Source organism: Mustela nigripes, chromosome 3, assembly GCF_022355385.1.
Source record: "Mustela nigripes isolate SB6536 chromosome 3, MUSNIG.SB6536, whole genome shotgun sequence".
Lineage (NCBI taxonomy): Eukaryota > Metazoa > Chordata > Mammalia > Carnivora > Mustelidae > Mustela > Mustela nigripes.
Window position 1 is genome coordinate 93794609 of NC_081559.1, and position 115521 is coordinate 93910129.

At 37.2% G+C, this 115521-nt stretch overlaps 1 protein-coding gene across 1 annotated transcript; it reads left to right on the forward strand.

Moving 5' to 3' along the window:
• The first annotated feature begins 18393 nt into the window (after positions 1 to 18393).
• Positions 18394 to 80954, forward strand: DARS1 (aspartyl-tRNA synthetase 1). Its single transcript, XM_059394374.1, has 16 exons — positions 18394 to 18629; positions 20581 to 20638; positions 24404 to 24496; positions 34713 to 34815; positions 59308 to 59410; positions 62362 to 62442; positions 63438 to 63497; positions 65237 to 65348; positions 66417 to 66551; positions 68994 to 69141; positions 72613 to 72759; positions 74007 to 74049; positions 75565 to 75645; positions 76939 to 77050; positions 77249 to 77320; positions 80273 to 80954. The coding sequence occupies exons 1-16, from the start codon at positions 18564 to 18566 to the stop codon at positions 80362 to 80364; spliced, it is 1506 nt and encodes a 501-aa protein (XP_059250357.1). The 5' UTR covers positions 18394 to 18563; the 3' UTR covers positions 80365 to 80954.
• The last annotated feature ends 34567 nt before the right edge of the window (positions 80955 to 115521 follow it).

Consider the following 115521-nt stretch of genomic DNA (forward strand, 5'->3'; position numbering starts at 1 on the left):
CTTTTCATATAAACTTTTCATTCATATAAACTTTTCATTCAGTTTATCAATATATTCGAATTACTCTCTATATGTAGATTAGGATTGAAATAAGTTTATAGATTATATAAAGTTGAAAGAATTAACATCTTAATCATAGTGAATCTTTCAGCCCATGAACAAGGACTCTATCTTCACTCATCCTTAATTCTTCTTGAGAGTCTTCTTTAAACCTATGCATTATTTAGAAGTGTGCTATTTAAATTCTAAATATATAAGGATTATCCTGCTTTATTTCCATTATCTACTTCTTATTTAAATCCATTTTGGTTTTGTACATATTTTATTTTATACCTATCATTTTAAAGATCTTAAAGTTTACTTCTTGACCCAAAGTGTGTCATATCTTCATGAATGTTTTATTTGTCTTTGAGAATAATGTTTATTTTGCCACTGAAGAATGGAGTATTTCATAAATGTCAATTAAGTCAAATTATTTAATAATAGCCAAGCAATTTAACTTTTATATATATATATGTGTATGTATATGTTATATATATGAATATATGTATGTAGATATATATGTATAGGTATCAATATGTATATGTGTGCATATGTATATATATATGAATACACATATATTCTATAGAAGGAAGACATATTAAAGTTTGAAGATTTAACAAATCTGTCTCAAATCTAACAGGCCATAAAATATGTTTCTATTGGGGCACCTGGGTGGCTCAGTGGGTTAAGCCGCTGCCTTTGGCACAGGTCATGATCTCAGGGTCCTGGGATAGAATCCCGCATCGGGCTCTCTGCTCAGCAGGGAGCCTGCTTCCCTCTCCCTCTCTCTCTGCCTGCCTCTCCGTCTACTTGTGATTTCTCTCTGTCAAACAAATAAATACTTTAAAAAATATATGTTTCTATTATAAGATGGTAGAAGAGGAGAGGGGACAAAATTTTAAAAAACTAGAACATGGTCATTTCAATATACCACATCCTGGTGATTTTAATTTTAATATGCAGCACTAAGACACACAACACAAATACAAGTAAATAAAAACCAACAACAGCAACAAAACTTTTTTAATGACTTGGGTGGAGAAAAGTTAAAATATACCAGGTCCTGTGTAGGTGACATATACATATGTATTGGAAAATTACAGAAACCCTCATTATTCCCTAGAAAAATGGTTAAAATGAGCAGTTCAGGGCAAATCAGAATTCTCTGAATTCTCTAACTCTGAAAATGTTAGCCTCATCAAGTTTCTTTGGCATCACAGGAAATTTCTTTAAAGTAAAAGAGTATAATCAGAACTCACCTAGAAGACTCTATTAGTTTCTTTATGATGACACAATTAAAATTGTCCTAATCATCTGCTAACATTTCTTGAATTATTATATATCCCCTTTCACTAATTTATCTCCTACTATAATGTTTACTTGAATATATATTAAATTGTTGAATACCAGTCTCTTCTTGGTCACTCTGAATGTCATTTGACAGATTCCAAAGTACCTAAATGTCAGTGATGCTTACGTGAATACTTTTTTTAAAAAGATATTATTAATTTATTTAACAGAGAGATACACAGCGAGAGAAGGAACACAAGCAGGGGGAGTTGAAGAGGGAGAAGCAGGCTCCCCACTGAGCAGGGAGCCCAATGCAGGGCTTGATCCCAGGACCCTGGGACTATGACCTGAGCCTAAGGCAGACACTTAATGAATGAGCCACCCAGGTGTCCCTAAATGAATATTCTTAATTGCTATACTGCCTTCCGTTTGTGGCAGAAACTTAAAAGAAGCTTGCAAATTTTTTAGTCTTTTATATACCCCCTTTTCTGTGTTTCAATCTATCTCAAAGCCACACAAAGTCATTTTCCATTTTTAACACTTATTTCTATTTGTTGCTGAAAATTTTCTTCTAGCACTTTTAAATTTTTAATTAATGTACAGTTACTTTGTTATGAAATAAATTTTTAATAATCATGGTTGCTTATACTTGGAACTTATGTGTAAATATGTAGACAGATAGAATGGTGACTTGGTATACTTAGAGGAAACCAAAAACATAATAAATGATTTCTTTTAAAATTAAAGCTTTGTGGGGCGCCTGGGTGGCTCAGTGGGTTAAGTCGCTGCCTTCGGCTCAGGTCATGATCTCAGGGTCCTGGGATCGAGTCCCACATTGGGCTCTCTGCTCAGCAGGGAGCCTGCTTCCTCCTCTCTCTCTCTGCCTGCCTCTCTGCCTACTTGTGATCTCTGTCAAATAAATAAATAAAATCTTTAAAAAAAATTAAAACTTTGTTATAAATTACAATGTTGATAGTAGTAGAAGTAGCAAGTGTAGCAGAAGTGGCAAGAATGACCATAGAACCAAAAGCATGGTTTAGATAGTGAGAATATTGGAGCACTGTCCTAGTCTACTCTGCTATCAATAAGTATTGCTGTACTCTTGGACAGTGTTTTTCTTTTTTTCTTTTTTTTAATTTTAGTCATTTTTATGTCATTTCCCTTTTTCTTATCTGAGATGACTGGCTTAGCTTCTGCACTTCTTTCTAACATGTTGACTCTACCATCTGTACATCTGCATTTCAGGGAGAGGTGTTATCTAATTAACTACAAATAGAGGGTTAATAAGCTTTAATAGAGGAGCTGCAGTGTATAACAGTTTGAAATGTGGTCTAGAGTGATAGGCTGATTACCCATCAGTGTAAATCAACTAAAGGAAAGACAATAGGACAACAAAAGCTTATTGAAAAAAATAATGAGTTGTATAAACTTGAGATTTATATGGAAGACAGCACATTTCTGACAGCACGTTTCTTTGGACTTGTGAAAACATTCAATTATAGAAATTTAGCAAGTGTTTAATGAATGAAAGGATAAAGTGAGTTTTAATTTGAAACAATGAATATAATTAGATTCTGAAGGTTGGTTTAATTGAATTTCCTTGGGCTATTAAAAAGAATCTGAATCTAGGAAATCAGAGGTCCAGTTCAAATTTAACTCATGGTTAGTTCTAAGCCATTAACTGCCCCAAGACACTTTTCTTCCAGAAGGTATTTTTTAAAAGTGAAGGATGAAGAAAGTTGCTCTGAATGTGGAGTGAACTTTTACCAGGCATTATGTAAAAAAAAGAGAATGGATGTTGTAAAATAGATTACCTGTAACTATGTGACCTCAGGAGGAGGAGGGTGACAACAAATGCTTGGTTTAACATATGAAATACAAAATGTATAAAAGCAGATACTTATAGCAGTACAATTCAACAGAATACACAAGAATATGTGAAGTCCCCAAAGAAGCAAATCTGTAGACTGGTAACTGAGTCTAGGAAACTCAAGAGGAATTAAAGAAATCAAATACATGCCTTCTTAGGTAATTTTAAAACTGTCTTTTGTCTTTATTTTTCATTTCCATATAATTTTTAAAAATAAATCTTAATGTCATAAACATAGCATAATCACTGGCCATGCCTTTGAACTAATAGTTCTGTGTTTTATTTAAATTCCAGTTAGCATACAGTGTAATAATAGTTTCAGGTGTACAATATAGTGACTTAACACTTCCGTACAATAGCTGGTGCTTATCACAAGGGCAGTCCTTGATCCCCATCACCTATTTCACCCATCCACCCTCACCCCCTGCCCTGGTACAGTTCGTTCTCTATAGTTGAGAGGCTGTTTCTTATTTTGCTTATCTCTGTAAAGCAATAACTTTTAAATTTAAGTTTTAGATATGTGTGGGCTTTCACATACAGAGTTAGCTCTCATTGAGGCACACCTGTACCTTCCCTGAATAAATTGTTGCTATGAAACCTTACTGTTTTAGTTCAACAGTCCTTATAGCTAAGGGCAGTTAGCCTTAATACGTTTTGTTTGAAAATACAACCTCTTGAGGAGATCGCTAGATAGCTTATCAAACTATTCTGAACACCTACAAATCCAACAGGAGATCAAAGAGAAGAAGAGAAGCAATTCTAGAAACAGAAAATTGACCACTTTCTAAATGGTAGGACTGACGGAGAAGTGAATCCAAAACAACAGGAAGATAGACCATGGGGGGAGGGGCGGGTTCACGGAAAGCGGTGGAGCAATGGAGCACAAAATCAGAACTTTTAAAAGTCTGCTCCACTAAGGGACATCATTCCAGAGGCTAAGCTGGGATGAATCCCAAGTGGGGACAGTGTGGTCTTAGGTCCCACAGGGTCACAAAAGGATCAGGGCTGTCTGAGTGTCGCAGAGCTCACAGGTATTGGAGCAGGAAAGCCAGCTACAGAGACAGAGCTGAGGAGAGAGCTCTCAACTCAGGGTTACAGGCACAGGCAACTGCTCTGTGAGCAAGGACCCCAAAAGATCTGGGGAGACCCCCCCTGGAAGAGCTCAGGGATTTGCAGGGTTCAGAGACTCCAGGTGGGGCTGTGTGCCAGAGACAGAAATGCTTGGTCACAGGCTGGATGAGTTTGGAGCACGGCTGGAGGCCAGGGAGACTAGAGTGATGGAGTGCTTTTCTCTGAGGGTGCACTGAGGAGGGGGCCCCAAGCTCTCGGCTCCTCCGGGTCAGAGATTGGGGGGCTGCCATTTTCATTCCTGTCCTCTGGAACTCTGTGGAAAGCATTCAGGGAACAAAAGCTCCCAAAAGCAAACCCAAGCAGATTACTTATCCTGGCACCTGTTAAGGGCAGTGCAATTCCACCTCAGGCAAAGACACTTGAGAATCACTACAACTGGCCCCTACCCCAAAAGATCAACAAGAAACCCAGTCAAGACCAAGTTCACTTACCAAGGAGAACAGCGGAATTCCAGAGGAGGAGAAAGCAAAATATGGAATTCTTGGTTTTCTCTCCATGATTCTTTAGTCTTGCAAAGTTAATTATTTTTTTTTATTTTATTTCTTCTGCTAATTTTTTAACCTTTATCCTATCCTCTTTTAATGTTTTTTAGCTAGTTTATCTTAGCAATACTTTTCATTAAAAATAACTTTTTTGAAACTTCATTATTATAGTCATATTTTAACCTTCATTGTATCTAACTTTATTTTTTGTATACACATAGGGTTTTTTCTTCTAAAAAAATTGGGGTACAACTTCTTCTAATAGATCAAAATACACCCTAAATCTAGCACAGGGCCTTGTTCTAGTCTCCAGCCTGAACAAATTCTCTCCACTATAAAGTACTCATGAAAGAAATTGAGGAAGACACAAAGAAATGGAAAAATGTTCCATACTCATGGATTGGAAGAACAAATATTGTGAAAATGTCTATGTTACCTAAAGCAATCTACACATTTAATGCAATTCCTATCAAGATCCCATCCATTTTTTTCAAAGAAATGGAACAAATAATCCTAAAATTTATATGGAACCAGAAAAGACCTCAAATAGCCAAAGGAATATTGAAAAAGAAAGCCAAAGTTGGTGGCATCACAATTCCAGACTTCAAGCTCTATTACAAAGCTGTCATCGTCAAGACAATTTGGTACAAATTGGTACAAAAACAGACACATAGATCAATGGAACAGAATAGAGAGCCCAGAAATAGACCCTCAACTCTATGGTCAACTAATCTTCCACAAAGCAGGAAAGAATGTCCAATAGAAAAAAAACAGTCTCTTCAACAAATGGTGTTGGGAAAATTGGACAGCCACATGCAGAAAAATGAAACTGGACCATTTCCTTACACCACGCACAAAAATAGGCTCAAAATGGATGAAGGACCTCAATGTGAAAAAGGAATCTATCAAAATCCTTGAGGAGAACACAGGCAGCGACCTCTTCAACCTCAGCCACGGCAAGGGAAGCAAGGACAAAAATGAACCATTGGGACTTCAAGAGCAAAAGCTTTTGCACAGCAGAGGAAACAGTCAACAAAACCAAAAGACAACTCACAGAATGGGAGAAGATACTTGCAACCGACATATCAGATAAAGGGCTAGTATCCAAAATCTATAAAAGAGCTTACCAAAGTCAACAGCCAAAGAACAAATAATCCAATCAAGAAATGGGCATAGGACATGAACAGATATTTCTGCAAAGAAGCCATCCAGATGGCCAACAGACACATGAAAAAGTGCTCCACATCACGTGGCATCAGGGAAATACAAATTAAAACCACAGTGAGACACCACTTCACACCAGTTAGAATGGCTAAAATTAACAAATCAGGAAATGACAGATGCTGGAGAGGATGCGGAGAAAGGGGAACCCTCCTACACTGTTGATGGGAATGCAAGCTGGGCAATCACTCTGGAAAACAGCATGGAGGTCCCTCAAAAAGTTGAAAATAGAGGCTACCCTACGACCCAGCAATTGCACTACTGGGTATTTACCCTAAAGATACAAATGTAGTGATCCAAAGGGGCACATGCACCCGAATGTTTATAGAGGCAATGTCCACAATAGCCAAACTATGGAAAGAACCTAGATGTCCATCAAAAGATGAATGGATAAAGAAGATGTGGTGTATGTATGTGTGTGTGTGTGTGTGTGTGAATACTATGCAGCCATCAAAAGAAATGAAATCTTGCCATTTGCGATGACGTGGACAGAACTAGAGGGTATTATGCTGAGCAAAATCAGTCAGTCGGAAAAAGACAACTATCATATGATTTCCCTGATATGAGGAAGTGGAGATGCAACGTGGGGGGTTTGGGGGGTAGGAAAAGAATAAATGAAACAAGATGGGATCGGCGGGGAGACAAACCACGAGAGACTATCTCACAAAACAAACTGAGGGTTGCTGGAAGGAGTGGGTTAGGGAGAGGGTGGTGGGGTTATGGACATTGGGGAGGGTACGTGCTATGGTGAATGCTGTGAATTGTGTAAGCCTGACGATTCACAGACCTGTAGCCCTGGGGCTAATAATACATTATATGTTTATAAAAAGATTAAAAAATTTTTTTAAATATATATAACCTCTTTTGGCTCCTGTTTGCATTTGGAAGGAATATCAGTTTGTTTTTATTCCCTTGACCATAGCAACACTTGCCTGAATTTATATTTGGCATTGCCAAGGTAAAGGGGCTGCTGGAGGTCAAATACCTGAAGAATCTTAGACATTATGGCAGTATTGAATGTTAATGTAGTAATCCTCTGTGGGTGCTCTGGATAAGTTCCTGATGTTGAACTTGTCTTTGCATCGAGATTTAAAGAACCTTGGGCATTGACCACATCTAGCTCAATTAGCTTGGACGATATCCTACCTCTTGAGTTAAAGCCAAACTTACTAATTTCTACAACCCCTGACTGTTGTAGTAATAGGAAAGAAATTACAACCTTATGAAGCATCTGTGTGCCAGACACAGTGCTGGCCACCTCAGATAGTATTTCATTTGTCCCCAAAACAGTTCTGTGAAGGAGGTGTTATCGTCACCTTTTTAGCAGTGAGGGAACTAACACTCAGAAGGATTTGTTACGAAGATCCAAGGCAGCACAAATGGGATTTAAATCCAGGTCACTCTGACTCCAGAGTCATTGTCCTTTCCCCTTGTACCACAATGTCAACTTGTTTGCAAATAGATAGATGATAGATGATAGATAGATATCTGCATTTAAATTTTAGTACATCTAAAAATCTAAATCTACATTTAGATTTTAGTTATGCCTTATAAGTTTTCTTTGAGATTTTGTCAAAGGCATAAGTAGTTAATATTTTATCATCACTTTGTGGGAAACTGGTTGACTTTTATATTCTCATTTTGCTGAAAATAGTGGTTAAACTTTCAAAATATCACTACCTTGCCTTCAGGCAGAACTGAATTCTGATGGGTTCAGGAAGCATATTACAAATGCCTGGGCCAGCTTTGGGATTAATTTTATTTTGCTGTTGGAACTGAATTAAGGAAGACTTATCTTGAGTTTCTGAAGCATAGATGGTGTGTTACGTGTGCATTTTCTGGTCTCATATGATTTGAAGAATCTGAATACAGTTTATATCCAAGAAACAGCTGCAGCCCTTGTTTAATAACATATTTTTTGGCCTTTATTTTCTTTAAAACTTTTTATTCTGAAGTAATTACAGATGCATAAAGAGTTGCAAAATATTTCAGAGGGGTGCCTTGTACCTGTCACCCAGTTATCCCAGTGGTTACATCTGACATAACTATCACACAAGATGAAAGCCAGGAAAATGGCATTGGTAACAATCCATATGTGTAGTTCTTTGCCACTTTATGACATTTGTGGATCCTGTAACCACTGTTTCAGTTAATTACAGAACTATACCTTCACGACAAGCATTTCCCCCGTTATAATCACCCCTTCCCCAGTACCGTCCCTAACCTCAGCAGATGCTGCTGTCAACAGAATTGTCTAATTCAAAATTGAATATTATATGTATGAATCATTTGATCTCTCATAGTTACACACTGAGTCAGCTCACATCAGTAATGATCACTACCAAGGTTTAAGGGCTGATCTTTCCATGATCTACCTTTGGCACTTAATGCCTACTAAATTTTATGTCTTCTGCTGGGTTTTATGTCTTTTATCTTAAAGATTTTTTAGAAAATGCCTTGTAGAAATCAGATTGTTTGATGTCTTTAAAGTCCAGACATAGCGATTAAATCATTTACTTTAGAAATTTCAGAAGTATATGAAACTATAAAGTGATGTAATTATTATGCATCAGTATAGGAGAGCTCCTTGGGCACACTCATTGTCAGGGTACACTCATTATAGTGGGTTGGTAAAATCCTCTAAATTGCATACAGAATTTGTGGGTATATGTACATGTATGTATGGATATGTAAGTCCAACACTTGCATCAGATTTCCCAGGGAGTTCCTGATCTGAAAATAATCATTAAAATCTAGATTATGCTAAATAAACAAAAAATATATAAATATGAATATTAAAAAAATAAGGGGTGCCTGGGTGGGCTAGTCATTAAGCTTCTGCCTTCCATTCAGGTCATGATCCCAAGGTCCTGGGATGGAGCCCCACGTTAGGCTCCCTGCTCAGTGGGGAGGAGCCTGCTTCTGCCTCTCCCACTCCCCCTTCTTGTGTTCCCTCTCTAGCTGTCTCTCTGTGAAATAAATAAGTAAAATCTTTAAAATAATAATAAAAATAAATCTCTTCCTAAAAAATAAAAATCACTTAAGATGAATTTTTTCTTTGTGAACAAGTGAGCCTTGTATTATGTAGAGGAACAGAGCCTTCCTGTCTCCAGAAACTATTTTCTGACTTCTTGGTGCTCAGTATTTTCTCCAGCCACAAAGACTATCTACAGGCACTGGTGCCCTATCTGAAAATGGCTATTCAGAATCATTTGTTTAAATAGTGAAAGATCATCACAAACTACCAATTACTCAGAAAACTTTTACACACTGCTCTGTGTGGGAATAGCTGATTGTACATTTTTAATTTCCAACTCCTTCGTTTCCTTTCCCCATCATCTTTGTACTAGGAAAACAGTAACTCTGGATTGAAGTGCACGTAAATTGGAGATGTATGCACTTTCTGTAGAGACAAAGAAATGATCGAATATATTGAAATGAAATTTGTAGGGCCCTCGAGACCTGCAGCAGATACTTGTGCTGGCCAGTGCCTGCCAGAAGTTATAGATACGAGTGCATATGTGTGTGTATCTTTTCTCACTTGGTGTGCAAGTTGGAGTTGGAGACACTGAAAAACAAATTCCATTAGTTCCTATCTTGTTGAACTTCCTGATACTCATCCTCTTTTTTTTTTTTTTTTTTTTTTGCTTCACTCATTTTTTTCCTCCCCTCACCTTCCTACTTTCCTTCCTCTATCCAGCTTGTTTTCTGATTCAACCTTATCACTAGAGAAAATATTCCTAAACCATATCAAGGATTAAAACTGTGTTGCCAGCACTCCTACTTTGTTTCTCTAAACAGCAGGTTTCTGGCATTGGCAAAATAATTGTCTTGTCTTGGCAAAATAATTGTCAATTTCTTCACCTCTATAACCTGATTGAATTAGAAACCTTGTATTTCTTATATGCTCCCAGGATACCACAATTACTGATTACTTTGCCTGAATAATCTGACATCTTTTTCTTTCTTTTAATTAATTTTATTTTTTCAGTGTTCCAAAATTCATTGTTTATGCATCACACCCAGTGCTCCATGCAATACGTGCCCTCCTTAATAGCCACTACCAGGCTCACCCATCCCCCTACTCCCTTCCCTCCAAAACCCTCAGTATGTTTCTCAGGGTCCACAGTCTTTTCTCATACTACCTCTTACCCTCCAATTTAAGCATGATTTATGTCCCTTTCTTGTCAGTTATCATGAAACTCTTTCTATCCTATTTCTGACTGGTTGTCAAATCCGAACATTCACTTCCAAGCAGACCCTTCTCTTTTGTATAGTTGAGTTCATGGGATATTTTGATCATTGTTTTAGCTCTGTAAACTGCCCTCATTATCTCATAAGGGAAGATCATTGAGAAAAATCCCTTTTTTTTACTTGAAATGTCCTTGAACCAAAGCTACTCCTCCTTAGTTCCAAATGTTCATATTAATAACCTATATTCATTAATTAGGTTGAGTTTTGTAAATGGTTTCCCAGATGTGAACTCTTAAATTAAACACTTAAATTAAAACTCTTTAAAACTCCCCCTTCCTGTAGCCTCTGTCCCTCTACCTCCCCCTCCTCACCCCCAATCTGGACATCAGGATTCATAAGTTGGGCAGCTTTCCCAGCCTAGTATTTGCTAAAGCAATCTTCTAATGAAGAACCTTTTAGTTAGAGATAAATTTAAACTAAACCCACAAACAGGCTAAATAATACATTTAATTAGGTCTAAAGTATGGGGTTTTTTGCTAGCACTGACGACTTCAGTAATTCTCATTATCATTTTGACCACTGATAACAGGATCAAGATTCAAAATAATCTCTCTAAGCTGGAAAATACTTTATTTAACCAAAACTAAATAGGTAAAATTTTATGAAGGTATGTAAAGTCTCATTTAATTCTAGAAAGATCTCATTTGGTAGCAGTTAGATGAGAATTAACTTAGAGGCGAGGACTCGCAATGTGACCTCAGCTTTACATAAACCAGAATATGTAAATATGGCAGCTATCTGGCATACAGGCCTGGGCTGTATCAGAACACTTGTGTCTGCATGCTGAAGGCAACAGGTATTTTGCTCATTTTCTGCACTGGTGATTGTATTTGAACTATTGTTTGGGTGCAATATTTTAAGAATGTATTTAGGGGCACCTGAGTGGCTCAGTGGGTTAAAGCCTCTGCCTTCTGCTCAGGTCATGGTCTCAGGGTTCTGGAATCAAGCCCCGCATCAGGCTCTCTGCTCAGCGGGGTGCCTGCTTCCCTTCCTCTCTCTCTCTCTGCCTGGGACTCTGCCTAATTGTGATCTCCGTCTGTCAAAGAAACCCTGCCTTGCTTAAAGAGAAATCCTGACTTTGAAGGTCCAGATGGTTTTACCTATCTTCTAAAAAACGAACAGATTTGTTTGTTATGCTTTGTAAGAAAGAACTAGTACTGATGGATGAAATATGTGGAAAGGTTGTTTTCTCAAAAAAAGGAAGCAGTATAGGCTGGGCAGCTATAGAATGTACCTTGCAGTGTGTTTCTGTGAGGAACTCTTGTGATGGGTAAGAGTAACAGTCAACTAAATGCACATGAGTACTTCCAAGTCTAAGGTTCTTTGATTCTCAGGTAAGGAGAGCACATGAAATACTAACCTGAGCCAAAGGCAGATGCTTAACCAACTGAGACACCCAGACACCCCAGACAAAATAGACTTTATTTTTTTTTAGAGATTTTATTTATTTATTTGACAGACAGAGATCACAAGTAGGCAGAGAGGCAGGCAGAGAGAGAGGAAGGGAAGCAGACTCCCCGCTGAGCAGATAGCCCTGATGTGGGGCTCGATCCCAGGATCCTGGGATCATGACCTGAGCCGAAGGCAAAGGCTTTAACCCACTGAGACACCCAGGCGCCCCCAAAATAGACTTTAAAACAAAGACTATAAAAAGACACAAAGAAGGGTATCATATAATAAAGGGATCAATCCAACAAGAGGATATAAAATTTGTGAATATTTATGAACCCAAAAAGGAGCACCTAAATATGTAAAGCAAATGTTGAAAGACTTTAAAGGGAGAAATTGAGAAGCAGTACAATAATAGTAAGAGACTTGAACACCCCACTTACACCAATGAATAGCCATTCAAACAGAAAATCAACAAGGAAACAGTGGCTTTATTTTTTTTTTTTTTAAGATTTTATCTATTTATTTGACAGACAGAGATAACAAGTAGGCAGAGAGGCAGGCAGAGAGAGGGGAAGGGAAGCAGGCTCCCTCCATCCCAGACCCTTGGATCATGACCTGAGCCGAAGGCAGAGGCTTTAACCCACTGAGCCACCCAGTTGCCCTGGAAACAGTGGCTTTAAATGACACATTTGACCAGATGCCCTTAACAGATATATAGAGAACACTTCATCCAAAAACAGGAAAAGACACGTTCTTTTCAAATGCACATGGAACATTCTCCAGGACAGATCACGTTACGCCACAAAACAAGTCTCAGTCAATTTAAGAAGTCTACAGTCATATCAAACATCCTTTCCAGGATGCCTGGGTGGCTCAGTGGGTTAAGCGGCTGCCTTTGGCTCAGGTCATGATCTCAGGGTCCTGGGATCATGTCCCTCATCAAGCTCCTTGCTCAGCAGGAAGCCTGCTTCTCACTCTGCCTCTGCGTGCCACTCTGCTGGCCTGTGCTCTCTCTGACAAATAAGTAATAAAATCTTTAAAAAAAAAAAAAATCCTTTCCAACCACAATGGTACAACACTAGAAATCAGTTATAAGAAAAAAGCTAGGGCACCTGGCTCAGTGGGTTAAGGCCTCTACCTTCGCCTCTGGTCATGATCTCGGGGTCCTGGGATCAAGCCCCCCCATCAGGCTCTCTTCTCAGCAGGAGGCCTGCTTCTCCCTTTCTCCCTGCCTGTCTCTCTGCCTACTTGTGATCTCTCTCTGTCAAATAAATAAATAAAATCTTAAAAAAAAAGAAAAAAGTTAGAATAAAACCCACAAACATGGAAAATAAACAACAAACTACTAAACAATCATGGGTGGCAAAGAAATTGAAGAGAAATTTAAAAAATACTTTGAGACAAACGAAAATGGAAACAAAATGGTCCAAAATCTTTGAGATACAGCAAGCGATTCTAAAAAGAAAGGCCCACCTCAAGAAAAGTCTCAAATAAACAATCTAACCTTATAACTAAAGGAACTAGAAAGAGTGCGAATAACCAAAGCCCAAAGTTAGTAAAAGAAATTAAATAATAAAGATGAGAGTGAAAATAAACAAAACAAACAAATAATATAAAAGATGAAAAAAATTAAGAGCTGTTCTTTGAAAAGATAAACAAAATTGATAAAATTTTAGCCATACTCTCAAGAAATAAAAGGAAAAACTCAAATAAATAAAAGAAATCAAATGAAAGACAACTTACAACTGACACCACAGAAATACAATTATAGAGACCACTAGAAAATTATGCCAACAAAATAGACAACAAAAAAGAAATAGATAAATTCCTAGAAACACATAATCTACCAAGACTGGATTATGAAGAAATAAAAAATCTGAACAGGCTGATTACTAGTAATGAAATTGAATCAATACAAAAACTCCCAACAAAGAGAAGTACAGGACCAGATGGCTTAACAAGTGAATTCCATCAAATATTTTAAAAGAAAAAAAGAAAAAAAAATATTTTTAAAGTTAATACCTATCCTCTCAAACTATTCCAAAATATAGAAGAGGAAAGAATACTTCCAAATTCATTCTATAAGGCCAACATTACCTCATACTAAAATCAAACAAAGACACCAAAAAAAAAAGAAAGAAAATTATAGGCCAATATCCCTGATGAACATAAATGCAAAAATCCTCAACAATTATTAGCAAATCTAATTCAACAATACATTAAAAGGATACAATATACAATGATCAAGTGGGATTTATTCTAGAGATGCAAGGGATAGTTCAACATTCATGAATCAATCCATGTGATATACCACATCGACAAAACGAAGGATAAAAATCATATGATCATCTCAGGACGCCTGGGTGGCTCAGTCAGTTAAGCCGCTGCCTTCAGCTCAGGTCATGATCCTAAGATCCTGGGATCAAGTCCCACTTGGGGCTCCTTGCTCAGTGGGGAGCCTGCTTCTCTCTCTGCCTCTGCCTGCCACACTGCCTGCTTGTGCCCTCTCTCTGACAAATAAATAAATTCTTTAAAAAAAGATTTTTTAAAAAAAATAATATGATCATCTCAATAGATACAGAAAAATGCATTTGACAAAATTCAGCATCCATTCATGATAAAAAAAAAAAAAAAAAAAAACCTTTCAGCAAAGTGGGTATAGAGGGACTATACCTCAACCTAATAAAGGTATTTATGATGAACCCACAAGTAACATCATACTCAATGGTGCAAAGCTAAACACTTTTCCTCTAAGATCGGAAACAAGACAAGGATGTCCACTGCCACCACTTTTATTCAACTGGAAGTCTTACCCACAGCAACCACACAACAAAAAGAAAGGAAAGCCATCCAAACTGGTAAGAAGAAAGTAAAATTTTCACTATTTGCAGATGACATGATACTATCAAAACTGATAAAGGGAATCAGTAAAGTTGCAAGATACAAAATTAATATACAGAAGTATGTTGCACTTATAGACACAAATAACAAACTAGCAGAAAAATAAATAAAGAAAACAATCCCACTATAATTACAGCAAAAAGAACAAAATACCTAGGAATAAATTTAACCAAGGAGGTGAAAGAACTGTACTCTGAAAACTATAGGACATTGATAAAAGAAATGGATGATAACATAAATAAATGGAAAGATGCTCACAGATTAGAAGAATTGAGACTGCTAAAATATCTATACTACCCAAAACAATCTACAGATTCAGTGCAAACCCTATCAATATACCAGCAGCACTTTTCATAGAATGAATGAATAATCCTAAAATTTGTATAGTACCAAAAAATATGCCAAATAGCCAAAGCAATCTTGAGAAAAACAAAGCTGGAAGTATCACATTCCTAGATTTCAAACTACAGTACAAAACTATAGCAATCAAAGAGTATGGCACTGGCACAAAAACAGACAGACACCTATATCAATGGAACAGAAAAGAGATCCCAGGAATAAACTCAAGCTTATATGGCCAAATAACCTACAACAAAGGAGACAATAATACGCAATAGGAAAAAGACAGCCTCTTCAATAAATGGTGCTAGGCAAACAGGACAGCTACTTGAAAAAGAATTAAAATGGACAGCTTTTTTCCACCACAGGCAAAAATAAACTCAAAATAAATTAAAGACCTAAACGTGGGACCTGAAACTATAAAAATCCTAGAAGAAAACATAGGCAGTCATCTCTTTAACATCAGCCTTACCAACATTTTTCCAGAGAATTTTCCTCAGACAAGGGAAACCAAAGTTAAAATAAACTTCCAGGACTATACCCTTCTCCCCTGTGTATGTGGACCATACACAGCAAAGGAAACCATCAACAAAACAAAAATGCAGCCTACTGAATAGAAGAAGATATCTGCAAATGATGTATCTGATAAGAGGCTACAATTCAAAATATATAAAGAATTTATACAACCCAACACCCCCTAAAAATCTAATTAAAAGGGGCAGAAGACCTGAACAGATATTTTTCCAAAGACATACAAATGGCCAACAGATACATGAAAAGATGCTCAATATCACTAATCATCAGGAAAATGCAAATCAAAACCATAGTAAGATATCATCTCATACCTGTCAGAATGGCTAGTATCAAAAAGACAAGATATAACAAGTGTTAGCAAGGATGTGGGAAAAAAGGAGCCCTTGGGCATTGTGGATGGTAATGTAAATGGGTGCAACTTATGGAAAACAGTACAGAGATTCCTCAAAAAATAAAAAAATAGAACTACCATATGATTCAGTAATTCCACCTCTGGGTATTGACCCAAAGAAAATGAAAACCCTAATTTTTTTTTTTTAAGATTTATTTGTTTACTTATTTGGCAGGCAGAGATCACAAGTGGGCAGAGAAGCAGGCAGAGAGAAGGGGAAGCAGGCCCCCCACTGAGCAGAGAGCCCGATGCAGGGCTCAATACCAGGACCCTGAGATCACGACCTGAGCTGAAGGCAGAGGCTTTAACCACTGAGCCACACAGGCGCCCCTGAAAACCCTAATTTAAAAAGATACATGCACATTTGTATTCACTGTAGCATTATTTACAATAGCCAAGACATGGAAGCAACCTAAGTGTCCACTGACAGATAAGTGGATAAAGACAGTGTGGTATATAAACAATGGAATATTTCTCAGCCATAAAAAGAATGAAATTTTGCCAACTAGGGCAACATGGGTAGACCTAAAGGGCATTATGCTGAGTGAAATAAGTCAGACAGAGGAAGACAAATGTTACATGATTTTACTTATATATATAGAATCTAAAAAAGAACAAAATATAGAGTCATAAATACACAGAACAAAGTGGTACTTGCCAGAGGAGAGAGGGTAAAGGATGGGCAAAACAGGTAAAGGGGATTAAGAGGTACAAATTTCCACTTATAAAATAAGTGGCATGGGGTGGGGGGGTGCACCTGGGTGGCTTAGTGGGTTAAGTGTCTACCTTCAGCTCAGGTCATGATACCAGGATCATGGGATCTAGCCCCTAGTTGGGCTATCTGCTCAGTGGGGGGTCTGCTTCTCCCCCTTTCTCTGATCTCTTTCACCCTTGCTCTCTCTCAAATAAATAAAATCTTTAAAAAAAATTAAAATAATCATGGGGATATTAAGTACAGCATAGGTAATACAGATGGTAACTGCACTTAATGTGGTAAGCATTTCATAACATAAATAAAAGTTGAATCACTATATCGTACACTTAATATTGTTTCATCTGTATTTTGAATTTTTAAAAATTTAAGAATTAAGTGAGTTAGTATACCTAAAATACTGACAATGCTTGGCACATAGTAGGCACCATATAAAGATTTTTAGAATCATTTTCACAGTACTTTGATTTCTTCACTGTCACTCACTTCTCAGCCAATTCTTACCCCATCACTTTACCATAAACAGTGTTTATTAAGAATACCAATAGCCTCTATGTTGCTAAATCTAACAAATATTTTTCAGTCATCATCTTACTTGAGGTCTATACAGCAGCTGACGATCAATGTTAATATTCTCTTTTTGGTCCAGGACTTCAATAACCACATAGCTATCCTGTCTTACCCATCTTTATCCATAGTCCAGACCTTTATTCTATGCTCCAGACCTTACAAGGCCAGTGATTACCTGGACATCTCCCTTGGGATGTCTCAAAAACATCTTATGCGTACTACCTCAACCTGACCATGATCTTTCTCTCTGTACCCTCTCATCTTGAATATTCTATTTTTTCGGTCCCTTTTCACCTGATTGCCCCTACACCTACTTTAGATTTTAGCTGAAGAATCACTTCTTCGGGAAACCCTGAGGTGAATGCCCTCAAAGAAACTTTCATAGCATCTCTCTTCTTCTCAGCTACAATCAGAAAGACGGCAAGCTACAGAAGGGCAGGGATGTCCGTCTTCTCGCGACTGTATCCCAGGACCTCTATGAGGAAGCCTCTAGAGCCCTTTTATTTGCACTGGGGTCTCTCTGCACTCTTTAACGAGTATCAACTGTGCCACTTCGTGCCAGGCTAAGACATGACTAAGATAGTTAGAACTTGACAGAGTACAATTAGTCTAGCAGGAGAGAGTAATCTAGTCACCAAATTACTTTCAATTGCGATAAAAGGCTCATGGATCACAATGTTTTTTAAAGCCTAACAAGGAGATGTGTCCCTTGAACAATCAACACTACGCACATCCTGAAACGATGCAACGGGTCCAGGTAATCAGCGTAATTGTGAGGGGTTTCCACCATTGTGTTTACAGCTCACCTATCCCTTGGGTAGTGGTACCCAATCCTACCTTAGCAAGCCAACTGCTTTTGACCCAGCACTCCTGTGACCTCAATACACAGGGAGCGGTTTGAGGAAGAGGTCTCCTGCACCCGCAGGCAGCTGCAATGGCGCTGGGGCGTGTGAAGGCAGGGAAAGTCTGAGGGAGGAAAGTCGAAGCCTTGGCTTGAGTGAAAGTTTTAGTGAACAGTCTGCACTTAAAGCCAGTAGGGGTATATAAGTCTGAAGAGAACCGAGCAAAAGTCGCAACGAGAATAAGAGTGAAAAACGCCAGAGGTCCGGGTCACGCTTAATGGAATTCAGGTACCCAACTCCTCAGAACCAGTGCTGCGCCACTCCAACGAATTCCCAGGGATTCCCTGAAACACTCAACTCTGGTAGGGGCGGGGCCAGAAGGGACGGCGGCGCCCGGCTGCTCGCCTTACGGCGTTCAGGAATCTCAGTTCTCGCGATCTTTCCGGAGCCGACCTTCCACCGGGAGTCCGAGAACGCGTGCTGGCTGAAGGGCCGGGAAGGCGGAGACTGTGTGGCACAGAGAAGCCCCTTTGCCTGCCCTACGGAAGCCTGCGAGGAAGGGTGGTGACCGCTGCCCCGTCCCATTGTCCCGATGCCCAGCGCCAGCGCAAGCCGCAAGAGTCAGGAGAAGCCGCGGGAGATCATGGACGCGGCGGAAGTGGGTGTCCTCCTTTCCCGGGCCTAGGAGAACAGACCCCCAGGGCCGCGTCGTCTGAGGGAGGGGGTAGGGTGAGCAGGGCCCTGCCTCCGACTCCCTATTGGCACTTGGCTGGCAGGCCCCAGGCCTGGGGCCGGGGGTGCCCGGAGCCCTCACTGGGCCTTTGCGCAAGCAGCGTGGCCAGACCCACACCGGATCTGATTTCTCACAGGGGCGCTTGGGAGGCCTAGCGGAACAGAAGCGTGTCCGGGGTGGGGTGGACTTGGAGCTCCCACTGTCCCGGAAGTAGGAGCGTCCGGATCACAGTGGGTTAGGCACGTCCTTCACGTAATCCGCCCCTACTCCTCGCCGCGTAAAATTTTAGTGTCCACTAATAATCGATTTTTTCCTCAGCTCTCGTGTTCCTAATGTTTTTGCAAGTAATGCCAGTAAAACGATCTGCCAGTATGTTTAATGACCATTTGCTATGTGGCAGCTTTCTAGAGCGCTTGCCATTTTTATTTACTTTGTCCCTTCTAGGGACCCGGTGAGGTAGGCAGGGAAGTTTGCAAAACAAGTATTTGAGATAAAGTGATTCAAGATCATGTGGGTAATTCACAATACCCAGTGGTCCTACAGTGCTTTTCAGAAATGAAAGTTTAAAAGTCGTCCGACAGCTGAGTGTGCTGTAGGATAACCAGGTCCTAATCCCTACCCAGCTCCTAATTTTTCTGTTGAGGAGCTGTGAATTTGTGATAAGCTACATAAGGAATGGGTCATCTGAATAATATCAGATGGAACAAAAGCTGAAATATGAACAGTACTGATAAGTGATCTCTGTATTCACACTCTGTAACATCTACTTATGCTGTGCCTGTCTATTAGGGCTGGGTTATTTTTGTCTTTAGTGTATTTTTTTTTTTAATTTGAAAAAAAAAATTGTTCAGTACTCACCTTAACATGTTTGGTTTGTTTTGATATAAACACAAACTCCTGTGTCTGCCAGATCTAAAGGAGAATAATCCAGCAGATAGCTATAGAGTGACAGAAACTAATTGCTTCCTGTATGTCTTAAAATACCTTATAAAAGCTAAGGAAATTATTTTTGCTTATTTTTGATCTAATTATATAAACTATGCTCCCTTGCAGATAGCATAGGTCTAGATAATAAGGTAGAGATCGTGGTGGAATTATGTCATTTTCTTGCTAGAAGGATCTTAAGATAACATTTTAAAAGTGTAGTGAGATTAAAATAAAAGGCCACTTATCTCTTCTGTAAGTATAGTATAGTCTATAAACTATATACTTTATAGTTTATAAAGTATATAAACTATACTTTATAGTCTGTACCATAGATACCCTGTTCCTGCTCTTTAAAATGTAATAAGAAATTAGTGTCCATTTTTAACCCCTTGCAACCCTGTATGCTGAAGGTAGTTTTAGAAACAGGAAGCTGGTGAATATTTTTGCCATTTTACAAAGTTGTAGTGGTTTATATTCAACATCTCAATTTCTAAAAACTGAGGACATCTGGTGCTCAGAAAGCTTACCCAAAAATGTTGGTTCTCTTTGAACATCTCTTCCTGTAGGAAGTTAATAAAACTGTTACTTCATCCTACTCCCTTCACAGAGGAAATTTATATCCCTCCTTTGAAGTCATTTAATGTTCTTTTTGAAGAAGGTAGTTAAGATGTATTGTTTATGTGTGAAAATTTTATCTTTGAGTGCTGTTGTGTATGATATATCCATCCAGGACTCGTGATCTTCAAAACAAATTAAAAGAAACTTTTTCTGCATATGGGTAAATGATACGGCAGATTTCCACACTTTAAAACTACTAATTCCCTAAATTAATAAAACAGTCCTGAAGGTTAAAATGAATTCATTTTTATATTCTGTTATTTGTATGTATGTGTATACTGTGCTATTCGTGTCTAAATAAAAAGTCATAATCCAAAACCATTTTTTGTAGGATTATGCTAAAGAAAGATATGGAATATCTTCAATGATACAATCACAAGAAAAACCAGGTCAGTAGCTATTTGATAATTAAGCTTCTTTCCCCGCCCCCCCTCCTAATTCCAGGAAAGCTCTTCATGAAGTTAAGTAAGTTTGGCATAACTCTGAAAAGGTTAAATGATAACCTGCATAATCATTTTCAGTCTAGGGTTACTACTCTAGAAAGGGAAGAAAAATACAGTAAAAGTTTACTTTAAGTGGTAGATTGTATTAAAAGGGTAAGGTACAAAATTTAACTAAAATTTAGCTCTAGCCTAGGAGATAAAGAAGAATGGTTAATATTAACTCTTTCATTATATGCAGCCTTTTTGCATATTTTACAGAGCGTCCTCCTTTCCTTTTTCCCCTTCACTTTATTATATTTCCTTGAAATTGACTTGTCACATGCTGTTTCTCTCAGACCTGTAGGTTTTCTGTTTCTATTTAGTTCCTCCTTTTGTTTGTATTTTTATATATTTTGTGTGGAATTTCAGCAGACTTATCTTACCCTCAACTATTTAACAATCACTTTTCTTTTGGTAGACACCCCAAATCATTCAAACTTTGGTACAACTGCAAACCTTTAAGTTCTGGCCCATTGGAAGTACTAAGTACTTCTTTCTCCTTTTCTCTTCTCTCTCTCTCTCTCTCTCTCTTTCTCTCTTTCTCTTTCTTTCTTTCTTTATGTACTTCTGATTTAGAAGCCTGCCTATGAATTTTATATTTCGGAAGTAAGCCTCCAGGTCAGTTCAATTGTAATTTGGGATTCGATTTATTCCACTGCCAGAAAATAACTTTTACTTCTCAACTTTCTTGGGAAAATGTACAATATAAGACATGGTTTGCTAAGAATAAACAGTTTCCAAAAGCAAAGATGGTGGAGTAAAATAATTTAGTATAAAGTGGAATACAAACAGTATAGAAGATGACATTCCCCTGCCAGGACAAGCAGGAGGGGTGATTAGAGACTTTTTTTCAGCGTCAACGTCTTCCCGAATTGGACTTCCTTGGACTATAACAAAGAAGCTCACTGGAGCTTCAGTCTTTTACATGAACCCCAATCACCTATTGTGGTACAACTCCCATTTGGCTGGCAAAGCCACACTACTGTCTTCCACTTAAAATTTCTTCTCATGGGGTGGGCCAGAGCAGGGGAGGGGTGGTAATAAACTGTGTGTGTCTGCTGGTTACAGTACTATAACAGGAAAATTCTGCCTTTGGTTTATCTCTGCTAAAATCCTAATACTTGGTCAACATGCAGTTTCCTTTGCATGTGCTTCCATTTCTCCAAATCCCTTTGTTCTAATGCTAGTAACTTAAAAGTGTGGAAGAGGCGGCAGATTTTCAAACTGAAATCCTGTTGCCTCTGATCATTGTCTCAGCCAGTCATACTGGTGAGAGTGTAACATGTGTCTTAAGTATTTGTGGATATGCTGAATGTTGAGAACCGCTGTGCTAATTAGTTGGAATGCTACAGAAAAGAAGGAATGGTACTCTTCGTTTTCAAAAGTAGTATTAAGGGGCATCTGGGTGGCTCAGTCATTTAAGCATCTGTCCTGGGCTCAAGTCGTGATCTCCAGGTCCTGAGATCCGGAGGGATCTGAGGGAGCCCCGAGCCCCATACCCCATACCTCATCAGGCTCTCTGCTCAGTGGGGAGTCTGCTTCTCCTTCTTCCTCTCCCTCTGTGATCTCTCTCATTCTCTCTCAAATAAATAAATAAAATCTTTTTTTAAAAAGTACTTTAAAAATTACTCTAATTATGCCACTTATTTATAAACTCATTTTTTTAGATTTATGTTACTCTTGTTTCTTTTGGTTTTTGAGTTTTGACTGATTAGTAAGTCATTTGTTTTTTCAGTCTTGACATCTTCAGATTTGTGTTTTAAAATTTTATGCTGCTTTGTCTGTCTTTTCTCTTTCACACTTTCTTTTGACTGAGTTTACACAATAGATTTGGAAGTTGGCTTAATTTATAAAGTCTATTGGCAGTGTTCTGCAGAAATTTTCCCGTGATACCTCATGGCTTAGAAATTCCTCGTTCTTTCTCTTTGTTTCTGGCAATGAGAACCATGGTGTTCTATAAATCAAATACTCTCTAAGCTGCATCTTTGCTTCTAGAGAGAAGCTATAAATACATTTAGCAAAGTGCATAAACTAGATTTATAATTTGATTTCATTATAATGTCTTCCCAAAGGTATTTTTCATAATATAGTAATTAGGTTTTGCTGCATGATATATTGACAAATTTGGTTATAATTAGGCAATGTAACTCTTGAGAATAGGTATCTTTTATTACTCTTGATGTTTTGATGTCATGTCTGTTACTGTTTTTAATTAATACTTAAATATTTATTTGATATTCATTATTGCCTATTTAAAATTAAATGATTTCTGGATCACAATTGCCTTATATCACTATCTGGACATAGTAGTTATTTTGTCACAGTTTTCCTGTTTCTGTAAATTTTGTCAGTTTTCCTGTTCCTGGGATTTCTGGATAAATACAGTATTTTGTTATTAGCATTGGGGGCTCACAGCAAAAAAGAGAATTTATTGGCTCACATAATTATAGGAAACAAAGTAAGAGATAGCATGCAGCATAATTGAATCTAGAGGCTCAAGCAGCATCTGCACTTCCTCTTCACTTTTTGACTCTGTCTCCTTGAGGTTGTTGGCTTATTCTCTTGTCCTGCCATCTCTGGTACTGGGAAGGATAGTGGCTGCAGCCCAGGCCTATACCAGCTCAGCTCAGAAACCCCAGGGAAGAGAGCTTCATTCCCATGTCTCTATACTAAGTCCCACGGAAGGACTTTGATTAGTTCATTTTGAGAAACGTGCCTTCCCTGGATCATTCTCTATGTCCTGGTACCATGACTATCCAGGCCTGGCAGAAAATCCTCCCGTGTATGATTGACTTACATACTATGGCAGACAAGGGAAAATATCATGTCCATTTAGGCAAAGGCAGGTGAAGACAGTCTGTATTTGGCCCTATAAGTCATTGAAGTATTCAAGAGATTGTATTTTGAAACTATCTCTTTGACTCCAGTGTAGCCTGAGTTAGGGGGTCAGGGAATGCCAATTATAAGGTTGTTACTGTGTTTTAGGTAAACCAAACGGTACTTTGGTTTGAGATGGTAGCAATGAAGATGAAATAATTGGATAGATTTTAGAGACATACATAGTACAATTCATAAAGCTTGAAGCAAATTACATATGGAGAATGATAGAAAAGGTGTTGGGCGCCTGGATGGCTCAGTGGGTTAAGCCTCTGCCTTCAGCTCAGGTCATGATCTCAGGGTCCTGGGATCAAGCCCACATCGGGCTCTCTGCCCCGCAGGGAGTCTGCTTCGTCCTCTCTCTCTGCCTGCTTCTCTGCCTACTTGTGATCTCTGTCAAATAAATAAATAAAATATTAAAAAAAAAAAAAAAAAGAAAGAAAAGAAAAGAAGGTGAAGGTGTTGTCGGAGATTGAAAATTACTTAAGATAATACCAAGTACTGGGCGCCTGGGTGGCTCAGTGGGTTGGGCCGCTGCCTTCGGCTCGGGTCAGGTCATGATCTCAGAGTCCTGGGATCGAGGCCCACGTTGGGCTCTCTGCTCAGCAGGGAGCCTGCTTCCTCCTCTATCTCTGTCTGCCTCTCTGCCTGCTTGTGGTCTCTCTCTCTCAAATAAATAAATAAAATCTTAAGAAAAAAAAAAGATAATACCAAGTACTTATGCTAGCTGCTAAACCAAAATAGTTACAACTTTGTAAATTCTGAATGCAAAATTGTTTTATTTATTTGCTGCAGATCGAGTTTTGGTTCGGGTTAGTGACTTGACAGTACACAAAGCTGATGAAGTTGTTTGGGTGCGTGCAAGGGTTCATACAAGTAGAGCTAAAGGTAAGATTGATTTCAAGTCCTTTTGGTAAGGACTCTGAATTTTTTGTTTTGCAAATTCCTCATAAACCAAAAGAAATCTTTAAAAACAAAACACAAATATCTGTTTTCTTTTTTTAAATCACTGCGAAGCATTAATCCATGTGTAGGTTCTTACAAGACATCCTTGGGATGTCTTGATGCCTCAGTTGGTTAAACACTGACTCTTAATCTCAGCCTTAGTCTTGATCTCCAGGTTGTGAGTTCAAGCCCCGTGTTGGGCTCACCTGTGGGCGTAGACCCTACTTTAAAAAAAAAGATTAATAAATGACATCCTTAAAAATAAGTTGACCTTAAAGACTCAGATTAAATCTAAGACTTGAAGGTACTTTTCTAGCATCACTCAAAAGTTTAAAGTTTTGTTTTTTGTGTTTTTTTGGGTGGGAGTTGGGTGAGAGGGGGAGAGAGAGAGAATCCCGAGCAGGCTCCACACTGAGTACGGAGCCCAACACAGGCTTTTCTCTCAACCCAGAGATGAAGACTAAAGCTGAAATAAAATATAGGACACTTAACCAACCGAACCACCTAAGTACCCCAAAAGTTTAAAATTTTTTAAGTGAAGAATATGTTTGAGAAGCTTTTCATATGTTAACATTCATATGTTTGTAATATTTAGATTGCAAGATAGGCAACAAAGAAATAAGGCTAAGTTTAGGCTGTCCAATACAGTGACCACTGGCTACATATAACTATTTAAATTTAAATTTAAGTTCAAGTCACTAGCTGTAATTTGAATCTTAATAGCCACAATGGCTAATGGCTCCCAAATACAGCACAAATACAGAATATTTTTGTCACTAGAAAGTTCTGTCACTACTAAGAATTTAGCCTTAACAACAAAGAAGAAAGATTAGGGTTGTTTAGATAGGCCTGTTCCTTACATAAAATTGCCCTAGCCTAGTGTTCAAAATTGTCTAAAAATATTGACACTTAACATTAGTTTATAATGTTTATGCTTTTTCACACACTTTTTCACATTTGATCATTCCTACAAATTTGTGAAGTAGGTAGAACAGGCTTTGTTATTCCACTTTGTAAATGAATATACTGATGTGTCAAATAATAAAGCTACTCACCCAAGAACTCATAGTAGTTGGTAGAATATGAACAGAATGTGGTAGTTTTCTAAGAGACTTAGTCTCCCAAGCAGAGCTTATTACTTCTATGCTATCTAATTCATTCTATGTTACATTTCTTGTTTTGAAATGTTTATTATAGAATTAATATCCATTATTTTATACATGTATCTCATGTACATGTGCATATATCTTACTTTCAGGATTACTACAACTAAAAGTTTGTCTGCTCTTCCAATGTACTCCCCCCAAATAGCTGAGTACTGTTGGACTTTGAGAAAACTGGTGGTTTTTTTGATTTTTTGTTTTTTTTTTCAAAAATGTTGATTTATGTTTCTGAAAGTTTAGGCCATTTATTCTACCAAAAGATAATCATATTGTATTTTAAGCCTTCATTTTGTTTTCTTTTTCCCATTAGACTGGAAGCCTTTGTATGTTTCTTAAATATAGTGATTTAGCAAATGAAAAGATACCATGCATGCTACATTTACACCTGAACCAAGAATATTTCTGTTTGCTTGCATCCCCTAGATGGACCAATTTGAGAATCAATAAGGATAACTGCAGTGAATTGAACCTCATCAGCTATTTTTAAATCCATAAATTTATAATGATGCTAAGACAGGCAGAAAACCTGGTTGGTCACCAGTGAAACAAGCTTATTATTTTGAAAACTGGTAAATAAAAAGAAATTCATACAATTTCTGTATGAATTGTATATCACTGGCTAACCAAATGGTAGTTAAGAGGAAGTTGCTGGAGTAGTATTCCAGCTAATAAAATGGGAAAAAAACATGTTAGAACTTCATCATTTTGCCCCTAGTAAATTACCCAGGCATTCATCACCAGTGACTGCTAATAACACATTGGACAACCGGAAATATTTTATATCTATTCATGAAAGAACTCAGCACCAATGCACTAGTCTTGCCCAAAAAATTGTACCTGAATCTCATGCAGCATTTAGATCTAACAACCAACTTAAAGGAAAAACACAGGACAAAGGAATATGTTAAGTAGCAGTGAGGATGCAATCAGCAAAATCTAGACTATAGGAAACTACTAGGCAAAAATGACCTCATCTCTTAGACAAATAAATTGAAAAGGAAGGGATGGACTTAAGAACTTTATCTCTCAATGGTCACTTGTTTGAATCAGAAGTTAAATATATAGTTAAATGAAGGAAGGAAAGATACTTGAGGCTCTCAGAAATTTGAACATTGGCTGGATGTTTGATGTTAAAAAATTTATCTTTTGAAATTGAGATCATAGTACTGTGGTAATGTTATTTTTAAAAAGATCTTATCTCTTAGGTATCCATACAAATTATGTATCGATGAAATAATGCCGTTAAAATTTGCTTCACAGTAATACAGGAATCGAGGGATATGAGGATTGGGATAAAGCTGAAACTAGAGTAGCCATGAGTTGATAATTATTGAAGTACATGGGGATTATAGGTAGATATTGTTATCATTTACAAATAATGATCTTTTTGTCCTTTTCTTTCAAATGTTTATCTTATTTTTTGTTTCTCTTTGCAATGATTAGTAGATTCTCCAGTACTACGGGGATTCCCTCAATGAAGAATTTTTCAAACAGCAGAGATTTAAACTCCTGATGAGTTATTTCATGACTTTGGATGTTCTGCATAAAATGTCATTAGAAAACAATGCCAGAGTTTAAAGACTAGATTAAAAGAAGTTTTCTTCTAGTCCAACTTTTCTGTTATCAGAAATAGATGTTAAATTTTACTAGACTTTATTCATCAGTTTTTTTCCCTTGAAATTTAATTGTGTTGAGTGTATTTATATAGAGCTTCATATACTATTCTCTCTGCTTTTGTTTTTTTTGAAATTTTCCATATAATAAAAAATTAAAATGTAGTTGATCCTCTCTATTCATGTATTGTGTATTTGCAAATAGTCTTGCTTACTAAAATGTAGTTGTAACCCAAAATCAATACCTGTAGCACTTTTCACTGTCATTCACAGAAATGCCAGACATGGACATGTGCAGAGAGACCAAAAACTTGAGTTTGCCCAATGCATATGTTCCCAACTGAGGTCAAACAGTGACGCTCTACCTTCTTGTATCAGCTCTCATGAACAAATGTTCTTTTACAATCTATTTAATGCCAGATTCTTCATAGTTTTATACTTTTTGTTGGTGATATGGCTGTTTACATTAGGCACCAATGTAACTGTACTTCCAACACTGTACTTCCCAGTGTTCCTAAGTGCAGCAGGAAGGCGTATGCCTTGCAGAGAAAGTACATGTATTAGATAAGCTTCATTCAAGCATGAGTTACAGTACTGTTGGCCGTTGAGTTCAGTGTTAATGAATCAATAATATATATTAAACAGTGTGACTTCAAACAGAAATATCCACAAAACAAGGTTATGTATTGATGGACTGGTGAAAATATTGTGACCAAAGGCTCACAGGAACCTAACCTTATATTTCCCTTAGGGGCAATGGCTTGATGTTTGCAAATTGTTCCTGCTGACTTTATAGAACGTAACCATCACAAATAACAAATCAACTCTTTGTAATTGTAATGATTAATAGTAGTTGGATTTCTTAATATTGAGCCATTTTTGGATTCTTGGAATAAACAATTTGGCAAAGGTGTGGGTAGTATTCTTTTAGTATAGTACGAGGTTAGTTTTCAGTGTTTTTTCCCTTGGAGTTTTACATTAATCTGCTTTTCGTCATTTTTTATTGGAAAAATCTTACTATTTTATTTTTAAGTGTGTGTATATATATATATATATGTGTATCTGTGTTTAAGCTGTAAGTTACCCAAGTCATACATTAATATCTTCACATAAATTTTTTGGAAAATACAGAAGTGATACTCCTTTTTTTCTTCTCTACACCCTATCCTCTGCCTCAGCCTTTCTGTTAATTCTTAATAATTTGCTCAATGTCTCTAAAAATCTTTCTTTTTAATGCTCATCTGCACATATTCATATATAAAAAGGTTTTTGCTCTGTTCATGTGACTTTTAACTTGTCTTACTTTGTGTAATTGATCTATTTTATTTGTTATTTTGCAACTTTCTAAATTTTCAGTTAACGCTGTTTTTTGGAGATCTTTCCATAATGCTAGTTACAGGTATACATAAGGCAGTATTGCTCCAAGGTAGATCACTAGAAGTAAAACTGTTGGGTTGAAGGGCATATGTATGCATATTTAAAATTTCTTATACCAGATTATCCTCCAAAAAAACTGCTCAGTTAATACTCCCAAAAGTATGTGACAGTACCACTTTCCCTTTGTTGTTACCAATAACGATCATCAACATTTCTTATTTCTGCCAGAGTAGATTATCTAGGGGCGCCTGTGTGGCTGCCTTGGGCTCAGGTCATGATCCCGGGGTCCTGGTGTCGAGTTCCAAATCAGGCTCTCTGCTTTGCAGGAAGCCTGCTTCTCGCTCTGTCTGCCACTCCCCTTGCTTCTGCCCACTTGCTTGCTTTCTCTGTCTTTCTCTCAAATAAATAAAATCTTTAAAAAAAAATAGATGATCTAAAGAACATATTCTTAATGGTAGTATTTCATACATTTTTAAACATTAAATCAGATTTCTTACTAGGTTTATGGATCCTGTCCCTCAAAACAGGTGGAGAAATTTATAACTCTTGGTGATACACTGAAAATTCATTTATTTAGACTGTGAAAGCTTATGAGCTTAACCCTGCATATTGAAAGAATAATTGAAATATCTGTGGCCCCTTTCAAATTTTATGTATACTACATTGAAGTCATTGACACAAAATACTTCTCCTTCAATACCATCCTTTCTGAAATCTTGTTCTTCCAAAATAGCTAGTTTATTTTGGTTATCAGATAGTTTAGAACCTAAATTTATGTACATACAAGAATATTTCAGGGGAAATAACAAACGGAAAGTAACTTTAAAACATTTAAGTCTTTGCCGTTCTGTTCAGTAATGAATTAACATAAATGATGAGGAAAAATGTTAATGTTGGGTATTAGGAAGTTAAGATACATTATCTAAATAATGAATTCAGGAACTTGGCAAGCTAAAAGACAGTAGGAAGAGATGAAAACATAAGATTGCCTCACATCTTGGATAATGTAGTTCTCCCACAAAAGTCTGCTTTATTACTGAGCTATCACCATAATGGAGATGGGGGTAAGCTTTTTTGTCCTGACTGTGATCATGTTCTTCAGCTTAGAAATAAAGAATGCACCAGGTGCTATAAAAGTTATCAAACTTTACGGTTTTCTGAAACAGAACTCTTGTGTAAACTTAAAAAAATAAACTACCTCTTCTAAAAACTTGAGAATCAAAATGCAAGACAAATTCTTAATTGTTAAGGAGCCAAATTTAAAATACCTAAAAATAGCAAATTCATTCAGCTATTTTGAACATTGACTTTATCTTCCATTCTATAAACTGTCTCCTGGTTGGCAGGTTCCAAGAAGAAAGATGAGTAATATTTAGCAGTTGATTAGTCTGTCTTTTAAAATTCCAGTACTAACTTACACAAAAAGGACTTTTTTGCTAAAGTCAGAAATTACATATTTACTTATTAGAATAAAAGGTAATGTGTGGATATAGTAAAAATTAAAATTCTAAAGGTTCAAAAAAGATACAAAAGGAAAGGGCACCTGGGTGGCTCAGTCAATTAAGCGTTTGCCTTCTGCTCAGGTGGTGGTTCCAGGGTCCTGGGATTGAGTCCCACATCGGGCTCCCTGCTCAGCCTAGAGTTTGCTTCTCCCTCTGCCGCTCCCCCTGCTCATACTTGCTTTCTCACTCTTTCTCTTTCTCTCACATAGGTAAACTTTAAAATCTTAAAAAAAAAATACAAAAGGAAAAACCGGAAGTCTCACAATTCTAGCTTCTCCATCTCATCTCACTCTCTTCACCCCCCCAAAAAATAATCACTGTTGTTTCTTGTGTATCCTTCCAGGGAGAAAAAATGGATTTACAAGCATGCGTATATTCTTTGTTTTTTAAATTTACATAAAAGCGATGGCAGTTTGCATGCTGCTCCCTGTTATCACTCACCAGTGTCTATGAGATAGTGCCTGCAAAAAGTGGAACAAAGCAGGTCATGCAGTGCTGTGTATCACCAAACAGAACCAAGGAAGGAACAACTTTGTTTGCTAACAGCCAAGAACTTGGTATCAAAAGAACTTGATAGAAGTCAGAGTGGACAGGTCTACTTACCAGGAAACCAGTACTGGATTTTTGTGGGATTTTTAAGTCTTTTAAAAATCTTTTTGAGTGGACCGTCAAAGCTCTAGTATTTGAAGTGCTTTGAACACCAGAAACCTGGGAACCATAACATTGAAGTCACATGTAGATCATTGCACTAATAAAGACTGCTTAAATAAATAATAATAGAGCTTGAGTGCTTTTATATGAATAATATTGCTGTGAACATCTTTGTCACTGTGACTCTTTCCATACTCCATTTCCTTAACATATATTTCTTTAAAGATTTTATTTAAGACCGCATGAACGGGGGAGTGGGAGGGGCAGAAGGAGCAGGAGAAGCAGACTCCCCGCTGAGCCGCAAGCCAGACCCCCAGGATCATGACCTGAGCTGAAGGCAATCGCTTAACCAGCTGAGCCACCCAGGTGCCCCCTTAACATACTTTCTAAGAAATACACTTCTTGAAACAGAGAACGATTTTAAGCTTTTAATGCTTATTGCCAAGTGATTCTCCGAAAGAAAATGCAAGTTTACCTTGCCATCAGCAACTTATGGAGGAACAGTTTTCACTTAATTCTCCCAAGCATTAAATAACATTATATATTTTTTAAATCTCTGCTAATTTGAGAGGTAAAGTATGTGTCATCATTGTTTGCTTCAACTTGCATTACCTTCATTTTTTCCCTTATATTTACCTACTCAGGCTTTTTCTTTCAAATGGTTTGTTATCGTTTATTGCCTATTTACCTGTTGGAATCTCAATGTCCTTTACTAATAAATCTTTATGATCTCTATATGTTAAAGATGTTAACTCATATATGTTGTAAGTCATTTAGCAAATGTTTTTTCCCAGTGTTTCAGTTTTGTGTGAGGCAAACGTGATAACCACTACACTATGGAAACTTTCAGTTTTTTGTGTATAGATATTCTGTAACTTTTATACTTGGAAAGTTCTCCCCTTCTCTTTTGTACAGTTTAATATTCAATTTCATTTATCATTCAGTTTTTTTACTTGTTGGGTTTTTTTTTAAATTTCCTGAATTCTATCTAGAATTAGAATTTCTTTTCTCTTATAAGGTCTATTTTGAGTTTATTTTTCTGTTCCACTGATTTGGGTGTTTTTGTGCTGATACATTCTTTCTTGTAGGTTCATGTAATACCTCATGGTGCTGGTTTTACTACTTAATCCCCTCCCTTCCATCTGTTTCCTTTTTCAAAAAAAAAGAGGTCTAAAATTTAGAATTATATACAATAAGCACATTAAACATTGAAAGAGAACAGTGAACAACCTTTACTCCACCCATTACCAATGATTTCTTGATTTGTTTTCCCTAGCAGTGAGGTCGAATCTTTGAGAGCATATTTTCTTCTGTATTTAGCCTCCTACAACACCCTCAGGTTCTACATACTATTTGTGTTAAATCTTGAAGATGGCCAAGATTTCCTTTCAGCCCTTACATTTCTTCTATATCTACCTCCCCAATTATATTATTCTCTTAAAAAGTATTTTTTCTGATTAGAAAAATAGTACATGCTTATTGTAGAAAGTTCAGGGGAAAAAACCCCAAAATACAAAGAACAGCATGATTTCCTATAATTTCACATCTGTTAGTGGCCACATTGTGGTGGTTTTTACCTAGCCAATCAAATTCACCTTTTGGTTTTTGTTTTTCTCTACACAGTCAATTTTAATATACTTAGACAAAATTGGGATTATGCTTTATATGGCTTTATCACTTTCTTTACAAAATAGTCTATCATGATTATCTATCAAATATTTACTTTGTGTTCCCAGCACCTGGCATGATTGTTGCACACTGTAATCCAAATGTGAAATTGGAATGGTAATCAAATAAAGAGCCAGTGGTGCTATTAATAATAATTAACATTAATTAATGATATTAATTGGGTATGTCACAACTCTAAATATATTACCTGTATAATCGTCAAGATTATAGGGGAAAATAAAACATAAAAGCGTACTATTACTTTCTCCATTTTGCAGACGAAGAACTAAGGCATAAAGTAGTTCAGTAATTTTCTCTCAGGCCCCTTCCTAGGAAGTGACAGGATAGGATCCTAGGTCTTTTGATTTCAAACCTTTTACTCTTTACCAACCCTTACACAAAGTATTACCCCCTAGTGCTGACCAAGAGACATTTTCATGTGCTGTTTGTGTTAAGTCCTGTAGAGCTCCATTCTCTTAAGGTCTTTCCTATAGCATTGGAGTTCATCACAGCATGGCCTTGTAGTGCGGCTAGGTCATTGCTGCCTATCTGCACTAGTAGAACAGCTAATATACTTACTAAATCACATTCTCTTCCATTTCACAAAAACATTCTGTTAAAAGTTTATCAAACATTCTCTGGTTTTAGTAGTTCCGAGGATAATGTCATTTTGATCCACCTGCAGATTTCTCCACGGTAACAATCTTTATCCATTCAGTATCTTTAAATCCCCTTGAATGTGTTTAGAAAGTGTAACTTTCTTTTTTAAGATTTTACTTTATGACTGAATCATACTTCAAAGGAAAGGGAAAATAAGTGTATATTTGGTGCTTAAAAATATGTCAGTCATATATTACTCTGAAATCCATAGATTGTGTTTCTGTTGACACTTTGTTTACAACCTTTTTTCTTTTTTTTTTTTTTTTTAGACTCATGATTGTGGTCTGATTTGTGTTTCAAAATACTGTATGTTGAAAGTAATGATTATAAATCTGCTTGCATTTTGTGGGGGGGTTGCAAGGATTTTAAAAACTGAAATCTTCTTTTGATGTTCTATAAAACAGTCTGATAAGAGAAGTGGTCTTGTAAAAATTTAACTCATTTTATGAGGAAGTAATTTCCCAAAACTTGATCAGGGACTTAAGAAGAGTCTGCTTTAGAGAAAAAGGATGTCACAAGGATAAATCGTCACTGAAATTATGAATAATATTTTTTGATATTTTGATATTTTTAGTAGTTCCCTACTAAGAATAGGGAATGGCAGTTCCTTATGAAAAGAGGGGAGACCCACAATATGTAAAAATAAAACTGATTGTAGAGGATAAGTGGAATGATCTTTTATATGTAAAGTAAGTTATTTGGAGAAGGATCTGGGTGGCTCAGTTGGTTAAACATCTGCCTTTGGCTCAGGCCATGATCCTAGGCTACTGAGTTAGAGCCTTGCTTTGAGCCCTGTGTTGGGCTCCCTGCTCAGCGTGGAGCCTGCTTCTCCCTCTCCCTCTGCAGCTTTCCCAGCCTGTGCTCTCTTGCGCTCTCGCTCTCTCTCACTCAAATAAAATCCTAAAAAAAAAAAAAAAAAAATTTAAAGAGGAAAATGTGGAACTCTTAGAAAAAGGACAAGGAAGATGATAAGGGAAAACAGAGGAAAATAGAACATGGATGAAATTAACCTTTCTAGGTGCTCTTTAAAATATACTTTGGTGAGAAATAAAATGGACCACCTGCACAGAATGCTTGTGTTCTCAGTACTAAGCACTTTATTAGCACTTCTGTGGCTTCATCATTGAAGATCCCATAGTGGTTAGCACAGTGCCTTTGCCTGTGTACACTTGATATTGAATGAATGTTTAAAGTGATCTGAAGTTACTTGAAATTGTTTAATCAATGCAATGACCAAATAATTTTCTGATTTATAATATTTTTTTGAAATTGGTGATTTGCCTGTTCTCATAACATGTTAAAAACATTTTCATTACCATAGAAGGAATTATGGCGATTTCATTACCATAGAGGGAACTTGGGTTTCTAACAGTATGAGTATATGGAAGCTGGATACACATATGTACGTGCCTGATGAGTATAGTAAATTGTGGCTCAGTTTTAAAGTAGAGAAACATTTTTCTTCTTTGTAAAAACTTGAAGTAGCATGTCCTTAATACACTTGTGTTCTTTCTGTCTTATTCAGGAAAGCAGTGTTTCTTGGTCCTACGTCAGCAGCAGTTTAATGTCCAGGCGCTTGTGGCTGTGGGAGACCATGCAAGCAAGCAGATGGTTAAATTTGCTGCCAAGTAAGTAAGCAATTATATCCTGTTGTCAGAATAAACAATGGTGGGAACCAAGACTCCCAGGGGTTTGGACCATTTTCATACATTAACATCAATGCTTCGTTTGTTTAAAAATGTAGTTATTTAAATTGTCAGTTCAGTATTGCTGAATACATTAAACTTACAAAAGAGAAAATATGGAGCACAGGCTTGAAATTCATTTGGAACTGCTGAAGCAGCACTCTGTACAGACAAGTCACATTTACTTTCAAGTAGAGTAACAAAAAGCCTGGCAGCCTCAACATAGCGAAGCAACTTTTTTTTGTTGTGTTTGTTGAGCTTCAGTTCCTACCTCCCTCCCCCAGTTTGAGATTTGCATATTAAGCAACAAGTTTTCTAACTGAAAACTAAAAGCATATAAAATAAGAGTGTAGTTTTGCAAATGATTCCCTCCTAAAGGAAGTAAAACAAATGTCATAACATTTTACAGCTTTTAACTTTGACATCAAAAGGGTTAAAGAAAAGTAAATCAACCCACTCGTCGCCCCCCCCTCCCCACAAGTTTTGCTGTCTGGCTCAGAGTTCCTGTAGAAATGCATTGTTTTGTTACGTTTGCAAGAGGCAGGATGTAGTGTAGTGCTTGTTATGCTGTAGTTCTGAGGTAGTAATAATTGGTAATGTTGATAGTTTTGTGTTTTTCTCAGTTTACTCAGAATTTTATTTCCATGATAATGATCAAAGAAGATTTGGGAAAATGGCTGATCTCTATATTTTAAATAATAGCATACTTCATAGGCATAAATTTTTTCCAAAGAAATTAAATCTGGTATAATTGTTAAATTTTACTATTGATTTTTATCTCTGTTCTTTTGTTGTATGCTTTCAAAGATGAATATGTATATCTATATACATAGAATCATCAATTTTACAACTAGAAAGGAACTAAAAAATGATATAATTTAACATCCTAACTTACATTTGGGCCCTCCCCGACTCCCTTAGTGTTCTACATGTAGTGGATGTAACTGGTATGGGTTTAGAAATTTATTTATCAGATTTAGTTTTATTGTATCACAGCAGTATCTGTACTCTGGTTTAAAAACTCCAGTGCCACTAATGACATCAGTTCACTGAAGAACTCAGTAGTATTTGTATTACTGATACAGTAGTCCCATCTCACTCTGTCTCCCAGTCCTGCTACCCAGAGACTTCTATCTCTTTGTCGGTATCTTTTGGTGAGTAGGTTTACTGCTTTCATCTCATGGTCTATAAGGGTGTGTGCTTATGGGGTACGTTGTCAGCTAGCCTTCTAAGGTCAGTCCTGTGAAGTGGGACATAAATAAGCTTGGTCCCTAGACATAAACTTTCCACACAGAGCCTTCTATAAATAGAGCCTCTGGTAACCATAGACATATATGCTAAATTATATTTAATATACTGAAAAATACTGGGAAAAAGCCAATTTCAAATCAACAATAATCATTACGGCTTTTGTCTTTTATGTGTTAAATTGGCTCTGAAAACCAATAGATAAAGCTGACAGTTTTAAATAGAGCGTGTGTTTCCATTAAATTGCATTATAACCTTAAAGTGTTACATTCCTAAAGAAAATATTCTAGTCTAAAAATCTTTTGAAATTTCCACTTACCCTTAATTTTTAATAAGAGATATCCTACTGACAAAAGGACAGTGAATTCACGTGATATCTTTAGAAGTAAAGTAGTCCACAAATAGTTATTTCTTATTATTTTGGATCTTCTCAAACTCCTGCAACTTGACCAACAGCAATTGGCCATTATCAGAGATCAGCCAACACTTTCTAGCTGGCAAAGCTACTTGCAAATGTTCTCCCAAATAGAACTTAGTTCACTACTGTCCTCATAATACATAAATTAAAGAAGGGTTTTCGTATAAATGATAAAGTGTAAGTGTGAACTTTCTCTTAGGCAAGGCAAGAATTTAGATAAGTTAGCCTGGCTTTCATAATCCTGAAGTAAAACTCAAGATCTAGATGTAATTCAACTTAACAATTAAATTGTGACCCAGATTTTTTTTTTTTTTAAGCAAAGAACATGTATCTATTTTAGTCTCTGTCCCCCCCACCCCCAAAATGGACTTTATATAACTAGTAATGTGTGGGAAAAGATGTTTTCATAATAGAGCTGTTGCAAATTTTAAAGCCTTTGGTTATATACAAATGAATGAAGCCAGTTTTATAGAATAGACTTAACATGTGGTACTTACATTAATTATTTAACTTTTGGCACTACTCATATGTTAAAGTATCTAGCCTGAGTAATTAAGAATAAGTGTGTTAATAACTTTGCTACCTAGTGAAAGAGGAAAATTCTCATGACTAAGACTGTGGCAAAAAATACATATATTTTTTAAGTTGAAATATGTCTGGCACACTAACATTAGTTAAGGTATACAGTGTGGTGATTCAGGAACTCTGTGTATTATACTATGCTAACCACCAAGTGTAGCTACCATCTGTCACCATACAATGTCACCTTATGTTATTACAATACCATTGACTCTGTGACTTCCTTGTTCCATCACTGGAAGCCCTTACTCCCCTTCACCTTTTTTTTGCTCATCCTCACATTCCCTGCCCCCTCCTCCCACAACTACCAGTTTGTTCTTTATATTTATGGTTCTATTTCTGCTTCATTTCTTTCTTTGTTATTTGTTTCGTTTTTTAGATTCCACATGTAAGTGAAATCACATGGTATTTGTCTTTGTCGGACTTATTTCACTTAGCATAATACCCCTCTAGGTCCATCCATGTAAAAATGATGAGTTTTTAATTTTTGTAGTTATTTGATAATTTTCTTAGAAACATGATTTCATGCCCCTGATAGGTCAGCTTGTCTTTTTTACATGACTTTAGACTGTACTTCTCAAGTAGTACTGAAATCCTGATCTTTCTTGGTAACAGAAGTCTGCGGCACATGTTGTTTCTGACAACATGTAGAATGATCTTATGTTCAGAGTGCCAATTTTTAAAGAAGAAAATCAAGAATAGAAAAATTTTACTTTAAAAATTACCTGTTCTTTTCATGAATAATAATAATAAATCAAGTGAGGTTATAATATGAATTTTAAAGAACTTTCAGAACTGTTTTAGGGGGGAAATTGTGTTTGCTTTTTTCTTCATCTTTCAAAATCCCTTTTCCTAAAAATTATCTTTACTGACTAGTATTTGTTCTTCTAGTCCATGAGCATGGAACATTTTTTCCATTTCTTTGTGTCTTTCTCAATTTCTTTCATGAGTATTCTATAGTTTTCAGAGTACAGATTCTTTTTTTCTTTGGTTAGATTTATTCCTAGGTATCTTATAGTTTTTTGTTTTTTTTTTAACAATTGTAAATGGAATAGACTCCTTAATTTCTTTTTCTTCTGTCTCATTGTTGGTGCATAGAAATGCTACTGATTTCTGTGCATTGATTTTATATCCTTCTACTTTACTGAATTCCTCTATGAGTTCTAGCAGTTCGGGGTAGAGTCTTTCGGGTTTTCTACATAAAGTATTATATCATCTGCAAAGAGTGATAGTTTGACTTCTTTGCCGATTCAGATGCCTTTTATTTCTTTTTGTTGTCTGGATTGCTAACGCTAGGACTTCTAGTACTGTGTTGAACAGCAGTGGTGATAGCGGACATCCCTGCCATGTTCCTAACCTTAGGGGAAGAGCTGTCAGTTTTTCCCCATTGGGAATGATATTCACTGTGGGTTTTTCATAGATGGCTTTAATGATATTGAGGTATGTACCCTCCATCCCTACACTGTGAAGAGTTTTAATCAAGAAAGGATTCTGTACTTTGTCACATACTTTTTCTGCTTCTGTTAAGAGTATCATATGGTTCTTGTCCTTTTCTTTTATTGATGTAGCTATCACATTGATTGATTTGCAGATGTTGAACCAACCTTACAACCCAGGAGCAAATCCCACTTGGTCATGGTTAATAATCCTTGTAACGTACTGTTGGATCCTATTGACTAGTATTTTGGTAAGAATTTTTGCATCCATGTTCATCAGGGATATTGGTCTATAATCCTCCTTTTTGAGGGGGTCTTTCTCTGGTTTGGGGATCAAGGTAATGCTGGCCTCATCAAATGAGTTTGGAAGTTTTCCTTCCATTTCTATTTTTTAGAACAGTTTCAGAAGAATAGGTATTAATTCTTCTTAAATGTTTAGTAGAATTACCCTGGGAAGCCATCTGGCCCTGGGCACTTGTTTGTTGGGCGATTTTTGATTACTGCTTTAATTTCTTTGTTCATTATAGGTCTGTTTAACTTTCCTATTTCTTCCTGGTTCAGTTGTGATAGTTTATACATCTCTAGGAATGCATCCATTTCTTTCAGATTGTCTAATTTGTTGGCATATAGTTACTCATAATATGTTCTTACAATTATTTGTATTTCTTTGCTGTTGGTTTGATGTCGCCTCTTTCATTCATGATTTTATTTATTTGGGTCCTTTCTCTTTTCTTTTTGAAATAAATCTGGCCAGAGGGTTATTAGTCTTACTAATTCTTTCAAAGAACCAGCTCTTAGTTTCGTTGATCTGTTCCTCTGTTCTTCTGGTTTCTATTTCATTGATTTCTACTCTGATCTTTATTATTTCTCTTCTCTTGCTGGGTTTAGGCTTTATTTGCTGTTCTTTTTCCAGCTCTGTAAGGTATAAAGTTAGGTCGTGTACTGGAGACCTTCCTTGTTTCTTGAGAAAGGCTTGTCTTGCTATATACCTCCCTCTTAGGACCACCTTTGCTGTACCCCGAAGATTTTGAACAGTTGTGTTTTAATTTTCATTTGTTTCCATGAATTTTTTTTAAATTCTTTTTTAATTTCCTCATTGGCCCATTCATTCTTTAGTAGGATGCTCTTTAGCCTTCATGTATTTGAGATCTTTCCAACTTCCCTCTTGTGATTGAGTTCAAGTTTCAAAGCATCATGGTCTGAAAATATGCAGGGAATGATCCAGTCTTTTGGTGCTGGTTGAGACCTGATTTGTGACCCAGGATGTGATCTATTCTGGAGAATGTTCCATAGCAATAGAGAAGAATGTTTATTCTGTTTCTTTGGGATGGAAAGTTCTGAGGAGATATGTGAAGTCCACCTGGTCCAGTATGTCATTTATAGCCCATATTTCCTTGTAGATCTTTTGCTTAATCTATCCATTTAAAGTCCCTGACTGTTATTTTATTATTATTGATGTGTTTCTTTGATTTTGTGATTAATTGGCTTATATAATTGGCTGCTCCCATGTTAGGGGCATAAATCTTTACAACTGTTAGATTTGTTGTTAGATAGACTCTAAGTATGATGTAGTATTCTTCCTCATCTCTTATTATATTATAGTCTTTGGTTTAAAATCAAATTTGTATGATCAAAGGATTGCCACCTGGCTTTCTTTTGATGTCCATTAGCATAATAAATCATTTTCCATCTGCTCACTTTAAATCTGGAGGTGTCTTTGGGTTAAAAATGAGTCTCTTGCAGACAGCGTATTGATGGGTCTTGCTTTTTTATCCAACCTGACACTTGTGTCTTTTGATTGGGGTACTTAGCCCATTTACATTCACGCTAATTATTGAAAGATATGAATTTTGTGCCATTGTATTATCTGTAAGGTGACTGTTACTGTGTATATAGTCTCTGCTCCTTTCTGGTCTATGTTACTTTGGACTCTTTGCTTAGAGGACAGGACCCCTTTCAATATTTTTTTATCCGTCTAGTTTGGTGATTGCAGTTTCTTTTAGTTTTGTATGTCCTAGAGGTTTTTTATCTCTCCTTCTATTTTCAATGACAGTCTAGCTGGATAAAGTATTATTGGCTGCATATTCTCATTTAGTACCCTGAATATATCATGCCAGGTCTCTGTGGATAGGTCTGCTGCCTATCTAATGTTTCTACTGTTGTAGGTTACAGACCTATTGTTCCAAGCTGCTGCCAGGATTTTCTCTGTCTCTGAGATTTGTAAGTTTTTCTATTAGATATCCAAGTGTTGACCTACTTTTATTGATTTTGAGGGGGGTTTTCTGTGCCTCCTGGATTTTGATGCCTGTTTCTTCCCCAAATTAGGGAAGTTCTCTGCTATAATTTCTTCTAATATACCTTCTGCCCCTCTCTCTCTTTCTTCTTCTGTGATCCCAATTATTCTAATATTGTTTCACTTTAGGGTATCACTTACCTCTCAAATTCTCCCATCAAGATCCAGTAGTTGTTTATCTCTCTTTTTCTCAGCTTCTTAATTCTCCCATCATTTGGTCTTCTCTATTACTAATTCTCTCTTCTGCCTCAGTTATCCTAGCAGCTAGAGCCTCCATTTTTTACTGTACCTCATTTATTTGCTTTTTAAAATTTTTTTATTGTACCTCATTAATTGCCTTTTTGATTTTGACTTGGTTAGATTTTGTTTCTCCAGAAAGGGATTCTTTAGTGTCTTCTTTGCTTTTTTCAAACCCAGCTAGTATCTTTATAATTGTTATTCTGAACTCTTGTTCTGATGTCTTATATTTTTTAAATATTTTATTTATTTATTTGACAGAGATCACTAATAGGCACAGAAGCAAGCAGAGAGAGAGGAAGAAGCAGGCTCCCTGCTGAGCAGAGAGCCCAACAAGGGGCTCGATCCCAGGACTCTGGGATCATAACCTGAGCCGAAGGCAGAGCCTTTAACCCACTGAGCCACCCAGGCACCCCCATAAGTTTCTTTTTTTTTTTTTAATTTGACAGAGATCACAAGTAGGCAGAGAAGCAGGCAGAGAGAGAGAAGAGGAAGCAGGCTCCCGCCAAGCAGAGAGCCTAATGCAGGGCTCAGTCCCAGGACCCTGGGATCATGACCTGGGCTGAAGGCAGAGGCTTTAACCCACTGAGCCACCCAGCACCCCCCCACCATGTCTTACTAATGTCCACATTGATTAGGTCTCTGGCAGTCAGTACTGCCTCTCATTCTCTTTTTTGAGGTGGGTTTTCTGTTTTGTCCTTTTGTTGAGAGAATAGATGAACAAGAGAAGAAAATGCTGGGGGCGCCTGGGTGGCTCAGTGGGTTAAAGCCTCTGCCTTCGGCTCAGATCATGATCTCAGGGTCCTGGAATCAAGTTCCACATTGGGCTCTCTGCTCAGCAGGGAGCCTGCTTCCTCCTTTCTCTCTCTGGCTGCCTCTCTGCCTACTTGTGATCTCTGTCTGTCAAATAAATAAATAAATAATCTTAAAAAAGAGAGAGAGAGAGAGAAGAAAATGCTGAAGTGTAATAACAACCCCAGAGAAGTGTACACTAAACAAACCAGACCTAAAACTGAGGGGAAAAGAAAGAAAAAAGAAAAAATATATATATATATGATCAGGCTGGTGAATAGAACAGAGCAATACACTGGATTTTGGGTGTATTTTGGTCTGTTCAAAGAAACTGTATCCCAAAATTTTAAGGAAAGAAGAATATGTATATATATATATATGCAAAAATAAGGTTAAATATAATGAACGGATAGACTATGACCATAACTGTGAAAATTTAAAAAGATTTTTAAAAAGGAATTGATAAGAAGTTGATTGGAAAGGAAAGAAGAATAATTCAAAAAAAAAGAGAAAGAGAAAAGGAAGAAAATTTTTAAAATTAAATTTGAGAGACTAAAGAATCATGAGAATATAGCCATGAATTTTATGAGGTGTATTCCCCTAGCTCTGGAATTATGCAGTTCTCATTTATTGTTAAACTTGGTCTTGGCTGAATGTTCTTGCTGATCTTCTGTGGGAGGAGCCTGTTGCAGTGATTCTCAAATGTCTTTGCCCTGGGCAGAGTTGCACCACCCTTGCTAGGGGCAAGGCTAAGTTATCTGCTCCAGTTTTCTCTCTGTAGCTTTTGTTCCTTAAAGGTTTTAGCACAGCTTTAGAGGATATGAATGAAAATGGTGGCCTCCCAGTCTCTGGCCCCAGAGGAGCCAAGAGCTCAGGGCCCCACTTCTCATTGTACTCTCAGAGAAAACCAGTCCATCACTCCTGTCTCCCTGGTCTGTGTCCGTACTCTGTGCCCATCCAGCCTATGACCATCCATTTCTGTCTCTGGCACATGGTCCTGTTCAGAATCTCCAAGCCCAGCAGATTCCTGGGGTGCACTCCCGTGCTGCTCTTCCCAAGGAAGGAAGGGGAATCTCCTCGGTTCTGCTGCTTGTTGGGCCCTGGCTTAAAGAGCAGCAGACCAACTGTGCTGCAGATCATGGTTTATGGCAACCCTGAGCTGAGATCCCACTCCTGGACACACTGTTGACAGCTGGCTTCCTTGTGATACCTGGGTGCTCTGTCACACTCAGGCACCCCCAGTCTTCCTGTGATCCCAACGATCCTGAGACCACACCATCCCAGCAAGGGTTCCATTCCCATCTTAGCCACTGAAGCGATGTCCCTCTGTGGAGCAGACTTCTGAAAGTTGATTTTGTGCTCCTCTGCTCTCTCACTTGCTGGGAGCTAGCTGACATAGAGGCCCCTTCCCCTCCTCCCAGTCTGTCGTTCCCATATGTTGCCTCAGATTCACTTCTCCACACCTCCTACCTTCTAGAACGTGGTTGCTTTTCTGTTCATTAAGTTGCTGCTATTTTTTTTTTCATTCTCCAGTTGAGTTTGTAGGTGTTCAGAATGGTTTGATAACTATCTAGCTGAATTCCTGGGACCAGATGAAATTGAAGTCTCCTACTCCTCTGCCATCTTGGCTCCTCCCCATGAAATATCATTTTTAATTTTTAAGAAAAAATGTTTAAGAAATAATCTATAATTAAAATTCATTATAGTGACTGCCCTTCCTTTATCTTGCCAAGCCTTTCCAGTGCCTAACATGAATTTTATACATACTGGGATCCAGTGCATCAGAGTCTGATGTACAGGCAAATTACAACAATATTATTAATATTATTGCTTATAACAATAGCAGCAGTAATAATTAAATATTCCTATATACTAAGTATGAAGCTGCAAAATGCCATACTTGCACTTTGCCCTTGATCCTCACAGCAGCACTATGAGGTATAGACACTTTTTTAAATGTCTTTTTATAGCTGAAGAAATTGAAATTTAAATGCTAAGTGTAAGGTCTCTGATTCTAGGGCTCACATTCCTCCTAGGTCATCCTGCTTCTCTGAGATAGTCTAATAATAGTGGTTCAGAGCCCTCCTTAATATAGCTTACTTAGAATACAACCTTACTGTCATTGAAATATATTAATGCCTGGGAAATGCTTTAGGTCTCAAAGTAATGGTTTTTACCTCAACAGTATCTTTTTATACAGTGTCTAGTTTTTTCTGATATATAGTTGATTGATGATAGATAGATAGATAGATAAGTAGGTACCTTTTTTTTTTTTTTTTTTTTTTTAGTAGATACCTATTTTGATTTCTCATGGTGATAATGACTTTTAGGTACTGCCTGAGTTGAGAACCAAAACTTGTGAAAAATAATACTATAATAATTTTTGTTTTAAAAGTATAACTGATTATAAAGTAATAAAAAATATTTTATGTTGAGTCATAAGTTAATGCTAAAAACAGTTCCAAAGGAGAAATTAATTTTTTTACTAGCCATCATTAATACTAGTGTACTTGTCTTTACCATGAAGCAGTAGCTGCCTTCCTGAGAAGTCATCCCATTTTTAAAAAGCATGCTGTTAAAACAGAGACAGTTTGGGGTGGGGAAGGGTTGGGGGGTTAGAAACTAAAGAGTTTGTTTGCAAAGATAGTTATTTTTCTTGAATAATTTCAATATGAAAAATATCTGATAGCTATAATTATAAACATGAAACCTAAAATTCACTAGGCAGATTCAGTAGATGCATCTACTTTTGCTTCACCTTTTGTCTTTTTTTCTTATCATCAGCACTGCCACACAGTGCATCTTACACATTAGCACTCTTGTGAGAAGTAAGAGTCAGTCAACAAAGCAACCATATAGTGTTTGCAACCGATGTGAAAAATAAGTCCACCAATTCTGCCCGTCCCCCGCCCCCCGCTCATGCTCTCACTCTGTCTCTCTCAAATAAATAAAAGGCTTTAAGAAAAAATGCTGTATCCTTGTGTAAATGGGTGGCAGAGAGTTGCGGCTTGTAAACTGTTGTGAAGTGGTAGAAGGAAGGCTGTTTGAAACCTGAAAGCAAATTGTACTGCCAGATGTGGACAGGTGTGGCATGTAACGTAGATGTTTGAGGTGTGTGTTTTGAGTTCACCTGAGTACAGTTGTCTCTACTGTGTTTCTCACTGATGAAATCTGGCAAAGGAAGGCTCAAACTTATGCTCAAACTAATACCGATTATATCGATTGTGTTGGATTTAACATTTTCAAAACAAGTATTAATAGCAAAACTGATAGTACTCTTAAAAGAGAGAACCTTGTTTGCCCAGTGAGTGGGTAAAAACATGAGTCTTATCTGTTTACTGACTGCTGATGTGTGGGGGTGAGGAAAAGAAAGAAATGGAAAATTACTTCAGAGTTTCCAGTGTGAAATACTGTGTGGAAAATGGAAAATGTCACCCTCAGTCTGGACTAAATTCCCCGGATGCACTGGGGCTAAACACAACCTACTCTGGACCTGTGATGGGTTCCCCTTCTCTTAGAATGCTTTACCAATAGAAGTGGATACTGAATGGGAATGGGACTCTGTTAGCCGTGAAGACAAGGGGAGTGGGTTTGAATAGACAGCTAGCAGTATTACCTAAGTTTATCTATGCTGAGTAAACTGGAGAGAAGTTCTAGCCTTTTGAGTTCATGGAGTTCCAAAGACTGAATGAAATAGGATATTTTACTCAAAGCCATTTTATATTCCTGGCTGGTAGTAGTATATTCCTCTCATTTCAAGTCATCTCATTGTAAATGTCTTTAGGTATTCATTTGGAATAAATAGTGTGGACTTAAAATTCCTTACTTCTCCACTAGCTTCACTATTCATTTTAGTTCTTAAAAAAGATTTTATTTATTTATTTGATAGAGACACTGCGAGAAAGGGAATACAAGCAGAGGGAATGGGAGCGGGAGAAGCAGGCTCCCCACTGAGCAGGGAGTCCAATGCAAGGCTCTGGGATCCTCGAGGTCATGACCTGAGCTGAAGGCAGACACTTAACGACTGAGTCACCCAGGCACCCCTTCACTATTCATTTTAATAACTCACTCCTGTGGCCACCACTTGGATTTTGTTCCTTAGAACTTAATTTTAAACTCAATGGCAATTCTCTCTAACCATAATTTCCAATTTTGTACCTATCCCATGCCTACTAATCTTCTTTTGGACCTCATCAAGACTTCTGGTCTTTTTACCAGTCTCCTCCTTTTGTCCTACTATTTCTACCCTCTTCTGACCTCGTGCAACCCAGTCCCATTCCCAGAACTACACCCACTGCATCCTTACCTGCCTACCTTTCTTTCACCCTATGAATGCTCTACAAACTACCCAGCCCCATCAACTCCTGATCCCATAATATAACATCGACATTAAGGAGTATATTGTGTATTTGTGACACAACAGTTGATTTTTATTCCTAAGCCAGGCCTAGTGGAATGTTTCCTCCTTTATAATGAAAATAGAGGTTTATAGGCTGCCCCTGTTTTTATTGTTTCACTGAACTCTCAGTATCTCATTCCTCTTGATCCCTTGGTTTCTAACTAAAATTATAACTAGAAAAGAAAAGTTTGGAAAACACTATGACTTCTGTTGCTTAATATATCATCAGCCTTGTATTATGATTAAAAACAGCACATGAACAACAACATAAAAATTCTGGTGGATTCTGTTACTTATTTAAATGAAGCAAAACTCCTTACTTTTAGATGTTTTTAGCTTTAGAAATTTGAGGACCAACAAAGCATGAGGTAATTCAAATGAATATTTACTAATACATTCACATTGGAAACATAGCAGCTTAGTTAGTGAATCTGCTAACCACCCTTTCTGCTAGAGTCTTCAATTTGGAAAATAGCGTGCTTAAAAATATGTCCATGAGAAAAAGGCCATTTCTAATATTCAGTTAATACTCATTTTGTCTTGGTTCTTATCTGTGAAATGCTTGCGATTGTCTTCAGAGGAATGCTAAGGACTGTTTGTTTATTCTCAAGGTGTTTCCATTTTGAATAAGGCTACCCTAAGAGACTGGACATTTAAAACATGTGAACTCCTACACAACAGAAATAATGGTATTTATATGTTAATTCCATTAGGCCCAACATTTAACTCTATTCCCTCTGGTCATATACCAGGTGGAAAAAAGCAAAGACTCCACTATTAAAAATATCAAATCAGATAGTTCCAGCTGGGGTTTCCCAATCATTTAAAAGGCAAAATATGAGGTCACTTTTAATATCTTAAGTGGATGACTATCTTAGCATTTACTTTAGATATTAAATCTGAGGTGCTTATCTTTGCCTTACTAACTAGATTGTACCACTAGCAGTTTCTAGCTTTTGAATGTATTCCTTAAGAGCAACATTAGCACTTAATATGGGGTCAGTTGTTTTCCCCGCTTATCTTTCCTAGGAATATCCAATTCATCAATATACTAATCTGAAAAGTTGACTCACTAATTGGCTTTAAGTGCCAGAGCACTCTTCAGCACATTATTTTAATCAATTTGTTGGAAAGATCAATTTTCTCATGGTTGAATGCATATAAAAATGAAACAACTAAATGAGTTACATAGGAAGGTTGGCACATCTCATTCCCTAGAGATCTTTAAGAAGAGGTTCTTGATTGTGTATCCAAAATGCTTTGTGGTCCTTAAATGAAATTTGTCTGGAAGCAGGAAGATAGGATACCTATCCAGGCCTGTGTTTCTGGATCTCCATCTTATGTTGACATTAATTTTCCAATAGTTAATAGCTTGTGTTTGAGTTGAGATGAGAAGTCATTCTTTATTTCTTTTTAAAATTATTTTTTATTTAGGGACATTTTACTGTAATGAAGACAGTAGTGTTATGTTAGTTATGGTTGAGTTTTGTAAAGATAAAATTTTTTTTTAGAGGCAACTCTACAGGCCTTTTTGTATTGACTGCTATTAAGCAACACAGTGAATGTAAATACAGTGCTTAAAGTTTCTAGCTAAAAGAAAAAAAAGGAACAGCAAGTTTAAGGTCCAACTGGCTAAGTGATCTGTAATATTTCCTTCAATGGTCTTAGTTCCATTTTTTCTAATTTAAAAATTTGGGGGAGAAAAACGTTTCAAGCCAAAGTTGTTGTGACTACTATAAAGGGGTACAGTTAATTTGAATACCACTTGTTAAAGTTAAAAATTATATTTTTGCTGTTTGTACTTTTGTAGCACCCTTCTTCCCACCCAGCATGAAATGTTTGGATTTGGGGGGCGGTGGGGGGGAAGGCTTTTTTGGACTGTTAGTTGCGTACACACGTGTTTTGTTTTCTTTTTCTTCATATTAGTCATTGTGGTTAAGTGATTTATTGGTAGCTGGTGAGTCACAAGTGTATTTTTCATTCTGTGAGTCACCTAGCTGCATACAGGTTTGTACGTTTTCTTTCCTTTCTAGATCTTTCATCTAAAAATAGGTATTTTACTTAGTTGGAACGTTGAAATTTCAGTTTGCTGCATTAACTTTTAGAATTGTAGAATATCAAAATAATGCTCTGAAGAAATCTCACAGATTTAGAAAACTTGTTTAGCACCTCCTCTGGTCCAGGCACTCTGCTGGGCTTGGGAATACCATGACACATGTATGACATAAGGAACTTAATTTGAGAAGAAGGCAAAATAGATTAACAGCCACATGCAAAGACAAGCTACAGGGGCTGTGGTGGAAGTGTATGTGTATATCATATACACTCGAGGCCCAGAGGGAATGGGCATGTGGGTATTCCTTGAGCATCATGTGAATAATAAATTGGTGAATATAGGTCATTATACTGCTGTGGATTGTAGCTCTTTGAAAAACTGTACATAGATGGTATATACCTCTTTGTTGGAGTGAGATACTTACTGATTGAACTTTTATATTTGGTCCTGTCGAGTTCAACATTTGTATTGAAAACTTTGATAAAGATGTGCTTTCAAAGGTAGATCTAAAATCTGCTGTCAGAAATTCTCAATTTATGGGATTTCTTTTTTTTTTTTTCTTTTAAGATTTACTTTTTTATTATTAGAGAGAGAGGGAGAAGAGTATGTGGGATGGGGGGAGGGAAAGGGACAGTCTCAAGCAGACTCCCCACTGAGCACAGAGGCCAATGCCGGGTTTGATCTCATGACCCTGAGATCATGACCTGAGCTGAAATCAAGAATCAGATGCTTAACCAGCTGAGCTACCCAGGCACCCTGGGATTAACTGCTAAGTTATATAACGTTAATAACATCATATTGCTTTATACAAAGATTTAATGAACTTCTGTAGAAGCTGGCAATAAGAGGACATCAAGATGCATCAGTGTTAAGATAGTATGATTCTTGAGCATTTTGAAAACCATTTGTGAAGGGCTTGTTACTTCCAATTGCTTTTTCATAAATTATAAAGGAATGTGGCAGGTTGTGAGCACCTAAGAATGAGAATGTATTATTTCAAAGTGAGCTCATGATGCATTCTGGAGTATTTAAAATGCAGTGCTATATCTTGAGTCGGTAACAGAACAGAACCATCAAGTGTAGCAGCCAGTACATGATCTTACTACTGTATGATCTTAGCCTACTTACTTGACCTCTTGTAGAGTCTCAGTTCTCTCAGCTATAAAATGGTGGTCATATTTATCTCATAGGCCTTTGAGAAGCTTAAGTGAAGTAGTGTATGTGGAAAGCACCTTACACAGGAACTGGAACATAAAAGAAAATTGGTAAGCGATACAAGAATAAATACAGGCATATTTTATATATATATATATATATATATGCATAATATATAAATTTATAGCATTTATATATGTTTATATATATTTATATTTTAGGCATTTTTATATATATATACATATATATATAAAGATCAGTTTTGTTCTGTAAAAAATAAAACTCCTACTTCTTTAACATTAAAAAAAATAGGAGAATGAGCAAAACTACTGTAGAAGAACAACACAAAATTTATGAAGCATTCCATATTTTTTGCAAAGGAGAAAAAATTTGGAGGAGTATAGACCAAATAGTAAACCATGATTAAAGGAAGATGAGATTGGGTATATGATGGGAGAATTAAACTTTTAAATTTAAATGATTATTTAACATTAGAATTTATAATAATAAATAAGTTTATTCTTTTATAATAATAAGTTCTTGAGACAATATATAAAAAACAGTTTTTCAAAAATAACTTTAAAACATAAGAGCAGGGACACCTGGGTGGCTCAGTCAGTTAAGCATCTGCCTCCAGCTCAGGTCATGATCCCGGGGTCCTAGGATCAAGGCCTGCTTCAGGCTCCCTGCTTCTCTGGCTGCCTGCCACTCTCGTGCATGTGCTCGCTCGCTCGCTCGCTCGCGCTCTCTTTTTTTTTTTAACTCTTTCTCTCTCTCTGACAAATAAATAAAATCTTTGAAACATAGACACAAACCCTGCCATTTCCCATCCCTCACCAATGAGGGGAAGTTCATGAGTATAAATTGGAGGTAATTCTTCCTTGTTCTCCAGGAGAACTTGCCAGAGTCAGCACCTCACACTGGGACCCAGCAACAAGAGGTGGATGAAGTACTTCTTTCCCAGATCCATTTCTCTACCATTTATATGCAGGATGGTGATCTCTTTGACTAGGGTTATATGCTGTTAAATATTTTTTCACTTCTGTGCTATATAGAAATGAAACTGGTGCCCTATAAATCACCTATTGCAACAACCTTTTCTCGGTGCTTATGATTCTTGTTCTCTATCCCAGTCATCTTCACAGTGCATTTTGCTCAAGATTGACCATTAAGGGAAAGAAGATAATTAATCTGCTATTTATTTCCCTTCCTTACTTCCTTCTGTTACTTAAAAAGTAGGAAAGAAAAAAAAAATAATTAAAAAATAAAAAGTAGGAAAAAATTTGAGTTTTTTACTAGTTCATTTATAGATGAACACTGGGACTGTTACTTGGATTGTATCTCAGAAGGCCACATGTCACGTATAGTGTGCAAGGTCTCTAAGCAAGACTGCAAGATTCCAGTAATAAAAAGGAGTTAATACTTGTACCCTAACCAATTCCCTTTGGCATATTGTAACTAATTGCAGTTTATTTTGCTTCACTTTGCTTTTGGGAGATTAAATTTATTTATACATATTAAAATAATAAACTGAAAAGGGACTAGTGGCTTTTTAACTTTCTACCAAGAGATCACAGATGGAAGATAAAATTTAAAATATAAGCACATATGAGAAAATGTTAATGCTGACACTTCTACTCTTATAGATCTTTGTTTCAACCACATTCTGCACTGCTCTGTGTGTGTGTGAGAAAGAAAGAGAGAGAGAGAGAAAGAGTGGGGGAGAGGAGAATCTAATGAGATTGGACAAGATGAATTGTTCCCAAATAAGGAATTACCAGGAAGACTGTAAAGTATGAATCTGCATTCACTGTTGCTAATTATAAACCTTACCCTGAGTTTATGTTTATCTAAGGATAATACTTATGTTTAGGATTACATATATATAATTTTAAAATAAATAAAATAGGGGCACCTGGGTGGCTCAGTTAAGCAGCTTCCATTCGCTCAGGTCATGATCTCAGATTCAGTGCAATCCCTTTCAAAAATCCCTGTGGCATTTTTTGCAGAAATAGGAAAAAGCCATGTTAAAATTCATGTGTACTCTCAAGGGGCCCAGAACAGCCAAAACAGTTTTGAAAAAAAAAAAAAAGAACAAATTTGGAGGATTTGCACTCCCTGATTTCAGAACTTCTACAAAACTACAGTAATCAGAAGTGTGTGGTACTAACATAAGGATAGACATATAAACCAATGGAATAGAAGAAAGAGCCCATAAACAAACCCTGGCTTAAATGGCCAACGGGATTTTGACAAGGGTACCAAGACCTTTTAATAGGGAAAGGATGGTCTTTTCAACAAATGGTGCTAGGAAAACTAGGTATCCATATACCAAAGACCTTACCATACTCCATATATAAAAATTAACTGAAAATGGATCAATTACCAGGACACCTGGGTGGCTCAGTTGGTTAAGCATCTGCTTTCAGCTCAGGTCCTGGGATTGAGTCCTGCATCAGGCTCTTTGCTCAGCAGGGAGCCTGCCTCTCCCTCCCCCTGCTTGTGCTCTCTTTCTCTGGCAAATAAATAAATAAAATCTTTTTTTAAAAAAGGATCAAGGGGGAGAAAAAAAAAAAAAGGATCAAGGGGCGTCTGGGTAGCTTAGTTGGTTAAGCGACTGCCTTCAGCCCAGGTCATGATCCTGAAGTCCTGGGATCGAGCTCAGCATCGGTATCCCTGCTCTACAGGGAGTCTGCTTCTCCCTCTGACCCTCCCCCTTCTCATGCTCTCCCTTTCTTTTTCATTCTTTCTCTCTCGCTCAAAAAAATAAATAAAATCTTTAAAAAAAAAAAAAAAAGAGGGGCGCCTGGGTGGCTCAGTGGGTTAAGCCGCTGCCTTTGGCTCAGGTCATGATCTCAGGGTCCTGGGATCGAGTCCCACATCGGGCTCTCTGCTCAGCGGGAAGCCTGCTTCCCTCTCTCTCTGCCTGCCTCTCCATCTACTTGTGATTTCTCTGTCAAATAAATAAATAAAATCTTTAAAAAAAAAAAAGATTAATTACCTAAATATACCTAAATATAAGAGCTGAAACTATAAAACTCTAAGAAGAAAACATAGGCCAGAAACTTTATGACATTGGATTTAGCAGTGATTTCTTAGGTGTAACACCAAAAGTAGAAGTAACATAACAAATCGAGATTAATTTGACTTCATTGAAACTACAACATTTTATGCATCAAAGGGCACTATCAAGAGAGTGAAAACACAGCCCACAGAATGGGAGAAAATATTTGCAAGTCAAATACCTGATAAAGGATTAATATCCAGAATATATAAAAACTCTGAAAACTTATAAGAACAACAACCCAATTCCAGAATGGGGCAAAAGACTTAAACAAAAGACTTTATCCAAAGAAGATACACAGATAGCCAATAAGCACATGAAAAGATACTCAACATCACTAGTCATCTGGGAAATGCAAACCAAAACTACAATGAGATATCACTTCATATCCATTAGGACAACTGTTACCCTACCCCCCACAAAAGGAAAAATAATGAGTGTTAGTAATGTAGAGAAATTGGAACCCTTGTGCATTGCTGATGGGAATGTAAGATGGTACTGTTGCTGTGGAAGACAATATACCTGCTCCTCAGAAAGTTAAACATAAAATTATCATATGATCCAGCAATTCCACTTCTAGATAGATACCCAAAAAAATTGAAAGTGGGGACTCAAACAGATACTTATATGCTGGGACATGCAAGTGGCTCAGTCATCGAGCATCTGCCTTCAGCTCGGGTCATGATCCCAGGGTCCTGGAATCAAGCCCTGCATCAGGCTCTCTGCTTGGGAATCCTGCTTCTCCCTCTCCTACTTCCCCTGCTTGTGTTCCCTCTCTGTGTCTCTCTCTGTCAAATAAATAAAATCTTTTTTAAAAAAAAAGATACTTTTATGCTGTTGTTCAAAGCAGCATGATTCACAATAACCTAAATAGAAAACAGCCCAAATGTCCAGCAACAGATGAATGGATAAACAAAATATATTATGTACATATAGCAAAATATTATTCAGACTTAAAAAGGAATGAAGTTCTGATACAAGCAATAATACAAACGAACCTTGAAAACTTTATGTCATGTGAAGTAAGTCAGACACAAAAGGACAAATATTATTGTTTCACATACCTGAGGTACCTAGAGTAATTAAGTTCATAGAGACAGTAGAATAGAAGTTACGAGGAGGTGAGGTTGGCGTGGGTGGTAGTTGGAATTAGTGGAGAGTTAATTGTTTAATTAGTACATTGTTTCTGGGATAATGAAAAAGTTCCAGAAAAGGGTAGTGGTGGTAGCTGCACAACGTTGTGAATGCCACTGAATTATACACCTAACAGTGGGAAAATGGTGAAGTTGTATGTATTGTATATTTGACCAATAGTAAAAATTCAGCAGTGTATAATAATAAACCTTGAACTCTTGCTCACACATCTGTGGGTGCGCAAGATTTCAGCTCATCTAGGCTCATTTTGGAGCTATGGTTTGTGTCCTGGTCTGCCCCTTCTGCTTCTGAGCTTCCTTGGACCAACAGCTACTTGAGATATCATCTATGTAGAAAAGCAGGAATGCTGAAAGGCAAGTTCCACTGCACAAGCACATTTCAAGCCTTTGTTGGCATCATATCCACTGATATGTCATTGATAAAGCAAGTCATATGGCCAAACCCAAAACCAAGAGGCAAAAAATTACCTTCTGTCCACCTGGAATCTATAGCAAAGGTGTGGATGAATACTACTAGCATAGGGGAGCAAAGACTTGAGAGCAAGAATTCAGGACACCACAGAGATAAACTAAGAATTTTTTTTAATTTTTGGCAACATTGAAGAATAAGGCATTATTCATTAGTACATAATTTGATGCTATGAACGTTACCTCCTTTAAGTACTGAAACTATTCTGACGATTTTAACAGAATGGTTTGAAGTCTATTTTGTACGTTCTTCCTTTTTTAAAAGTTTTTTTTTTTTTTTTAACGACAGAGGACCATTATAATGACCATCTATGACTATGCGAAGTGGTTCTTTGTTACTTTCCTGTTTATTTTTTAATATATATTCTTCAGCAGTCAGCTGTATACAATACTTGTGCCTACTTCTAATAGTTCTGTTAGACTTCTTTTTTAATTTGTTGCTTCTTAGGTAATGTATGTAGGTACGAAAATTTATAATCAAGATAGATAAAACTACAGATGTTGAAAGTGTCCCTGAGGTAATTGGTGGGGCCCTGAGTAGTAAACTATATGGCATTCAGGTTGGAAGGATGGGATTTTATTCCTTCAGATAATGGAGTACTGTTTGTTTTTCTCCCAAGTTGCATGTTTTATAATTGAATTATTCATATATTATAGCATTTCTTTTTTTTTTTTTAAGATTTTATTTATTTATTTGACAGAGAGAGATCACAGTAGACAGAGGCAGGCAGAGAGAGAGAGAGGGAAGCAGGCTCCCTGCTGAGCAGAGAGCCCAATGCGGGACTCATCCCAGGACCCTGAGATCATGACCTGAGCCGAAGGCAGCGGCTTAATCCACTGAGCCACCCAGGCGCCCCTATAGCATTTCTTTAAAAAAAAAAAAAAAAAAAAAAAAACTTGATAGCGAACTCAAAATATTTTTATAAAATACTTTAAAAAAGGATGGTTTTTACCATTTTATCTTTTTTAATATTTTATTTATTTATTTTAGAGAGCAAGAGAGCAAGCATGAATGAGGGGAGGGGCAAAGGGAGACGGAGAAAAAGACTCTCAAGCAGACTGAGTGCAGAGCCCACTGTGGGGCCAGATCTTCCAACCCTGAGATCATGACCTGAGCTGAAATCAAGAGTTGGATGCCATAACTGACTGAGCCACACAGGCGCCCAGCAATTTTATTTTCTAGGGACAGCATAAGTTGGAAGTAAACTATTAGACTGATTGTTGACAGTTCCTAGTGGATGACATGAATAGGATAGCCTATTAAGGTATTTTTTTAAATCAAGGCTATAACTAATTTATTTGTAGAGTGATTAGTTTTCTGCAGGTGAGAAGGGTGGTTGGAAGGTGGAAGAGGCGTGAAACAATGAAGTAGTAGTGTGTTTTGGGAGGTGGTGGTAATAATAAAGAAAGCCGACTTAGCTGTCGGAAGGATGTGTCTAATTTACTTCACCCATTTCTTTTACAGTCAGATAGTTCCCAGAAGTTCTCTGCTTTCTGCTGTGGATTTTTTTCCTGCGGTATCCTCGAAAAACCCAAGGCTTTTTAGTTGTCTGTTTGAACATAACCCTCCTTGAAAATAGGGGTATAGAGCCGTATTAGTTTCAAAATATAAACCTGAAACTTTAACAGAATCTCTTTATGACAGCAAACTATCGTATACATGCTTCAAAGTTTTAAGCCATCTTAACATGCAATATCAGTTAAAATCATATTAATTAGGCTTTTTCTAAAAAGTAGAATTTCATCCTTCTACTAGCAGTAGCTTATTCAAGTATTCCTATCCCTCTCTTGCATTGACTCTAATTATATACACACATAGATAAAACCCTCATTAATGCTTTACTAAAGCTAACTAGTAAGTTCTAGTGTGACCCTTTTTTACAGATCTCTTTGATTATAATACTATTTCTACTGAATTCATTCAAGTCTACAGATAAATAATAATAGCTAGATATAGATGTGGATGGAGTTATAGAGATATTAGAGCTAAATTATTCAGAGTTTAAAAAAATCATGGAATGGGGTTACTTATATCTGAAGAGACTATTCTGTTAACAGCATATAGCTGCTAGGTATAGTGAGAAGATAATACTGAGATTGGAAGGGCAAAAAAATTAATTTTAAGCATGCTCTGTATCTGGTTAATTTTACCTTCTTTCTAATTGATTCAGTAGACTAATCTGTGATAGAAGTCTATCTGTGGCCCAGTTTAAAAAACAGGTTGGGTTTTTGGAACTTCCTTTTATGACTTGTTTGGTGCTAGAAACAATGTTTAAAATAGTGGTTATTTTTGTTTAGCTGCTCAAGTATTTTATTCCATAATATTACCTAATTAAATAAAAGTACTAAACATAGACCTAGTTACAAGTTTCAGGTCCTAGATAAAAGAAGTGATCTGGTACTTTTGAGGAAAAATGAAACTATTATTTTCTTTAATTGGCCCTTTAGGACAGAGTGTCAGATCACATCCCAAATTTTTCTAGAAGGATATCAGCTTAATGCTCAGTCTTTGAGAGCAGATAACTTGAGTTGGCTTGAAGAAGACTTTCTGATAATGGAAGGCCTCTTACTAAGGGGATGACCCTTGAAGGCCAGGGTCATAGCAGGAATGTAGCAGAGTGGAGGTCTGGTTGGGTCAGAACAGGTTATCGATGAAGCAAGGTTATCGATGACGCACACTGATCAGTAAGGAAGAGAAGGCCTTCCTAAGAGAAATGTGTAAACTAAGCAACAGTATCCTCACGTAGCCTAAATCATATACTCAGGTATCAAGTGTTCTCATTCAATCAAAAGAAGCAACTGGTAAATGGAAATCATAATGAAGAGAGATTCAATGACTGCATTCTAACACTAGATAGCCAGTGTTAGAAAGCCATTTAAAAATATACCACAATAGGGCGCCTGGGTTGCTCAGTGGGTTAAGCCGCTGCCTTCGGCTCAGGTCATATCTCAGGGTCCTGGGATCGAGTCCCGCATCAGGCTTTCTGCTCAGCAGGGAGCCTGCTTCTTCCTCTCTCTCTGCCTGCCTCTCTGCCTACTTGTGATCTCTCTCTGTCAAATAAATAAATAAAATCTTTAATATATATAATATATATATGCCACAATAAATTCTGAGATTCTTCAGTGCACAGGAGACTCATAAAACTTGTAAGAAATATGTACAATGTTGGGTTATTTTTTAAGTTAGTATCAGCCATACAGAGTTCTAGACAGTGTAGTAAAGTGAAATGAAATTTTTTCTTCCTTTCTTCACCACTTTTTACCCTCTTACCCTCATTTTGATTCTTTTCCAAACCTGAGCAAATGTTAATTGAAATGGACTGTGGGGGCACCTGCGTGGCTCAGTGGGTTAAGCCTCTGCCTTTGCCTCAGATCATGATCTCAGGGTCTTGGAATCGAGCCCCCCATGGGGCTCTCGGCTCAGCAGGAAGCCTGCTCCCCCCCCCTCTCTCTCACCTGCCTCTCTTCCTGCTTGTGATCTCTGTCTGTCAAATAAATAAATAAATAAATAAATAAAATCTTTTAAAAAAAAAAAGAAAGAAAGAAAGGAAATGGACAGTGGTATTCTCTTGGGTAAAATAAGCATTGTTGGATTTCTGAAATCTCGTCAAGTGGCACTGCAACTACTAAAGACCCAATTCCTTATCAGAATAAATAGAACTTTTCCTATGAAAATTAAATTTTCTTTTTCTTTCCTTTTTGTTTTTTTGTTTTGTTTTGTTTTGCTTTGCTTTTTTGCTTTTGTTTCATTTTGTTTAGATTCTTGTCATTCATTTTGCAGGATTCTGGGTTGGCACTTAAGCCATGAAAGGCTAATATAAAAGTTAAGTGACATATGACATAGCAGATAAACAGGGAGTCCAGAACAGATTTTCTTTTTTTTTTCTTTTTTAAGATTTTATTTATTTATTTGACAGATCACAAGTAGGCAGAGAGGCAGGCAGAGAGAGGAAGAGAAGCAGGTTCCATGCTGCGCAGAGAGCCTGATGTGGGGCTCCATCCCAGGACCCTGAGATCATGACCTGAGCCAAAGGCAGAGGCTTTAACCCACTGAGCTACCCAGGCTCCCCCAGAACAGATTTTCTTGATGCATGTTTGCCCTTTCTGTTGTGCCAGCTGTGTCAGGAACTCCACTCTCCCAGTTACCACTTTTGCATTTTAGTTCCTTCTCTTTTCACCACACCTCACTTCTGCAGCTCCAGTTACCACCTGAGATTTTTAATTGGTAGTTTTACATTGACAGTTTGGGCCAGTTGAGCTGCTGTGATGCTGACATCACTGCCCAAGAACTGAAAGTTTAATCTTAAGCTTTTCCACAAATACATTACGATACATTCTGGCTGTACAATAATACAAAAGTAAAACTGGTACATTTTGTATGAGAACCACCATTTTGGATTATACCCTTTATCCCTTGGCTATGTACGAGAGATCAAAAAATAATCAATTGGTGAGCTTAATAAGCTTCATAATTTTATATTTCAGAATTTGAATATCCTATGTTCAAAATTCAAGTTTGTTATAGAATTCAACTGCCCAGGTGACCGATTTAATGTATATTGAGCTTCATGTAGACATTCTTAAATGGAGTCGCACAATCCTATAGGCTGTTTGCCATAAATCCAATGACAGTGTATACTCAGAAACTACAGGCATGGAGGGCTTAATTACAGCAAGCTAATGCCCTTTTATTACCTTGAAATCTTTTCAGTTGACCTTCTTCTATTATTCAATTCCATTACATACCAGTAATTGCATTTATTAAAGCCCATGCTTCTCCTTACAGGAAATGCTGATCTTTGTAAGTTTCAACTATAGGAAGGAAAATGTTCTTTAATAAATAATTGAAAGAATTTTCTACTTTTCACAGTTCAGTGCTGGTCCTTGCCATTTAGGCTCAGAGTATTTTATGAATGGTAACTAAATTATGGCATCTAGAAAATCATCTCTTCAAAAAATCTCACAAGGTGTACTGCATAGTAGCTTATTGTAAGTAGGTTAAATAGACTGGCTTTATCTCAAGTGGCTTACTGTATTAAAAAAGAGTTTAATATTTCGGCTTTACTGTTGAAACACCAAATGAATTCTGACACCTCTGATGAGATGATTAAAATAGGGAATTTTTTCTTTTGACAGCATTAACAAAGAGAGCATCGTAGATGTAGAAGGTGTAGTGAGAAAAGTGAATCAGAAAATTGGAAGCTGTACACAGCAAGATGTGGAGTTACATGTTCAAAAGGTAACTTTTTTCAAAATATAAAATTGGGTACAGAAATAGATTTGAATGGTTCTTATAACCATTCATATCAAACCTATGTGTTCTTAGAATTGATGTAAAATATTGAGATTTAGAAATTGATTACTGAATCAATTAGCTTTTGTTCTATAACAAACTACCCTAATACTTAAAACATTTATTTGCTCATGATTCTGTGCATGGGGCAGTTAGAGGCAGGTTGTCTGGGATGGCTCATCTACTCTGCATGACATCAACTGGACCTACTGCTGGTTCTGGGACATTTCTCCCTGTGGCCTCTGTTCATCCAGTGGGCTAGCCCAGGCTTGTTGACATGTACCAGAAGGGTTCCCAGCAGCAAGAGAGGGAAGCCCTAGCGGGCGAGCACCTTTCAAGCTTCTCTTTGAGTCATGATTGCTAAATATGTCATTTGTCAAAGCAAGTCACAGGAAATAACTTAGATTTAAGGGATGGAGAAAAAGATTCCACCTCTTGATGCAAAGAGAAGCAAGATCATTGAAAAAAAAACATGTATACAGGAGAATGAGGAATTATTAGAGCCATTTTTTGCCAACAATCTACCATATTCACATAGGGAAAAATATAAAACACATCTAAAAAGCTCTGTTCACTGTTATGAATATATTTTGCTATGAACTTTCTCTGACAATATATCTCTAAAGGCTGATTAATTATACTAATTCTTAATGATTATATTTCCTTGGGATTATAAGGAAATTATATTTCCTTATATTTCTGATACTTTATAGAGAAATCAAGAGACAAAACTCAGTTGGGTCTTACATTCCAGCAATAACTTCCTTTCTTTTTTTTTTTTTTTTAAAGATTTTATTTATTAATTTGACAGAGAGAAATTACAAGTAGATGGAGAGGCAGGCAGAGAGAGAGAGATAGGGAAGCAGGCTCCCTGCTGAGCAGAGAGCCCGACGCGGGACTCGATCCCAGGACCCTGAGATCATGACCTGAGCCACCCAGGCACCCCAATAACTTCCTTTCATATAAGATTTATCCCACATCTATTTTCTTCTCAGGCATAAAAACTTTAAGTGCTCCTTAACATTGACTTCTAAAACACTGTAAGTGAACTTACACATATTTAGTACTTTTGAAATAACCCTGCAGTTTTGAGCCTGCAGTTCTCAGATCCGGCCTAGTTTGTGTCTACAGATGCATCATAAAATTTCTTTTAAGGAGTACTCACTTCCTGCCCTCATCCCTGTATGTATATTTGCTTGTGTGTGAGCATATATAAGATAGAGCAGTCAAGCAGATTAACAGATGCAGAAAGTTAGTCTCATACACAGTCATCTGAGAGTAAGGTTGTATTTAACTGGAATTGTCATGGGAACTCTTCAAGACTTAGAAAATCTTGTGTGTTTTACTGACCTGACTTGCCAAGTTACTTTTTTTTCTTTGTGTAAGCTTCATTTCAAACCAACATCAAGAAGTGTGTAACCTAGTAAAGGCAAACCAACATAAGGGTATGCTGACCAAGTAAAATAACCCCTTATCTTCCAAGTAACATCTTTTTCAATACTTAAATAAATAAAATTTTAGTGAGTAGAGCAAGTAAGCATACTTCTGAAATATTCTAATTATCTAGCATTTAATACAAACTTAATAAATGCAGATGATAAATATAAAGCCTAAAGAACTTATAAATTTTGCCTTAATGGAAATAACTATAAAGTATCTCACAAAGTATGAAGTAGTATATCTTAAAAAGAGTCTTACAGTAAGCACTGGCACTTATCAGTTACTTGTTTATTCAGCCAGCAGTTACTGAGTACATACTTTGAGCCAGCACTGCATGAAGTTAGGGTGCTTACAACCTAATGAAGTAAATGTCTGCTAGTTATAAAAATAGCAGAGATAGCTGTTCCAGTCTACAATTTTGCATTGGAAATCAAGTTTCTGTTAACTCATCAAAAGGAAACACTATACTGAAGAATAGAAAATGGTGACAAACTATTTTATTATAAGGAGGATGGGAGTATCCTTCTGACACTTTCTTAAAGAGTCTGAGCTGAATGCTAAATGTGGTCTACCAACTGGAAGAATATCATTTCCTTTCCTGAATTAACTAAATTGGGTCTGTTTCCCTTTCATGCTTTAACAGGTTTTCCAGGCATAGTTGGGAGTAACTAATTAGGTAACCTGTTTTTAAGAGTAGCCAAAAACCCTAGCTCATTTTTTAGGACCTATCTGTGTTTTAGCTCTAAAATGTGCAATTAATATGAGTGAATTTAACAAATATAAAGGTATTTTAACAGCATAGAGGAATACAATCTATGGTAGCTCCAAACCAGGAGAGCAGCAGGAAATGAGATATAACATGTTTGATGAAAGGTGGAAAGGACGGGATATTTGGAAAAAGAATGAGGAAAAGAAGTTGACAGACAGCAGAGTTGGGCTGACTTCGGTCCTAGCAGTAGAAATGGCCAAGTGCTGTGAACAGTGATGATAACACATTTGTTTAGTGGCCCCTTCAAAAGAGCAGTGTTTTCATATTCTTTCCTCCATTAGATTCTTACCTCAGACCTTCTTTTATAGAACAGAATATTGAAACGCTGAGGTTAAGTGATTCGCCTAACAACAGCTTTTACATAACAAAGCAAGGCTTTAAGCTCAGACCTCTTGGCCCCAGTTAGTACTTATTTGTCACACTGGTATGCACATTAGAGTTTACAAAGTATTTGTATATATGTTCTCTCATTTGACTTCCAACAACCTAGGAAGGTTGGCAAAAAATACTATGATTCCCATTTTATAAGTGAAAAAACGTGTACATCTTTGTTTGATTTTAGTAGGTAGTTTCAGTTAAGATATATGCAAACATAGCTTCATATTTATGTCAGCTTTAGATTTTTTTTAAGTAAAAGATAACAGGTTTTGTGTGCTTCATGATATTTTTGGTAATCTCTCACTTTCAGATTTATGTGATCAGTTTGGCTGAACCCCGCCTGCCCCTGCAGCTGGATGATGCTGTTCGGCCTGAGGTGGAAGGAGAAGAGGTTAAAATTACATTTTTGAAATATTTTGCTTCCTCTGTATGTTTAATTTATAGATCATTGAAAACTTGATGTCCTACTTTTGTATGAAGCATACCTGTGAAGAGATTTGAGCTTCATTTTTTATCTAAATTTACTCTTCTATCAACAATTTTCAAATTTCTTGTTCTTAGGATGCCTTTACACTCTTAAAAATAACTTCCCCATAAACTTATGTTTTTATATATCTTTATCAATATTTATAATATTAGAAATTAAAATAGGAAAAATTTAGTATATATTAATACAGTAACAGTAATATATATGTGTTTTAATATATTAATCATATATGAATGATAAAAATCAAATTTTTGAAAATATTTTTTATGAAAAATATTTTCAAAACAAAAAATAGTTTAGTGTCAAGAGTGATATTGTCTTACATATCTACAGATCTTTGTAATGTCTGCCTTAGTAGACAACAATTAGGCCTTGCATCTGCCTCTGCATTTATTCTGTTGTGATAGCACACATCACGAAGCCTTGGAAATACTCAGTACCGAATGAAATCTGTCATTGTGAAAAATAGGTTTGGACTGTTATTTCATGGACTCCCTGAAAGTGTCTTTGGGACCTTCAGTGGTGCCCAGAACATACTTTGAGAATCACTACTCTGTCAACTTTTATCTGTTCCTTCAGTCTAACTAGCAGGTAAAATCGAGGAATCAATGAAGGTACAAGTGGTTAAATTCTTCTGATGTTCCAGTAATGAGGCAAAGCTTTGGTGGGGTGGGAGAGGGAAACAAAGCATTAACTTCTGTTTATTTGCATTTCTCTTTTTTCTATCTCTCTTTTAACAATAGTTTCTCTGTAGCCCTACTACTTATTTCTTGGATTCCTAATTTGGGGGTATAATATTAACCACATAAGCACACCTCTTCTCACTTAAAAGTAAACATGGCTTCTTAAAACTGTGTGTTCTTAAAATTAGTAAAATCTGTTTTTTCCTCTCTTTTTAGGAAGGAAGAGCTACTGTTAATCAGGATACAAGATTAGACAACAGAGTCATTGATCTTAGGGTATGCCTCATTTATTTATTAAATGACATGACTTTGGCGAAATCAAGGGGGGTAGGAGTAATACCACACCTCTCTCAGACTTAGAGAACTAATTGACATTTGCCTGTACATATGACAATACAAGAAACAATTTACCTTTCTGACTGACCTTTCCCCTAAATATAATTGCAGACAACAAGGATAGTCAAGTAATAATTTACAGGATATTGACCTGCTTTATTTTAAAACAACAAAGGAACATGAAGCTAATAAGTGGGCTTACTGCCAGGTGATACCTATTTTAGACAAATTAGTAATTAAAAACACAACCATTAATATCACTATAAAATTATGAAAGATGCTATATGCACATTTTAGAATGCAGACCAGGTGGATATTAGTAATTAATGCCTTAATCCTTTGAATTTGATCTGAGCACAAAATTAATAATAAAGAGGTAGTTGGCCCTGGTGATTTATTTAGTAATCTCATAGGTCTTCTATTTCCCTTTCTGATTTGGTTGCAAGTGAAAGAGTTCAGTGGTTTCATCATTGTAGTAAAACCAATGTCATCTTTCTTTCTTAATGTTTGACCACATCTTCCTCCTTAAATACTCTACCTAAAGCTTAAATCCTTTGTCACCTTAGAAGTTCTTTTCAACTTTTCTGCAATAGTATGGGTCTACCTTTTTTATACACTCATATGTCACCCCTGATTTTTTGCATTTTTGTCCCTTTTCCTTTTCTGTTTTAATCTATAGTCTATAGGAAGAGCTATAACAATAATCAAAAGTCCTCTTGATACTGCCTAGAAACCTCAGAGTTTTCATAATTTGGGCCACAGTAGATAGACACCATACTCTTTTTGCCTGTGCTGTTTATTCACACAAGTTATTGGTTGTGCCTGTACAGTTTGGTACCGATGTATTTTTCTTTGGCATCTCTTTTTTTTTTTTTTTTTTTTTTTTAATTTAAATTCATTGCCACTGTTGAAAAGTGGGGATTTATCCATTGAATCTAGATGGCTTTTCTTAAAAAGTTGGAGGTGAATTGGCAATACTCTGGCATGGCAACATTAGCTAGCACTCTAGATGGACCATTATGTCCTCTGCTATGCCCTCCCTGCACCATCCAGCAAGTATCATTCCATTTATGTTATTTGTCTGGTCCTTGTAAGCATTCACATTTTTTTTTATATTTATTTATTGAGAGAGAGGGAGAGAGCTCACATGCACACACATACACACAAGCTGGAGGAGGGGGTGACAAAAGGAGAGGGAGAGAATGTCAAGCAGACTCCCTGCCAAGCACTGAGCTGGGAGCATGAAGCAAGCCTTGATCTCATGATGCTGAGATCATGACCAGTGGAAATCAATAGTCTGACACTTAATAGGCTGAGCCCCTCAGGTACCTCTAAGCATTCACATTTTTAACCCCTGCTTTGTACATTTTGGAAACTATTGTGTTCTTAAAATCTTTTAAGCATCTTAGTTTATATCTAAACTACTCTCTAATCTTTTATAGGCTCAGCAGAGTCAAGTTGGAGATGTCAGAGATTTTAAAGAGTAAAATTGCCATTCTCCTATAATGGGAAAAATTCTAAGATATATCCTTATACTAATTGTCATATAACCTAACTTTTCTCTCATATAATGAACTGTCTTCTTTGTGAACCTTCCAGGCAGGTGGCCTGATTAGAAAATACTCCATCTCAGTTAATGTGTCAAATTGATTTCATTAGATTTTATTATTGTCTTTTAGACATCAACAAGTCAGGCAGTCTTCCGTCTCCAGTCTGGCATCTGCCATCTTTTCCGTGAAACTTTAATTAACAAGGGTTTTGTGGAAATCCAAACTCCTAAAATTATCTCAGGTATGCTTTAAGACATTTCTCTTAATTTTTAAAAATAAATTTGCTTTCTCCCAAATTGTTTAATATTTTTTAATTAACATATAATGTATTATTTGCCCCAGGGGTACAGGTCTGTGAATCTTTAGGCTTACACATTTCACAGCACTCACCATAGCACATACCCTCCCCAGTCCCCTGGTTTATCCCAGCCACCCTATCTTACCCCCAACCCCCCAGCAACCCTCTGTTTTGTGAGATTAAGAGTCTCTTATGGTTTGTCTCCCTCCCGTTCCCATCTTGTTTCATTTTTTCTTTCCCTACCCCCAACAGCCCCCTGCACTGCCTCTCAATTTCCTCATTAATTTTTTTTTAATTTGAGAATCCCAACTGTCCCTTAAGGTTAATCCATGAGACTTTTTATTTTGAAGACTGTGCAGCACATATCACTGACATCAATAATACAGCATCTCCTTGTTTCAGAAGTCATTATGTGCTAGTGATTATAAAATAAGGCAGTAACACATGAAGCAAGATTATTATTATGTAAGTTGCACCAGAAACTACTTTCATTATATAGGTTTCTTTCTAAATTGGTATTGCAATTTTGTTTTGTATATACTGCATTGTAATATTACTAACTACTACAAGTGGGAAAATCTCATTAATTCTCATTCTTATATGAGAACCTTATTTTAATCATTTTATCCTTTTTGGAGTTGCTTAAATAACACTAAAAAAATGTGTTACAAATGGCATTTAATTATAAATCAAGAATTGAACATTGCATTCTTGATACTTAGAAAGATCAATAATATCATTTCCTTTTTGAAAAAAATGTTTACAACTCCAAAGGAGCTTTAATAGATTCGAAATTGATGCAGAAGGGGTGTGTATATATCTGATGATGTAAAGTGAAGGTACAGCCAAAGAAGTAAATCTGTCCTAAATATAAACGGTTTAAAATCAGTGTCGTTTCTCTGAAAAAAAATTTTTTTACATGAAATACTTAAAAGTATGAACTGTTTTTATTAGAAATTTGCATTGATAATCTTGCAGTTGGCTATAATAGCATAAATGTTTACATTTCAGCTGCCAGTGAAGGAGGAGCCAATGTATTTACTGTGTCATATTTTAAAAACAATGCATATCTGGCCCAGTCCCCACAGCTATACAAGCAAATGTGTATTTGTGCTGATTTTGAGAAGGTTTTCTGTATTGGACCAGGTAAGGTTTTGGTGGTTATGATTTTCTCGAAATTTTATTGATTGTACCATAGTTATGGTTTGGTTTTTGTTTTTGTTTTTGTTTTAAAGATTTTATTTATTTGTCAGAGAGAGAGTGGAAGAGAGAGCGAGCACAGGCAGACAGAATGGCAGGCAGAGGCAGAGAGAGAAGCAGGCTCCCTGCCGAGCAAAGAGCCCGATGTGGGACTCGATCCCAGGACGCTGGGACCATGACCTGAGCCGAAGGCAGCTGCTTAACCAACTGAGCCACCCAGTCGTCCCCATAGTTATGGTTTTAAGAACACATTTTACATTCACACATTCTGGAAGCTTAAATCCTTTCATATGGTGGCTAAATAAACACTTTTAGGTAAAAATGACAAATGTGGTTGGGTAGACATTTCCTAAAATAAAAATTTTAAAAATGTATGCTCAGTAGTTAAGAAGTAGTTGAATATCATTTATGTGGATAGATTCATAAGCATTTTATATTCCTACAGAAGATTGCTGAAAAAAAATGTTTACCTTGGGAATAACTCATTTTTTAAAAATGCATGCTTTGAGAATATGTATACCCTCTGAAATATATCTGAGTATATTATTTATTATTATTTCAGTATAATTAGAACAGAATTAGCTGGGGCACCTGGGTGGCTCAGTGGGTTAAAGCCTCTGCCTTCAGCTCAGGGTTCTGGGATCCAGCCGTGCATAGGGCTCTCTGCTCAGCGGGGAACCTGCATCCGCCCCGCCCCCACCACCACCCAACTTTCTGCCTACTTGTGATCTGTCTGTCAAATAATAAAATCTTTAAAAAAAAAAAAGAACAGACTTAGCTTCTGTTTGGACTTGCCTTTTTAACTCTCCATGAACAGGAAAGAACAAGTAGTTGCAATCTTACAAATGATGTATTTTGTTGTCCTTGATAGCCCCTTACTATTCTTCTAAGTTTACAAATGTACCTCTGTGTACTTTGCTTCTAATTTTATTTTGAAGCTGCTTTGTTTTACTATTACTGTTTGTACTGTTCTTAGTATTGAGAATATGCGAAAGTCCATTAGAAATTAAAAGTTAAGCATGGACACATAATCATGTGGTAAATTCTTTAATGAAGCTGACTATAGGCAAAAACTAGCTTTGCTTCATTCTGTAAAACTTACCAAGTTATTTTATATATGTAAGCTTTTTGTAGCTGAAAAAGAATTAAATGCCTGCTGTTAGAGAAACTGGCAAGAGCATTAATTGTGTTAATTCTCTGAATTTATTAACTAATTTGTTGAATGCCTACTGCATACATAGCCTGTGCTAGATAACATGTACATAAAAGAAAAATCAGCCAGCACTTCTCAAATGTTAATGTGTGCATGAATCACTTGAGGATCTTGTTGAAATGCAGATTCTGATCAGTAGGTCTGAAGGGAGGCTTGAGATTCTGCAGTTCTCACAAGCTCCCAGGTACTGCTGATGCTGCCAATTTGTAGACCATGTTTTGAGTGACAAGGTAATAAACATTGTCCCTTCTCCCAAGACAGAATAAGACATGCATATATATAGCAGTTACAAGAAATAATCAACCAATTGTCACAGCAAATAATCAGATTGTGTTATTCAATCAGCAGATTGGTGTTAATTATGTAGTATAGATAGTGTAAAAAGAGGGAGAAGATGGAATTTGCTAGAGTTACCATAAACGCAAACTGAAGTGGGTTTAAGAACAGAGTAGGAGATACAGACTACAAAAAAAATGGCACTCTAGTCCGCAGAAGCAGAATAAGTGAAGATCATGTGAGAAAATAAAAGTGAGACTACATAGTGTTAAGAAGAAATGGAAAATAAAGGGTAAGATTAAATATGAAAGCATAAAGGCTTTAGGTTTTTTGTCATTTTATATTCTGTTGCAGTGCCATTTGGGAACCACTGATGATCAGTAGTTAATTAGTTAATTACTGAGCAAGGATGTGTTGTAGGAATCTTGATCTTAAAGTGATGTGAAAGATGGAGCAGAGCTAGAGTCAGGAAGACTGGAAAAAGTAGAAAGTGCAGTAAGCACAGTAAGAGCTGGACAGAGGTAATGGCTGGAATATATATAATGTTACTTCACTGGTACAGATTTCATTTAGCTTAAGTTTTAATAAAATTGAGAAGAACTCACTATATTGAACCTGAGAAGACACTTCAGGATCTTGCATTCCCGTAGGATTCTTCAAAGCCTTACTTATTAATACACATTTGTTACAGCTTTAACTGCGTGACTGTAGGGAGTTGGCAATGAGCTTGCTGTCCAAGAAAATGCTGAAATATATGGCTTATCAACTCTTTCAAGAACCCTATAATAAAGAAAATAATACCATTTGAGTACTAGTAAATAAAATTTTGTGCTTAAGTCCCAATTTTTCCAAAACTTTAAAACACCATTTAATATTTATTTCTTTTAATAATGTTACAGTATTCAGAGCTGAAGACTCAAATACCCACAGACATCTAACTGAATTTGTTGGTTTGGACATTGAAATGGCTTTTAATTACCATTACCATGAAGTTGTGGAAGAAATTGCTGACACCTTAGTACAAATATTCAAAGGACTCCAAAAAAGGTAAAAACAAATAATCTATATCCCTAGATGGACTTAATGTCTAATCAGTTTGGGTTCTTCAAAATAATTATTGAATTGAAACATGTAAAACTAAGTTTCTATTGAACATACATATATGTATGGGATAGAGGACTTTCCACTTAGATGATCAATAGTTAATTAGTGAAAAAATGAACACCAAAAATAGTACTTCTGGATCCAAATCAGTTGGGACTTCAGCTAGTAAAACCTTATTTTGGTGGGGAGGTTTACCAGATTGTGAACCAACCTAACTATATTTTTTTCCTTTATGTTATATCCTGAATGTCTGAAAGAAATAGAGCCTATGTTACTTTTATAGCAGTTTATTATTAAACTGGTAATGGTAATAATGTGGTGATAAGAATTTTTCAGAAAATTATTAGACATGTTCAGGATGTTCAGAAAATTGAATTATGTAAAATGTTCACGTTAGGTACAACCTCTAAACTGGCAAATAGTTTCTCCCTTAAAGGTCATTGAAAGTTGTTTACTTGTGATGATGCTTAACACAGAGAAAATAGGAAAAGAAAATGGAAGATAAGTTAAGTAGGATCAAGAGAGTCTTTTTTTCCTTTCTCCCTACTTGAGACAGTACTTAAATATTAAATAAGCTGTAGTAGATTTATCTAGCACTTTGATAACTGACAGAGGGCTATATTTGAAATTTTTATTTAAAGACCACTGATTTAACTCTTAAATTGTTGATGTATTTGGATATGCTTCATTGATACTTAAAAAGAGTTCAGAAATACTGTGAATCTTATTTACTGCAATTGCAAGTCTAATGAGTAATTTCAAGGACACAGAAATTAATCTTTCATCTTACAAAGATCTTATAGCATAAGGACTGATATTTTCCAAGCATTCTCTGCATTGCATTGGTACATTGATGACTAGCTAATTGTAGACAGCCTTTTTTTTTTAAACTTTTGTTCTCTGAAACATTTCAGTACCATTTATTTTAAGCAATTTTCATTCAGATAGTCTATAGAACAACTAATGTTTCCTTATAAAATCAAATACCTTTTGAAACTACAGTGAAGGAGCAGAGCTTTTCTCATTTTCTTTTCATATTTATAATTCAGAAAAGTTTCTGAAGCCCATTTATTTTGCGTGTTGATATCTTCTCTCTATAATATTGGGATATGAAATTTCTAATTCGGTTTTTGTAATAACAGATCAAGCATTAATTGGACCCTTGGGATTAATCAAATCTTTGTTTACAAATTAGAGATTCAAACACCATCATCACTGGACTTTTTCAAGTAGATTTAAGGTGGCAACCTAGAAATAAAAGCCTTCTTTTTTTTTTTTTTAAGATTTTATTTATTTGACAAAGAGATCACAAGTACGCAGAGAGGCAGGATGGGGGGTGGGAAGCAGACTCCTTGCCAAGCAGAGAGCCTGATGTGGGGCTCGATCCCAGGACCCTGAGATCATGACCTGAGCTGAAGGCAGAGGCCTAACCTACTGTGCCACCCAGGTGCCCCAAAAACCTTCTTTTTATATTCTGTAAGTCATTTAGGAATTTTAAGTTTCTCTCAGTTGTCAGCTGGGTTATCTGGCGTGTGTCATGATACCTCTGAAGTTTATCCTTAGTACTTATCCCTCATAGAAGAGTAATAGACAAGTGTATTTTAAAATATTGACAGACATGATTAGATTAATATCCAAAGCAAAGAAAGGCAATTTAGAAATCAGTTATTGGGATCTTCTTAATGCTTCTTACATCAAGATTTGAATAAACTAATGGCTAAGCTTTATTGCTCCCATGAAAGTGTTTAAGACTAATCAGGAAATGATAATGTTTTAATTTCTACTGTTTTCATGGAATATAAACATACCTTTTCAATTCTATTAATTAAGTAAAATTTCAAGACACTTAAAAAAAGAGACTAGCCTAATGAACCCCAGGTACTCCTCACCCACTTTGAACCATTGTTAACTCATGGCCAATTTTGTTTACCCATTTCTGCCACCCCCTGTTATTTTGAAGCAGATCCCAGCTATCATTTCATCCATAAATGGCAAAAATAATTATTTTTAAATATTACTAAAAAAATAATCTTCCACAATTCAATACAGTAAACATGTGTCATGTGCCTGCTGTTTGAAGGCTAGACACTGTACTATAGTGGTTATTAAAATGGGAGATTGGCACTCACAGACTTAGAATATAATGGGAGAGGCGCCTGGATGGCTCAGTGGGTTAAGCCTCTGCCTTCAGCTCAGGTCATGATCTCAGGGTCCTGGGATCGAGCCCCACATCAGGCTCTCTGCTCGGCGGGGGGCCTGCTTCTCCCTTCTCTCTGCCTGCCTCTCTGTCCACTTGTGATCTCTCTCTCTGTCAAATAAATAAATAAAAATTAAAAATTTTAAAAAAGAATATAATGGGAATGGGGGAAAAGAAAACATATTCATTAATTTGGTCTACATTGAGGATAACAAGTGTTAAAGGACTAAAAAGTTCTTTTTAATACTTCTTCAAATGGGTATTTTATATTACTAACAGTGTTAGCTGATAGGAGTTACAAAGTTTTTAATACTTTAATGACACTGTGGTGACAAAACAAGAGGAGACTAAGAAATGTGTTAAATACTTTGAGCATTTAAATTTCATTTCTAATGTAAATAATTTCTTGATAACACTTTTTCTTAGTGCATACACTGATTCAAAGAATGATTTTATGTGACATGGATAGGTACTCAATAACTACCAGATATTTTTTCTTAGCTGTTTCTACTACTACGGAAGAGCCTGAAAGTCTCTAAGGGGATTTTTGTATTGAGGCTGATTTTACACAAAACAACTCTCTCTAAAAGCATTTCCTAAAGGGCACCTGGGTTGCTCAGTTGGTTAAGCATCCAGCTTTTGATTTTGGGTCTGGTCATGATCTCAGGGTTGTGAGGTTGAGCCCTGCATCAGGCTCGGCAGTGAGCACGAGCTTGCTTGAGATCCTCCTTCTCTCTTTCCCTCTGCTCCTCCTCCCTCTAAAAACTTAAATAAATATTAAATAAAATAAAAGCATTTCCTTTTGAGTTACTTCTGAATTTCAAAATTGTTATCAGGAGAACACATAGAACTAATAGAATGTAGACTCCACTCTTAGAGAATGGGTTCCCCAGACACCTAGGAGGGTCTGTGGGGCTCAGCTGAAAAAGGCACTTGGTTGATCATGGAGCTGCTGCCACTCCTGAAGCTACTCAGATTGCCCTTTCCTCATCACTGCACAGGAATATAGTGATTCCTATGAAATGTTAAAATTGTTATTTCTTTGTTTGAAAAAAAAAAAAAGGATATCAACTTGTAGAAGAATAAAGCTATCTGCTCATTACTTCACTTGTATTAGTAAAATTTTTCTTAAAAATTGTTTATGTATTGCCACAGTGACCTCTTGTGGGGAAAACACGACACTTTTTTTTTTTTTAACTCTATCATTGTACAAATAGGTTTCAAACTGAAATTCAGACAGTGAATAAACAATTCCCATGTGAACCATTCAAATTTTTGGAACCAACTTTAAGACTCGAGTACTGTGAAGCATTGGCTATGCTTAGGGAAGCTGGAATCGAAATGGGAGATGAAGAAGATCTGAGGTTTGACTTTGTGATTTTTTAAACTTTAGTAATTAGGTTTAAGGTATGAATGAATGAGTATATAATGAATGATGATTTTTTTCCACCCAGATGATAAGCTTCAGTTTCATTAACTTTGGTGTATGATGCTGTTTTGTTTAATGTGTGGTCTGAAATAAAATACTATGTTCAATGTGGTTTGCCTGAGCTTTGATAATTTTGTCTATAAACACCATTTTTTACCCTATCACACACCCATATTTGTAACACTCTAAAGAATATATAGGGACTTTGGCCTGTGATTTTTATCATCTAATATGTTACCTCTCTTTCTAAATCAGTGGTGTTTGAGAGGGTGGAAAGCAGTCTTAATCCATTCCCACACAGGATTGGAGCATAAAATTGATGTCTCCAAAGTTATAAAAATATGTGTTCTTTATTTGTTATATAGTATTATGTTATCTAAATTCAGATCATAAAAATAACTTATAATTTTGAATAAACTATGTGGTTTAATAAACTACTATCTACGGTACTTATATTTTTCTCCAAGGTTCTTAAAATATTTAACATTTTAAAATATTTAAGTACTTGCAATAATTTATATGGAAATAGGATTGAAAGGAGTGGTTATTGTCTTTCTTAAGGCTCTTTTTAAGCATATTTTGTTCAAAACCCTTATTTTTGTTTAACAGAAACATACATTTATGGTTTTAAGCATCTCCTTCATAGATTACATTTTTAAGGCAAACTATACATTCTATAATTATTTTAAGCTGAGCAGTATTTTCTTAAGCATTTTGGCAGTTGTTCTTACCTAAGATAAAAGCTAAAGTAACAGCATCTCAGCTCTAAAAACACTATTACATTTTAAAGACTTGGAAATACTGATTTTTATTTTATAAACCTTTGATAAGTAGTAACAAAAGGAGAGACCATCTTGAAGTAGAGCTGCTTAATGGCAAAAATAGCCTATTTGCTATAGTGAACTTTATATATAATTGTAGGAAATTATATCATCTGTGTTATTTCTGAATCTATTAATTGCTACATCTGTTTATTATTTTATTTAAGTGTTTTTGAGCAGCACCTACTAAATGTCACTGTACTTGCCTTTTATAAAAGGAGGATAGACAACAATGTATTGGCCAAATTTTTATCCTTTGAGAACCTCAAATGAGAGGGGCCTTATTCACTTAAAACTTCTTAAGTTGCTATTTGATCTTCAAACACCGAATTTCATGAGGGTTTTTATTTTTATTTTTCAGTACACCAAATGAAAAACTGTTGGGTCGTTTGGTAAAGGAAAAGGTAGGACTCTTGTGCATGCTGGATTTCTTTTTCTAAATCTGAAACATATTCTGATACTAAACAGTTACAGTAGGAACAGTCTTACGCAGGGAAGACTTTTTTTTTAATTTTTGGAAAAATAAAAAATATTCAGACCAGTTTTGCTCCGTCAGTTTGATTAGCTCAGTATCTTTTTTTTGCACTGAGTTGTACTGAAGTCCCTCTAGAAGTGATACCTGGCGGCGCCTGGGTGGCTCAGTCCTTAGGTGTCTGCCTTTGGCTCTGTTCATCTTCCCAGGGTCCTGGGATCCAGCCCGACATCGGGCTCCCTGCTCTCCCACTCCACTTGCTTGTGTTCCCTCTTTCGCTGCCTCTCTATCAAAAATAAATAAAATCTTTTAAAAACATAAGTAAATAAAAAATAAAAGTGGTATCTGTATCAGACTGTCAGATTAGTCAGAAACAATCTCAAGATGATTTGAAATTATTTAGAAATGGCCTTCCTTGGGTACCCCCTGATAACTCATGGGACTTGAAAGTGAATGGGTTTCTTTTTGCCCTCTTTTTTGAAAGCTGCTTTCCTGTCTCATTTTCTAAAACTCCAAAGAATATAAAAGTTGAATTTAATGTGGTCTTCCAGGAAATTAAAGAGATGTGTAAATGAAAACAGTCCTTGAGCTCCTCCTGCTGGCTGCACTTAAAATTGACTGGGGAGCTAATGTATTTCTGAAAGTGCAGTGTGGAGTTTATACCTTTAAAATGCTGTTTCAGCAGAGCAGAGTCCAGTTTGTCATCTCTGTTGACATTCCTTCTATGCTTGAGTTTTAGCAAAAATGTTTAACATCAAAACAGTTGAAATTTGATTGGTTTCTTTGTAATTAAATCAGCATCATATAGTAACTATTCTTTGTAAAAAAAAATGTCATAATTTCATGTAAATGTTATTTATCTCAGGTACAGTTCTCATATGAAGAAAACTACCAAATTTCTTTTAGGTGCCTGCATGAAAATTTAAGTTACTGGGAAAATAATCAAGGTTTTGGGAAAGATGAATATTGGAAAAGGTGTCAGTTTTTCCTAAAATAATTTATAGATCTAATGTGGTTTTTGTGAAACCCAAGGAGATTTAGGATAATTTAACAGAAAGTTAACAAATTGCATCTGAAAGAGTAAACGAATTAGATTAGCAAAGAATAAAAACAAAATTCAAAGTTTATTGCAGCATAGTTGTCAGTTGGGAAGAAATTGGAAAGAGATTACGTGTCCAGAATAAAAAGAAGAAAACAAATATTTGAAGTATGATTGAATTGTCAGTAGCTCCCACAGTTTAAGTATTAGAGAAATTTATAACGTGATGGCAAAATACTATAGGATACAGATGTTACTTGAAAGAAGCAGAGTACTTATTGTATATACCATGTAATTATAGTAATTTTGAAGAACAAAACTTATTTTTGAAATAACAGTTAATTGTCAAAATGTTAGCTTTCTTTTAACTTCTGTAAAAATTTTTAAAAATTTAATCTTTTTTTATAGTATGATACAGACTTCTATATTCTTGATAAATATCCATTGGCTGTAAGACCTTTCTATACCATGCCTGACCCAAGAAATCCTGTAAGTAAATTTATTTTAAATATTTTGTTTTGGGGAAGAAGGAAAACTTTATTGTGACTATGTTAGATTGTACCATGGGAATGGTTTTCATCAGTAACTTGTGATTTTAATGGGACATCATTGTACGTATTACTACTAGTTTCTGTCAATTCAGATAAAAATGATACTGTGAAATGTGAGTGTTCTAAAAAAACTAGTGTCAAAACCTACATTGAAAATCATTTTCAAGGGTCATTTTTTGAAGATTTATGAAGAAGAAATGCCATATAAGTAATAAATACAGACTTTAACACATCATATTATTGACTTTGAACTAAGAAACAACATTATGTCCTGGGAGTTCATCTGATTTGTGTTTTGTGGCCTTTTACTGTTTTTCCATTACAGTGGTTCCCAAACTTCAGTGTGCATCAGAATCACTTGGGAGGCTTTTTAAAACACAGATGAAAAAGAAAAAAGGGCACCTGGGTGGCTCAGTGGGTTGAGCCGCTGCCTTTGGCTCGGGTCATGATCTCAGGGTCCTGGGATCGAGTCCCGAGTCAGGCTCTCTGCTCAGCAGGGAACCTGCTTCCTTCTCTCTCTCTCTCTGCCTGCCTTTATGCCTACTTGTGATCTCTCCCTGTCAAATAAATAAATAAAATCTTTAAAAAAAAAACACACACAGATGACCGGGCCCCATTACCAGACATTCTGATTAGCTGGTCTTGGGGGAGCTTGATAATTTATATTTCTAATAAGTTCTGAGTAACACTGAGGCTACTGATCCAGGAGTCATACTTCGAGAACCATTGGTTTATCCGAAGACAGGGAAAATAACTTAAAATCTTATATGAGAGTAGGTTAAGCTATGGTAAATTTATGTTCTATTTACTTTTGTTTAAAAAAAATTTTTTAATTAAAAAGACTAACACCTGTTGATAATTTGAGGTTCCAAAAATGACCCAAAATCATATCACACCTAAAAACATTTCAGATGATAAAGTGAAATGAGAATCAGCACTACTTCTTGCAAGTTTAGATACTGTATTCTGATTTGTTATCAGAAGATATAGGAGAAGGAGAGCATAAAATATGATAGAGGGAAGAAGTTATTATTGAGCTCTCACTAGTTTAACCTTGTTTTAGAGAAACAGTTGTATTCATTGGAGCAGATTGCATCATTAATTGAAGGAAAAAATGGACTTGTTCTTTGTGCAGAAGAGTTTGTTTTTTTTTTTCTCATATGAGTAATGGAAATAGAATGACAGTCACTTCAAGAGTGGCCTTTTCTTGTGTGTTTGTTTTTTCTTGAAGAAACAGTCCAATTCTTACGATATGTTCATGAGAGGAGAAGAAATACTATCAGGAGCTCAAAGAATACATGATCCTCAGCTGCTAACAGAACGAGCCTTACATCATGGAATTGGTAAATAAAAACACATTTGGGAGAATAATGTATGTTGTGAAAACAAATAAAAACATTTGGGAAAGTAATATGTATTGTGAAAGCAATTTTAAACCTTTTAAAGACTTCTCAGAAACATCATTTGTTTTAATCTTTATAAATTACTGAGTAAAATGATACATTGTATTTGGTTTTTGAGTTTGTTTTTGTTTTTTCTAGATTTGGAGAAAATTAAGGCATACATTGATTCCTTCCGCTTTGGAGCCCCTCCCCATGCTGGCGGAGGCATTGGTAATATTATTTTAATATTATGACAATATATTTCCAACCCAGATTTCATTTGGCAAAGTGTTCATTCAGTTCTAACTAAATTTCTTCATTAGATTCCAAAAACTAAGTTTTATATATTGTTACTGCTTAGAAATAAGTCCATGCTAAGTATAGTACAAATTTGAATTATAACAAATTTTTAGTGAGTTGTAGCTAAATGAAAATTTGATTTCAAAGGACCAAAACGAAGAGCTAATTTGTATGTTCTAAAACATTGTAATACATTTCTAGCCATTTTTTCCCCTAAAGAGTTTAGAAGCAAAATATCTTACAAATTAACTATCCTGTTTTCTCTCTGCATCCATGAGTTCATTCTGATTAGCCCAAATTAAAGTTCTCCCTCCGGTTAGCTCAGATTGCTGCTAAATTTTTTGTTGCAATGTAACATTTTATTGACTTTCAGGACTACTTCTAGAATATATATATAAGATACCACCCTGTGATTGAAAAAGGGTAAAGAGTGCCTTGCTGGCTCAGTCAGTGCAGCATGCAGCTTTTGACCTCAGGTTGAGTTCAAGTCCCATAATAGGTATAGAGATTACTTTAAAAAATAAATCTTAAAAAAAATAAATAAATAAAAGGGTAAATGTTTAGTTCAGTTTCTATCAGAGTCTCTTAAAAGAATTCTGGAGGCGCCTGGGTGGCTCATTGGGTTAAGCCTCTGCCTTTGGTTCAGTTCATGATCTCAGGGTCCTGGGATCGAGCCCCGCATCGTGCTTTCTGCTCAGCAAGGAGCCTGCTTCCCCCTCTCTTCTCTGCCTGCCACTCTGCCTACTTGTAACCTCTGTCAAGTAAAATATTTTTTTTAAAAAATAAAATAAAATAAAAAATTCTGCATTTATAGTTTTAAAATATTTGTCTGTTGTTTGAGGGGGAAGTTGGTGAATAGTTAATAAACTTTAAAATTTATCAAATTAAAAGAGTATGGAAGAATATGTATTTACCTCTCTTTAGGAAACTATTGTTTCTAGTTTTTTTTTAACCTTTGCAAAAATAATCTTTGCATATGCAAAAATACACACTTTTAAAATATATTTTTACACAAATTATAGCATACTCTACTATATAAATCATTCAGCACCTTGCATTTGTCACTTACTATATTTTTTATCTTGTTCCTTATCAATTATTAAAGACTTTTTCAGTTTGTTTGGTTTTTTTAACACTATATAGAATCGATCCATTGAACTGGTGTACCATAATCTTGTTAACCAGCTTACTGATGGACATGTGGATTGTTATTATAAACAGTGCTACTTTGGATATATAGTTTATAATTTTTAATGGGAGAGTCTCATTAAAGTATTTTTCTTAAAGTATTTTTCTCTTAAAGTATTCGTAATGTACATTTTATATATTTTGTAAATTTTTGTGAAGACATTTGAATGGTTATCAAATACCACTCATGTTTTGGTAATTAATGATTGAAGAGAAGATGGGATATGGTCTTTTTATTTTAAGATTAGTATTAGATTACTGTAATACAAGGTTCAAATATGTGCATGTTTTTTGGTAAGGAATAGCAATAAAATGTTAATCCTCTTATTTATATTTTTGTTTTAGAAGTTAAATACATTCCTTTAAAATTCAGTCATTGCTATATAGAAATATTCTTTGACCTTTTTTCTGTAACACATGTCTTATACAACTTGGGTAAAAGAGATAAATTGAACACACAAAGTTTCATTTGCTAGTTCTGCTCTGTTTCTTAGGTGACACTTGGTCTTAATTCTTACCAGTAATACAATATTTAAGTCACATGTCAAAATCAGTCTCTTTTCCGCTTAGAACATTTACAATAATGTGTCCTAGAGTCTTTTATACTAGGAACCACCATGTTACATATCTATTGAATTATAGTAAATTTCTGTTATTTCTATTAGTAAACTACCTTGAACAGGTTTATGGTTCTCATATTAATGGCCTAGACTACATAATTAAGATTCTGGCCCTATTCAAAGACATATAGGTATATGTATTTATTTATTTATTAATCCCCCCCCCCCCCGCCTTGAGAGAGAGCTTGAGGGGAGGGAGAGAGGAAGAGAGAATATCTTAAGCAGGCTCCATGCCCAGCACCTAAGCCAGATGTGAGGCTTGATTGCACAACGCTGAGATCACAATCCGAGCCGACATGAAAAGTTGGACACTTAACCTACTGAGCCACCCAGATACCCCACATATAGCTTATGAATTTTTTTTAAGGTCTTATTTATTTATTTGACAGAGATCATAAGTGGACAGAGGCAGGCAGAGAGAGAGAGGGAGGCAGGCTCCCTGCTGAGCAGAGAGCCTGATGCAGGGCTCGATCCCAGGACTCTGGGATCATGACCTGAGCCAAAGACAGAGGTTTTAACCCACTGAGCAACCCAAGCGCCCCATCCCACATATAGACTTATAAAATGGTTTTTTTGTGTTTGTTTAAATCATAAGTTTGGGACATTTACAAGATTTTTGTAGTTCAGAGAATCCAGACAACCTAAGGATACCTCACTTAGTCCTTTCCACATACAGCATCATTTCTATTTTTGTTTCTGAATCAGATCCAAAACAGTCTATTTTATTTTATTTTATTTATGTTGTCTTATCTTATAGGGGGAGTCTACATAGGTGTACAAGGGTGGGATGGGGGAGCAAAAGGAGAGGGAGAAAAATCCTAAGCAGGCTCCATGCATAGCCCAGAGCCCGATGCAGAGTTGGATCCTACAACCCTGAGATCATGACCTGAGCAGAAATCAAGAATCTGATGCTCAACCAACTAAGCCACTGAGGTGTTCCAAAACAGTTCGTCTTAAATAAACTCAAAATAATGAAAGTATTTTATTGATCAGTGATACTTTGTTGGTAATTTCAATAAGTAAGACCCTGAAAGGTTTTCAGAAAAGGAATTAATGATTATTTTGTTTCCCCCAGGGTTGGAACGAGTGACGATGCTTTTTTTGGGACTGCACAATGTTCGTCAGACTTCAATGTTCCCCCGTGATCCCAAACGACTCACTCCTTAAAGAAAGCCGTGCTTTTTTTATTCTTTCCAGTAACCTGCTATTGATCAGGCTATCCCTGATTTTAAGTAGCTGCTTGAAATATGCAGTGGAGTAAATGTCTTAAACAAAGTGCCACAATTACTTCGGATTAATTCACTATAGGTTACTTTAAAAGAGAAAATTTTTATAACTTTGGACATGCTTCAGTAGGAAATGGTTGAACATTTTAATTAAAAATTCATATGGTTATGTTAAAAATTCATATTGTATTACTACAATAAATGTTAACAATTTTAAAAAGTTCAGATTGTGTAAGGTTTTTTTCTTTTCTATATTATAGTGGCTATGATATTAATGTCTTAAATCTTGAATATTTGAGCTTATTTTTTTAAATTCTGACATTGAAATGAGGACAATTTTAGGGAAGTATCTGAGATTTTAATGAATGTGTAATTGGCATATCATGGAAAGTTAGGCAGAAAGTATCAGTTCTTTAGATTTGTGCCCAGAAATCATGTAAAGCAGGTGGGAATACTGGTTAGAAGATATTCAATGTAATGCTATATTAAATTGTAAATTCTAACTTGAATTTCAATAAAATTTTAAAGCTAGTCATCATTGTCTTTGTATAACTTCATTGCAGTCTGATTTTGTAACTGGTTTTTGGCATTTATAATTTGGGAAAAGAAAAAGTACACAACTAGTTTATCTAAATGCCTAAAAACAAGTGAAAGCTGATACAGTCATAATATGTATTCATATCAAGCTATAAGTTCAAATGGATATAAGAGGATAGAATTCTTAAAACTGAAAGCTTGGGTTAATAGTTTATTTCACATAGATTTAAAAATATTGTAGAATTTTGTTTGATTTTTAACTAGTTCTAATACTTAGTGAATGTCACTGAAATGCACTCTCATTTTCTCTACCAAAAAGAAACTTTTGTGTGAGAATTAGAGTCAGGAACACTTTCCCTCTATACTTGATGCTACTTGATGCTAAAAAAAAAAATTTTTTTAAAGACTTTATTTATTTATTTGACAGAGAACACAGGTAGGCAGAGAGGAGGAAACAGGCTCCCTGCTGAGCAGAGAACCCGACACAGGGCTCCATTCCAGGACCCTGGGATCATGACCTGAGCCAAAGGCAGAGGCTTAACCCACTGAGCCACCCAGGCGCCCCGCTACTGGTAATTTTATATCTTTCCTTCGTATCCTGCAAACTATCTTGAGTATAGTAAGCACTCCAAAACTCTTTAAAATTTAAGCTACACCAAGAATAAGTAGACTACTAACCATCTTTTTCTGTATTAATTGCCAGACCCTAAAATAAAATAGCCTAAAGCTATTCTATTCTCAGATTCATAGAAACATAGCTTCTTTCAAAATAAAGCCTGTAAAGTCTTAGAATTATATGATTTTTTTTTTTTTAATTTTGTTTGTTTGCCAGGGAAAAGAGAACCAGAGAGCACAAGCATGGGCAGGAGGAGGAGGTGGTGCGGACGTGGAGCTGGCAATGGCAGAAGGGAGAAGCAGACTCCCCACCAAGCAGGGAGCCCAATGTGGGACTTAATCCCAGGACTCTGGGATCATGACCTGAGCCAAAGACCTACACTTAATGAACTGATCCACCAGACACCCCTGATCATGATCTTTTTTATCTAATTTTTTTATTGGGAAGCGTTCCAAACATGCCAACCAGATTAGATCATGATGAAAAGGTCATCCCTGAACTTGCCAGCAAGCTATATCAAATCTTAACATGGTCATATTTGCTTTCAAGTACTTTATTTTCTTTTTTTAGGGGAAGAGATATTGTGGAAACAAAGTAGCCTGTGTACCCACTCTGATCCTATTCTTTCCTACCGTAGTCATGACTATTATATGAATTCAGTGTTTTTTTTTAATTTTTTCATGTTCTTATATTTTAACTAAATACTTACCTTTCTATTAATATTACCTAGTATTATTTGCAGATTTATTTGCTATTATTCTGGGATTTTGATTGGCATCAAAAAGTCCAGTGAATGAACATTGTATAGTCTTCCAGTGAATGAACATTGTATAACCCTTTATTTTTGGTATTTTTTAAATTGTTAAATATATTGGTACTCTTTACTATCTTTGAAAATTGTTCTTTGATTTTTATTTTATGCTGGAGTACCTTACTACTTTTTTTCTATTGGGAATGGTATATTTTTTCCAAAATTTTAATTGTGTGTTACTAAGGCATAAGAAAACTACCAGTTACTAGTTTTTAATATGTTTTTGTGTGTGTGCAGCGACATACCTGGAATCTATAATTTGTATTGACTGTCTTGTATTTTCAAAGTAGACAGATATGAAGAAGGGTGGCACAGGAATAGAAGGTATGTATTCTGTGGCTCTACTGCCTAGATTCACATCCTGATTTTGCTGTTCACTAGCTGTATAACTTTGGGTAATTTGCTTATCCTCGACTTTCCTCATTTGCATACTCCTATCTCATGGGACTATTGTGGGTTTTAAGACACCTAAAACCCCTATAAAAGTGCTTGATACCTAATGTCTGGCAGATAAGGAGTTTCATCTCTTCTGTCTAATTCTTACATTTACTTACTACATTACTTATGCCCTCAAGTAGAAGGTTGAGTAAAAGCAGTGATGGGGCCATGCTTTTCTTGGTTGTTACTTAATTTAAATACTTGTAAAGTCTCAAGATTAAGTGTGATATTTTCTGTAGATTTTTAATAGATGTTTTTTGTCAGGTTAGTGAAGATTCCACTTGCTAAGAGTTTCTGTTATAAATGTTGAATTTGTCAAATACTTTTTCTGTATTTGCAGTTTTTTTCTTTTAGTTTGAATATGGTAGATTACAGTAATAGAAATTCCTGATATTTTTTAGAACTAGTAGTATTTGATGACTACATGCTACTTTATATATATATGTACTACTGAATTCAACTTGCTAATATATACACAAAAATTCACTTACCTTAAATATGTTATTTTTATTAATTTGGATGATTTTATACAGTGAAGTAAGCTGTACCATAATCAAACTGCAGAACATTTTATTGTCATAGCAAGTTCCATAATACATCTTTCTAGTCAGTCTTCACCTCTGGCAACTAAAGATCTACTTTAATTACAATAGTTTTGCCTTTTCTAGAATTCCATGTAAATGGAACAATATAATAGTCTTTTGTGCTTGATTTCTTTCTTTAAGCATTATGTTTCTGAGATACATCCATGTTACATGTTCTAATAGTTTTTGGTTTCGTTTTGGAGAAGGGGAGAAAAGGAGAGAATCTTAAGCAGACTCCACACCCAGTGTGCAGCAAAAAATCAGGGCACAATCTTACAACCCTGAGATCATGACCTAAGCTAAAATCAAGAGTCAGATGCTCAACCAACTTGAGCCACCCAGGTGCCCCAATATGTTTCTTTATATTGATCAATAATATTCCATAGAATAGATATGCCATAATTTACTTACCTATTCAGTTGATAGACATGTAAGTGGTATCCAGATTTTAATATATAATAAATAATGCCCCTATGAACATTGGAAGTCAGTGTGGACAAGTTTTCTTTTCTTTTTTTTTCTTTTTTTGTACATACTTAGGAGTGAAATTTCTGAGTAATACAGGAAGTGTAGGTTTAATTTTGTAAAATACTACCAGTCTGTTTTCCAAAGTAGCTGTGCCATTTTGCATTTCTACTAGCAGGGAATGAAAACTTAAGCTGCTCCACATTATCACCAACACTCAGAAGTATCAGGCTTTTTAATTTTAGCTGTTATAGTTATTGTATAGTGGTATCTCATTGTGGCTCTAATTTGCATTTCCCTACTGGTTAATGATGTTAAGCATCTTTTCATGTGCTTATTGGCTATATCTGTATCTTTGTGGAAGTGTCTTCATAGCTTTTGCCCATTTGTTTTATTGGGTTGACTTTCTTCTACTTGAGTTATAAGAATTCTGTATATTCTGAATATGAGTCCTCTGACAGATCAGATATATATTTGGCAGCTAGTTTCTTCCAGTCTGTGGCTTGCCTTTTTTTTCTTAACTACCTTTCAGAGAGCAAAAGTTTTCAATTTTATGGTTGTGCTTGTAATCTGTTTAAGAAATCTCTGCCTCAGGGGCACTTGGGTGGCTCAGTGAGTGGGTTAAAGTCTCTGCCTTCTGCTCAAGTCATGATCCCAGGGTCCTGGGTTCAAGCCCAGGCTCTCTGCTCATCAGGGAGCCTGCTTCCCCCTCTCTCTCTGCCTGCCTCTCTGCCTACTTGTGATCTCTCTGTCAAATAAATAAATAAAATTTAAAAAAAAAAATCTCTGCCTCAGCCAATGTCACAAGTGTTTTATGTTTTCTTCTATCATTTTAGTAATTTGAGCTCTTATATTTAGGTCTATGATCCATTTTGAGTTAATTTTTGTATATGGTATTTGTCAGGGTCAAGTTTCTTCCCCCACTCCAACCCCCCATACTGATGTTTAGTTAATTCAGCACTGTTTGTTGAGAAGACTGTCCTTTCCCTGTAGAATGACCTTAGCACCTTTGTAGAAAAGAGTTGACCCTATAGGTGTGGGTCTATTTCTAAACTCTGTTCTATTCCATTGACCAATATTGTGTATTCTTGCACAACTACTATAGTGTCTTACTTTTTACAGTTTTAAGTAAACCTTGAATCAGGGAGTTTAAGTCCTCCAGTCTTGTTCCTCTTTTTCAGGATTAACTATTCTAAGTCCTGTGACTTTTCATTTAAATTTTTCTATCATGTCAATTTCTTTTCAAAAAGTCTGCTAAGATTTTGATTTGGATTGTATTGATTCTATAGATCAATTTGAGGGGAATTGCTATCTTACCAGTTTGAGTCTTCTAATCTATGAATATGAAATATCATCCCATATATTTTTAGGTCTTCAATTTCCCCTTGCAGCTTTTATTGTAGTTTTTGGTGTTCCATATACTAGTTCATCACATACCTGTAAATCTAACTGTGTGTTTCTGGAAAAGATATATATTCTGTCCTTGTTGAGTATACTGATAGAAATGAATGGTGGTGTTCAGAATGTCCATCTTTGCTGGGTTTTTTTGTCTAGTCCCATCCATTGCAGAAATTGAACAGAAGATTTTGGGATTTTCTGTTTCTCTAATTATGTAAAATTTTGATTTGAACATTTAGAAGCTCTTTGTATCTGTTATTAGGCATATAATATAATTACAATTTTTATATATTTCTGATGAATTTACCCTTTTAGCTGACAAAATGTCACTTTATAACTGTGGTATTGCTCTCTTAAAATCTGTTATCTGATCTTATAGCTGTTAACATCTTGTGCTTTTTTTTTTTTTTAAGATTTTATTTATTTATTTATTTGGCAGGGAGACAGCGAGAGAGGGAACACAAGCAGGGAGACTGAGAGAAGGAGAAGCAGGCTTCCCACTTAGCAGGGAGCGTAGTGTGGGCCTCAGCCTCAGTACCCTGAGATCATGACCTGAGCCAAAGGCAGACACTAATGACTGAGCCACCAAGGCGCCCCGTGCTTACTGTTTGCACAGATCTTTCCTTATCATTTACCTTCAGCCCACCTGTATTGGTGTTTAGTGGGTTTCTTACAGACAGCATATAGTTGGGTCTTGTTTACACATTCTGACAATCTCTACATTTTTTTATAAAGTTTTTTTTTTAAGATTTTATTTATTTATTTGACAGAGATCACAAGTAGGCAGAGAGGCAGGCAGAGAGAGGGGGGAAGCAGGCTTCCTGCTGAGCAGAGAGCCCAATGCAGGGCTTGATCCCACGACCCCAGAATCATGACCCAAGTCGAAGGTGAGGCTTTAACACCCCATGACAATCTCTATATTTTAATTGGAAAGTTTGTCTGACAAGATTTAATGTACTTGTTTATATAGTTAGATTTGTATCTACCATTTAATGTTTCCTACTTGCCTCCTCTGTTTTTGTTCCTGTTTTTCCTGCCTTTTTTTTAATGACTTTAAATATTTTTTTAGTATTTTACTTTCCTATTGGTATTTTAATTGAACTTCTTTGTATTGTTTTTTAGTGGTTGCTCTAGAGACTATAATGTACATTCTTAACTTTTATAGTCCACTTAATATTTACTAATTTTATATTTAAGGATTTTATGTCTCTGTTTATAGCCATTGTTTTCTTTTTTATATTTTTTCTCCAGTTTGGATATCTATGGCATATCAGCCTCTGATTTTTGAAAAGGTTTGTTTGAGGGGCGCCTGGATGGCTCCATCAGTTAAGCATCTGACTCTTGATTTTGGCTCAGGTCATGATCTCCAGGTCATGAGGTCAAGCCCTGTGTTGGGCACTGTACTCACTGTGGAGTCTGTTTGCCATTCTCTTTCCCTATCCTTCTACCCCTCCCCCTGCTCTGCTCTCTCTAAATAAATAAGTAAATACACAAATAAAATCTTTAAAAAAAAAAAAAAAGGTTTATTTGAGATAGAAAGTTTTATATTTAATGGGATAAGTTTCACTGTATTCTCCTAGGGTTTTAAAAAATTTTAACTTCATCTTCTTTTATCTTTTTTTCCTCTTTCTTTAATCTGTAAGGTCCTATTAGACATTTGTCTATTTTTTAAATCTCTTCACCTAATATCTTTAGCTTTTTTTTATATAATTTTTTATTTTTTATAAACATATATTTTTATCCCTAGGGGTACAGGTCTGTGAATCACCAGGTTTACACACTTCACAGCACTCACCAAAGCACATACCCTCCCCAATGTCCATAATCCCACCCCCTTCTCCCAAACCCCCTCCCTAATATCTTTAGCTTTTGATCCTATCAATCCTCTCTGGGCTTTTGTTGTTGTTGTTGTTGTTGTCGTTCATTAATTTCTGCTCTTCTGTCATTTTCCTTCCCTCTGCTTTCTTTAAGGTTTTTTTCCCCCCTAGTTTGCTAAGTTTAAACTTTCTGTTTTTATATTCTGTAGTTAATATATTGACTTATTTTTGTCAAGTTTTGTGCCATTTTTTATACCTGTATGTTTCAGCTTGGGTTCACTTTTCTTCTTTAGTACTTAATATTATTTAGTATTCCTCCCTTTAATATTTCTTTAAGTTAGAGCCTGTTGATTATAAATGCTAAAAAGTCCTGTCCTCTTGAATGATAGTTTGGCTCAGTATAAAATTCTAGGTTGGCGGTTATTTTTCCCTTAGATCTTTAAATTATTATACTATTAAACTCTTTTTGTCTGTGAACGGTTTACTGTCAGTATACTTGTTTTTCCTTTGTAATCTGGCCTCTTTCCTTGGAAGGTTTTAAGTTGCGTCTTTATTTTTGATATTCTTCCAGTTTGTGATCTGTTTAACAGTTACTCACTTTGCTTAGTAATGAATATAATGAATGTGCTTTTTGTCTAAGACCCACATCTATTTTTCTTTTCTTTTTTTTTTTAAGATTTTTATTTATTTAACAGAGATCACAAGTAGGCAGAGAAGCAGGCAGAGAGAGAGGAAGAAGCAGGCTCCCTGCTGAGCAGAGAGCCCGATGTGGGGCTCGATCCCAGGACCCTGGAATCATGACCCGAGCCAAGGCAGAGGCTTTAACCCACTGAGCCACCCATTCACCCCCCCACATCTGTTTTTCAATTAAGAAAACTTCTCAGCTAGTATCCCTTCAATATTGCTTCTTTATCATTTCCTCCATTTTCTATTAAACTCCGGTTGGCTGAATTTGGGCCTTTAACTATTCTGTTAGGTCTCTAACTATTCTCATATTTTTCATCTTTGTCTCTGTTCTGTGTTCTGATTGAGTTCTTCAGTGCTGTCTTCTAATTTATTTACTCTTCAAATATGCCTAGTCTAAAATTAACCCCATTTATTGCATTTTTTCAGTGACTATATATTTCTAAATTACTTCATTTATGACTATTTTTGTTCATAAATTCTTTGGTGGGAGTTATGCCATCATTTATGCTTTCAATAAATGTTTTATCATACTGTTCTACAAAATATTTTACCTGGTTTTATTTTTTGTTCTTGACATGTCCACATAGAAGGACTCATCACGGGGCACCTGGGTGGTTCAGTGGGTTAAAGCCTCTGCCTTTGGCTCAGGTCATGATCCCAGGTCCTGGGATCAAGCCCTGCATCCGTCTCTCTGCTCTGCAGGGAGCCTACTTCCTCCTCTCTCTCTGCCTGCCTCTCTGCCTACTTGTGATCTCTGTCTGTTAAATAAATAAACAAAATCTAAAAAAAAAGAAGAAGAAGAAGAAGAAGGACTCATCATATGTAAACCCTATGGACTATCTTGAGGAGGAGGATTATAATACAAAAGAAGAAAATAATATATAAACAACAATTAAATGTTCTCTCCTAGCACAGTAGCTTTCATACTGAATTGTTGCCCAGTTAGCTTTTGTAGTAGCTGAGGGTAGCAGGCCCCACAGGAGGTTCTTTCTTTGGCTGTTGAATGGAGCAAAAAAGGATTCTAGGGTAGAATCAGATTTGTTATGAGGCTTTTGCCAGGGACAGTCTCTTGTATTACATAACTCCCGTATTTCAGATTTCTTTTTTTCTCTGTAACTTATAGTTAAGAGCACTTTATGAAATAAAACTTCGTAGTTAACTTGGGCTGAAACATGAGTACAAGACTTATAAATTTCTTTTTCCTTGAAGTAAATGTTTCTATATAGTACATTATTATACACTTGAGTTACATAAGAATATATTTTTCAGCAAACAAGCTCCTATAAGCACTGGAAGGTGGTTTTTAAGGGGGAGGGTGTTCTTTATTCCCCCAGTTTTATTGAAATATAATTGACATATCTGGAAGTATTTAGAACATTAAAATATTCTTTTGCATGGGTCAGCCTGGTCTTCTTTTTAAGGCTGCAGTTACAGACTCAGTGATACTGGCTTTAGCACTAATTGTAGAGAAAATAGAACATTCCCCTAATTTCTGTTTTAATTTAACCTGCTGGTATTTGAAGATTAATCTAGATTTTGAGTTGTATTTTTTATCTGGTGGCTTCAGTTTCTCAAAAGTCCAATAGACCCTGTTTAAAACAAACATTTTCATTTTGCCACTTTGTTCCAAATGTCAACACCAACCACAAAGGACTATGGTTAATTCACTAGTCAGAGTAGCCCTTTTACATTACCTCCCCAGCACAGCAGAGCCCCCACCATCTGCCCGTTCATGTTCTGACCCTTCAGACAAACTGCATTTGTCATTCCTTCCCTTTGCTCAGCCATAAAATATTTTCTTTTTATCTCATGGGACTCTGGAAAAGCTCCTTCAACCAAGCCTTCCTTTCCTACACTTGCATCTGTCTTCCAAGATCCTGCGCACTTAGAAGAATGGTTCTTCTGCTCCCAAGTGTCAGGGTTGGACAGGAAATCCTGAGATGGCAAATGAAAAGATTACTCCAGATACCTTAGGAGGAGAAAGGAGAGGTTTGGGGACTAGATGCTCTAGTGGCAAAAGGACTTGAGCCAAGCTTTGCCTCCACTTTTATTGGGGTCTTATCAATACACCAAGTGCAAGTGCAAAACAAGAAGGAAAGTATACTTTAAAGGTCAGGACAATGATTTTCAGGGTGTGTGTGGTAAGGGCAAGCAGTGCTTGCGATGTGTGTGCAAGGCAAGGAGTTTGTAAAGTATGTGACCACCACAGGTGCTTGTTCTTCTAAATTTAAACATTTACTCCCTAGAGCAGAACCTTGAGCTGCAATAAGAATCTGGCTGCTTTCAGCCAAGAAACTTCAAAGGAGGCCCAGCGTTCCAGGCACTCCTCCTTTCCTTTTCAATTAGTCCCATCCAGGGAGGCATATACAAGTCAAATATTGTCTATCCAGGCACGTGTGACTCCCACACCCACGATGGCTCAGGATTGTCTAAATATTGATCTATCCAAATGACTATACCCCAGGCTATTCAACCCATAGAAAACTATATACCACTTTACTATTAAGACCACATGGTTTTGCACCTAATTTTTGTCTAAAATTCTTGTTACTCTTCATTCCTGTTGTTTTTCCAAATGGATTTTTTAAATAATTTGGTGTAGGAATGGGGGATTTAAAAACTTTGAGTTCAGTCCTGATAGGAAATGGTGTGTAATTGAGTCTCAGATCTCTTCATCTGTATAGTAGTTAATTTCTGCCTTGCAGGATTGTGGGGACCAAATAAGAGACACAGGTAAAAGCTCCTTTGTAGTTCTATGCATATAAAATATATTCTCTGAACAGTTAATTTTAATGCTAAGGGCAAGAACCACATCTTAAACTTTTTGTAGCCCCATATTCATAGCAAAATGATGAATACATGTCTTGTGCCTGATACTATTTACAAATTAACTGGCTAATTTTGGTAGTTCAGGGATGAAACTTAATAATTAGCCCAGGATAAAATGATTTTATACAAGAATTTATTTTTACATTCACATCTGGCAGTATATTGTGTTCATTTAAATCTGACTATATGTGTATCTATTTAGTTGAAAGACCAAAGTGTGACCCAGAGAACTTTAGATCTAAACAAGCCATCTGGCTAAGAGTGATACCCACAAGTTTGTAAGTCTTTCTGGTTTTTTTTGTACACTCATTCTTCAAATCATTATTTGTTTTGCTTAATTTAAATGAACCACCAGACCCTTGATTGCTGCTCAGAGAGATGGACTGGTGGCTGCTGTTGTTCTTAATAGATCAAGATGTCATTATGTCCCTAGAGCAAGTAAACGTTCTGTCTACTTACAACATGAGTAATCTTTAGGGAACTCTTTTTCCAAGTAACTTTTTAAAACCTTATCTCTTCAAGATTTTCAACTTCTCTGGCAATCAGATTGAAACACCAGCAAGATATCAAACTGGCGATGATAAGACACAGACGGAGAATTGGAAACTTGGAGTCACTGTTGATGAAGTGTAAACTGGCACTCAGCCAGCATGTCTGGAAGACAGTTTAGCAGCACATATTAAAATATGAAGGTGCATAGTCTCTGACCCGTTATTGTTAGAATTTTTCCTAAGAATACAGGTGCACAGAAAAAGATGTTATAAGGATATTTATTGCAGTATTGTTTATACCAATAGAAAAAATGCAAAAAAAAAAATAAATTTCCATTAAATAATGCTATTGTCTATGTTATAGAATGTTAATCAGTCATTGGAAAACACAATACAGGCAGTCCTTGCTTTGCACAGTTGTATAGGACCCTAAAAATAACCATACAAACTAAATTGCAAAGTAATGTTAAAAAAGGGGGAAATTAGGATTATTCTATGACCTTTCAAATTTGTCAAACAAAAAATAGGAAACTGTTTATTTAGTATGTTTTAATTTAAAACATTACAATATTGAGAACTCAGTTGTTTTATTCCTTTGCAAGAAAACTTAGCAAGAGTAATTTGAACAGTGCGAAGGATGAAGATGTGTAATGAGATGAATGTTTTCATGCCTGCTAACACTGCATCCATTCCATAGCCTATGGATCAAGGAGTAATTTTGACTTTCAAGTCTCATTGTTTAAGAAATATGCTCATAAGGCTGCAGCTGCCATAGATAGTGATTCCCTTAATGGATCTGGGCAAAGACAATTGAAAACCTTCTAAAAAGGAGTCACCATTCACTGGAACGAGACTGATACAAAGCGAAGGTCAAGCAAAACTTTACTTCCCGCCAAGCATCAAGAATCAAACTGACTGGTCAGGGCCATCTCTTGCAAAGAGGCGACCCCTCCCAGCCTCACAGACTAACTTTTATAGAGGTAGTTTAGCCGGGCTGTACACAGGTGGCCAATGAGATTGCAATACACAGAGAAAACTGCACAGTCATGTTAGGTCACACACAGGCGGCCAATTGAATTACAATTCACCCTAGTAGATACATACGTGCCCCACTGATTGGATGTCTCTACCTGGCCTGACCTGCCCTTCTATCTGGGTTTTGCAAGTTCCTCTGGGAGGGTTAGGGTCAATCTAAGTTTACTGCATAAACAAAAAAATGGCTCCCTCTGATTAAGTAGGCCCTTATACTAATGGCATCAGGAATGGGGACTCCTTTTTAGAAGGTTTTCAATCCATAGGCTATGGAATGGATGTTGTGTTAGCAGGCATGAAAACATTCATCTCATTACACACCTTCATCATAGCTCTTGGTCGACAAGCAGCATTGTCAATAAGCAGTAATACTTTTATAGGAATCTTTTGTTCTGAGCAGATGGTCTGAACAGTGGGCTTAAAATAGTCAGTAAAACATGTTGTAAATAAATGTGCTCTCTTCCAGTTTTGTTGTTTATAGACCACAGACAGAGTAGTTTGAGAGAATTTGTAGGGCTCTAGGATATTCAGAATTTATTCATGGGAAAGGGTCAAATGTCCTGTTAGTGACAGAAATCAGTACTGAGTCCCAGTATGGCACCATCTCTTGAGGAAATCAACCCTTCACCTGTTAGCAAGTTGATTACATAGGACTCTTCCACCTAGAAAGAGCAGCAATTACCCTTGACTTGACTCAACACATACTTAAGGTATTGTTTTTTCTTTCCTTTCCACAAAGCTTCATCTAGTAACAGTATCCAGCAGTTTACAAATCTTGATCTACCAACATGGAATCCCATGCTACAACCCATACTAAGAGTCCTACTTTATATCAAAACAATAGTTAGAATGGCCAAAATTAGCAAGACAGGAAACAACATGTGTTGGAGGGGATGTAGAGAAAAGGGAACCCTCTTACACTGTTGGTGGGAATGCAAGTTGGTGCAGCCTCTTTGGAGAGCAGTGTGGAGATTCCTCAAGAAATTAAAAATAGAACTTCCCTATGACCCTGCCATTGCACTACTGGGTATTTACCCCAAAGATACAGATGTAATGAAAAGAAGGGCCATCTCTACCCCAATGTTTATAGCAGCAATGGCCACGGTCGCCAAACTGTGGAAAGAACCAAGATGCCCTTCAACGGACGAATGGATAAGGAAGATGTGGTGCATATACATTAGGGAGTATTATGCCTCCATCTGAAAGGACGAATACCCAACTTTTTGTAGCAACATGGATGGGACTGGAAGAGATTATGCTGAGTGTAATAAGTCAAGCAGAGAGAGCCAATTATCATACGGTTTCACTTATTTGTGGGGCATAACAAATAGCATGGAGGACATGGAGAGATAGAGAGGAGAAGGGAGTTGGGGGAAATTGGAAGGGGAGGTGAACCATGAGAGACTATGGACTCTGAAAAACAATCTGAGGGTTTTGAAGGGGCGGGGGATGGGAGGTCGGGGTACCAGGTGGTGGGTATTATAGAGAGCACAGAGTGCATGGAGCACTGGGTGTGGTGCAAAAATAATGAATACTGTTATGCTGAAAATAAATAAAAATTTAAAAAAAAAAAAACCAATAGTCACAATACCAGGGGGTCTACTGATTGAGGAGTCTAGCACCTGGTTAAAAATCTATGCATGATTTTTCAGGCCTGGCCATAGGTAATTACAAAGGCCTTACCTGGCTTGCCTCATAGGGGAAAGTTGCCCTCCCCACACCAGACTGGTGCATGGCCAGTGCATCACAATCTCTGAAGGGAGATGAATCTCTGAATGATTCAGACCCCTTTGGCTGATCATATTCTTCACATATTTGTAGTCATAACTTTCATTCTTAGGTTTTTTCTATCTGAAGACTTGAGCAGAATTGTTCTACAGGTCTGCTCAGACCTCCTTAGGGTGGGGGGTGCACCCTGCAGGTTCATCTCCACTAGCACAAGTTTGCCTGAGAATCAACACAACAGGCCTCTCCCCCGGAAGACCAGCACAAACCCCTCGCATGCACAAGTCTACTGATCATAAAGTGCTGCATGACTTCAGTTCTAGGGGAAATAGGATCTAGCCTCTGTTTTATTTTTTATTTATTTTTATTTTTGGATCTGCCTTTTATTTTTTAAAAGGTTTTATTTATTTATTTGACAGCACAAGCTGGAGAAGCAGAGGTGGGGGGAGGAGGGGGTTCTCTGCTGAGCAGGGACCCCAATGTGGGGCTCAATCCCAGGATGCTGGAATCATGACATGAGCCAAAGGCAGACACTTACCTGACTAAGCCAACTGGGTGCCCTGGATTTAGCTTCTTTTAACAAGCAGACCAGAACACACCTAGGATCTAACGTCCCCTTTTTCCCAATGGACAAAATGACAAGACAGAAGCATTCACCCCCAAAAGAAAGAACAGGAAGAAGTAATGATCAGGGATCTAATCAATACAGATATAAGTAATATGTCTGAACTAGAATTTAAAACAATTATAAACATACTGGCTGGGCTTGAAAAAGGCATAGATGACACTTGAGAATCCCTAACTACAGAGATAAAAGAACTAAAATCTAGTTGGGCTGGAATTAAAAATACTAGAACTGAGATGTGAACCCAAATGGATGCCGTAAAAATGAAGATGAACGAAGCAGAAGAATAAATCAGTGATACAGAAGATTCAATTACACCTGGGTGGCTCAGTTGGTTAAGCATCTGGCTTTGGCTCAGGTCATGAGCTAAAGGAGTTTGGGATCGACTCCTGCATTGGGCTCCCTGCTCAGCAGGGAGTCTGCTTCTCCCTGTACCCCTCCCCACTGCTTGTGATCTCTCTCTTTCATTCTCTCTCTCCCAAATAAATAAATAAATAAATTCTTTAAAAAAAAAAAAAAAAAAAAGATACAGGGACACCTGGGTGGCTCAGTGGGTTAAGGCCTCTGCCTTTGGCTCAGGTCATGATCCCAGGCTCCTGGAATCAGGCCCCGCTCCGGCTTTCTGCTCAGCAGGAAGCCTGCTTCCTCCTCTCTCTTTCTGCCTGCCTCTCTGCCTACTTGTGATCTCTGTCAAATAAATAAATAAAATCTTTTTAAAAATAAATAAAACTAAAATAATTTTTAAAAGATACAATTATGGAAAATAATGAATCAGCTGAAGAAAAAAAGGGAAAAAAATGTATTGGATCATGAAAGTAGAGGAACTCAGCAACTCCTTAAGATGAAATAACATTTGTATCATAAGAGTCCCAGAAGATGAAGAAAGAGATAAAGGGGCAGAATGTTTAGTTGAGAAAATTATATCTTACAACCTCCCCTAATCTGGGTAAGGAAACAGACATTGAAATCCAAGAAATACAGAGGACTCCCACTAAACTCAACAAAACCCAGCCATCACCAAGACATATGATAGTCAATTTCACAAAATACACAGACAAGAAAAGAATCCTAAAAGCAGCAAGGGAAGAAAAGTCCTTAATCTACAAAGGACAATAGTCTTTAATCTACAAGGGACAGCAGATCTGTCCACAGAAATGTGGCAGTCCAGAAGAAAGTGGCAGAATATACTCAATGTGCTGAATGGGGAAAATACACAGCCTGGAATACTTTATCCAGCAAGGCTGGCATTCAGAATAAAAGAAAAGATAAGGAGCTTCCCAGACAAATAAAAACTAAAGTTCATGACCACTATACCAGCCTTGCAGAAAATATTTTTTTAAAGGGAATTCTTTGGGGAAAAAAGACCAAAAGCAGCAAAGACTAGAAAGGATCAGAGAACATCACCAGAAACACCAACTTTACAGATAGCACAATGGTACTACATGTATATCCATCAATAATCATTTTTATATAAATATTAAATGCCCCAATCAAAAGACACAGGATGTTGGAATGAATTAAAAAAAAAAAAAAACATCTACATGCTGCCAACAAGAGACTTATTTTAGAACTAAAGACAGCTGCAGATTGGAAAGTGAGGGGGTCGACAACCATCTATCAATCAATGGATATCAAAAGAAAGCTGGGATAACCATACTTACATCAGACAAACTAAATTTTAAACAAAAGACTAACGAGTTACATTATATCATAATTAAGGAGTCTACCTATCAAGAAGCTCTAACAATTATAAATATTTATACCCCCCAACCTGGGAGCATGAAATATAGAAATATATAAATCAATTAATAAACATAAACTCATTGATAATACAATAATAGCAGGGGGCTTTAACACCCCACTTATAGCATTGAACAGATCATCTAAGCAGAAAATCAACAAGGAAACAATGGCTTTGAATGACACATTGCATGAAATGGACTTAACAGATATATTCAGGACATTTTATCCTAAAGCAGCAGAATACACATTCTCTTTGAGTGCACATGGAACATTCTCCAGAATACATCACATACTAGGTCACAAATCAGCCCTTACAAGTGCAAAAAGATTGAGATCATACTGTGCATATTTTCAGACCTCAGTGCTATGAAACTTGAAGTCACCCACGACAGAAAATTTGGTAAGACCACAAATACATGGAGTTTAAAGGGCATCCTACTGAAGAATAAATAGGTTAACCAGTAAAATTAAAAAGAAATTAAAAATCCATGGAACCAAATGAAAATGAAAACACAACAGTCCAAAACCTTTGGGATGCAGAAAGGGCAGTCCTAAGAGGGAAGTATATTGCAATACAGGCCTACCTCAAGAAGCAAGAAAAGTCTCAAATATATAACCTCACCCTACACCTAAAAGAGCTAGAAAACTAACAGCAAATAAAACCTAAAGTCAGTAGAAAAAGGAAAATAATAAAGATTAGAACACAAATAAATGATTCAGAAACAACAGAAATAGAACAAATAAAACCAAGAGTTGGGGGGTGCCTGGGTGGCTCAGTGGGTTAAGCCTCTGCCTTCAGCTCAGGTCATGATCTCAGGGTCCTGGGATTGAGCCCCGCATTGTGCTCTCTGTTCAGCGGGGAGCCCCCTTCCCTTCCTCTCTCTCTGCCTGCCTCTCTGCCTACTTGTGATCTCTCTCTGTCAAATAAGTAAATTTAAATATATATATATATATACATATATAAAAAATAAATTTTTTTTAAAAAACAAGAATTGGTTCTTTGAAATAATTAATAAAATTGATAACCCCCAGCCAGATTTATCAAAAAGGAAAGAGAAAGCATCCCAATAAATAAAATCATGAATAAAAGAGGAGAGATCACAACCACCACTGAACAAACAATTATAAGAGAATATTATAAGAAATTATATGGCAAAAAACTGGGCAATCTGAAAGAAATAGACAAATTCCTAGAAACATACAAACTACTAAAGCTGAATGGAAGAAATAGGAAATTTGAACAGACCCATAATCAGCCAAGAAATTGAATCAGTAATCAAAAATCTCCCAATAAACAAAAGTCCAGATCCCAATAAACAAAAGTCTAGCTTCTTAGGGAAATTCTACCAAACATTTAAAAAATTAATGCCTATTCTTCTCCAATTGTCTCTCCTTTTTTTTTTTTTTAAGATTTTATTTATTTATTTGACAGATGGAGAGAGCGCACAAGCAGTGGGAGTGACAGGCAGAGGGACAGGGAGAAGAAAGCTCCCCACTGAGCAGAGAGCCCGAAGTGGGGCTTGATCCTAGGACTCTGGGATCATGACCTGAGCTGAAGGCAGACACTAACCAACTGAGCCTCCCAGGTGCCCCTCTTTTTTATTTTTTTAAGATTTTATTTACTTATTTGAGAGGGAAAGTGAGCAAGAGAGAGCACAGGAGCAAAGGGAGAGGGAGCAGAAGACTCACCTGATGAACAGGGAGCCCAAAACTGGGCTCAATCCCAGGACCCTATGATCATGACCTGAGCCAAAGTCAGATGTTTAACCAAATGAGCCACCCAGGCACCCATTCTCAAATTGTTTCAAAAAGTAGAAATGGAAGGAAAACTACCAAACTCCTTTTATGAGACCAGCATTACCCTGATTCTAAAACCAAAGACCCCACTAAAGGAGAATTATAAGCCAACATGAACATGAACATGAATGCAAAAATTCTCAACAAGCTTTTAGCAAATCAACTCCAATAGTACATGGAAAGAATTGTTCACCAGGGCGCCTGGGGACTCAACTGAGCATCCATCTCCTTATTTTGGTTCACATCATGGTCTTGGAGTTATGGCATCCAACCCCCTGTTAGTCCTGAGCTCTGCATGGAGTCTGCTTGAGATTCTATCTCTCCCTCTCCTTCTGCCTCTCACACTGATGCACTTGTTCACTCTCTCTTTCTCTGTTTGAGATTTTCTCTCTCCCTCTCTCACTAAAATGAGTAAATCAATAAAATCAAAAAAAGAAGAAGAAGAACAAGAACAAGAACAAGAACAAGAAGAACAAGAACAAGAAGAAGAAGAACAAGAAGAAGAACGGGGGCACCTGTGTGGCTCAGTAGGTTAAACATCTGCCTTCAGCTCAGATCATGATCCCTGGGTCCTGGGATCAAGTTCCACCTAGGGCTCCCTGCTCAGCAGGGGGGGGGGGTGCTTCTCCCTTTCCCCCTGCTCCCACTCCCCTTGCTTGTGCTCTCTCTGTATCAAATAAATAAATAAAATCTTTTTTAAAAAAGTAATTACCATGATCAAGTGGGATTTATTCCTGGGCTGCAGATGTGCTTCAATAGTCAGTCCATCAACATGATACACAGCGTTAATGAAAGAAAGGATAAGAACAATATGATCTTCTCAATAGATGTAGAAAAATAATTTAACCAAAAGCAACCATTCTTGATAAAAACCCTCAGCAAAGTAGGTATAGGGAGAACATACTTCAACATCATAAAGGTTACTACCATCCTCAATGGGGAAAAACTGAGAGTTTTTCCTCTATAGTCAGGAACAAGACAGGGATGTCTACTCTCATCATTACCATTTAACATAGTACTGGAAGTCTTAGCTTCAACAGTCAGACAAAAAAAAGAAAAGGCATCCAAATCAGCAAGGAAGAAGTCAAACTTTCACTATTTGCTGACAACATGATACTCTATATAGAAAACCCAAAGGACTCCACAAAAAAATTTGCTAGAACTATTACATGAACTCAGCAGTCCCTGGATATAAAATCAACATACATAAATCTATTGCATTTCTATACACCAATGACACAGCAGCAGAGAAAGAAATCAAGGAACTGATGCCATTTACAATCATGCCAAAAACAGTAAAATACCTAGGAATAAACCAAATCAAAGAGGTGAAAGATCTATACTCTGAAAACTAAAAAATACTTATGAAAGAAATTGAAGAGGACACAAAGAAGTGAGAAAACATTCCATGCTCATGGGCTGGAAGAACAAACATTGTTAAAATGTCTATATTACCTAAAGCAACCTATACATTTAACACAATCCCTATCAAATATCACCAGCATTTTTCACAGTGCTAGAAATTTGTATGGAACACTCCTAAAATTTGTATGGAACCACGAAAGACCCTGAATAGCCAAAGCAATCTTGAAAAAGAAAAGCAAAGCTGGAGGCATCACAATTCCAGACTTCAAGCTGTATTGCAAAACTGTAGTCATCAAGACAGTATAGTACTGACACAAAAACAGACACATAGATCAATGGAACAGAACAGAGAACCCAGAAATGGACCCACAACTCTACGGTCAACTAATCCTCAACAAAGCAGGAAGGAATATCTAATGTCAAAAAGACAGTCTCAGGGCACCTGGATGTCTCTGTCAGTTAAGCAGCTGCCTTTGGCTCCAGTCATGATCCCAGGGTCTTGGGGTTGAGACCCACTTGGGGTTCCCTGCTTGGTGGGGAGCCTTCTTCTCCCTCTCCCTCTGTCTGCTGCACCCCCTACTTGTGGTCTCTCTCTCTCTCTCTCTCTCTCTCTCTCCCTGTCAAATAAATAAATAAAATCTTTTAGAAAAAAGGCAGTCTTTTCAACAAATGGTGTTGGGGGACACCTGGGTGGCTCAGTTGGTTAAGCAGCTGCCTTTGGCTCAGGTCATGATCCCAGCATCCTGGGATCGAGTCCCACATCGGGCTCCTTGCTCCGCAGGGAGCCTGCTTCTCCCTCTGACTCTGCCTCCCACTCTGTCTGCCTGTGCTTGCTCTTGCTCTCTCTGACAAATAAATAAATAAAATCTTTAAAAAAAAAAAACAAAAACAAAAACAAATGGTGTTGGGAAAACTGGATAGCAACCTACAGAAGAATGAAATTGGACCACTTTCTTATACCATACACAAAAATAAATTCAAAATGGATAAAAGATGTAAATGTGAGACAGGAAACAATCAAAACCCTAGAGAACACAAGCAGCCTCAGCCTTAGCAACTTCTTGTTACTCTGAAGGCAAGGGAGACAAAAACAAAAATGAACTGTTGGGGCTTCATCAACAGCCCATCAAGGAAACAATCAACAAAATTAAAGCAGCCTCTAGAATGGGAGAATATATTTGCAAATGACATATCCAATAAAGGGTTAGTATCCAAAATATATACAGAACTTACCAGACTCAACACCCTAAAAAACAAATAATCCACTTAAGAAATGGGCAAAAACCATGAATAGGCACTTTTGCAAAGAAGACATCCAGATGGCTAACAGACACATGAAAAGATTCTCAATACCATTCATCATTAGGGAAATACAAATCAAAATCACTATGAGTAACCACCTCACACTTGTCAGAATAGCTAAAATTAAACCATAGGGAACAATAGGTGTTGTCAAGGATTCAGAGAAAGGGGAATCCTCTTGCACTGTTGGTGGGAAAGCAAACTGATGCCGCCACTCTGGAAAACAGTATGGGTTCCTCAAAAAGTTAAAAATAGAACTACTCTAGGACCCAACAACTGCACCACTAAGTATTTACCCAACAAATACAAAAATACAGATTTTAAGGGTACATGAACCCCAATTTTTTTAAAGATTTTATTTATTTATTTGACAGAGAGAGATCACAAGCAGGCAGAGAGGCAGGCAGAGAGAGAGGAGGAAGCAGGCTCCCTGCTGAGCAGAGAGCGGATGATTCGGGGCTCAATCCCAGGACCCTGGGATCATGACCCGAGCCGAAGGCAGCGGCTTAACCCACTGAGCCACCCAGGCGCCCCAAGAACCCCAATATTTATAGCAGCATTATCAACAATAGCCAAACTATTGAAAGATCCCAAATGTTTACTGACTGATAACCGGATAAAGAAGATGTGGTGTATAGATACAGTAGAATATTAGTCAACCTTCAAAAAGAATGAAATCTTGCCATTTGCAATGACAAGGATGGATCTAGGGTGTATTATGTTAAGAGAAAGAAGTCAGAAAAGACAGATACCATCAGTCATATGTGGAATTTAAGAAACAAAATGGGTAAACATATGGGAGAGAGAGAATAGAGGGGGGAAATAAACCAAACAATAATAGATTCAACAATAGAGAACAAACTGAAGGATGATGGAGGGAGTAGGTGGGGGATGGGTTAGATGAGTGATGGGTGATAGGTGATGGACATTAAGGAGGGTACTTGCTATGATAAACACTGGGTGTTGTATGTAATTAATGAACCACTGAATTCTACTCCCAAAACCAATATTGCACCACACATTAACTAACTAGGATGTAAATAAAAATTTGGGGAGAAAAAAAAATGGGAGAAGGGGGAAACCTTGAAGACTTTTTCCTACTCCGCCTCAATGTCCATGAAACTACCATAGCTTTTTTAAAGATTTATTTATTTATTTATTTGAGAGAGAGCACAAGCAAGAGAGCTCATGAGTGAGGGGAGGGGCAAAGGGAGTGGAAGAGAGAGAATCCTCAGGCAGGCTTCCCACCTAGTACAGAGCCCAGCTGGGGCTGGATCCCAGGACCCTGAGACCATGACCTGAGCTGAAATCCAGAATCAGCTGCCCAGTCAACTGAGCCACCTGGGCACCCTTACCATTGCCCTTTTTTTAAGGTTATCTATTTATTTATTTATTTGACATAGAGAGAGAGAGACAGACAGAGAACAAGCAGGGGGAGTGGTGGGCAGAGGGAGTTGGAGAAACAGGCTGCCCATAGTGCAGGAAGCCCCATGTGGGACTCGATCCCAGGACCCTGGGATCATGACCTGAGCAGAAGGCCGACACTTAACCACCCAGGTGTCTCACCATTGCCTTTTGTTCAAAGCTACCTTAATAATGAGATGAACCCCACAACTGCACTGATCCACCTGACCCTCCAGCACCCATCAGTCAATGGGGGAAAGTGCAACAGAGAAGTCTTTGCTTTCTCCACTTTTAGCATCTTGCTTAATACCACTGTATGTAAGGATTTAAGTCTTTCATTTTAGGCTTCTTGCTTGAATCAGCTATTCAGACATTTGGCAGCTCAGCTCTTTCTCAACTCACCTGAGTTTCCAACACTGATTCTATTACACTCTGCACCACCCAGAAGTTTGAAACCTTCTAGAATGATAGAGGGGCCTTCTGAAGGCTTGACCAACATGCCAGCATGGAGATACTGTGCACAGAGGGGGCACAACCTCCAGGACATGGTATGTATATGCCATGAGTCAACAACCACCATAAGATGCACAGTGCCCATCAAGTGGAATACAAGTGTCCAGGATATAAGAGTTGGAAGGAGTGTCCCTGCTCACCATCTCTTCCAGTGATCCCCTTGGAAAATTTGTGCTCCCTTCTCCACAGCTTGAGACCCTGGATCCAGAGGTCCTGGCTTCAGGAGAGTAACACTTTCATCAAGAGACACAGCAGAGCCCCATAAACATGAAACCACAGCTGCTGCTCTCCCGTTTTGGGCTCCTCATGCCAATAGCTAGGAGGCAAGGAAGAGTTACAATATGGCAGGTTTAACTGACCTCATTGGCAGTAGCTGTTACGCACTGTGGGGAGGGATCCAGTGGGGCTTCTCTTCATATGACCACTCACCAGATTCAGCCATGGCCTGAGAAGGGTACTGTGGTGACCCATGTCTCAGGCCCCTTTGGAATAAAGTTCTGTAAGCCACACCCAGTAAACAGTGCTGGTTTCTGAGAATGAGAAGACTTGCTGTGGCAGGAGTCCTGATGAGTATCAGTTGTAGCTTCAAGATCAGTTGCAGCTGCAAGCACTGCAGTTCATCCTACAAACCTTCCTCTTGTAGGTTGCCAGGAAAAGAGCCAACCAGGATCCTGGAAGGGCTGTTCCTGGGTGCAATGCAGTTACTATATAAAGCAAGTAGTTCTGAGAGGCGCAAGTGTCAGTGTTAGTGCACTTTATTATATGTCATCCAGATACCCACTCTAGGACCTCCTCCCCCACAGCTGCTGGGAGTGTTGTCTGTTGAAGGCTCCCAGCCAGATCCCTTTCTGGGAATTGACCTTGACCCAAAGAAGCTGCTTCACCTCGAGTTACATCTTCTCCACAGAGGAAACTTGCATGCAATGACTGGATGATGTTGGAGTCTAAAGCCCTGTTCCTTTGGCTTGATCTGGGACCTCTCTGAGGAGCTGTCTGACCTCCAGAGCTCCTTGTGGGACAGGCTGAGGTCTTGGTTGCAACCATATCACATTCAAATTCTCCTACTACCCCGTTGTGCTTTCTTTATCTCCACTAGGTCTTGATCCTGACCGCACGCCCCCCCAAGTCTCCTGCACACAATCCCTGTCTCAGAGTCCTTTTCTGAGGAGTCACACAATAAGGGACAAACAATCACAGGCCAGCACTCATAGAATGCAGCAGGAGAGAGCACCCTTGGATAAGTGCAACAAAGAGATCCAGGCTTAGGGCAATACACTGAACTATGTTTATTGAAAGCTGGTAAGGTACCTTAGGAAATGATTAGAATATATTTAAAACCGAGGCATCTGGGTGGCTCAGTCGTTAAGCGTCTGCCTTCAGCTCAGGTCATGATCCCAGGGTCCTGGGGTCGAGCCCCATATTGGGCTCCCTGCTGAGCGGGAAGCCTGCTTCTCCCTCTCCCATTCCCCCTACTTATGTTCCCTCTCTCACTATGTCTCACTCTGCCAAATAAAAATAAATAAATAAAAATAAAAGCTTTATAATATGTGTAAAAACTGAATGTGGTCTCATTTTTCCATCTTAAATTGGCAAGGAAGAACAAAATTGCAGTGGTAGGACTATAATGCTGTACAGAGTACACAAGTTTTCTGGAGGTCAATGTAGTAACATATATCAAGAGTATTAAAATGTTTTCCCCTTTGACTCATTAATTCCTCATCAAAAAATTATCTGAAGATTTAAATTGGGGCATTGGGACACCTGGATGGCTCAGTTGATTAAGTGTCTACCTTCAGCTCACGTCATGATCCCAGGGTCCTGGGATCAAGCCCCATGTCGGGCTCCCTCCTCAGTGGGGAGTCTGCTTCTCCCTCGTACTCTACCCCCTTCACCCTGCTCATGCTCTCTCTCTCTCAAATAAATAAAATCTTTCTTTTTTTTTTTTTTAAAGATTTTATTTATTTATTTGACAGAGAGAAATCACAAGTAGACTGAGAGGCAGGCAGAGAGAGAGAGAGGGAAGCAGGCTCCCTGCCGAGCAGAGAGCCCGATGCGGGACTCGATCCCAGGACCCTGAGATCATGACCTGAGCCGAAGGCAGCGGCTTAACCCACTGAGCCACCCAGGTGCCCTAAAATCTTTCAAAAAATAAATATTTAAATTAAATTTGTAAAAATACACTACACAGATGGACTTCATAATAATCTAGACAGCCATTAAAATAATAACGAAATACACTTACCAACTGAAAAGATGTTCATTATATACTGTTGAATTGTAAAAGGAAAGGAAAAAAAAAACAGCTTAGGTAATAGTGTGTTTCACATGGAGGGAGGTACATCACCAAAATGTTAACAAGTAATATTTCTGTGTGATACAGCTTGATATAGCTTTTTTAATATTTTTGTTTATCTGTGTTTCTGCTCTTCTTCTGTGAATGTGTATTACCTGCAGTTGTTAAAATTATAATTTACTATAAAATAAGGAATCAATGATTATCTAATTTTATGGAAAACACAATGTAAGGGCCTATTTAGCCAGAGTGGCCCCAACTCGGTTGAAGAGCCATTTTGTTGTTTATGCAGTAAAAGTTAAATTGATCCTGCCCCCACCAGGGGAACTTATTTAAAAGCAAGTCCAGGAAACCAGTCCCAGGTAACAAAGCCCAAATAAAAAGGTGGGTCAGGTAGAGATAAACGCCCTGAATGCAGGGATGAGTCAGGTCAGGTGGAGACACCCAATCAGTAAAGCACGCATACTGTCTCCTAGCTACCAAGGAGTGTGGGCCCTGCCTTTTGGGCACCAATTCTCACCAAGATGATAGGCTATGGGGTGAATTGTAATTCAATTGGCCACCCGCGTGTGACCCAGCATGACTGTGCCGCTTTCTCTGTGTGTTGCAATCTCATTGGCCCCCTGTGTGTGGCCAGGCTCAACCACATGGCTTTGCTCTATAAAACTTAGTCTGTGAGGCTGGGGGTGGTCACCCTCTCTGGAAGAGGTGGCCCTGAACAGTCAGTTTGATTCTCAATGCTTGGCACGAAATAAAGCTTTGCTTGACCTTTGCTTTGTATCGGTCTTGATCCTTTGATTACAGACCTAACAACAGTAGTAAGAATCTCCCACTTCTACTTTCCTCTTTTGTATCAATTTATACTTTAAGGATTATGGTATACTGGCATATTTCTGCAATTTGTATTTGTATCCTGCCTCCATCTTTAGGTAAGTTTCTAAGGACCTACCTTTTTTTTTTTTTTTTTTAAGCTTTTATTTATTTGGGAAAGAGAGAGAGAACGAGCAGGGTGGTAGGGAAGGACAGAGGCAGAGGGAGAAGCAGGTCCCTGCTGAGCAGGGACCCCTCCTCAGGGCTCAACCCCAGGAACCCAGGATCACAACCCAAGCTGAAGGCAGACACTTAAATAACTGAGCCACTCAGGTGCCCCTCCAAGGCCCTATCTACAAAAAACAGCTGCCCACTCCAAGATACTTCAACACTTTGATGAGCGAAGAGGAGTGCACTGAGCGGTAGCACAGAAGGAAGTTGCAGCACAAAACACTAGAGCCGTTTGTTCCTGTTAATTAAAATACAACACAAAACCCATAGAGACCACACCCTTGGATATTTCCGTTGAAGTCGTGCTGGGAATCAGATTCTTCATCCTGTTGCCTCCCACGTACTGTGCAACCAAATGCTTTCTAAAAACCTGCTATGGGGCAAACAATCCTCTCTATTAACTGCTAAAAGGAGCATGGGCTCTTTTTTGGTTTTGTGTTTGTGTTTTGTTTCGTTATTTCAGAATAACTTGTCAGGCTTGCAGCTCAGATCAGAAAAATGTTTCATTTGGTTCCATCTGAACTGCTTGTAGTGCATCTTTTTCTGAGCTGCCTGTCAACCACCAGTCCACTATGCCCAGGTTGAGTCTCCTGGGACTGATAAAAGATGGACGATTAACCCATGACGCTGGCACAGACTGCCATGGCTGCACACTAAGTGTATGAATCTCTCTGTCTTTGAAGAATGGGGTGTGAAATTTCCTTTTTCAGTTTCAAGCCTAGAAGATGGGTTTTATCTTGTGAAATACTGGGTAATTATTGGGCCCCAACCTGTAACAGAAACAATTTAACTGGTTGAGACTTAGTAGCAAAAGGAATAAATTATATCAGTCTTCAGTATGCTCCAGTGTGCCTGGATCCCTAGAATGTAAGCTCCATGACCCGCAGGGACTTTTGTCTGCTCACTATAGTATCTTAGTACTAACGTATAGAAGGTATATTTTCTATCTCAGTACTAATGTATAGCAGATATTCACTAAATATTTCTTGCATGATTGAATGAGTGGAACAAAGTAAGAGGATTGCTGAAATTTTAGGGCAACAGGTAGGGGCTATTGTCCAAATTATCCTTCTCCATCAGAAGACTACAGCCTGTAATTCTATGGTCAGAACTGAACCCATTTACCTTAAGGTTCTTATTTCACTTAAAATGAAAATGCTCTTTGGGCACGAGGGCGGTTCAATCAGTTAAGCATCCAACACATGATTTTGGCTTAGGTGGTGATCTCATGGGGCATGAGTTCCCCACTCAGCGGGAAGTCTGCTTGAGATTCTCTCTCTCCCTTTTCCTCTGCCCCTCCCCCCACTTGTGCACACACTGTCTCAAATAATTTTAAAAAAAAAATGAAAATGCCCAACTTTATTGAAAATTAACTTGACGGTTAATGTAGATGTAGAATGTCCATTCCCTTTCACCTAGGGCCAGCCCTTCCAAGAATTTATCATCGAGAAATACACGCACATACAAAGATGTTTAATGCACTGTTGTTTCTGGTGGAGAACACAGGAAGGAAAAGAGGGGTAAAACCTAACCTAATCTAATAGCCATTGGTAAGGGATTGGTTAAAAGTTAAATAAAATTAAATAAATTTTAAAAAGTTAAATTGGTTAAAAGTTAAAAGTTAAATAAGTTAAAAAACTTAACCACTAACTCTCCTTACATTGATCAAAGATTCTCTTAGGACCTTCACTTCATTTCTCCTCCACAGTAGTTCTGAGAGGCATGAGCCAGTTCCTCATTGCTGACAACAGGGACACTTGACAGGCACAGAGGGCAGGAGATGCACTCAAATGGCTCAAAGCCCATGAGGAGCTGGAAGGAGAAACGGGTGAGCCTGGGAAGATCTGACCTGATGCATAAAAGCATCTGATATAGTGATAGAGGTGTGTTTTACATAAACACACACACAAACACATACATAAATATATACATACTATATATTCATACACACACACATATATGTATTTTTAAAGAAGGCTCATCTTTTAAAGATACATTATATACAAGAATATTTACAAAATAAATTATATGTCAGAAATTTGTCCCCAAATAATTTGGCATCAAGAGAAGATGGCGGGCTTATAGACCCAACAAGTTTGGACTAGATGATGGAAACATAGGGGTGCATAATTCTATCCTTTCTGATCTTTTACATATTTGAAAATTTTCCATTATGCACACCAAAAAAATGAAAGAAAATGTGCTCTTTCGTTTCTTAAATGATTTTAAGTCTTCCAAGTTCCCAGTTTTAATCACTCAAAGAAAATGTCTAGCATCAAGCCAAAAACCTGAAAAGAAAACCAACCAGATCAAGGCAGAAAACTGCTTGTGCCAACTGGGTGATGTAATGTTTGCAGAGTTCAGAGAAAAGAGGGAGGATCACAGGCAGGGAGGTCAGAAAGCTTCACAAAGCAGGTGGGACAGTAAGGACACAGGTCTAATAGTTACGAGTGCATATCCCATGTTGATAAGGGGACTATGGATCCCTACAAATGGGAGTGCCCCCCAGATCGGTCCCACATGGGTCCTCAAAGCACAGTCCTCAGGGGGACACACTCCTGGAATACTGGCATTTGATCTTGGCCTCTTCAAAACTCCATTCGTTTTTCCCAGGCATACATCATACACATTCTTGGTCTCTGCTCCCCAGGTGGCAGTGATGCTTATGATGCCCTTCCTAACGTCATCTTCCACCAGCCTCAACTGCTCGTCCTAAATACAGCTGAGGTGCAGAATATACCCACATCAGCAGATGGCAGTGTGCAGTTTTTTTTTTTTAATATTTTATTTATTTATTTGACAGACAGAGATCACAAGTAGGCAGAGAGGCAGGCAGAGAGAGAAGTGGAAGCAGGCTCCCCACTGAGCAGAGAACCCGATGTGGGGCTCGATCCCAGGACCCTGGGATCATGACCCAAGCCGAAAGCAGAGGCTTTAACCCACTGAGCCACCCAGGCGCCCCGGCAGTGTGCAGTTTTGCAGTGTGGTGGGCTAATGAGCCTTTCCTGCTGCAGAGGGCTGTAGTGGCTCTGGCTGAGCACACATAAGCGCACTCAAAGAGCACTCAAAGCAAGGTTTCACATACACACACACACATCATACATATAGTAAACCATAATTTATAGTATAGAAATATACTTTAATCAATCCTGAATGGGGTTAAATAATAGACTATATCTGTGCCAGGCATATTCACACATATTATGAAGCACTTTACACATATTCTCTCACTTAATTTTTTTTTATTTTTTTTTTTATTTTTATTTTATTTTTTTTTTAAAGATTTTATTTATTTATTTGACAGACAAAGATCACAAGCAGGCAGAGAGGCAGGCAGGGAGAGAGAGAGAGGGAAGCAAGCTCCCCGCTGAGCAGAGAGCCCGATGTGGGACTCGATCCCAGGATCCTGAGATCATGACCTGAGCCGAAGGCAGCGGCTTAACCCACTGAGCCACCCAGGCGCCCCACACTTAATTTTTTTTTAATATTTTATTTATTTATTTGACAGAGAGAGATCACAAGTAGGCAGAGAGGCAGGCAGAGAGCGAGAGAGTGGAAAGCAGGCCCCCTGCTGAGCAGAGAGCCCGATGCGGGGCTCGATCCCAGGACCCTGAGATCATGACCTGAGCCGAAGGCAGAGGCTTAACCCACAGCCACCCAGGTGCCCTCTCACTTAATTTTTATGGCAACGGCCTGGTTAGCAGGTACTATTATTATCCCACAGATAAAACCCTCCTGCACAGAAAGGGCAGAGCAGGTCGCTCTGTCATTGCACTTGATAAACAGACGGCGCATCAGTCTGCTCCCTGGCCTCCCTTCGCCTGCCCACCGCCTGCAATCTGACTTCCATCCCTTTCATGTCCCTGAAACTCCTTTCACCAGGTTCAGTTGCTACCAGCTGGGACTGCTCCACAGCATTGTCTACCGACAAGGATTGCTTCTGGAATCTCCTCTTTTGACTTTTGAGATTCCCCTCTTATTTCTCTGGCTGTTCTTTCTTAGTCTCCCCCATGGCATTTCCTCCTCATCCTCTCCGTCACTGCTGGTCTTCAGGCTTCGTGCCTGGATGTGTCTTTTCTCTTTCGTCAGATGCTCCCTGGGTGACTACATCTACTTCCAAAGTTTCTCCATCATCTCTTCTGAGGATTTCTCAGTCTATTTCTGCTGCCCAAATCTCTCTCTTCTAAAATGAGAAGGAAAAAAAAAAAAAAGCTAGCTTCAACACATCTTTATTTATACATTTTTTTAACAAAGTGTTCTCCTTTTACAATCTTTTCAAAATACGTTTCTGGAAAACGCCCACCATTTAACCCACCAAGCAAAGCTCATCCTCATTCTAAATCAGCTTATCATACTTACTGTTTGTCAGAACCCAACTTTGTTTTTCAATTCAAACACATGTGTTCATACTTGTTTCAAAAAATAGTCTAGAGGTGCCTGGTTGGCCCAGTTGGTTAAGAATCTGACTTTGAAAAATAAATAAAAAATAAAAATTAAAAAAAAAAAAAAAAAGAATCTGACTTTGGCTCAGGTCATGATCCCCAGGTCCTGGGATCTAGCCCTGTGTCAGGGTCCCAGCTCAGCAGGGAACCTGCTTGTCCCTCTCCCTCTGTCCTCCTCCCATATGTGCTCTCTCTTGCATGCTCAATCACTATCTCTCTCTCACTCAAATAAATAAATAAAATCTTTTTTAAAAACAAAAGAAATAGTCTAATAACCACTAGGAGACAAAGTATGGAACACAATTTGTAAAAGCCATGATTATAAGCAGTCAAATTAACATCAAAATAACACAGATACATAGGGTGCCTGGGTGGCTCAATGGGTTAATCCTCCACCTTTGGCTCAGGTCATGATCACAGGGTCCTGGAACCTAGCCCTGCATGGGCTCTACTCAGCAGGGAGCCTGCTTCCCCCTCTCTCCGCCTGCCTCTCTGCCTACTTGTGATCTCTGTCTCTGTCAAACGAATAAATAAAATCTTTATAAAATAACATAGATACAATGTGATTAATGTATCCATTTTTATAATAGCTATAAAAACAAGAGTAAATTTAAATACAGTTTCTCATTCTTTTAATTTATAATAATATAATGTAAGGTATGGTTTAAATAAATTGTGAAATGAGAAGTAGGATGAAATTTTTAAATATTTTTTCAGTAACTGTGTGTGTGTATAATTCTAATATTTAGCTTTTGGGAAAAATGAAATAAGTATCATATAAAAATGGGTAAACACTGCCATCATTCCCACTGCCCTTACCACTACTTTTGATACATATAATGATCAAACTTCTCATATTTAGGTAACTAAGGAGAAAAGCAAATGACTAAAAAGGCATTTCATCAAGTACTGCTAAAAACTAATTTGGTCAGTAGCTAGCATAAAATTTTATTTTGGTAATAAGAGGTACGATAGGTTAAACATTTTACAAGGTGGGGATTGACTATATTTGGAAGAAAATACCTCATAGTATGTTTGATAAATATCTTATAGATTTTGCACACCAGGTAAAATAACTCATCAAAATTTAGCCTGCTAGTTTTATTCAAAGTGAGATAAAGTGTTGGTAACCCAGGAAGATATTACAGTTTGATTTAAAAGTACATTAATCTGTACTGCTACAGCTGTTGAAGGAAGGTTCCTTCCCAGCCTAAGATACATCTCTGGAAAAATAGCCTTTTTTTATTTTAATATAGTCGATGTGCAATGTTGTATTAGTTTCAAGTGTACAACATAGTGACTCAACAATTCTGTACATTACTCAGTGCTCACCATGATAAGCACAGTCACCATCTGTCATCATATGTAATTATAATCCCACTAACTATATTCCCTGTGCTATACTTTCATTCCATGATTTATTTATAACTGAGAGTTTGTACCTCTTGATCCCCTTCACTGATTTCGCCCATTCCCATCCCCTTCCCAATCAGTTCTCTGTATTTATGATTCTGTTTCTGTTTGTTCATTTGGGTTTTTTTTAGATCCCACATATAAGTGAAACCATATGGTATGTCTTTGCTTGACTTATTTCACCTAGCGTAAATACTCTTTGGTTCATTCATGTTGTCACAAATGGCAAGATCTCATTCTTTTTTTAATGACTGAGTAACATTCCAATACCTTGTATCTACTAGAGATTCATTTTGAAATGTTTACATATAAAATGATATATCTAGGATTTGCTTCAAATTTGTAAGGGAGTGCTAAGAAATATATTTAACCTTGGTGGTATTCCTTCCAAAACCCATAAGTACAGTTTAATCATGAGAAAAACATCAGACAAATCCAAATTGACAGATGTTTTGCAAAATATCTGAGCAGTATACCTCAAAACTATCAATGTCATCAAAACCAAGGAAAGTCTAAGTAACTGTCACAGACCCGAGAGACCAAGGAGATATGACAGTGTGATGTAATATGGTGTCCTGGATGGAATCCCAGAAAAGAAGAAGGACATTAGGAGGAAACTAGCAAAATTTAAATAAAGTATGGAGTTCAGCTAATAGTACTACACCAAAGTTGATTCTTTAGCTGTGACAAACGTATTATAGTAAGATGTTACCAACAGAGAAAAACAAGGCACAGAATATATGCGAATTGATATACTATCTTGCATAACTTTTAGTAAGTCTTAAACCATTTTAAAATACATTTTTTTTAAAGACAGTAGTAATGGTGGAGAAGGAAAAGAAGAGATGTGTGTTGTTGGACCAGGAATGGCCACATGTTGACAGTTACTGGAAGTTCTTTATACTATTCTGTCTACATTTGTGTATATTTAAAATTCTCTTTATAAGAGGGTAAAATGTGTGTGTGTGTGTGTGTGTATTTATATATGTATACATATACAGTTTGGGGGTCCTCAGTTTTGATCATTTCCTAGGAGGGCTCACAGACCTCACCATATAATTGTACTCACAGCTACCATTTATTACAGCAAAAGTATAGAAAATAAAATCAGCAAAGAGAAAAGGCACATGGAGCAATCGAAAGGAGACTAAACACAAGCATCCCAGAGTTCTCTTCCTATGGAGTCATATGGAGTGCATTTAATTCCACCCCAGCATCCAACTTGACAACAAATGTCACACTATCTACCAGGGAAGCTCATTAGAGAAGCCCAGAGTTTTTACTGGGGTCTGGTCACATAGACACCCTCTAAATAGCAATATCAAGATTCTAGACTCCCAGAACAAATTCAGCATAAACTATATTGTGCGCACAAACATTTTAGGCACAGTAGGCTATTTTTGTCATTTAGGTAAAGTGTCTTATCAGTGTAGGGAACTTTTACCCATCAAGCTCCCAAATGCTAGCAAAAGGCCAACCTTGCAAGCAGGACTTTCTAGGAATGGCAGTCTCTGGCCTACACACACACACACACACACACACACACACACACAGAGGCATTTGACTTTCTGGGACATAGCAGAGAGATATTACATAACCCACACCCTCCTCTTGCTATGGAAAGTATCCCCACGGCCGTCATTTGGAGACTTCATGTCAGAAAACAAAGTTTTGAGAAATCAACCTTGAGGATAGAAGAGAAAGAGGACAGCAAAAAGGAAAAATAGGAAAGATAAGACCTTTGGAGAGGAAGTACCCAAATCGGGTTGGCAAACTGCTCCTAGCTATCTCCTAGATCCATTGTTATTAGTATGAGGGTTATGGCTGATCTGTAGCACATGGAGTTTGAAGTTCCTAAAAACCATACAAGTGGTCCAGAGCTTGTGAAGAGCTGAGGGGTACAGGGCCACAAGTGTTCCCATTCCTTTCCAATGAGGTAAGACATACAGTCTCAGATACGCTACAGTACATCAGCAGTGAGCACTTTTGTTAAACCTTGTCTTTTGTGAAGAGTGTATTTGTACATGGGGGTTTTAAAGGAATTACAGTAACTTCTGTCACCCTATTTCAAATTAAGAAAAAAATTTTTTCATGTATGGAAAACTCAAAAAATGGAAGTGGGGGCGCCTGGGTGGCTCAGTGGGTTAAGCCGCTGCATTCGGCTCAGGTCATGATCTCAGGGTCCTGGGATTGAGTCCCGCATTGGGCTCTCTGCTCAGCAGGGAGCCTGCTTCCCTCTCTCTCTGCGTGCCTCTCTGCCTGCTTGTGATCTCTGTCTGTCAAATAAATAAATAAAATATTTAAGAAAAAAAAAAATGGAAGTGGTCCAGGCTTCTCTTAATCTCTTGGAGGCCCAAGAAAGAGTACTGGTTGATGATACACAAGGTAGAACTCATCAGCACCCATAAGTGATGGTGATGAGAAATAGAAGCAGAAAAATGGGGGCACCTGGGTGGCTCAGTGGGTTAAGCCTCTGTCTTGGGCTCAGGTCATGGTCTCAGGGTCCTGGGTTAGAGCCCAATCTCAGGCTTTCTGCTCAGCAGGGAGCTTGCTTCCCCCTCTTTATCTGCCTGCCTCTATGCCTACTTGTGATCTCTCTCTGTGTCAAATAAATAAATAAAATCTTAAAAAAAAAAAAATAAGGGCCATTTATCTCCTGCCTAATTCTGATAAGGATCAAATAGGTGCTGGTTGCTACATTCTTAAAGGATCTCATAACTGCCTGTACATCTCGCCAAAAGCTAATATCAAGTTGAGTAAGCACCAGAGAACTCATATGAAAGCAGTTTTGAGTAGAAATTCCAAGAAAATATTTGTGATCTAATACTTCCTGCATGTCCCCACCCCCTCGAACACTAAATATATAATCACCAGTTTCATACAGCAAAGGTGCAGCTCTTTCTGCTTATGGGTCCTACCCCCATGCTACTTAAATAAACTTGCTAAATTGCACGATAAAAACCTCTCAAAAATTCCTTCCAAACCAGGCTTGCTCAACGATCCCGCAACAACTGGAATGAAGAGGGTCACCCAACAGACCTTCTTTAGGAGAAAGAAGGGCCCTGGGGCCAGACCACTTAAGGGACGCACCGAAGAAGAGGTGTCTACAAAGGATAACCAAGAATGGCCAAACAGGAGAAAAAGCAAGTGGAACAAAGTTGGGTAAAGATTCCCAGGGAGTGAAGAAAATCAAGAGGACAGAGGATGCAAGCCTTTGGCTATGTTTTGAGAGTTAGAATATGTCAAGGCCATAATGTTGCCTGGCTACTGAAATGATAATATACTCATTCTAAAATACTCCTTCTTAAAGAAATGTGAACTATATTTAAATTTTTGTTAAAATTTAATTTGAAAATGAAGTATCAGCATGTTCCTCTAAGTATAGATTCCAATGATTTATAAACAAATTTAGAGAGTTCTAGTTTTTCTATTAACAAATTTAATTTTGATATTATTTATGGTTAGACATTTTCATAGATCACTTCATAAACTAATTATGTTATGCATGCATATAATGAATATGTATATAATGTAAGTTTGTTGAGGTCTCTATTTGCAATTCTCACGTGTGCTGTTGCCTGGATACATGTGTATGCTATAAAGGTCTAGGTTTGTAAATAAAAACTCTTAAAGTCTCAAAAAAAAAAAGCCTAGGTGGCTCAGTGGGTTAAGCCCCTGCCTTCGGCTCAGGTCATGATCTCAGGGTCCTGGGATGGAGCCCCGCATTGGG

What these genes read in the sequence shown, in the direction of transcription:
- DARS1 (XM_059394374.1), top strand. Translation starts at nt 18,564, where the DNA reads ATGCCCAGCGCCAGCGCAAGCCGCAAGAGTCAGGAGAAGCCGCGGGAG. An exon ending in GGTTTTCTGTATTGGACCAG is followed by an intron (nt 66,552 to 68,993) that starts GTAAGGTTTTGG and finishes ATAATGTTACAG; the next exon opens with TATTCAGAGCTGAAGACTCA. An exon ending in AGCCTTACATCATGGAATTG is followed by an intron (nt 77,051 to 77,248) that starts GTAAATAAAAAC and finishes TGTTTTTTCTAG; the next exon opens with ATTTGGAGAAAATTAAGGCA.